This window comes from Colossoma macropomum, unplaced genomic scaffold (assembly GCF_904425465.1).
Source record: "Colossoma macropomum unplaced genomic scaffold, Colossoma_macropomum, whole genome shotgun sequence".
Taxonomy (NCBI): Eukaryota; Metazoa; Chordata; class Actinopteri; order Characiformes; family Serrasalmidae; genus Colossoma; species Colossoma macropomum.
The window spans coordinates 8,800,777-8,944,955 of NW_023494796.1; positions in this window are offsets into that span (position 1 = coordinate 8,800,777).

Consider the following 144,179-nt stretch of genomic DNA (forward strand, 5'->3'; position numbering starts at 1 on the left):
TATGCAGACTTCACTACAGCGAGTCTGAGATAGAAAAGGACGAGTCAGAGCCCGAACCCATACTTCCTCCTTCAGTTCAAACAGCTGCCATTCATTCATCTCCTGATGAGGAAATAGAAAGAGCTTTAGAAAATGTCAGTGTGCCTCATCACTGCCCTGCTTCCTGTACAGTTCCATGATCGTCTTACTACGTGGACTCATTCCTCTCTGTCAGGTCACCCTGGTGAAGCACATACCAACAACTATTAACTACTCGTTGCTGGTGGGAGACACTTCACCGGGATGTTCACAAGTTTGTAGCTTCCTGTTTAGTATGCACACAATGTAAGACCCCTAAAACACTACCAGTTGATCAACTGATACCTCTTCCACTTCCAGAACATCCATAGACACATAGTGCCATTGACTTTATAACTGATTTATACCTTTCAGATGGTTAAACTACCATACTTACCAGAGTAGATCAGCTCTTCAGAGAGGCTAGATTTTTTCCTTTTGCATCACTTCCTATGGCCTTTCAGACAGCTGAGGCTATCTACACATATATATTTTTTAGAAATTTTGAAATTCCTGAGGACATACAACCCCATTTCCAAAAAAGTTGTGATGCTGTGCAAAATGTAAATAAAAACAAAATGCAATGATGTGCAAATCATTTAATCTCTATATTTAATTGAAAACAGTACAAAGAAAACATATCAAATGTTGAAACTGACAAATTAAAAAAAATGTATGCCCATTTTGAATTTGATGCCAACAACACGTTCCAAAAAATTTGGGACAGGAAAAACAAAAGGCTGGTAAAGTTGTGTCATGCTAAAAAAACACCTGGTGGTTAATTGGCAACAGGTCAGTAATATGATTGGGTATAAAAAGCATCCCAGAGAGGCTGAGTCTTTCAGAAGTAACGATCAGGAGAGGTTCACTACTCTGTGAAAGACAATTAGTGCAACAATTCAAGAATAATGTTTCTCAACATAAAATAGCAAAGAACTTTTGCTTTTCATCATCTACAGTACATAATTACATTAAAAGATTCAGAGAATCCAGAGAAATCTCTGTATGCAAGGAATAGGGCTGAAAAACAGTATTTGCTGGCCATGATCTTTGGGCCCTCAGGTGGCACTGCATTAAAAACAGACATGATTCTTCAGTGGAAATCACTGCATGGGCTCAGAAACACTTCTGAAAACCACTGTCTGTGAGAACAGTTTGTCGCTGCATCCACAAATGCAAGTGAAAACTCTAAAACAAAAAGAAGAAACTGTACATAAACAGAAACACCGCTGCCTTCTCTGGGCCCGAACTCATTTAAAATGGACTGAGGAAAAGTGGAAAAGTGTCCTGTGGTCCGACAAATCAACATTTGAAATTCTTTTTGGAAATCATGGACACTGTGTCCTCCAGGCTAAAGACCACTCAGCTTGTTATCAGTGCACAGTTCAAAAGCCAGTATTCATGATGGTATAGGGGTGCATTAGTGCACATGGCATAAGTGACGTGCACATCTGTGAAGGCACCATTAATGCTAAATGACATATATTGGCAACGTATGCTGCCATCCAGATGATGTGTTTTTTCAGGGAAGACCTTGCTTATTTCAGCAAGACAGTGCCAAACCACATTCTGCATGTATTACAACAGCATTGCTCTGTATTAAAATAGTCTGGATGCTAAACTGGCCTGCCTGCAGTTCAGACCTGTCACCCACTGATAACATTTGGTGCATTACGCAATGAAAAATACAACAAAGGAGACCCTGAATTGATGAGCAGTTCAAGTCTGTTGTCCCAGGTCCTTTGAACAAGGCTTCTCCTGATAAGATCCTGCCTGCCTGTCTGGAGGTCGAGGGTGACCCTGTGTACACTGTCCAGCAGGTGCTTGACTCGAGATGTCTAGTTGGTGTTCTTCAGTACCTGAGTGACTGTGAAGGTTTTGGTCCTGAGGAGAGGTGCTGGGTGCCAGCCTCTGTCATTCTGGACACGGGATTTGTGGCCAGTTTCCGTAGTGGGTATCCCAATAAGCCTGCTCCATGCCCTAGAGTTCGTCCAAAGAAGAAGACGGGAATGTCCAGTTCATGCCCTGCTCGCGCCGAGACCAGGAACCCTTTGGCTGACTCCACCTCTGTCCATCACCTGATTATTGATTGTTGACACCTGTTCCCGTACCTATATAACCTGTTTCACTGCAGCCTGCTCTGTGAGCATCTGACTCTTTCAAAGCCGTCACAAAATGTCCCATCCGAAAATGCTCAACACAGTTTGTGAGTTGATGTTGTAATAAAATGCAGCATAATAAACTACAATGTTGAATTAAAAATAACTCGGCTCAAAGATGATTCCTTGAATGACCGTGACCATTTGATGATTTTTTTACAGCTTCAATCATGGCTCGGCCAATCAGATCTTGTTATATGATAAACTAGAACCAAACTGTCCATAATTCAGCATTACTCAGGTGGAGTCTGAGTTCTAAAGAACAGCATGTGATTCAGGATCTTATTAGTGTAGGAAAAAAAACATTTTTCTGTGTGTGAATATGTACATGATCAAACAATACCTTTATATGATTTGGTGAGGATCCAGCCCTCTTTGTTGCAGTAACTTTCCTCCTGACTGAGCTTGCTGTCTTCCGTTTAGTTTGTTTTTGTTTGCTGTGAGCAGTACGCCCTGGTTTATTTGTTAATATCTGATGTTTCTTGATATGAAATTCACATCTGTTTTTTGCACTGGCTGTTTCTAAGTGAGTGATCTGACTTGTTTCTGTTTCAGGGCATAAAAATCACATCAACATTCTTGTGCAAAGTTCCTAAGTGGGCTAGAGAGCTAAAAGCCTTACACTGGGCTGCTCCTGTGTGAAACAGTACAATGCAAACTACACCTGCTAGTTAGAAGGCAGCATATGTTTCTCCAAAATGTGTTTATGTCTTTCATTGTTGATGGTACCTTCACAGATATACACTAATGCATCCTTATACCATGACAGGCTCTGGCTTTACACTGGTAACAGATTTTTTTTTAGGCCTGGAGAGCAAGACGTCCATTATTTCCATAAAACAATGTAAAAGATTGACTCACATTCTGATACAATTCAAACTTTTTTTTTTGTTGAGGTTTGTAAATGCATTTGTTTGATAAAAAGGTCCAAGCCACATCTCAGCAAGCTATCTGTGTTCTGCTGGTCACACTTGCTGTAGCTCTTCACCATAACATATGTATTATTTAAAGCATGGTGTGACTGGCTGAGTGCTGCCCCCTGTGTCTTTTTCTAGAGTTGAAGTGAACCGTCCACTGTATCTGATGTTTATCATTTCTGAGGTCAGTTGTAAATAAAATAAAGTTTGATTAACATCTATTTCTAATAGATGTTAATCATGTCTCAACTTCAGTTATTCAAACAGTCAACAACTTTAACAGTAAATAAGCTAACAGACATTTTATAAACATTTATAGTGCAAAAATGAAACAAGCAACATGTCAAATGATATGTTTTTTGTAAGTATGGTGAAATATAGATTTATGTAAAAAACAAAAAGGTAAATAATAATAGTATGAACTTTAAATCACAAAAAAGTACTGCAGAGTTTTAATTTCAGCACAAGGGGGCAGTCTTCCTGTGTGTCTGATTACATCTCTGTCTTCTGCAAGGGCAAATTACCATTTTTAATTTATATTATTTTTTATTTTAATGAATAATGCAGTAAACTATTAGAAAGAAACATCTAATTCCAACATTAAAAGGAGAATAACAGGGCAAATTAGCTACAATAACCACAATATATAAACATATTTACATCACTAACAGCTAACACACTATCAGAAAAAAGGTTATTCACTGTAAAATACTTTAAAGATTTTAACAAGTTAATGATACACTTAAAAGTGTTGTAAAAGTGTGTCTGCCAGAGAGCAATCAAACACAGACTCACACTTTGAGTATCAGACATGTGAAAGTACATAATTCTTGCTGATCTGTACACTAATAATGATTTTTCATGAAAGGACCTACAAAATTTCATTTTAAACAGTTTTAAATGCAGTAGATGCCTTTGTGACCCTAATTCACCTACTGTTTCCAAATGTTGATATCATAGCAGACAGTGTGTCAGTCTCTCTGCATGGGAGGTCCAAGGTAACAGACACTTGGGTTAATTCTTAGAATACATCTACAAAGACAGAAACAATAAATATATGATCCAATTGCTCAATATATTCTGCCTGTTTTGTGCATCATTTTACTTGTATGTTGTCACAAAGTTGCTGCCCAATTAAAAAAAATCAAATTAAGACCTCAGCAATGTGAAAAATAAGACAATTTGCACTGCATAATGTAATGCACACTCCTAAGTATTGCATGTATTAAATATCTATTTCTTGTTAAAAAAAAAACAAAGAAAAACAAAAAACTGAGACTGCCAGCAGTCCTCTAAGCACGTTTGACCTCTAGTCCTTCATCAGGGGTTAGTTTAGAGCACAAGACCACTGGCGGCTGGATGTTTTGATTGAATAGTTTAATATATAAGATCATTCAACACAGGTTTTAGGCATCATCTTACAGTCCACATTTGTTTCTTTGACCCCCACCATCCCATCTAATCCAAGTTCTTTAATTCTGAATATCAGTCGATTCCACTATTTGTGTAAACAAGTAATATTCATAGTCAATATAACAGTACAGTTTACGTATGATAATGTTACTCTGCAGAATAAATCTACAGTAAAATCATTTTTAATGTTTGCATAATGTAATATTCTGACCTGATGTTTTGTTTTCTTATCTACTTTTTTAATTTTTTGTGTTTTTGATATTGAGTACATCAGATTATTCACTTAAATATGCAGTTAAATTACTTGTTTTATTAAAAGCATAATTTTATACACTCTGAACTGAAAACTTTTTTTATTTGACTTCCTATGTGAAATAATTGCAGCATGGTGAATGCTTTGATTTCATATTGCTGTAATGCACATGAAGTAGCTGCTCCTTTCTCTCAGCTTTGAATGGCTAACGCTTCTGCTAACGTATGTTTTAAACCAGAAATGGGGCACGTAGTCGGAAAAGCATCGTTTCCCCAATAACACTGGTTAGTTTTTAATCATGACCCAGGGTTGTTTCAGGAGTGTATTTATTCCATGGCAGAAGTTTTTAGCCGCACCTCACGTTTTTCATGGCCACATTTTTCTGTAAGACTTGTAGTTTAAACACTGTGGAAATACTGGAGCTGCAGAAGCTCTATAGTTAAATTAAGCTTATACCTGATACAATATGCCTGGATCCCTACATTTAAGACGTCCAATAGTAAAAAATAAGACATTTCAGACATTTTCTGACTTTAACTTTTCAGTGTCTATTTTAAGACTTTATTAGTATCTGCAGGGACGCTATGTCAATTCAATGGTGAAGCACTCTTCTCACAGATCCACCCTTCTTTGTGAGAGCATAGATTGTCATTCCAGGTCTTCTTACTTGCAGGACACGAAGTCTCAGCACAATCTTCGTTCCCTTGCTTATTTGGTTCTTTATCCGCCCAGTACCTGAAACACAGAGAATCTGACTCAGTCTATACACTTTTACTGGGATTCAAGTCAGGAGAGAGTGCCATACAAACACCATCACTTTCTTTTTTAGAAACAGGTATTGAGTTATTTTAATCATGTTTTGGGGATTCAGTTTTTCGGCTGATGAAACTAAATTCTCCTCTAATATGTCCTGGTACAGTGCTTTATTCAAGTTTCCTTCAATGACATGTAATGCCCTAATACTCGTTACAGAAAGCAGCCCCTTATGAAGATTCTCCCACCTTTGTACTTCACTGTGAGTTTGATGTTCTTGGAGTCATACATACAATCCTTCTTTCTCTCATCATGATGAGTGGAATTATATGTATTGATTTTTGTTTTGTCTGAGCAGAGTATTGTAGTGTCCCACTATCAGCTCATCCGGCCATAGATGCACGAAAGGCGTGGAGAAGTGTGGAGCACCATGGATACGGTCATGCAACAGTGAGAGGAACTTAAAATCATGCTAATAGTTGTGTTATGGACATTATTACTGTGTTTTTGTGTGCTGAGCTGTGGGGAAGTTAGGTGGGTCTGCATATCTACCATGGACTAGAGTTGAGTGGCTGTTGGTGACTTGCTGGCTTGCAGTCACATCAGTAATGCTGGTGGCCAGTCTACTCTACTGCATGTTATCATATGAGCACTCATTTGAAGTGTTATGTTTTATGTGTCTTCTACCTCACAATGGTGTCAGAAGAGGGAAATGGTCTGGAGAGGAATGGCATAGCTCTAAATTCAAAGGTGAATGGCGAGAAAATCAGAGCCAGACAAAGGACAGTGCTGACGGGGATGTTGCTACGAGGCTCCATGGGGAAGACAGCCTGGTGGTGAAGTCAATGCAGTGAGGCACAACAGTGGGGCCAGTGAGCGAGAGGCCAGTGCAAGTGAAAGGCTTCAGTGTGGGAGCACTGCAGCGAGCAGTGGAGCAGTTGTTGAGTAAGAGTTGTGAGAAAGAGGACAAAGTGCCAGGCAGCACAGTGAGTCTGGGCTGGTGGGTAGAAAGATGAGAGAGAAAGGCGGTGCTCACTGCTGAGGAGCGAGTGCCCTGCGGCATTTGTTCTGGAGTGACAGTGCGCGTGCCCAAGGACTTGGCTTGAGCTGGTAGGTCACCGGGGACCAGCTGACCTATTAAAGGGGGCTATGTAGCATCCTGTTACTAGCTGGTGCTGGCACTGGCACAGAGAGACTCTGGAGGTGTGGCTAGGCAGATGGCCACATGCAAAGGCTCATGGTATGCCCACGCCCTCCAATAAAGGGACTATTTGTGTGTTAATTCTTGTAGTTTGTTAGTTATAGTTGTGTGTATGTGTTACTCTGTATGTGCACTTCTTGCAGCAGAACAATGGCTTTCCCTGTTTATTTTTATGCAGATACTACAGTATATTGTTGCACATTGTTGCAGTATGTAGTTGCACTGTTTTGAATTAAACACACATCTCTGTGTAAAAGGAGTTTTGTGAGGGGTGTAGGAATGGAGATGATTGCGGTGCACTTCATTACTTAGTGTACCCTGTGCAGCTGTTGTTCCTGCTGTGACTTTTGAGATTTTTTTTTTCTCATGAATGGAAGCTTTGGTGAAAGTTCTCCCAGGAAGACTAATGCTATGTTATTTATTAATTCTTTACATCTGACCAAACACAGGCCTACACCTGTCTTTAAAATGACTTGACTTAGCCACCTATTCTGCTGCTCTCATTTCCTCTTCTTCAGCTACTTCACTGTGAATCTTTAACCTCACTCACTTTATATGCACAGTCACTTTATTCTGTACATTGTCTGCGATTTTATTCATCTTTGTAGTTGTGTTACTACAGTACTACTGTTACTCATCAGTGCACTGATAAAAATATATAAACAATTATTATTGCTGCTGCAGACCAGCAGCTGATCCATTTTCTCTATTATCCTGTGCTCAATGGTTGTATAGTTGTACTAACTGTATATTGTACAGTATAGTGTTTGTATAGTTTATCTGTATTTATTGAATTAATTGTCTCTTTGCTGCTGTTCTATGATATATGTAGCACTGTGCCCTGGAGAAACTACATTACTTCCCACACTCAACACATCTGTGATGAGAGGCAGATGTTGTGGTGAATGTGTTGCCCCTGATTATGTACAAATGTCTAAATAAATTAAATAAAAGAAATAAATTCCTGTCATTGTGATAGAATAATCTGAATATGCAAAACTAAAGAACAGTGGTTTACTCTCTCTTTCTGTCTCTCTCTCTTTCTCTCTCTCTCTCTCTCTCTCTCTCTCTCTCTCTCTCTCTCTCTCTCTCTCTCTCTCTCTCTCACCTGTTCTTCTCTGTTGTTTATGATCAGCAGGTCTGCTCCTCTCACTCTGCTGTCCTGTCTGCTCTCACTCCAGTTCTTCTTCTCAGTGGACATGTAGTACACACTGGTGCTGAAAAACATCCAACCCTCCTGCATCGCCTTCTTTACAGATTGAACACACAGAACAGACATGTACACACTCAGACATTCTATATGACAGTGTCCTACACATTAAAATGAGATGACTGTACTGGTAAAGCTCCCTGGCTTATAAGAAAATACAATATTTACAAATGATGTTATTATAATGTGACATCGTGTTTTTCTCATGTTTTGATGCTGCTTTTATTATTTTAATGACTCAGGATTTTCCTCAACAAGTTTAGCCATCTCCTGTAATCAGTGCTTCCATTTTAGCTCTGAGACTGTGCTTGAAACTCAAGGCATCTGTCTTGATGTCTGTACTGTCTCAAGTCAGTGCCTTAGAAGGCAGTGTTGTGAAGAAGGTATCTGCAAACAAATGGCATTTGAGACACACTTCAAAGGCAGCGATATGTCACAACGTTGCCAAGATACAAAATCTCACTGTTATTAGACATTAGCACCTTTTACATAGAAAAAAAATGTAATTTCATTCCTGAAATTAGAAACATACATATTTCATAGAATCCATTGAATGATTCATTGAATTAATTGTTCAGATGTTAAACTAAGAGGAGTAATACACCAGTAACCTCTTGAAAATATATATTATATATATATATATTGAGAAGTTGAGTTTTGGTCTGAACTGATCTCACAGAGGCCTGTTATATATTCATTATACCTCAGAACACTCCAGAATAAAACATATGAACTAGCAGAGTTTGTCCTTGTGTGATAGAATGAAAGGCTTTGTGCTGTAGTGCTGCTGTTGAGTTAGTCAGTTAAAATGTTAAACCCTTTAATAAACACATTTTCAACTGATAGACCAAAATGGCTTGAATATGAGTTACAATTTCAGTGTTGTAGTTTTGATTCTGTAATTGTTTTTATACCCAGCATATCAGGTTGTATAAGCACTGCAGTCTCTCCTCATCATTTATGGCAGTTGCTGGGTGCAGAGCTTTATTATCAAAAAATTCATGAGCAGTGTAATTAAAATGGTTTTGATGGTATGACGGTTTCAGTATATATAATGGTAGAAATAAATTTTCAGATAAAACCATTTTTTGATGCTTAAGTAAATCTATTTTGGTAGGTTAACAGTGGCTTATTAATTTAGGATGTCCACTTTTTAACAAGAACCATTTTTAATGCCAAAAGTAAATCTGTAATATTTTTATTGAGCTGTATTATAAAATAATACAAACAAATCTGAACAATATATAAATAAACCTATGTCACTATTGCTTTCTAATCTTAGCACAGGTGCTAAACTCGTGGTAAAACCACAGAAATTCTCAAGTGGTTTAATGATTTTATAAAATGGGGCAAGCAATTTAATACACAGCAATAAAATGCAACATAATAATACAACATTCAGTAAAAAATATAAATTAGCTCAAAGATGATTCCATGAACAGATGATCACAGTTTACTGACATGATTCACAGCTTTTAACATGGCTCAGCCAGTAAGATCTTGTTATATGATGAACTTGAACCACACTACCCATAATTCAGCATTACCCAGGTCAGATCTGAGCTCTGAAGGTGGTGTGGTGTAAACAACAACTGATCTGAGATCTCATCAGTGTTAAAGAGGACCAGAAACAGAACTGAGTCTCTTTTTAAAGTTCACTTACATTGTGAACACAAAAGCACTGAGGTCATTTGCAGCTGGCGCCTTTCAGGCTCAGTTACAAAGAACTAAACGTAAGAACACACCTAGAGCCTCAGATCAGTTGGATGGCTCCCTCTTGTGGTTGTTGACAGCTACTTACACTTATGTAAATTTCTCTTTCTGTGTATGTGTGTGATCAAACCATGACTTTATATAGTGATGAACATCCGGCCCTTTTTCTTGCAGTCATTTATCTCCTGACACTGAGCTCGATGTCTGATGTTTCTTCACTTGAAATTCACATCTATTTTTTTTTACTGGCTGCTTCTGAGTGAACTCACTCCTGTCTGTTTCCAGGACTCATAATCATATCTGCTTTCTTGTGCAAAGTTCCCAATTGGTCTAGACAGTGAAAGGCCTTATACTGGATTGTCCCTGTGTGATACAGTACAATGCAAGATAAACCTGCTTGTTACGATGTCATGTTAAGATGCTAATCAGACGCAAGAAAGCTTGAAAAAACATTTCTTTTGGTTAAGGCTGGTTAACAATATGTAGTTACATGTAGTGTGGGCCAAAAGCATTTTTAGCATAGAAATATATGGGTAAGGGTAAGTTGTCCTTTAGTTTGTTGACCTTAATTTGACCTCTTGGTAATGTTGTCACTTATGAGGATATTTGCATGAGTTTGAGTTTGCAGCCCTGTGCATTCTGGATATAGTTCAGCTAGTTTGACCTGCCTAGTAAATAATACAGCAACGTGTGTATAACTGATTAGTGCTGGATCAGCTTTAAAGCTGCTTACTGGTGCCCTCTAGTGGATCAATATGTTGTGACACCAAACATAGACTGTTGAATACTGAATGAAGGTTCCTGTGACAATGTGTGTGGTTCTCCAGTCCTTGTGGGTCCCTGCACTGCAGAGTTCAACTTCATTGAATACCTGACTCAGCTCATGAGTGAATTAGCAAGACCTTCCAGTTTGACTTCAGCATCAGAAGAGGAAATATCTTCAGAGTCATGACCCACCAGGAACTGAGATTATCACCACTGTCTTATAAGGTTATGAGATGCTGAGTAACTATGTACTCATGATCATACTAATGTATTTTGTGGAAAAAAAAAAGATTTTGTTTATTTGAATTAACATCTATGTGCTTTTACAGTTCGCTGGTGGAGTGGCCACTAGGGGGCTGTAGAAAGACGTACAGTAATAGTTCTTCATTTAAATAAATAGATAGGCTTCAGAGAACCTCAGTGTGAGTATCTGAAGATGAACTACAAGTCAGAACTCTGAAGTCAGAAAGTCTGCAGCTTTTAGTGCATCACATGATGCTGGAATCTCCACAGATATAAACCTCCAGTTTGTACATATCAGCTCTTCCTCTCTGTTGGGTGCCTCTATGTTTATGTGTGGTTAGTTCACCTGTAAAGACGCTGCAGTAAAATCTGTATCTTTAGTTTGTTATGATTTAGGATCTTTATTCTCCTCCCTGTATGACCACTGTCACTCTATAATGCAGCGTATCTCAGTAGATGAGGGTGAGATTTCTCCTCCTCTGCTGTGTCAGACATCTGTGAAAGGAACTTTATGGTGGAGTAGATTATTGTGTGGATTCTGGTGAAGTATTTTCTGAGATTACTCATAGTATAAAGAGTCTTTCTGAGAGTAGAAGTTCGAGGCCAGGCAGGTCAGGTGGGAGGACAGCAAAGGCATGCAAAAGTTTGTGCGCCTCTGGTCAGATGACGTTTTGTTGATTTTCTAACTGAAAATAAGTTAAACGTCCTCTACCACATTAATGTGCAAATTAATATGACATTTTTCCGCACATTTTAATGTACAAATTCTCTTTATTAATTGAGTTTAACTTATTAAACATAAAACATAAAAATGTGCCATGACACGTCATTCTACAGTTACAGACTGTAGTCCATCTGTTTCTCTGCATACTTTGTTACCTTGTTCTTCAGTGGTCAGGACCCCCACAGAGCAGGTACTATTTGGATGGTGGATCATTTTCAGCACTGCAGTAACACTGACATGGTGGTGGTGTGTTAGTGTGTGTTGCACTGGTACGAGTGGATCAGACACAGCAGTGCTGCTGGAGTTTTTAAACACTGTGTCCACTCACTGTCCACTCTATCAGACACTCCTGCCCAGTTGGACCACCAGATACACAGATACACCAGAGGCCAGATACAGGGAGTGGACACTGTCTACCCTAAACTGTACAGGAAGACTGAAGTATCATAGCAGCTTTCAAATAAAGAGTTTAACAAAAGAGGTTAAATGTGGATTCACATTTTTTACAGTATGGGAGAGGACGCATGGCAGGTGGGTGGAAAAGAAAAAAAAATGGGTGTTTGGAATGCTTGGCGTCAAAAAACAAGTGGGAAACACATGCAAACCTTCGATTGAAGGACTGCAAACATGCAGTCCTTCGATTGGTAGAGCGAAGATCAAGAGCTCACTTCGTACCACTTACCATCCACCATGTCAGGACTGGCACAGCAGTGATAAGTGTTGAGTGGCGAGGCTATCGAGGGGCTCTGGAACGCCTGGGATACAGTCACTTAGACCCCAGAAGTGATGTCCACACTCAGCATATTGAGAGAGCATGGCACACATTTAAGGAAATATGTGGAGGTTGAGGGGCAATAGAACGGAGGGTTTATGGAAAGACCACCTTTGAGTGGAATGAATGGCTAGCTAAAAAACACAAAAATGGAGCACTAGGAAGACTTTTTCAGGAAGTACAAGTGACTGACACAACTTTGCAGCTTAACAGTGCAATGGAGAGAAAAAGAGATTAATTCACTGAAAAAATGTAAACTGAAATTTAAATCCATATTCACTAATAGGTTGTAAGCCTTTAGAAATATTAACTAATAATGAAGAGTTTCAACTTTAGTTCAGGTACTGCAGAAAAGTCTATAACTGATGCACATATAGCTTAAACATATTTGTTAAGTATTTAGTTATACACACTTATTCATGATTTGTAAGTACATATAAACTAATTATGAACCTTTTCAACTTACTTTATGCACTGAAAAAGGCCCAGGACTAAAAGATCTTTTTTTGATTATATGATTATTATATGTTACCTCAATATTTAGCCATAATATAGACTTGCTGTCACTTTATTAGACACATAATTGCTGAAGCACATTGTAGGTGAACAGGAGCACAGAGCTGCTATTGATTGGATACCTTTGGGGGTTGGAGCCCTCTCAGCCTAGCAGTGAGACTGAGGTATGTAGAAGCGCAGCAGCACCGTTGTGTGTTATACACTTGTAGCAGCGCCACACACCGTTCTGAGACAGCACACTGTTATGTACAAGCTGCCAATCATAAACTTGTGTACATTTTCAAATTCTTAAGAACTGATGATTTGTTCATGTTTGAATGTATGAATGCACACATTGGCAGCTACATGAACTGGTATTTATAAACATTTGCTCATTTTCAAATTCCCATGAATCAATGAGTTGTTAACATATTTGTAAATATGAATGCACACACTGGCAACATGAACTATCATTAATAAATAAACATTTGCTCATTTTCAAAGCCTCATTAACTATTCATTTATGCATTTTCCAATTCTGATGAACAAATGATTCATTAACATATTTGTAAATATGAATACATGTAACTACATGAACTGTCATTTGTAAACATTTGCTAATTTTCAAATTCTCATGAACTAATCATTTGTTCACAGCTGTTAATCATTAGTTAATGGTATGTTAATGAAAGCTATTATAAAGTGTTGCCAATACATTCAAGTGAACTTTTCAAAAGTGAATTTAATATGAAAAGTACAAACTTTTAATGTTCACACTTTAAACATTCTTTAGTCCAGACTGAATGTAAATGTTTCTATGTAGCACCAAAAAGGGTTCTGCTATTGTATACAAGTTTGACATCGTAACAGTAGCAGAATGCTTTTTGGTGCTATATAGAACCATATACAACACATTCTCCATCAGTCTGAAGAACCTTTTGACCATCCAAAGAAGCATTTAATCAGGCAAACGGTTTTATATAAAATCCACAGTTCTAAAAAAAACATTTCCTTTATAAACTTTACTTTCAGTTTATTCCCGCACTGATAATAAGCCACCACAGTATTTTACTGAAGTACATGTACTTAAAATGTGACTAATTACATCACACCTCTGATCATGTGATCGGTCAACGTTGTTCCTGATAAACAATCTGAAGTTTGATTTTGTTCTGAAATATTCTACATAATTCATTTCTTTATGACCATTTTCCAGCCTCTCCTTATTCCTTGCAATTAAACAGGCTGTTTTTGTTACAGTACCTTGAATACTGATATCTATATGTAAATAAGCTCTGTTGTGATTGGCTGTCCTGTATTGTTCAAAAAACAGTTCAATTCAATTTGTAGTAGGCGGGGCTAAACTGCTGTAGACAGAATAGGTGGATACATACATGAATAGATTGCGGCTTATTTTACATATTTGGACTGTATGGACTGCTGGACTTTTAAAACTGCAGCAGTGCTTATAAACAACATTGAACCAATTTATTTTTCAAAAGCATTTTTATGATATGGACCCTTTAAATAAACCACACTTCTAATAAACCCTGTATTCCCTCAGCAGATTATTCAATAAAATATCTGAAACATGGATTACAGTAACAATAAAGAATAAAGAGGCTGCGAAACTGCAAGATATTTTAATATTTTATTATTTAAAGTTTTTGTTAATGCTTGTGTGTGTGTGTGCGCAATTTATTCTTTTAAATGTGTTTGTGTGTCAGTTTTAATGTGTCATTTCTTTGTTCTGTGTGTGTGTGTGTGTGTGTGTGTGTGTATGTGGTTGTGTACGTGTATGTCGTTTTTTCTTCTGTGTGTGTTTGTGTATGTCATTTTGTGTATGTAATTTCTTTTTTCTGGGAGTGTGTTTGTGTGTCATTTTGTGTGTGTAAGGCGTTTCTTTTTTCTGTGTGTGTGTGTGTTTTGTGTGTGTGTCTTGTTTTTCTGTGTATGATTTCTTCTTTTTAAATTTGTATTATTCTGTGTGTATGAGGGTCAGTTCTTTTTTCTTTGTGTGTCATTTTGTGTGTGTGTGATGTCTATGGGTGGCCATTTAGGGTGAAATAAACTAAAACATTCACACACCACTAAAACACTTTTACACACCACTAAAACACTCGCACACGCCACTGAAACACTCATACACACCATTGAAACACTCGCACACGCCACTGAAACACTTGCACACGCCACAGAAACACTCGCAGACACCATTGAAACACTCGCACACGCCACTGAAACGCTCACACACGCCACTGAAACACTTGCAACGCTCTCACATGCCACTGAAACACTCGCACACGCCACTGAAAGCTCACACACGCCACTGAAACACTTGCAACACTCTCACATGTCACTGAAACACTCACACACGCCACTGAACGCTCACACACGCCACTGAAACACTTGCAACTCTCACATGCCACTGAAACACTCGCACACGCCACTGAAAGCTCACACACGCCACTGAAACACTTGCAACACTCTCACATGCCACTGAAACACTCGCACACGCCACTGAAAGCTCACACACGCCACTGAAACACTTGCAACACTCTCACATGTCACTGAAACACTCGCACACGCCACTGAAAGCTCACACACGCCACTGAAACACTTGCAACACTCTCACATGCCACTGAAACACTCGCACACGCCACTGAAACACCCGCACACACCAGTGAAACCCTCTCACATGCCACTGAAACACTCATACACACCATTGAAACACTCGCACGCTACTAAAACACTTGCACACGCCACTGAAACATTCGCACACACCATTGAAACACTCTCACATGCCACTGAAACACTTGCACACGCCATTGAAACATTCGCACACACCATTGAAACACTCTCACATGCCACTGAAACACTCGCACATGCCACTAAAACACTCGCACACACCACTGAAACACTCACACACACCATTGAAACACTCACACGCCACTGAAACACTCGCACACACCATTGAAACACTCTCACACACCATTGAAACACTCGCACATGCCACTAAAACACTCGCACACGCCACTGAAACGCTCGCACACACCACTGAAATGCTCGCACACACCACTGAAACGCTCGCACACACCATTGAAACACTCTCACACGCCACTGAAACACTCACACACGCCACTGAAACACTCGCACACACCATTGAAACACTCACACACACCACTGAAACACTTGTACACACCATTGAAACGCTCTCATACGCCACTGAAACGCTCACACACGCCACTGAAACGCTCTCACACGCCACTGAAACGCTCGCACACACCATTGAAACACTCACACACCCCACTGGAACACTCACACACACCAGTGAAACACACACACGCACCCCTAAAAAACACTCGCACACACCATTGAAACACTCACACACACCCCTGAAACACTTGTGAGTGAATGTTTCAGTGGTGTGTGAGTGTTTCAGTGGCATGTGTGAGAGTGTGAGTGCAAGTGTTTCAGTGTATTTCAGTGTAAACAGCCACCCACAGATTTCTTCTTCCACTTTTTGTGTTTCTCCATTTGTTCTTCTCTCTGTCTCTCTCAGGTTTGTCTCAGGTTTTAGTATCAATGCTGCCATCCGTAGGATCTCTTCGCTCTCGTTTCTCCTCCAGGTCTCTCTCTTCCTCCATCATCCAGAGAGGAACCATCCTGTCCTCCGGACTATTAAGGTGTACGGCATCGCATTGGATTCGTCATCTATCTGTTCCTGCACCGGTCTGAGACGGAACACCTGCCTGTGCTCATCACCGCAGTTCTTTGTGTCGTTCTTCTGTCCAGAAGAACCCTTTGGGACAAAGACTTGTTGGGTTCTCTGTAAACAGCATGTTTAATAGTTTAGTGACCGTGACTAGGACTAAAAGATTCACAGTTTAGGGACCAAGACTAGGACTAAAAGATCCACAGTTTAGGGACTATGACTATGACTACATGATCCATAGTTTTGGGACCAAGATTAGGACTAAAAGATCAACAGTTTAGGGACTATGACTACGACTAAATGATCCGTAGTTTTGGAAGCATGACAAAAACCAAATGCTCCATAGTTTAGAGAACATGACTAGGACTAAAAGATCCACAGTTTAGGGACCATGACTAGTACTAAAAGATTCATAGTTTAGGTACCTTGGCGAGGACTAAAAGATCCAAATATTAAGGACCATGATTAGGATTAAAATATTAGCAGTTTAGAGACCATTACTAGGACTAAAAGATCCACAGTTCAGGGATTATGACTAGGACTAAATGATTAATAGTTTTGGGATCATGACTATGATTAAAAGATCCACACTTTAATGACCATGACAAGAACTAAAAGCTCCATAATTTAGAGACCATGACTAAGACTAAAAGATCCACAGTATTGGAACTATTACTAGAAATAAAATAACCATAGTTTAGGGAGCATGACTAGGACTAAAAGATTAACAGTTTAGTGACCATGACAAGAACTAAATGATCCACAGATTAGGGACCATGACTAGGACTAAAAGCTGTACCTGTGCCTGTTCTTTTCTCCAATTGTGACGTTCTTTTGTCTCCTCGTGTCTCTCTGTCTTCTTTATATCCATTTCAGCTAGAGAACAAAATTAGATAAATCAGTAACCAAGCTTTTCTGCGATAGTCTGTCCTGGAGCACAGAAATAGTAGCCAGCATTTAAGTTACAACATATTTCAAATCAGCTTATCTAAATATTATATTTACATTTATTGTGACTCATCTTGCAGTTTTGGAAACTCAACACCAATCGACTCAATAATTTTCACTCTGATTGTGAGAGGTGTGCTTCTACTCTGGATGCACACCATAGCAAACTCTTAGCAACAGCCTAGCAACCACTTGGGATGCCACAGCAACCTATTAGCAACACCATAGCAAACACTTGGGATACCACAGCCACCTCTTAGCAACAACCAAGTGACTACTTGGGATACCACAGCAACCTATTAGCAACACCCTAGCAACCACTTGGGATACCACAGCCACCTCTTAGCAACAACCTAGTGACCACTTGGGATACCACAGAAACCTATTGGCAACACCATAGCAACCCACAGAAATACCATAGCACCCACATAGCAACCCCGCAGCAACAACCTGGAATGACATAATAACCCATTAGCAACACATTAGCAACCATCTGGGATAACATAGCAACTGCCTGGTCATTCCATAGCAATGACTGGAAACACTAGAACAGCTAAAAAATAACATCCTACCAACTACTTTGGACGTCATATCAACTCCTTAGCAACACCCTGGCAACCATTTGGAATGTCATTGCAAACACCTAGCAATCACTTACAATACACAATCTTGTTATCTGTTCATTTCATTTACTCACCCATAGGTTCCTCCTCAGGTTCCTCCTCAATGTCCTCCTGGTGGATGCCTAAGAGGTTTTTCAGGGTTTCAGTAGCCAACCTCATCTCCATGGTCATCTCATTCTCTGCTTTAACATTAATATCAGCGTTAATAATATCAGCGTTCGTCCTGTTAACTCAGTGATCATGATGCTGATCATGAGAATGGACTCTTCTTCTCACCCATAGCTGTGGTGTTAGATGTTCCACAATCTTGTTATCTGTTCATTTCATTTACTCACCCAGAGGTTCCTCGTCAGGTTCCTCTGCAATGTCCTCCCGGTGGATGCCTAACAGGTCTTTCAGGGTTTCAGTACCCATCATCATCCACCTCGTCATCTCATTCTCTGCTTTAACAATAATATCAGCATTAATAATATCAGCGTTCGTCCTGTTAACTCAGAGTGATCATGATGCTGATCATGAGAATGGACTCTTCTTCTCACCCATAGCTGTGGTGTTAGATGTTCCACAATCTTGTTATCTGTTCATTTCATTTACTCACCCAGAGGTTCCTCGTCAGGTTCCTTGGCAATGTCATCCCGGTGGATGCCTAACAGGTCTTTCAGGGTTTCAGTACCCATCATCATCCACCTCGTCATCTCATTCTCTGCTTTAACAATAATATCAGCATTAATAATATCAGCGTTCGTCCTGTTAACTCAGAGTGATCATGATGCTGATCATGAGAATGGACTCTTCTTCTCACCCATAGCTGTGGTGTTAGATGTTCCACAATCTTGTTATCTGTTCATTTCATTTACTCACCCAGAGGTTCCTCGTCAGGTTCCTTGGCAATGTCATCCCGGTGGATGCCTAACAGGTCTTTCAGGGTTTCAGTACCCATCATCATCCACCTCGTCATCTCATTCTCTGCTTTAACAATAATATCAGCATTAATAATATCAGCGTTCGTCCTGTTAACTCAGAGTGATCATGATGCTGATCATGAGAATGGACTCTTCTTCTCACCCATAGCTGTGGTGTTAGATGTTCCACAATCTTGTTATCTGTTCATTTCATTTACTCACCCAGAGGTTCCTCGTCAGGTTCCTCTGCAATGTCATCCCGGTGGATGCCTAACAGGTCTTTCAGGGTTTCAGTACCCATCATCATCCACCTCGTCATCTCATTCTCTGCTTTAACAATAATATCAGCATTAATAATATCAGCGTTCGTCCTGTTAACTCAGAGTGATCATGATGCTGATCATGAGAATGGACTCTTCTTCTCACCCATAGCTGTGGTGTTAGATGTTCCACAATCTTGTTATCTGTTCATTTCATTTACTCACCCAGAGGTTCCTCGTCAGGTTCCTCTGCAATGTCCTCCCGGTGGATGCCTAACAGGTCTTTCAGGGTTTCAGTACCCATCATCATCCACCTCGTCATCTCATTCTCTGCTTTAACAATAATATCAGCATTAATAATATCAGCGTTTCGTCCTGTTAACTCAGAGTGATCATGATGCTGATCATGAGAATGGACTCTTCTTCTCACCCATAGCTGTGGTGTTAGATGTTCCACAATCTTGTTATCATTTCATTTTATTTACTCACCCAGAGGTTCCTCGTCAGGTTCCTCGGCAATGTCCTCCCGGTGGATGCCTAACAGGTCTTTCAGGGTTTCAGTACCCATCATCATCCACCTCGTCATCTCATTCTCTGCTTTAACAATAATATCAGCATTAATAATATCAGCGTTCGTCCTGTTAACTCAGAGTGATCATGATGCTGATCATGAGAATGGACTCTTCTTCTCACCCATAGCTGTGGTGTTAGATGTTCCACAATCTTGTTATCTGTTCATTTCATTTACTCACCCAGAGGTTCCTCGTCAGGTTCCTTGGCAATGTCCTCCCGGTGGATGCCTAACAGGTCTTTCAGGGTTTCAGTACCCATCATCATCCACCTCGTCATCTCATTCTCTGCTTTAACAATAATATCAGCATTAATAATATCAGCGTTCGTCCTGTTAACTCAGAGTGATCATGATGCTGATCATGAGAATGGACTCTTCTTCTCACCCATAGCTGTGGTGTTAGATGTTCCACAATCTTGTTATCTGTTCATTTCATTTACTCACCCAGAGGTTCCTCGTCAGGTTCCTCGGCAATGTCCTCCCGGTGGATGCCTAACAGGTCTTTCAGGGTTTCAGTACCCATCATCATCCACCTCGTCATCTCATTCTCTGCTTTAACAATAATATCAGCGTTCGCCCTGTTAACTCAGAGTGATCATGATGCTGATCATGAGAATGGACTCTTCTTCTCACCCATAGCTGTGGTGTTAGATGTTCCACAATCTTGTTATCTGTTCATTTCATTTACTCACCCAGAGGTTCCTCGTCAGGTTCCTCGGCAATGTCCTCCCGGTGGATGCCTAACAGGTCTTTCAGGGTTTCAGTACCCATCATCATCCACCTCGTCATCTCATTCTCTGCTTTAACATTAATATCAGCATTAATAATATCAGCGTTTGCCCTGTTAACTCAGAGTGATCATGATGCTGATCATGAGAATGGACTCTTCTTCTCACCCATAGCTGTGGTGTTAGATGTTCCACAATCTTGTTATCTGTTCATTTCATTTACTCACCCAAAGGTTCCTTGTCAGGTTCCTCTGCAATGTCATCCCGGTGGATGCCTAACAGGTCTTTCAGGGTTTCAGTAGCCAACCTCATCTCCCTGGTCATCTCACTCTCTGCTTTAACAATAATATCAGCATTAATAATATCAGCGTTCGTCCTGTTAACTCAGAGTGATCATGATGCTGATCATGAGAATGGACTCTTCTTCTCACCCATAGCTGTGGTGTTAGATGTTCCACAATCTTGTTATCTGTTCATTTCATTTACTCACCCATAGGTTCCTCCTCAGGTTCCTCCTCAATGTCCTCCCGGTTGGATGCCTAAGAGGTCTTTCAGGGTTTCAGTGGCCAACCTCATCTCCCTGGTCATCTCATTCTCTGCTTTAACATAATATCAGCATTAATAATATCAGCGTTCGCCCTGTTAACTCAGAGTGATCATGATGCTGATCATGAGAATGGACTCTTCTTCTCACCCATAGCTGTGGTGTTAGATGCTCCACAATCTTGTTATCTAATCATTTCATTTACTCACCCATAGGTTCCTCCTCAATGTCCTCCCAGTGGATGCCTAAGAGGTCTTTCAGGGTTTCAGTAGCCAAAATCATCTCATTCTCTGCATTCATATAAATAAATTTGATCAGTTTTCCAGCTGATTTCATTCCTGATTCATTTCCACTGACCATTTCCATTACTAACCAAAAGATTGGTCACCCAGATACTCACCCATAGGCTGGACACTTGCTGGACACTTCAGCTGGATCTCCTCATCGAGCAGGATCTCCAGGAGCTCACTGACGGCTTCAGCTTCGTCATCATTGGTGCTCACTGGATTATCTTGAATGAATACAGACAGATTAGAGCTCATATGAAGCTTTAATATTAACTATATGTGTCATTATCATCTAACTATTTGTTCATTTCTTTACTTACCCAGAGGTTCCTCCAGATGTTCCTCCACATTGTCCTCCACTGAGATGCTCATGAGTGCATCGATTGATTCAGCTTCACTGTCAGCAGCCATCTTTGTAATCATCTCATTCTCTGCTTTAATACAATAAATATGGTCAGTTTTCCAGCTCTTTCATTTTCATTGTAATATTTTTATTTCCTTTACTCACTCAGAGGCTGGACGCTCGCTGATAGAGCATCAGCAAACAGCATCTCCAGGAGCTCTCTGATGGCTTTGGCTAAGTCATCGTTGGTGCTCACTGGTTGATCTAGAATCAATTCAGACTGATAAGAGCTCATATTAAGCTTTAATATTGACTAAATGTGTTATTATCATCGTACTATCTGTTCATTTTCCTTGCTTACATAGATGTTTCTCCAGAGGTTCCTCCTCAGAGTCCTCCAGACAGATGCTCATGTTTTCGTTGGTGGCTTCAGCCTCCACTTCATCAACCACCGTCATCATCACTGTCTCAGTTTCTGTTGTTGTAAAAATTACAGTCAGTTTTCCAGCTCATTTATTTTTCTTTCTTTATTTTTTTATTTCCTTTACTCACCCAGAGGCTGGATGCTGGCTGATAGAGCATCAGCAAACAGGATCTCCAGGAGCTCTCTGATGACTTTAGCTGCATCATCATTGGTGCTCACTGGATTATCTTGAATGAATGCAGACAGATTAGAGCTCATATTAAGCTTCAATACTAACTATATGTGTCATTATCATCTAACTATCTGTTCATTTCTTTACTTACCCAGAGGTTCCTCCAGATGTTCCTCCACATTGTCCTCCACTGAGATGCTCATGAGTGCATCGAAGGATTCAGCTTCAGCGTCAGCATCCATCTTTGTAATCATCTCATTTTCTGCTTTAATACAAATAAATATGATCAGTTTTCCAGCTCTTTCATTTTCATTGTAATATTTTTATTTCCTTTACTCACTCAGAGGCTGGATGCTTGCTGATAGAGCATCAGCAAACAGGATCTCCAGGAGCTCTCTGATGACTTTAGCTGCATCATCGTTGGTGCTCACTGGATGATCTAGAATGAATTCAGACAGATTAGAGCTCATATTAAGCTGAATTCCTGTGTTAATATAAATTAAGGGTGTTTTCACGCCTGAAAGTCCTGATCAAAGTCTGAACCGAGGTTCATGTTTTTGTTACACTGTAATCATTTGATCCAGTTATTACAAATACAAATAAATATGCCGTCTCCTCCCCATGAGCTACCGCAGCTCATTTTACTTTTTTCTGATTCTTTTTCTTCTATTGTTTAATGGGTGACGACAGCCTGACTCAACTTCCTGTAATTGGTCCAAAAATGTGAACCATCCAAAAAGTGTTTTCACACTGCAAATGAACCGAACCATGGCTCAGTTTGATCTGGACGAAGACCTGACTCTGTTTTCATAAAAATACAGTCAATAGTGACGGACACTGAATATTATTCATTTTGGAAAATGCTTTTAAAAACACCCTCTTAAAGTGTAGTTTCCAGTTATTATTCTGAAATATTCAGTACTTTTTCCAAATTATTCAGTATGAAATACGAATTTTTCCATATCTCATATGAATTAAGTATTTACTATGAAACATTATCTAAGTATTGAGATTTTATTTTGAAATATTCTTTACCTCCTATGATTTATTCAGTATCCCTGTGATTATCAGCCCTCTATGAATTATTTACTATCAACATTTATTTATATAATGACTTGTGAATTATTTAGTATCTATTATAAATGATTATATAATTACTATGAATGATTTCATATGCAATATGAATTATTTACTGTCCACTATGAATATTCAGGATCCACTATGAATTTTTGAGTATCAGCAATGAATATTTAGTGACTACTACAATGAATTGTTCGGTACTATCTACTATGATCTATACATGTATCCAATATGGATTATTAGTATCTACTATTATATTCAGTGACTACTATGATTATGTAAGTCTTCATTCTGAATGTATTCTAGTATCTGCATTATGAACTATTCAGCATCCACTATGAATTGTGTACTGTCCACTATGAATATTCAGTATCCATAGTGGGTTATTTAATATCTACTATTAATATATAGTGACTACTATGAACATTTCAGTCTTCATTATACATTATTTATTATTTGCAATGAATTATTCAGTATCTACTTTGGATATTTAGCGACAGCTATGAATTATTCAGTACCCACTATGAATTTTACAGTGTCTACTATGAATATTTGGTGACTACTACAAATTAATCTGTATCTACTATGAATATTTGGTGTTCACTACTATTATTCAGTGTCTGTTATGAATATTATCTCATTAACTCACTCAGAAGATGCTCCATGTGTGTCTCAACCTCATCCGCCTCTTCAGTGAGGTTCTCCTGTTGTGGAGGTGCCGTGTTCTGCAGCGTCTCAGCCGAAACGCTTTTAAGGCTGCCCGGCACAAGGCCTACTGGCAGAGCCAGAACATCGGCCTCTCCCTCCACCTTTGCTGGCTGCTGGTTTGTGTGCCTCTTTTCTTCTTCTTCTTTTTCCACTTTGTTCACGTTGTTCTTCCCTTCTTTCTTCCACTGAATCTTCCATTTCCTCCCGCTCCTCTTCTTCTTTCCTCTCTTTCTCTTCTTACTCTGCCGCTCCTCCTTCCTCTCGCTGTCTGTGTCCGAGTCGTCCTCATGGACTCGGCAGCACCAGAACCAGAGGCAGCTCATTTTTGCAGCTGTTCTCTTCGGGGCTCCACACAGAATGTTGTGAAACAGCAGTGTGACGGAACTTATCTGCATCACCTTTATGACATCACACCCTGTAGCCTTTAGTCCATTATGACGTCAGAGCGCATTCTACATTATATTACGCTCACTGCTGACCAATGAGGGAGAAGCTACAGTCAAGTGGACAGAATGTAGTGACCCTTGAGGAAGAGAAATACAATGTTTGGGAAGCTTTATAGAACATTAAATCCCATTCAGCACCATAGATTTAGTTTAGATTCACTACACAATAAAGTTTCCAGTTTAACTGCTTACATGGCCAGGTCCAACCACAAAACAGCAAAATGTTTTGCCAGCTTGTTGCCACTTTCAACCAGATTGTGGCAATTTATAACCAGCACGTGTTCAATTTGTGCTTCATCTGTCTTCAGGAAAGCCTTTTTTCTCACATTTAAAACGCTGCACTACTGAGCTGGACCATATCGTTGCAGCTAATCAAAACTTGTCAAGTTAAAAATAGCAACAAATTTGCCACCATGTGAATCTTAGTTTGATTACTATAAAAACTAGACCTGATCTAACCTAACAGTGTGAAATTTGACATTAATAATGCAGTAACACTAAATTTACTTGTTGTGACAAAAACAGAATTTTGCACTACAGGTGAATGGTTTCTTTGACAACGTTCTATAAAGCTTGTCCAATTTTGCAGTAGTTGCTACAAAAGAATGCAGGAAGTGCATAGTCTCACAGGACTACACGTGATCTCGTAATGAGAACATCAGAGTACAACCATGAGAAATTTTCCACTAAACATGGGTGGGAACGTAGAACTATTGGGTCTGAGTATGACATTTCTAAACTAATACAATGCCTCACAAAGGTGGAGCTCTCCGTAGCTGTCAATGGTGCACAATAAGTTAGCCCATGGATGTATGCTAATTTGTATGGTGGAACAGTCCTCTTAAAAAAACTCCAATATTTAGCACGTACAATCCCACGCAAAAAACAGCCAAGCCCAAAATGGCAAACTTTAAGCTTTTAATGTTTGTCATTGTTCTTAAATTAGTAAACTGGCAAGAATTAAATAATAAATAAGGTAACTTAGTAGTTGACAGCTTTTCCCTTTGATTTCTGTAAAGGTTGAAATCTTGTGGGTAAACTTGCAGACAGCCTTTAACAGAAAGAAGAGTCAATATTGTTCCACTCAGCATTGCTGGCTTTAAACAGTTACAAACATTGCCAAGCTAGTTTGTGTTTAATGTGAGACCAAATGTTCAAATAGGGTTTAAATCTGGACACGGACTGGGCCGAAAACCTCTAGTAAAAAACATTCGTATTTTTATTTATTTTTTTATTTTTTATTTTTTTTGTACAAGAGTGTAGATGTGTATTGTGTGTGCAGAGAACACACTATACGTGGAAAAAATAAACATTACCTCTTGCAGGGAAACGCTACTTCATTATGATAATCAGAATAGGCGCTGAGGTATTAAAACAAACATATTTACATAGCTGTGCGATAAACTAGCTAGCTAAGTTGGTCCAACCTACCAACAGATGAGTCAGTCAACGTACATGTTACTTGGCAAGTCCAGTGATGAAGATTAAAGGTAGCCTGATAAACTAATTCATGAGATAGAACATGCTAATTATTTTTATTTTTACGTCTCAGGCCTGATGTTTGTTTTTTTTTTAGAACGAATGGTTGCAAGCTATCATGCCCTACGCTTAAATAGCAAACAGACGTCTATAAATAATGTTAGCACAGCAATAGCAAAACTTTCTAACTGCTCTACAGTCGATCAAAATACTAACAAATCCATGTCTGCCCAACCAGACAGGTCTCAGATTCAAAGTAGCCAATTAACTGAATTTGGCGCCAAATTCCGAACACTCCACCCGTTTTCAGAATCAGTTCATTTCCAGGAGCAGCAGCGGTTATGGCAGGTTTAATGAACGAGTTTAGAAAGTTAACTGAAAGAGATAAATCAAAGAAGACATCATTTCTGCAAGTTAAATCAAGACAAACTAGTTATGTTCAATCAACACAAGTACTTGGTTTTGAATGTACATCATTTGTTTTGATTTAACACAATTCTCAATTAAATCAAGACAAGCTATTCACGTTTAATCAACACAAATACTGTGTTGATAAAGCTACTGAAATTCAATTTAATAAAGTAAATGAAATTCTTTAATCATTTTATTCCAACACAATTCAGTCCCATTTTTCCCCCCAACACTAAACACAACTCTAGCAATATTAGTTATTTTAATATTTCCATATCAATGTTTAATTGCAATAAAATTTTAATTCCAGCAATTTAAAAATGGTTAATTTATAAATATAATTTAATGTAAATATAAAAACAGATTAAAAATCAATTACAATTTCAGCAAGTATTGTCTTGTTTAATACCTTTACTAACTTTTTCTTGATCATTCCTAACATCACCCACTTCTTTCACTGAAAACATTTTATTCCAGAAATGGAATGAACAGCAGCTGTCCCCATTCTAAATGTACCAACTTAAAATGTCACAAAATGCCAAATATTTTCAACAACTAGAAAACATAAGAAGCAAAGCTCTGCAGACAGCAGTGTTTTAACCTGGTACACCATAGGTGCACTTAAAGTGCAACAATGTCAATATTATTCACATATCGCATATGACCAATAAAATAGTAATATCAAATATGCAGAGAACTGCACAGTAATTACAAAAGTAAAACAGCAAACAATATTAACAATCAAATAGGCTAGGAACTTCACAGTAATTAAAACTGAAATATCTGTAAAACCAGCCACACTGCTCAGTCCAGGAATGTAGGACTACCCTTCTTTTACAGGAAGGGTGAGCCAAGAACAAGAACACAGTTCTCCTTACTGGTGTACTTTAGTTTTCAAGCTTTGGGCCTCTCTTGATAGTTCAGCTGCATCCAACTCCATTATTACCTTTTGAATAACTTCCAGGGTGTAGCGCAGCTTCGACGGGTACCTCATATTTAAGATGTAAAAAAGTCCAAACAGCATGGCAGTTGCAAGGGCCACATTCTCCAGATTGTGAAGCACTACCACACCCTCGCGGATTACACCCACATCAGAAGAGTTACCTCCGGGAGTCTCTCTGGCAACATAGATCCCCACCGTTCTCTCTATGGCACTTAGTGTGTTGGCCTCAGTCATGTCCTGGAGAAAGGAAAAGAATTTCTTTAAGGATCGGCTCCTCATTAAGAAATTACAGTTTTAAGAAACACTGACATTCTTTCAACCATTAGCTCAGGGCTAAGAAATGCAGCACTGTGCAGCATCTTCTCACTTGGCTTGTAAACATCTAACGGGATAATCACTGAGTACGGTTACATGGACCCTAACGATGCGACTAAGGTCATAATGCAAGTAATGCGGAACCCATGTAAATGGTGTACTTTGATTACAATAATGTCAGTAAACTCAATGTGAATAAACACACTCCAATTTATACACACAATCACATTGAGCATACACCAATTTTAGTTTAATGAAATGACTCTTTTGCCATTTAACCACCCTGATTGCATTATGACTGTGTACTTGAGATTGACAGTTTGACACATCCAAATTGCTTAATAGCTGTCGAATAAAAACACTGTGGTGAAACAGTAAGAACGTTCATTACAGATGAATGGTCATTTCTTTTGCACCAAAGCAACTCAACCTTAAATTTGTTTCTTCAATAACATCACGAGTTCCAAACTTACACTCAGAATTTTTCTAGTCACATCAAAGGCTCCTGTCAGCTTTGCAGGTAGGTTGTGGCAGTAATATCGCAGACTTTTCAAAAGAGAGTTGGAGAATGAAGAAAACAGGTCAAATGCAAATGACATCACATGCTGTAGACTAAAAAGCAAAACATTAAGTCCTACTCCCACTACAGATTCATATTTCATCTTACTATCTACAGTGATATAAGCCCAGCAGATGAAGGATACTGTATAAACATATTTATACAAACATTAATTTTTTAAGATGTGGCAAAGGCACCACCTACTTTTGCACACACTCACCATGTTCTCCTGCAGCAGATCCTCAGGGTCCTCACTGAGGTACATGCAGAGTCCTTTTATGATGCACTCTCTGCCAGCATCAATGTCATCCTCAAGGATTAAAACAAAAAACAGAGACAGTGGGCAAAAATGTTTTGTAACAGTTAACTTAAGACTGGCATCTCCATAAACAATTTGAAAAACAAATAAAATTCAAAGACTCCTAGCTGTTTACCTATGGAAAATAATTGAATAATCACAGCATTTTGTATTTGTATTTTATACTGGGCGTGATAACCATTGCTCAGTGGCAGTTTTGTAACAGTAATCAGCTGATTATTTTAATTCACCCTTTACAGCCGGGGTGGGCAACCCTGGTCTTGGAGGGCTGGATTCCTGCACAGTTACACCTACCTAACCTGGCTATTAGCTGATAAGTTGAATTAGGTGTGTGAGTAGGCAAATCACCAAACTGTGCAGGAATCTGGCCCTCCAGGACCAGGGCTGCCCACCCCAGCTCTACAATAAGCAGTTAGCTGCATTTTAGGTGAAGACGCATCTCTGTTGTAGACAATTCAGGTCCTTAGTTTGAGAGTTTTTTCAAACTCTCATTCATTTTTTGGGTAGCAGTGCATCTTTAATAATGACCTCATCCTGCTCTAGTGAATGTGATAAATGTACAAGAATCTCTCACGATGGGGCAGTATGAATGCATTATTAGTTTTCTGGTGAAAGCTAGCACAGGCTTTCTCAGAGACCTGTGAAGAGTAGCTGCATCTTTTCGAACTGCTGCTAACACCATCACTGGACATCTGAACGGGCTCTGAGGAAAGCACCAACTGCCCGTTCTGTTATGTCAGCTAATAGACGTCTGAGCTGACTAGCATCCTGATCCTGCTGGGGAGACGGGGGGCCATCCTACCCACCCAGAGAGCAAAGCCTCTCTTGGACTCCCGGCCACGGATGGCTGTAGCATCACCAAGGATCGAACTTGCGATCTAATGATGATAGGGCCAACTATAATGCAATTATTAACATTAAATGTACATTTAAATTAAATTTACTCATATATACTCAAGTAAAACGTTGGTAGAATGTTATATATGTGTACATTATGCACATATTTGTTTACTTAATATTAGTTAAACATTATCAATGCAGCATTTGACGTTAACAAATCCATGACAATGTACATGACAAAGTGAATTCTCCGTGATTGCTTTGCGAACACCCTCAGGAGATTGGTGGAGTGTAGGTCAAGTTGTGACAGAAACACTCAATAAATAACTAGGGAAGAGCTTATGACTGCTTACGCCAGTTTATGCTTTAGTTGTAAGGCGGGCATGTTTTTTTTTTTTCTTTTTTAGCTCACGTCGTCCTCAACGCCATTCCCAAATAGTACATACAGCTGTTATTTAAAATTTATGTGACATTCACATGTTTATTGAAACCAACATAAACCAAGGTGAAGGATTCAATGCAACAAATACATCTACACATGTATATATACACACACAAATATATATCACACATATATACACACACACACACACACACACACACGCACAAGTGTGAGCCTCCATGTTCTTTTTTTTAAAGTTGTTCTTTTGAGAGGCTCTTTTATACCAAAGCATCTACCAACCACATCACTGCACGCACTGTGCATGTTTCATTCATTTCATTTCTGCTATGGAATGTTCTGAACCACATCCTAATGGAGCCAACCATTAATCTATCAGTTGTATATATATTATCTACAGCACAAAAAGTTTATTTATTTATTTTTTTAACTTACCACAACTACATCAAAGAGAGCTGGCCATCTCTCTTGTACATCACGGACCATGGGAGCATCAAGAATTACTTCCTGTCTTCTTAATACAAATGTTTTCTCCATTTTAGCCCTAACTGTCTCTCTGTTATTATGCTTCTTGATAACCGAGAGGAGTTCAACCCTCATCTTTTCCAAAGACTGGTTGCTTTCTTCAAGTGGAAAGGAGGGACAATAAGCCACTTCACCCCTCTTTGTTTTTTTTTAACGTCAAAGGCAGGACAACGTTTGCCATCTGGTTTACGTTTCAAAGCATTAACACATGCTTCAGGACATCCTACTTTCCAGAGATGTGTACGCTAGTTAGACAACATATACTTCAGGCTGGTCTTCCATCCCCCATGGCCAGTAGCTGAGCCTTTTTCTTGTAAACACGGATGTCTCGTGATGAGTGCCTCGGCAAATTCTCATGTTGGAGTCAGCTCAAAGGCTCTGTAGTGCACAGTAGTTGTTTCAAAACAGAAAAGAGTCTCTGATGCAAAATGCATATTTGATGTATTTCTCCAAATTCAGGCAAGCCACAGTCAGACCCATGAGCAACTACCATACCGGTCCTGTAGTTTATTCCCTTGCTCCAAACATTTTTTGCAAGGTGTATTTCAGATAGATCAGGATCTCGCTGTTTAAATGCTTGAGCCAACTCCTTCTTCAAAAAATCTAATGGGACAGTAGATACATCTGAGACATCTAGCACTGGCTTATCAATACTTGGAGATGACAAATGGTGCCCAAACATAAACTGATGTTTCACAGCCAGAGAAAGAGACACATTTTTAAAGCAACTGGTGTGTTTAATTATTTTTTTAAAGAAACTGTGCTTTGCCTTAAACCTGATGGTCCAAAGTCAGACAAGAGGCCCAAAGAACCTTAGTGATTGTGGGTAATGTTCTATGTAGTGGTGTTTCGGGAGCAGTCTATTGTTAGGAAACACCTCTTGATACCTGTGTCTATGGTCTGAAATTTTGCTCTCAAGGTATGCAATAGACTTGTCGTTGTGGACACAAGTTCAACAATCTGTTTTAGGTCTAACAAGACCTGCCATGTGGGATCATGCTCAGGAATTTTAGGCTCAATTAGAAATGGGAGCAATCTTAACGAGCTCCTATTTTCATTGGCATTACCACCAATGGTTTTCCTGCTTGAGAAATATTCTGGCAAAGTATGAGGCTTATATGTTTTGTCTGTCCACTTATATGGGAAATGTAGAATGGAACTGTTTATATCATTCACAGAAATATATTTCTTTGATATTAGTAATAAGAGGCAATGTGCTATTTTAACAGGCACAATGCCTTCAAAAAGATCATGGGCAATGTCGGGGGGTAGCCACCGACAACATGAAAATGAGAAGCATGAGCCAAATTGTCTGCAGCAATAGTCTGAACTGTACCTTTCACTGCTCTGCCCAGCTGTGGGACAAAAACCCCATCAACTTCCAAAGACCTGAGGTCATGTATAAGTAGCTCTAAAACCTTGTCATAGCCATATAACTTAACATTGTCTGTTTTGCACAAAATAGCTAAGTAAATGGAGAACAAAAAGGAATGAGACCCTGGGGGTAAGTTACCCAGCACCCAGTACACAGCACAAAGTTTGTGGGTTTTACGGGAGGTGCCTAGAGGGTTGCAGACCTCGAAGTCATCAACATACAAACAAACAGATAGCCTTGCCCTGACAAGAAATTGTTCTGCTTATAAAGCAGACCATCCCTGAAAGACATGTACACAATTTTTTTTGCAGTCTCTGTTTCCTTCTGTGTTTCGTGATTACAAACTATTTTATCCACAATATCTTTCCTATTCAACAGCACTTGTAGGGATTTAAGAATGGGGACATACTGAAAGGTTTTGTTCTCTTTAGCACCCAAAATATATTCAACTGGTTCAACAATATTGAAGTTTGTCTTGTAATACTGCTTACGCTGATATGCAGAGCTCAAAGGACCACCCTTTTCTATGGCCTTTATAGGATTCCCTATGCACAGAGAAGTGGTTATTTTCTCTATGACAGCACTGTCAACCTGGAGATTGTGCTTCCGAAAAATATCAACTAGAACACCTTCTAGTTGGGAACCTGAGAGAGAGCTAGTTAAGTGGTGAAGCTCTAGCAAAAAATCATCAATTGCTGTGCTTGGTACATGGGTAAAATGCTCTAACTTTAACAAAGCTGCTGCAAAAGCACGTTTGATTACATTTGAAAGGTCCTCCGGGGCATCAACATTGCAGTCTAGCTGTGTATCGGAGTATTCTTCAGCTAGGTCATCTTCTGAAGTATGTCCCACAGATGCCAGGGAAACAAAGGTGTTCGATGTCACAATTTCTGGTTTAAAATCTAATGATGAATATGAACTGTGCGTTCTGCTCTTGTGGGATTTAAATGTTCCATAGATATTTGTCTGAAAGTTGCAATCTAAAAACATGCAAGTTACAAGCTCATTTTTCTTCAGGTGTGCATTAATGTGCACCCAGTAATCCCTTTCAGAGACAAGATCCCTTCAAGGACATGAATGACACCTAAATATACTGCTCTCTGACTGATAATGACTGGTTTCAGTCACATGACATCTATGCAAATGAATTAAATGCGTGTTTCACGTCATAAAAGTGCACAGGCAGCTTTCATATACGCAGGGAAAGCAATTATTATTACAATAATATCTATGTTTCCCTCGATAATGCTTTAATACTTGGGCCCTACTTGGTAAAACAGATGGGCAGGCCTTACAACGCCACATTCACAGCAACATTCTACCACACTTGCAGCACCACTCACTGCAAAAGAGAAACAAACAAACGAGAATCAATGTCTAATCAGGAAGTCTAATCTACAGTTGTTTCTAATTAAAATAATCAAATAATAAAAGGGGGAAAGGATAAATAACGGAGCTGTCATGCCACTAACATGAATATAACTGTTATATTTGCTCTGCCATTAACAGAGCGAACATAAAACCACAATAACTTGAGCCCAGTGAAAGTGCTGACTCCAGGAGACATGCACCGACTGAGTTTGCTTGTTAATCTGCAGCAACAAAGAGCAAAAGGAAAAAAGGAAAAAAAAAAGAAAAAAAAACAACAACAATGCAACACTACAATGGAAAACTGTACTTCTCTGAACACAATACATACAAGATCAACAGATTATATTTTTAATGATTCATGTTTTTTACAACAGAGCATCTACACACACACACACACACATACCCATATATATATATATATATATATATATATATATATATATATATATATATGTGTGTGTGTGTGTGTGTGTGTGTGTATATATGTATATGCATTTGGAAATGTAAATAACACCATCGTACAATCATGAGATTTGAACTTGAACAATATTTCTTGATTTGACGGCTATATTAGAGCGCAGCCCCACCTCCTCCAGCTCCGAAAGTCGCTTTGGATAAACGCCGCACCCCAGTACACCTCACCCCCCACCCCAGTACACCTCACCCCCAACCCCAGTACACCTCACACCCCACCCTGCTTTTGGTTTGATGGCTACTCCTCTCTCTGCTAATGTGGGTTTAGTGGGTTTTGCACCGAATTTGAAGCAGAGGGCCATTTAAGGGGGGCTACCGTCTAGAGCTGACATGTTTAAAGACACAAAACCTAAACGATATCAAACCTGAACATGAATTATGCTCACCGGCTCGAAACACCCAAAAATGCACTCAGCGGCGCACCGAGCCGATAAGCTTTTTGGTTTGACGGGTTGGATTTTGGCTACTCCTCTCACCACTAACGATGCTTCGGCAGGTTTCACACTGAACTTGAAGGAGACATTTTAAAGTGCTAACGACACTTATGTAGGTCTCTTATATATAACGTTATATATATATATATATATATATATATATATATATATATATATATATATATATATATAGTCACTGTCCAAAGAAAAATAAGTATCTACAAACTGGTAACTTTACAGGAGAGGGCTAAACTTTGTTTACTTTCAATGAACGTTAATGTAAAGACATTTTAATCGCCCCCAGCCGCTCCGATGAACGTTTTGGTTTGACGGGTTGGGTTATGGCTAATCCTCTCCCCCCTAACGCCGCTCTGGTGGGTTTCGTACTGGACTGGACGGAGAGCGATAACGACGCTTTTGTCTTTCTTTGTGTATGTATAGCGGATATACAGTCTGGAGCTGACATGTTTGAGAACACAACACTTAAATAATATCAAATTTGAACATGAATTATGCTCACCTGTTCCGAAACTCCCAAACGTCCTCGGCGAGACCAACCGACAAGCTTTCCCGCCCAAATCCTCTCGCTGAATGCCTTTGTCTCCCTTAATTACATCACGTCAAAGTTACATATATGGATCCCATCGACTGTTCGTGATTAGAGCTAATAGATTTTATTTCAGTTTGAATTAAATATGTCCTAAGCAATGAAATCACTTTTCAGCAAGAAACACAACTTGTTTATGTGAATAGCACAAGAAATGTTGTAAAGTTGACAAACGTAAAGTTGACAAACCTTTTGGTACATTTTTTCAGTGTATTTAATGCATTCTCAAATGTTAGTCCTGTGCAAAAGCACTACGTTTAATATGGAAATAACTACATTTCAGTACAGGGTAAATATAAGACCATCATATCACCTTTTAGGTAGTCCTAACACTTCTTAACACATAACAAGGGGGCGTTAAGATGCAAATCGGCTGCACAGCGATGTCAGAATCACAATTGATTTAGGCATTAGTAGATAACTGTGTTTAAAAACATTGTCAGCATCAGACAGATGTTTAGATATATTTGATGGAGTGTTTATTTTACTCCAGAAGAGCAGAACATTCATGGGATGCTGGGCTACTGTGCTAAAATATTTGCATTTTAATTATACTGTGTTTGCAGCCTTTCTCCAGTTGAATGTTATAGTTCTAATAGAGGTAGATTTAGTCCCAGTTTCTATATTTTATACAATTTTATGTATTGGCACCACTATCAGCATCAGCAGATATGTCCACAAAAAATACTGGACAGTCATCATCCCTCAATTCCCATATAGGTGTATTCCAAGATGCACAAATTACTAGTACAGTAACAACAGAAATGAAGAAGCGCTACAGAGGTCACAAAAATAAAACAAAAAGACAGGTGCTCCTGGGGCATGGGTGCAGGGAAAAAAAGGAGAGAAATCAACAACCTCATTCAAGCCAGGATACTCTGTAGCTTTAAGAGTGTAAATCCAAAATGTCTCCTCCTAATTGCCTTAATCTATTACCTCCTCTAATGGACTTCAGAAAACCTCAATGGCCGTCGTTCGTAATGAGCTAGGGCTCGGATGTTTAGCTGCCTTATAATGCATGGCTGTAGGATAGTTAGGGTTCTGGGTGACAATAGCATTCTTATGTAATCTATCTCTAAACCTCCTTTTTGTACGACCAATATAAAAACAATCACATTCACATTCAAGTCTGTATACCACAAAGGTAGTGTTACAATTAGCAATAATAATCACCAAGGATTCTTGTAAACTCACTGACTGGTGTGAAAGACAAAAATAACTGTGATATTAAAGTGTAGAATGAATCTCTGCAGCTGTGTGTTCAATTCATACTGAAGGCAAAGCAGCAGCGTTGGACGTTTTAACACCAGTATTTATTACATCTCTACTGGAGGGAACAGCTGGAGTGAGAGCAGACAGGACTGCAGAAAGAGAGGAGCAGACCTGGTGACTATAAACAGCAGAGAAGAATGAGAGAGAGAGAGAGAGAGAGAGAGAGAGAGAGAGAGAGAGAGAGAGAGAGAGAGAGAGAATGACAATTCAGTCTGTACCTTTAAGTAAAAGAAAAAAGTTTTCACATTAATGTGAAGATCTGATGTTTATCACTACCCACAGTCCAACCCCCCGGCATGTGATTCACTCATCTTAAAGGCCGTCACAGTTTCACATATGTAGCCAGCATCACAATCTAACACAATCTCCTTCATTTACATCAGGCTATTTACTATTACAGTTGAGCACAGATGCTCTACAGTAGCCATAAGCTGACATACAGAGTCACTTTTAGAGTTATCAGAGTTATTAAAGTTAACATCAGTCAGAGCAGAATGGATATGAGGGAGAATATATATGAAAATTCAGGAATTACTGCAGACAATAGAAGAAATTCAGATAGAGGTGGACATTTATATGAAGACATTTATGTCAATGAGGACAACATAGAAATGTATAAGACCAGGAGGAACAAAAGGAACTCCGGTACAGCAACTGCAGAGAATATCCACATTAAAAATGCTGAGAAAGACGACAAAACCTCTCACTCACTTACAGCAGATCCTCAGTACAGAGGTAAGTTTAAGTCTTTATTGGAAATTTTCACTTCTCCATGTTAAATAATGCATTTAAAGTACTAATGCATAGTAAAGCCCACACTAAAATGTAGCATTAAGTAGCTTTAATCACAAATTCTCTTTTTCTTTTGAAGGTTTCTCGTATCTTTGAGTGATCTGAAATGTGATTTGTGTCTCAACCTACATCTCATGACATTGTAACTAGCAGGTGTATCTTGCATTGTACTGTATCACACAGAGGCGATCCAGCATAGAGCAGTTTGCTCTCTGGACCACTTAGAAAGAAGAAAGCAAATATGATTCTGAGACCCTGAAACACACAAGTCAGTTCGCTCAATCACAAATAGTCAGTGCAATAAATAAATGTAGATTTCAAGTCAGGAAATATGAAAAGAAATAAAATATTTCAAGCTAATCTTAAATGTTTTGATGTTGCTTTTAGTCACATTAAACTCTCCAGACATTTGTTTGCTGTCTAAGTGCTGAACCAAAGTCTGCTGTGCTTTCATTGCCACTCTCATTGAACAGCTGTTTGCTTGTGGGATCAGTGTGTGATAAAATGACATGAAATGCATTTCTTTATCATGTTATATTAATGGAGAGACACTTGGTATCTCGTCAGTCAAAGCAATCCAAGTAATTCTTGTTTTGGCACTCGTACTGTGTGCACTAAAAGCTGTAAACATGCTGTTAACTTAAAGCTCATATGTATATTTACACTGAAGTTCTCTTAAGGTAATATAAACACTAAGGTTCTGTTGAGCCAATATAAAATAGCTCTGTTTCATCATTGTACACAACAAAAAAGCTGTTGGTAGCAAAACAGTCATAATTTAGCAGTCTAGTGAAGCATTAAAAACGTTATTTTGTGAATAACATGCTCTTTTTTAGAGCGCAGCTTGAAAAATGCACTTCCAAGCAACTGAATGCTGGAAAATTTATCTCTGGTGACTGTTAACCTGAAATCAAAATGGACCTTTTTACCTTGTTGTTTTATGTCTGTTATTGTATGAAGCATGATTGATCATTTCATACAATATAAAAGAGACAGTTCTTGTTTTCTTATAATCTTCAATAAAAATGTACTGGAGTTGTTCGACTTCAGCTACACCTCATCTTGGTGCTCGCCCAGAGTGGGGCTTTATATAGCTTGTATAGCAGAACCACTGCCTTAGCCTACAGTTTGTAAAAAGAGCATTCTAGAGCATTTTTCTGGCAAAGTGAGCATTTTATTGGGCTCTGTTGTCAAAACATGCGCTGAACAAAATGTAGGGATGTTGGCTGGAATATTACTGTAAATAAATGAGAGCCAGGTGTTTCTAGCTGGTGCAAAGAGCTGTTGGCTGGATGAGTAACACTGCCTTTCAATGATCTGTCCTTGCTAACAAAACTTTTTGGGAGACATTCACATCAATTATGGACTGGGATTCAGAAATATCTGCTTGTAAAACATTGAGCCTCAAACGTTCTTAAGAAACATTTCTTCTTAAAACCCAGCATATATGACAGATACTTGTTTTGGCACTAGTGTCTAAATACCTAGATAACTGAAATTGCTAGTGACTAATCCTAGAGAGGAAACAGGTTTAAACAAATAAGAAAAATGACAACATGAGTCTAAAATTGTGTCTATTACTACTCTTTTTTGTTAAGGTGTAAGAAAGTCTAGGCTAACATGCATTTCCAGCAGGCTGAGATGCTGTGGAAGATCAGTATCAGTGAGACGGGACTGTATCTACAACAGTGGTGCTTGAACTCAGCTCTGGAGGGCCTCTTTATGCAGCTCTAGCTTTATTTAATGAACTGACTGTGTATTCTCTGAACTTTGCCCACAAAAAACACATTTTTGCCTACTTGATGTGAATTACTGGCAGTAAAGACAGAAATTCAAATCAAGAAAGAGTAAATGTGTAGTTTGTCGTACATGAACAGTGCATACTCTCATTACTCAACACCCAGCACACTGACTGTACTGACAAACTAAAAAACTAACAATTGAAAAGCAACTGCTAACGCATTAAATGACCAGTGCCCACTGGCAGCCCCCAAGTTTTAGTACACATTTCTGTAACCTCAACCAGTATCAAACAATTTAACTACACTGGGAACCTCCAATCTTGTGTGTGTGTGTGTGTGTGTGTGTACATGGATCTTTTTTCATTCACCTGTGTATTTTTAAAGGCTTTTATTTAAGCTAAGTTTTCCTTACCACTGTGGCTTTTGGTCACTAGGGGCTTGGACCCAGATTTCTGTGCAGTTGCTTTGTGCTGACCTAAATTGTTAAATACACTATACAAATCAATATTGATTTCGTCTGATTACAGAAACAGGAAACATTACCTAACAGTCTTGTAATGTGAGACTGAATTAAAGACAGACTGAAATAAGAATTTACTTCAAGTAATTCTGGACCATATATATTGATCCACTGATCATGAAATGCTTAAACAATATAAGCTGGCACAGCTGACGCTTTCAAACAATGTCAAATAATAAATGAAATAAATAGAAATAATTTTAAAATAAAGAGGTTTTCATATAGAAGAGACAATATGAAGTTCATGTGATCATGTTCAGACCAAAAAGATATACTATTTTTAACTTAACGAAAATAATGAACAATGAATTTATTCAATAAGAACATATTTGTTTTCAGAAATGAACACCACAGGCTACAGATGCTACAGACTAGCTGCAGTGTGTCTGGGGCTGCTGTGTGTTCTCCTGCTGACTGCTGTTACAGTGATGTTGGTCAAGTTCACTGCAGAGAGAGACCAGTTACAGACCAGTTACACCAGCCTAACTGTAGAGAAACACCAGTTACAGAGCAGTTACACCAACCTGACTATAGAGAGAAACCAAATACAAAGCAGTTACACCAACCTGGCATGAGAGAGAGACCAGTTAGAGACCAGTTACAACAACCTGACTACAGAGAGACCAATTACAGAGCAGTTACAGCACACTGACTATGGAGAGACACCAGTTACTGACTAGTTACAGCACCCTGACTACAGAAAGAGACCAGTTACAGAGCAGTTACACCAACCTGACTACATAGAGAGACCACTTACAGAGCAGTTACACCAACTTGACTGCAGAGAGAGACCAGTTACAGACCAGCTACACCAGGCTGACTAATGGACTACAGATGAAACTTTTTAAACTGGGTAAGTGAACCTGAACTATCACTTATTCTTTTTAGAAACAAAAGAATAAACTATGTTTCACATTTACACTCACTGGTCACTACACTGGGAACCTCTACATTGTAAGTCCACCTTAATGGTGTTCAGTTAGAGTGTCAGCCATCTTCTAGCCTTTCAACAGTTAGTTTCTCACAACAGAACCACTCTTGGCTGTATATATTTGAGTCAAAGTTCTCTCTCAGCTCAGCAATGAAACTGATTTTTGAAAACCAGATATCTTCAGATGTCACTTTAAGTGAGGCATAGTCAGGTCTCTGAGGTGCGTCCATAGCAAAACTGACAAGTGAAGTCTTATAGCATCGGGCAGAACCCTTACTTACTACTTTTATATAACAACCTGAGTTCTTGCTAAAAGTGCTCTGACCCAGTTGTCTGACCATAACAATTTCGCCTTGTCTCAGTCGCACCTGCCCATTTCTCCTCCATCCAACATGTTATGAGATAATCAATGCTATCTGCTTCATCTATGAGTGGTCATAATGTTTTGGTCCATTGGTGTATACTCCATTCTCCATTCAAGTTTTGCCTTTTTTCTTGTGCACGTCTGAGCTGTGTTCATTGTTATTCTTGGTTTTCTTGTGTTTGTCCCTCACTTCATTTACTAAAAGTTCATTCAACAAACAACAAAGCTGCTCAGCGTGTGTTTTCTGCAAACGCCTCTCAATCGATACTGTTAATTACAGAACAGAGGTGTTTTGGTTCCAATATCTGTGACAGTATATCTGACTGTGTTTATGTTTTCAATGCATAGTGAAAGAAATGCAGCAGAATTGGAAGATTTTCCAGTCCAGTCTGTACTACATCTCTACTGAGAAAAAAACCTGGGATGAGGGACGACAAAACTGCACAGACAGAGGAGCAGACCTGGTGATCATAAACAGCAGAGAACAACAGGTGAATAAGTAGCAAATATACAGTAATAGATCCTTTTCACATTTCCAGCTCGCTGCTTCAGCTCTGAAGTAATTATGTTCCCAACAAATGTCACAGTCAGTGAGGCTGTATGAGGAGTGAGGCGTTTTCAATTAAAATGAAACAGTAATGTCTTCCAGTGATACTTCAACAAGACAATATACACATCATAAACAGAACAGAAAAGATCTTGTGTAGACGACAGTGAGTGCCCCATAATGTTACTGATAACTGTTAGCTTTAGCTTTAGCACTTCTGAAAGCTGCACTCCTCCCTCATCAATGCCTCCTGCTCATCAGACATGAAAATTCATTCAACCCACAATATCTAAAAAATCTCTTGGCTTTTTATGACCAAGACAGATTTATACTTCAATAATAAAGCATGTTTTCAAATGTACTCCTCTCTGTTCTTCAGCTAAATGTGCAGCTTTAAGGCGTTTTGTCACGGCTGCCCTCAGTGACACAACTCCACACAAACAGAGTCAAACCTGCTGTTTAATCAATTACAAATCAGCACATTAGATTCATAAAGAATCCAGGCTATTTGACGAGTAGAGGATCCTAATTTTAAAGTTGATCGCTGTGTTCATGTTTGTAATTACCACCAGTTTAATCTGTATTGTGATCATTATTCATATCTGACCAGAACTGTGTGGCTCAATAAGTAAGTTAAACAAGCTTAATCAGCTGATGTTACCATGTAGGACGTGATATTTATATGTCTATAATATTCCATTAATACTCTAATTTGTGCTGCAGAGATGAACAACAATCTATTTCGGTGTCTTTACACTTTCCAAACTACCTGAACTCAGGCTGACTGTAATGTGTGCTCAATAAGGAATCGAATAAGTCCCATGTGTGGTTGTTTTTGTTTCCATTAATCCTGGCTACACATAAGCCGTAAATTATATTAGCTGTAATGATCCATAATTTTCTGCCACCTCAACAGAAGTTTGTAGAAAATCTCAGCAAGAGCAAAGACCCTGGGGTTTCTATTGGCCTGACCGTGAGAAAGAAGGGGTTTGGAAATGGGTGGACGGCTCAGCACTGACCACTGCGTAAGAGATGAATTATTGAATTATTGTACATTCATGAGATGTTATTCCATTACTCAATGTGTTGAATACATATAAACCTTCTCTGTGTTGTTTTAGGTACTGGAACGTTCTAAACATTCTGATTCATATATTCATATATATATATATATATATATATATTATATATATATATATATATATATATATATATATATGTGTGTGTGTGTATATTTGAGCGTTGAGATTAAAGCTTCTTCAGATATTCTCATATTCTCATCTCAAGAAATACTGTTTAAAACAAGATCCATATGTAAGTTTTGGCTTATTTTAGATTATTATTATTATTATTATGACATCAGGTCATAGTAATGCTGGGACTATATACTAAATGTTAATTTGAGTCATAATAGTGTAAATCAATGAAATATTTACTAATTTTAAGATCATTTGTAGCACAAGATAATTTTATTTCTCTTCTCTTTTTTTGAATTTTTTTTACTTTTTGCTTTAGACAGAAAGTTAAAAGCCACAGAGGATGGAAAAGCAGGAAGGACACCAGGTTCTTGAGGAGCTTTAAACATTTACTAACATTCTACTAATTTACTAACATTTTAACATTCTACTCTAAAAGTTTATGATGAACATATTTTGGGGCCGTTAAAAATTCTCCTGAGGGTCCGTGCCCTAGACCCCACTAGTACAGGTTTAGCCTCCCCATCCATAAACCTGTAGTGACGCCTCTGCCCCGGACAGAGATGGACATACAGCGTTAAAGAGACGACAGCTCTAATCACCACCACAGTGACTCCATGAACAGCTCTTATTGACCCCGCTGTACATTTTGAGTGACAGAGCTGTTTTTACTGACTGTTATGAATCTGACTCAGTAACTGCATCATCACCAGAGTTCAGTTCAGTGATCTCTTATCTGCTGGTCACTGCTGAGTCGTCCACCCATTTCCAGACTCTCTCTGTGTTTATTAGACCAGTCCAAGCTCTCTGACCTCTTCTCAACATTTCAGTAAAGTCCTGTTGAAGTGAGACGACCATTATAACACGTCACCACATACCCATGTTCACCTACCTCACATTTAACCGCCTATTGGAACAACAACATCAGCAGCAGCAGCAGAATAATAGTTGTTGACTGCTTTTTGTCCAGTGACTCTAATTCTCATTCCAATGAGAGAAGAGAGATTATATTCAGACACAAAGTCACCACTCATCATCTTTAAAGCTGCTTTAATTTGGTTTGTTGTAGAGAAAAGTCTCTCCATGCTTCATGCACTGATACTTAAATGAGCCACATCATAGAAAGACTGTTTTTAATCTAAACAGCCTGTGTAGAATTCATAACACATTTTTATATATCAACCTGCAGCAGTTTAGCTCTGCCTACTCAAGCTGAAGTTATAAGGAGTGTTTTAGCCTGACTTGCTTTTTAAAAGAGGCAAAATAAAGAACAGCCATTCAGAACAGAGGTCATTTACATATATCTTAATAGCGCAGTAAATAAGCAGTCTGTTCAATTCTAAGGGATAAAGAAAGGTTGGAAAATGATCATGTAAAAATGAAGTACGACTGTTTTTGGTATATAAAACACTAACATCAAATGTGGACCTTTTTTTTTTTTTAGAAATAAATGCAAGAAAAATGTAGAATATGAGCTCTTTATAGTTATGAACACATTCATAATTATAAAGCACTTTCAATACGACTCAGTCTCTCATTAATGAAGTTAGAACTAAAAACTCAGAATAATCTCTTATTTAAATAAGACACAATACTGGATCAATATTCTTTTGCTGTTCCTGGAACTACATTCATTTCAGAAATCACTGCCACCTGATGTGCCTGATACTCCTTAGTGAGCCAAGTCCTCCATATCCATCAGTCGGTTTCAGCATTTCAGTGAAAAATAATGAGTAAAACATTTGTTGAACAAAATGAAGCATTAGTTGTGATCAACCATGTAAAAACAGCATGTTTATTAGTTTGTATTCTAACATCAGCTGAATCATTTCTATGCAGTTGTGCAGAGAGTTAAATCATTAACTCATTTAGTTCCTACAAATGAACTCTTTCACTGAAAACACTGAAGCTCCACCTCTTTCATGATTCATTCATACGAGGACTGTAAAGGATGTTTTGTAGGGTGCTGGTTTGGATGTGACTGTCACTGTGGAGTGTCTAGTGGTGTTTATTGATAGGCTGACAGATCCAGCATGATGATACTCCAGTAATGAAACTGATATACAGGAACAATAATGATGAGTTATACTATCAGTAGTAGTAGTAGTAGTAATAATAATAATAATAATAATAATAATAATAATAATAATAATCCAAGTCATCCAACAACACTGCAGCATGAGACACCACAGTAACGCCTGGATTAACTCAGTGAGGTTATGGTGACCTCTGGATTATATTAGAAATACGATGAAAGACAAACTACAAATGGCACAAACACTAACTGACTAAATAATACAATAAATAATCAAAATACAAATTAAGATTAAGTGATTTAGTGACCCACAGTGGGGAAATTTCACCTCCGCATTTTACCCATCCATGCAGTGAAACACCACATACACACTAGGGGCAGTGAGCACACAGTATATAAAATGCAAAATGCACTGGTAACAAGATCCTAGCTGGCGGTGATCATGGTGCTACATGAGCCTTGAATGCATACAGTAACTTCACATAACCAAAATGTAACCATCATGTAAATTAGAACATATTGTGGCGTCCTGCTGGTCTGTGCTGTTTTTTCTAGCTGGGAAGGCAAAGTGTATGAAAGTTAAGACATCCTGAACTAAATTAAGTAATCAAAAAATACTATTAAATAAATAAATAAATAATCAAATAAAAACAAAACAATAAAAACTCACACACACACATTTTCTAAGTCGCTCATGCTCCTGGGTCACAGAGGGTGCTGGAGCCCATCCCAGCGCTCACTGGACGGACGGGGCATTTGCATGTATAAACCCAAATGAGACATGCGGTTCTTAAACTCCGTTGCTTGGAAACTGAACCCAGTTGGTGTGTCATTTAAAAATCTGCCACTAGATGTCGCTGTATCTCAGGTTTAACTGATGATTATCTTAAACCTGCTAAAGGCCAGTTCTGTAAATGACAGAACAACTGTACCATAACCACAACCTGACTGAGTTAAGTCAGGCATTACTGTGGTGCCTCCTGCTGTAGTGTTGTTGGATGACTGCCAACCTCGTTTTTAGCCTTGTGCAGTATTTTTTATTCTGATTGACATTACTGTAATTATTACTGCTGTTTATGACTATTATGATTATTTTTTTATTTCTCAGTTTATCGGTTTTATTTATCAGTTTAGTGGTCCTAGTGTGATTCACTGCATTTATTATTATTATTATTATTATTATTATTATTATTATTAATGTTGTTAATGTTGTTAAAGTATTGTTTACAATAAGAAATAAATGAACTATGGCAAACCATTTTAGCTTTCATTTCCATTTTTATCTCAGAAATTCACTTTGTATGTATGAATATTAAACTTCAACTAGTAAATGTTTAAAGCTCCTCAAGAACCTGGTGTCCTTCCTGCTTTCTGCTTTTCCATCCTCTGTGGCTTTTAACTTTCTGTCTAAAGAAAAAAGTCAAAAAATGTCAAAAAAAGAAGAGAAATAAAATGATCTTGTGCTACAAATGATCTTAAAATTGGTAAATATTTCATTGATTTACACTATTGTGTCTCAAATTAACATTTAGTATATAGTCCCAGCATTACTATGACCTGATGTCATAATAATAATAATAATAATGATAATAAAATAATAATAATAATAATAATAATAATAATAATACTCTAGAATGAGCCAAAACTGACATATGGATCTTGTTTTAAACATTTTCTAGGCACAGTATTTCTTGAGATGAGAATGTCTGAAGAGGCTTCAATCTCAACGCTGGAGAAACTTTACTTTTAAATCAACAGTGTAGAACCAAAAATAAGATCTAATAATTTTAGGATTTACATGAATCAGCCAGCCTGAGAAGTTTTTTAACTCTTCACTCTTAAAAAAGATCTTTAAGGTTCTTTAGTAAAGACAAACAGTTCTGTATACAACCATGAGCACTCAAAGAGCCATCTGCATGCTGAAAGTGTTCTTTGTACTGTGAAATCGTTCTTCAGATTGATGGAGAACATGTTGTAGATGGTTCTATGTGGAACCTTTTTAAAAGGGGGTTCTAGGTAGCTCCATAATGGGTTCTGCTATTGGTACAAGATTTTCTGGCTTCTCAAGATTTCATTTGTTGCAGTGTCGGACTTATGCAGGCTGAAGATTCTCCACAGGGGGCGCTGTGACAAGCAAACAGGGCTCTTCATGCTCTGTACAGTGTGAGGGACTGAAGAGAGTCTTAGGCCTCAGCAGCCTGTAGTTAATATGAGCACTGAGCTGTGTGTTCAGTACAGCAGTACAGCTCACTTATACTAAGTAGAGATTATGAGTGATTTATCACTAATTTATCACCACATATGTTGTTCAAACATCTTAATGATAATGATTACTGATATAAAATAAGTACTAATAAAACATCAAATGTGGTCTGTGCAAAACTTATGGCACCTTTAATAGTTTATGTTTTGTTTTTCTAACATGTTTGTTTAAAAACAAATAACTAGAAATTATACTCTAAAATTAGCAGAACAGTGACATATTCAAACATGTTCTCTGTAGAGGAAGTGTTAACTTAATTTCACTTAGCAAATCACCAAACATGTCATACGACTGTAACATGATTACTTTATAATAACGTCATCTTAAGAAGTCTTCATAAGTGATTATTAGATGGTATGTTAACTCTTTATTAATGCTTAAAATCTGATTATAAAGTATTTTAAACATACAAAACAAATACAGTTACTTTACAGCAACAGCATGCAGTAATGAAGACAAGTGAGGATACACTAGCTGAAGAATGACACTAAAGACAGGTCAACTATTTCAAAATGACTGCAAGAATTTACATGAAAATATCTGTTTGAATTAAAACTCTTGAGAAGCAATAAAGAATCATAAACACATAGACCTCCTTCATCCTCAACAGACAAATACACACCATTATAACTATAATAGTACAACCCCATTGAAAATGTGTTGCTGCTGTCAAATTCAAAATGGGTACGTATTTTAAAAAAAATAACATTTCTCAGTTTCAACATTTGATATGTCATCTTTGTGTTTTTTATTCAGTTAAATATGGGGTTTAAATAATTTGCACATCATTGCATTCGGTTTTTATTCACAATTTGTACAGCGTCCCAACTTTTTTGGAAACCGAGTTGTATAAACTACTATAAACTACTGAATCAACAACAGCAACAACTGCTCCAAATAAATTATAGTCAATTTTTGAGCTGTGCAATGTCGGGACAGACAACCTTTATAAAAAATGTCAAATGTCATTAAGAAGCTGAGACCAAACTATGCACATCTAACAGGAGAGACGCTTTCTTTGATTCATATACTGAACACTGTCTGACTATGAAGTCACTAGAGAAACTTTATCTCACACATCCAGTAATAAGGTTCATTACATGGTCTGTCGTACCAATTTTCTCCTCCAGAATATCTGTTTACAACACAGTCCTGACTGTCTGAAAATCCATTTCCACTGTCCCAGTACCTGAAAAAAAAAACACAGAGAAGGTCTATGTGTATTGAACACATTGAGTATTGAATAAAATCTCATGAATGTATAATAATTCAGTGATCTCTTACGCAGTGGTCAGTGCTGAGCCGTCCACCCATTTCCAAACTCCTTCTTTCTCACGGTCAGTCAGGCCAATAGAAACCCCAGCGTCTTTGCTCTTGCTCAGATTTTCTACAAACGTCTTTTGAGGTGGCAGAAAGTTGAGGGTCATTAGAGCCAAAATCATTTACAGTAAAATGTAGAGATGTTGATGGGGCTGGAGCTAAAGTGGTGGTATATACATACAATTTATTATCATTATTATTATTATTATTATTATTATTATTGTTATTATTAAAATCCACCACACATGGGACTCATTCAGTTCCTGATTTAGGACACATTACAGTCAGCATGAGTTCAGGCAATTTGGAAAGTGTATTATAGAATAAGAGTATTATATGAAATGGAATGCTGTAGACATATAATGTCAAGTCCTGCATTGTAACAGCAACTGATTAAACTTGTTTAACCTGCTTATTGAGTCATACTGGTCAGATGTGATTTATGATCACGTTACAGCTTCAAGAGGATCCTCTACTCTTCAAATAGCCTGGATTCTTTATGAATCTAATGTGCTGGTTTGTAACTGATTAAACAGCAGGTTTGACTCTGTTTGTGTGGAGTTTTGTCACTGAGGGCAGCCGTGACAAAACGCCTTAAAGCTGCACATTTAGCTGAAGAACACAGAGAAGTACATTTGAAAACATGCTTTATTATTGAAGTATAAATCTGTCTTGGTCATAAAAAGCCAAGAGATTTTTAGATATTGTGGGTTGAGTGGATTTTCATGTTCATTCCTCTTCTGTTTATTATGTGTCAGTATATTGTCTTGTTGAAGTATCACTGCAAGACATTACTGTTTCATTTTAATTGAAAATGCCTCACTCCTCATACAGCCTCACTGACTGTGACATTTGTTAGGAATGTGATTACTTCAGAGCTGAAGCAGCGAGCTGGAAATGTGAAAAAGACCTATTACTGTATATTTGCTACTTATTCACCTGTTCTTCTCTGCTGTTTATGATCACCAGGTCTGCTCCTGTGTCTCTGCAATATTGTCGTCCCTCATCCCAGGTTTTTTTCTCAGTAGAGATGTAATAAACACTGGACTGGAAAACCTTCCAATTCTGCTGCATTTCTTTCGCTATGCATTGAAAACATACATAAACACAGTGAGATATACTGTCACAGATGTTGGAACCAAAAGAAAGTTCTGTAATTTGAGTAACGAATGAGAGGTGTAGGCCAAAGAATGGAAACCTGTCAGTTTTGTTATTGTCATGCGCTTTAATTACTGCAGTGATATTCTCCTGCGACTTGCAGGTAGCATACTTGCTATACAAACTGCAGACTAACCAAATATTTCAAGGTGTTTAGCCTCTTTCCTTTAAACACTGCATTTAATGCAAGTAGCATTTCAGTTCTGTGTACTAACAGTATAGAAGTTTCCAATATAGTGGCCAGTGAGAGTAAATGTGAAAGTTTACTGTTTTGTTTTTCTAAAAAAAGAATAAGTGATAGTTCTTGTTCACTTACCCAGTTTAGTCACGCTGGTATAATTGGTCTGTAACTGGTCTCTCTCTACAGTCAGCGTGTTGTACCTGGTCTGTAACTGGTCTCTCTCTGTAGTCAGTGTGTTGTAACTGGTCTGTAACTGGTCTCTCTCTATAGTCAGTTTGGTGTAACTGGTCTGTAACTGGTCTCTCTTTATGGTCAGGTTGGTGTAGTTGGTCTGTAACTGGTCTCTCTTTATAGTCAGGTTGGTGTAACTGGTCTCTAACTGGGCTCTCTCTGCAGTCAGGTTGTTGAACTTGATCCACAGCACTGTGATGGCCATCAGCAGGAGAACACACAGCAGCCCCAGACACACTGCAGCCAGTCTGTAGTATCTGTAGCCTGCAGTGTTCATTTCTGAAAATAAGTATGTTCTTAATTAAGTGAATGAATTCATTGTTCAGATACTTCCAGTTAGTTAAGAAATGTATATCTTTTTGGACATAGAGAGTTATGAGATTTATAAATCAAAACATGAAGTGAGTCTAAGCATAAAACAGAAGCCTTTAAGCAGTGACTAATGTTGGGTTCCGAATGTTAGAGACAAAGACGCCTTCCCATTGCCTAGCACTGAGGTGACTTTTGACCACTCTGACCCAGGACACTTGTTTTTTTGTGGCATGTAAATTATTTTAACTGCCAAAAATGACCCTAAGACAGTCTTTGTACCCTGGTGGTGTCCAGCTTTCATGAAAATATTGACAATGGCAATGTTGAAAAAAGGTCATTTGTGGGGTTTTCTCTGCTGTTAAACATAGTGGCCGGTCATTTTTGACCTTAAGGCAACACAAACGTTAAGCCTGTACTATGATCAATGCACAGTGAAAATGTGTATTGTGGTCTGACAAATCAACCTCAGATTGTTTATGGAAGTAATGGACGCCGTGTTCTCTGGGTCATCCAGATTGTTACCAGTATGAAGTTCAAACGCCAGGTTCTGTCATAGTATGGGGGTGTATTAGTGCTGAAAGATATCTACACATTTTGCAGCATATGCTGCCTTTTAGATGCTGTCTTTTTCAGGAACGTCCATGATTATTTCAACATGACAATAACAAGGAACGTTATGCATGTGTTAGAACATCATGCTAGAGCTGTTAAAAGGAAAGGTAATGTAATACAGTGGTAACCATTCTAAGCTGACACAGGAGTGATGGTGCTCTGTTCTGCTCTGCTTTGACCAGTGCATTGCAGTGCATGCTGGGAACTGTAGTGCAGCTCATGGTAAAATGGACTAACATTAATAGAAAATTAAAATCTTGTGAGCTGAAAAGGATTGTGCCACAGGCCTGACTCGGCCCATGGGCCTTAGACAAATATGATCTGCATTGAAGAGTCAAAGTCATCACAAAGGTCAATGTCTAAAGTACACTGAACAACATCTAGATAATCCAGAGTCATTTTGGAAACAAGTGCTGTGAACTGATTAAGAAAAAATGGAAAAATATGTCATTTGTTCATATTTATTAATCTCAGTTATTCATCTCAGCAAATGAGATAAATAACTATTAGCATCACAGGCTAATGTCTCTGTCTAGATAGCCAGCAGTGTGTGGTGCTGCTACTTTCTAGAAAAAAAACGGCATGGCACCCCGACAGTTTAATTTGAAGCAATTAATAGCAAGTAAACAAGATGTCTTGTGTGCTCACAGACAAGTACAGCAGTGTGCTTTAATAACCTGCTCCTACACATCATGTTAAAACAGCATGTTATGTTATATTCGTACTTATCTCATTAATACAGCTGCTATGCATGCTACTGCTTTGTGCTGCTTTTGAACAGTTTTTTTTTTAATTATTAGGGTTTTTCACACATCCATTCAACTGTCAGTACAGTCAATGTGCTGGGTGTTGAGCAATGAGCGTGCACTGTACAATGTGTGAGAAACGCATTTCCTCTCTGTCTGTCAGTAATTCACAGCAAGTATAAAAAAGAGTTGTTTGTGGTCACGTTTTAGAGAATACAAACTGTCAGTTCATAACAAAAGCTACAGCAGCGGAAGGGGCAACTAGATGCAATGTGGAGAGCTTGTGTTACAGGAGAAAGAGAAGCCATCATTTGAGTTTTTTGAGCATGAAGGGCTTCTGGATTGGCTGAGGAGTTGAATTAAGTGCGCTACAGAGTGAAAACCACTAAACAGTATAGAGGACCTCCAGAGCAGAGCTGTCATTGTGCTGGTTAAGCTAACGCTAACCAGCTTCTCCTAATCTAACAGTTGATAAATGTTAAACAGTGCTGCTAGGAAAGAGAAGCTGGTTAGCATTAGCTTAACTAGCATAACAGCTCTGCTCACCACAGAACATGTTTAGTGCACAGAGCATGAGTGCTAAATCAAGGACTACTTGTATTGTTCTGACTGACTGAATGGCTAAAGCCTAGTGCCTCTCCATTAATGTAGCATGATGAAGAAATGCATTTGATGTCATTGTATTGATCCCATAAGCACATAGACACAACAGCTGTACAAGGAAAGTGGAAATGAAAGCACAATTTGGTTCAGTGTTATATTTGGACAGTATAGATGGACATAAATGCTCAGGGTGATGCACAGCATTTAGACACAGGACTGGGTGTTGGGAAAGTTCTAGTGAAAGTCAAAATGTCTTCTGTCCATCTCTAGAAAACTTCATCTGCCACACTGTTGGGAAAGAAGGTCCAGTGTAATAACTAATTAATAAAGGCCTCAATGTTGGACCCCAAGCTACTAATAGCTAACTTCAAGGCCTCAATATTGGACCCCAAGCTACAAAACAGTCCACGTAGCCAGTGGTTCTGCTCCAGTAACAAACATTTGATTTTCAAAGATAAGAATCTGGTCAACCGTATTTGTTTTGTTTGTTGGCAATGCTGAGTGATATTGATATAAAGGATTTACGGTGGCTGGGTGCTGAGAGTGAAGAGAGACTATTAAGTAGTGCTCAGAAATGTTCACAGTGATGGTGATAGGAACCAGATCTCTGGTGAATTTATGTCTCTAAAAGCTACATCACACTGTAAAGAAATGAGTCAAATGTTTCTCTACAATGAGCCGTTTCACATCAAACCACTCTGCATGACTTTTCTTACATCTCAACAGCTACAGGAGAAATTAGTGGAATTCCCTTTTAATGATTCCATTTGACTCGTTTTAGTGTTTTTGATGAAGCGATGCTGTTCATTTAGTAACTTCACATCTTTTCCTTGTTTTTTTGTTTTTTTACTTGTGCCGGTTTCTTCTGACTGACTGAACTGACTTGTGTCTGTTTCAGGGCCTTAAACTCACATTTACTTTCTTGTACGATGTTTCTAAGTGGGATACAGAGCAAACTGCTTTATACTGGATTGCCTTTGTGTGATACAGTTCAATGCAAGATACACCTGCTAGTTACAATGTGATGAGATATTAATCAATCTCAACTAAAGATCACTCAGTGATATGAGAAACCTTCCAAGAACAAAGAGAACTCCTTACTGAGGGCCTAATGCAATATTTAGCATAGTAATACATGGGTGAGTGAAAAAAACAATAGAGACATAAACTTACCTCTGTTCTGAGGATCTGCTGTATGTGAGTGAGAGGTTTTGTCCACTTTCTCAGCATTTTTAATGTATATAGTCTCTGCAGTTGCTGTATCAGAGTTTCTCTTGTTTCTGGTCTTCTGTGTTTCCATGTCGTCCTCATTGGCATAAATGTCTTCATATGAATGTCCGCTGCTGTCTGAATTTCTTCTGTTGTCTGCAGTAATTACTGAATTTGCATAAATATCCTCCATCATTTCCATTCTGCTCTGACTGATGTTAACTTTAATGACTCCGAAAACTCTAAAAGTGACTCTGTATGTACTGCCTGTCTAATGCTGCTGCTGCTGACGGGAAGTCACTGCAGAGTTTCTGTGCTCAGCTGTAATAGTAAATAGCCTGATCTAAATTAAGGAGATTGTGTTAGATAGAGATGCTGACCACATATGTGAAACTGTGATGACCTTAATGTGTGAGTCACATGGTTCATCTGCAGAAGCAAGTTTTCCTATAGTTTTAACCATATGTCACCCTTTTGTTAATGTCCTCACAGAGTCACTATGGGGTTCTACTCCACTGTGGATAAGATGGTTTGGTAGTAGATGGGTTTTTTTTTTGCTGAGCTGCCAACATTTCTGCAGGTCTCTTTATCCTCTTATCAGGATATTCTTATGCAGACTTTTAGAGTTGGGTTTGGAGAACTGATCATACTGGATTCAGTTCAGAGATAAACAATAAGTAACACTTGCCTTTTGGCCTGCCTGGTAAATTAAACAGCAACGTGTGTATAACTAATCAGTGTTGGGTCGTCTCTTAAACTGATCACTGGTGCCCTCTAGTGGATCAGTATGGTGTGACACCAAACACAGCCCGCTTCTGAGACCACGCTGTACTTTAGTGGCTGACCAGCACGCCAGTATCCAAAACACCACATATGCTGTACAGCCTATGGTGATATAACACTCTTGTGGGCACTGAAGCAGTGCTGTACCTGATGAAAAATACTACTGACTGATTCACTTGACATGTACAACGCTGTGCAAACCTCACCCCCCCGCCCCACTGACCCTCCTGATGATAAAGCTGCTGCACAGACTCAAACTATTTAATCAACGCTTTACCTGCTTTTCCTCTTTTCTGTATCTTATACTGATGGTCAAACATTCATCTCTGTTCATTTTGCTCTTTTGTTATTGTTTTGCTATCCGGTGCTGACCAGAGGAGGATGGGTTCCCCTTTTGAGTCTTGGTTCCTCCCAAGGTTTCTTTCTCTTCCTCTTAGGGAGTTTTTTCTTGCCACTGTTGCCATTGGCGACGCTCATGGGGGCTTGGACCCAGATTTTTCTGAAAACTGTCGTAAAAAGTGCTATATAAATAAACTTTGACTCACTGTTGCAGTAGTTGGTGTCACTCACTGTTTAGCTTTACCCTCCATGCTGTCTTTTTGGAAGAAATAATAAAGTGATCCATATTTAAACAGCTAACCAGAAATAATCCACCTCAACAATCTGGCGAGAGAATCTACTCTCAGTTAGTGTCAGTTAGTGTTAGTTAGAGCAGACTAAACTAGGACTGATCCTGTATCAGCAGTCTACTGTGCTCTCAGTGAAGGCCTGTGTAGATACACACATTACTGCTGTGTATGCAGATCTTGTGGAAGATGAAGATGTTGCTCTGGATAAGTTCGTCTGCTAAATGCTGTAAAAAGATTTATGAACTTGTAGCCTAATTACATTATTATAACTTATATGAAAAAGCCAGTGAACAGTGCTAACAGGGGAGCTGAATGATTTTAGAACTCCTCTAGCGCCACACTTAGCTTTTACAGCACCTTTTAGCATATCATTATCTTGTATCTTTGAATTATTTTTAGAGATTAACTTTGTTTTATTTCAAGTTGTTCTTTGGTGGACTGGTGGCCTGTCCAGGGTGTGTCCTGCCTTTCGCCCAATGAGCGCAGGGATAGGCTCCAGCACCCCCCACAACCCAGAAGGACAAGTGGCTTAGATAGTGTGTGTGTGTGTGTGTGTGTGTGTGTGTGTGTATATGTGTGTGTGTGTGTGTTGTTAGTAAGTGAATATGTCGTGTTGGCTGCATTGCAGATGATTTGATCTGTAATTTTTTTCTTTTTCTGTGCTGGTTTTAGATTTTTTTCCTCAAATAGTATCATGTTGTCTGATTTTCACAGAGAGCTCAGTTAAGCTGTTTAATAAAAACAGGTAAAGGTCTCGCTGAAAACCAAAACGTGATCAGGGAGCCTCATAAGAAGTTTGGCTGCCCCCTTGTGGTGGAACTTTGCCGTACTTTTTTATAATTGATAGTTTCATCTTTAGGAAATATTTTAGCATGAATATCTACTTCAGCTTTTGAAAAATCAGACATTTTTTGTTGTATCATTGATTTTTACCCTATAAAAACTCATTTTGTCATGTTTTTTCATTCATATTTACTGTTCAAGTTGAAATCCAGTCATGCTCACATGGCGGTTGAGATACTGTGATTATGTGTTCATTTTCTGTGCTGATGCTGTATTTTAAAGAAATGCTTTAATGGTTTAGATGTGAAAGTAACATCATAAAATGAGAAAAACGTTTCAAAAAACAAAGTTAAAGAAATAAAAAGTTCTAAAAGTAAAAACGTGTAAAGTTTGTTTGGGTCGTGCAGAGCGAGTTTGTACTCAGTGCAGTCTGATCTGATGTGAGTCTCTCAGTTTTCTTTCATTTCCTTCTGGACTGGAGAGACTCTCTGTTCAGTCTGTTGTGATTGGTTCTGGGGATGAGGGGCGGGGCTAAACGGGAATGTGCGGAAGACAAAAAGGAGAGAGAGAGAGAGAGAGAGAGAGAGAGAGAGAGAGAGAGAGAGAGAGAGAGAGGGAGCAGGAGCACTAGTGTAAATAAATAGTTCAGTTCAGGGTTTTGTAGTAAAACAGACTCACTGCTCTCAGAAAGTGTCCGATAGACAACTTTCACTCCTGCACTGAGTGTCTAAGTCAGTGTCCGCTCTCAGTCTGAGGGTCAGCGGGCTGAGAGATCAGGTGACCCGGTTCACTTGAGCATCAGTTCGAGAGAGCGAGAGCGCGAGCAGGAGTACTAGTGTAAATAAATAGTTCAGTTCAGGGTTTTGTAGTAAAACAGACTCACTGCTCTCAGAAAGAGACAGAGAGAGAGAGAGGGAGAGAGACAGAGAGAGGGGGAGAGAGAGAGAGAGATACTGAGCTGCTGTAGCGCTGTTACTCATTTTCTCTTTTATTTTGCTCCACACGGAGTGAAGCGGCCGGTGTTGTGCCGAATTCCGACTCCCCGGCAGAATCCGACTCCTCCTCGCGTGCACGCGCTTCACGTAAACGTGTGGACGTTACGGACTGCACTCAGGACTTCTTAGGTTATTTCTGTGTGTAAATAACGCTTTATCTTTAATTTTCCTTCACAGCGAACAACACAACAGGATCTAAAGCCAAACAAAGACTCTCACCATGATGGTTTAGTTTAATATTACGAAATAAAAACGATTGTTGTTGTTGCAGTACTTGAGAACTGGTGGGACTGACTGGCTTTCAGTCATGACAATAAGTGTTACGACACATTAAACACAGCTTTAAACCTCTGTCTGGAGCAATAAAGCTCACATCTGTTGACCTGACGCTGCAGTATCAGCTGACTTGTTTTACTTGTCATTACTCAGCAACCAGACTTTCATTGCTTGCATAGCTGGGACAAATTAACAAATTAGTACATTACTGCATAAAAGAGTCGCCTATAATTAAAAATTGTAGTAATAACAATTGTTGTAATGGTAGTAATTTAAGATTAATTTTGGCTGAAAAGGCTTCATCTTTTACATAGTCAGAAGGTTTATTGTGAACCTGTCAAAATTATGCCCCTCATATCTCTGGGGATGCATTATGACTGGAATGATTAACTTGTTCTGCTGACTTCTGGTTCATAGATTACAGCATATAAAGCATTTTTCTCTAGATTCAACAGGGGGGATTTTACTGGGGGAGTAGAATTTTGGCAGGATTATTTTGACACCTTGACACTGTGCGTTACTGTGATTTTATCAGGCGGAAGGCAGTTTTAGGCACACCGCTTCATGTCGAGCCTGAGAGCACCCTTCCCCGTGGTAAAATCTCAGTAGTGCACGGCCTCATGTGGCTTATTGCTTTAATATAAAGTTGTTGAGACTTCTTAGTAAATTTCTGTTAAACATGTTTACACTAAAAAATGAATAACTTAATGGCTGTTTAGACTGGAACTTGACAGAGTGCTTTTTTACATTTGCCTAGTACTACATGTTTTACACTGCTTATGGCCAAAATGCATGAAGTTTACATTTTTACATTTGCTTGAACAATATAGAAGAATTGTAAATCATTTCAACTTTAATCAGGAGAAAACTAAATGTCTGTAAAGATAACAGATACTCTGTAGCTGAAGTTCCTCTGTGAGTTCCTGCCATCATCTGCATCACCGCACATCACCACACATCAGTGTCATCACCACACACAGATGTTAACAGAGCTGCCAGTAATGACACAGGATACAGGAATGCTGGAAAAGGGGACAAGACCACTCATTCACATTCAGCAGATCCTCAGTATACAGGTCAGTAATCTGCATCTTCAGCTTTTCCACTGACCTCTGTATCACTGTAGATAACTTCCAATCATTTTAAAGGGGAATTCCACAGATTTTTCTAAATTTCAGCATATATGTAAATTCATTCAGAGAAGTTGATGTAAAAACTCTGTTCTAGAGAAACTTACCAAGTTTGAATTGTTCACAGTGGTGGTGTCAGGAACCAGACAACCGAGTGTCTGTTGACTCTGAAAGCTACATCATGGTTATTACGCGAAATGGTTATGAATAGTTTGCCTGATGCCAGAGACGTTGTTTTACGAGCTTGTGGTTTAAAATATTTAAAAGAGAGATGCAGGATTAAGGTACAGTAATCCACAGTAAAGCCTTTTCAGACTCCCTGTTATTTTACCATCATCAACATTACATATAAAAAGTCAGTAGACCCTTTTACATTCACTGGTCATTTTAGATAGTAAACTAAACAGTTATACAAACCCATTTCCAATAAGCCACTTGACACTGTGCGTTACTGTGATTTTATCAGGGGGAAGGCAGTTTTAGGCACACTGCTTCATGTCGAGCCTGTACAGTGTAGAAAATGCTAATAAAAACAGAATGATGAGTCATTTCTGTTTGACCTGTATTATATGGTAAACAGTACAAAAGCACTATTTTATGGTTTACTTTAGGAACTACATTGTGTTTTAAACTGTTGGAGTGACAGAAAGTAACAGTCGACACCATCATAATTCTGAAAGTCTATCGTCATTTTGAAATATCAGCATCGTTTTTAAAAATTGTGGTAAACTTTCTTACCTCCCAATGCTCTATTAATATTAAATACTGACAGATTATATAGTGTTGGAATCTTTGGTGTTAAATACATGTTTCCTGCTTTTTTCTAACAATGAAAAATTAATATTTTGTACTTTACTGTGAATTACATAAATGAAAGGGTGGGCTTTGGCTTTTCAATAGTACTTTACATGGAGATTTCATAGAGTTATGTTCTTCACTCTCAGTAGTGGAGGGTTATAGCACTGTACAATTGTTTCAGTCCAGCTGATGTGGTTTAGCTGTGTTAAGGTTTGATAATTACACAGTGACTGGAATTTTTAAAGGTATTTAACTGTGACTGTAATATATATTAAATTAAGTGTGTTAAGCTTTAGTTACTTGTGATTATCACTCATTATTTCACACATTCTGAGGTGCTAATCCTGTGAATTTCAGTAAATGTTTGACATCCTCTGAAAACATCAATGAGCAAATGCATCTAATATGGAAACAGCTACATTTCGATATGCAAGAATATCATATTACATTTCACGCAGTTCTTAATACAAAAAGGAAACGTTATGATGCAGTTAGGAATATGTCAGTACTGATATGAAATCAGAATCATATCGGTACTGACAGATAACAGCTTAAAATAAAATGTTCTGTTTATCCAAATTAATGTTATATTACTAATACAAGCAGGTTTAATCTCAATTTCTACATTTTATAGATGTTTATATATTGGTATCAGTATCAACATCAGCAGACACACATAAACATTATCAGACAGTCGTCATCCCTCAATTCTGATATCAGTGTATCCCAAGATGCAAATTAAGTTAAAAGTACAGTGATCCCTTTTTAATGTGAGGAATAATTACCAAGGGCCCAATTACACTGACTCATCCATGAAGAAAAAGAACTCTGAGATTAAAGTGTAGAGTGAATTTCTGCTTTTGTGTTTTCAATTCATAGAGAAGGCAGTGCAGCAGGGTTGGGCGTTTTTTGAGACCAGTACGTACTTCATCTCTACTGAGACATTTGAGGAAAGGATGGTCATTTATGTCAGATGACATGAGCACAAATACAAGTACAAATACAAGCAAATTACTTTTCCTCTCAGTTACTGAAAATGTTCATCTGGTTGTTAACAGAACTTGACAGATATACTGAGATGAGGTCAGAGAGCTTGGATTGGTCTGACTGACAGTGAGACAGAGGGGGTCTGGAAATGAAATCAAGAGGGGACACAAAAATTCTGTGTAATTTTCTGTTTAATGTAGGTTTTCTGACTGTAGTCAGACATGTGATCAGACATCAGATGTGTGAGCAGAAGGTTTGATTGCCCCCTGGAGGCTGAATGAAGGCAGTGCAGGATTGTTTTATAATCTGTAGCCTTTTAAATATCTGTTTCATACATCTGTTTTTGTACGTTTGACCTTTTAATCATATTTGCATAAATTTCATTTGGAATGTTAAACATGTAACTATGTAAAAACTATAACTGTCTAATACATTTAATGGAACTGATAGATTATCTAATAGAAATAGCAATAAATCATGAATATGTGTTGGTAGCAACATTTGTTGTGATGTTTTTATGTTTTGAAAACTCATGAATATTTTATGTTGGTGGTGTTTCACTGCATCAGTTGTGCAATTATTACCATCTTCCTGTATGATTATGGAATGGAGTCATTCAGATGAATAAATTTAAACACATTATTAGAATAGTTGGTAGCGAAGATTCATTTTAACAAAAACAACCATTAAACAAATTCACACAAACACTGTTTGGATCTATGCATCATTTTGTGGTCAATATGAGTTTAATCCCATATAGAATAATATAAATTCCAAATGTGTTTATCAAATGTATTTTTGCAATGTATGAAAATGGTCAAAAAATGTATTTGTTAAATATATTGTTAAAAGCCTTTATTTGTTACTATATATTGTTTTCAATTGTATGTTTATTTTTATATACATGAACTGAATGAATGATACTGACTTCTGTGTTTTGTATTGTAATTTGCATTAACCATGTGCACGTACAATAAGACACTCACACAAAATGTATTTCAAATAAACAAGATATCAAATCATAACTGCATTTTCATAGAGTATCAATACCTACAACACTTTCTTTTTCCATATTAAAAATTCATTTACTAACATTTAAAATTAAGATCAATGTCAAACAGTAAACAAGTATATTGGCTATTTTCACACATTTGCAAATGTATTGGTCATAAGTTCACAAACATTTATTTTTGTATGGTATGTTTCTATGTGTAATTTCTCCCTGTACGTTTTTAAATGCATTTGAAATATTTGGTTCATCTAATAATATATTTCGAAATACACTGCAAAGACTGCAATGTATTTAGATTGCATTTCAACTATATAAAAATACATGTCCATATCATTTTTCCACATAGGATTCACTAAAAAAAATAATAAAAAAAATAACCATCAACCATACACTTGACCCATGGCTCTGGGGATATTTCCTATTCTAACTTAAAAAGGTCTTGGTAATTCACTGAGTAGTTAAATCAGGTATTTAATGAGGTAGAATGTTAAATTCTGCAGTGCAGCGGCCCACCAGGACTAGAGTACAACACATATGGTCTCAGGAACCTTCATTCAGCATATCAAACAGTTTATGTTTGGTGTCACACCATAATGACCCACTAGAGGGCACCAGTCATCAGCTTAACAGCTGATCCATCACTGATCAGTTGTTCACATAACTTACTAAGAAAACCAAATAAAATAGCAGAGGTTGTTTGTCCCTGAACTGATTCCAACATGCACAGGCCTGAAAACCCAACTCTGGAAGTCTGCATAAGAATTTCCTCATAAGTGAGGAGATTACCAAGTGGGTGAATTAAGGTTGACCAAAACAAAACAAACAAAAAAAAACTTCTGCTTCAAGAAGCTTCTACACATGTACCATGTGACTCACACATCTCAGACGTCATCACAGTCTTGTGTATGTGGCCAGCATCGCTATCTACAGCATTGTAGACCAGGCTATTAATATCACAGTTGAGCACAGATACTCTGCTGTGACTTGCTGTCAGAAGCAGCATTAAGCTGACAGGCAGCACATACAGAGTCACTTTTAGAGTCATCAGAGTTATTAAGGTCAGTCAGAGCAGAATGGATATTTATGCAAATTCAGAAATTACTGCAGACAACATTCATATGAAGACATTTATGCCAATGAGGACGACACAGAAACACAGAACACCAAAACAAAAAGAACTGCAGAGAATATCCACATTAAAAATACTGAGATACAGATCTCAAAGCAATTTGAAAAACAGCCATGAGTGGTGCGAGGCTGTGGCACCAGAGTTTGTAATGTCATTTAAGAGTTAAATGTAATTAAATATAAATATAAATATAAATAATGTAAAATGAATTTTACTTTTTTAAACATAAGATTTAAAGGTGTTGAACTGCATAAGTCAGTAAGCCATGATGTGTCAGTACAGTCTACTCAGGCCATGTCAAAGGTGCTTGAATGAACACTGAAGAGGAGCCTTCACTTACCAACGCTAGGAAGGCTCTCCTACCTCAACCTGTAAGAAGCTGGATCATCCTTCTGGAACACGTATGGTGCATGGTGTCAGCAGGTAGAACAGGGCTAGAGTGTGGAGTGTGGGGTCTAGACCGTCCTGACACCCAAAAGAACAGGCGGACAGACAACTGGTGCCCATGGCTGTAATTGACTGAACAGTCAATTCACAGACCTTAGCGCAACAGTTAAAATTGCACATCAACGAGTGTTTGTTTGCACTGTTTGATGCTGTTAGTAGCAACGGGGCCTTTCTACACCCCACTGCTTTGGCTACCTTCGAATGTTACCAATGGTATTGTATTGTGTTCTTAATAAATATAGCTTTCTTATCTCATGTTTTTCCTGGTGTTGCAATTTTAATGACCAGCAGTGTGTATACATTGATTTTTTTCCTATTAATTTAATTGTTAAATCTGTTTATGCTTATGAATGTTTTTATTCACATTTAGAAGTACAAAGTCACAAGACTTTATCTTCCATTTGAAGTGCATATTATTTCTACTCTTTGTAACTACTTCAGGATTGAACAAACTGACCGCAGTGTGTCTGGCACTGCTGTGTGTTCTCCATCACAGTGCTGTGGATCCAGTTCAGTGTAAAGAGAGACCAGTTACAGACCAGTTACACCAACCTGATTATATAGAGAGAGACCAATTACAGACCAGTTACACCAACTGGACTATAAAGAGAGACACATTACAGACTAGTTACACCAACCTGACTATAGAGAGAGACCAGTTACAGACGAGTTACACCAACCTGACTATAGAGAGAGACCAGTAGCAGACTAGTTACACCAACCTGACTATAGAGAGAGACCACTTGCAGACTAGTTACACCAACCTGACTATAGAGAGAGACCAGTTGCAGACCAATTACAACTACTGGACTATAAAGAGAGACCAGTTACAGACCAGTTACACCAAACTGATTATAGAGAGAGACCAGTTACTGACCAGTTACACCAAACTGATTATAGAGAGACCAGGTTACATTTAATCAACAATGATATTGTTTGATATTGTCATTTTTAGTTGATGACCTAAAATGAACTACACTGTTGTCACAGGCTAAACTCTTAAACGTTGTTTAAATGTTGAGAGCAAAGAACTGAAGCAACATGGAATCTTGGTTATTATCTTCAACAGTACTAAGTCAACTAGCAAAGAGTTCAGAACCAGAGTGGTTCACAAACTTTAGGAAAACCTGCTTGCCTGCCACTAACTGTTCTCAGTAGCCAACAAAGCACAAGTTACATGAATGAAGGAAACAACAGGCAGATAAGCAACTTATAATGGAAGATGCAGCCTCATATCATTTATTTCTATGACAACAGAGAGTATCAGACTTTCAAGGGTTTTGGTGGGCCTAGCTAGGTCCATCTTTATTTGTGACCCAACGCCCCTGCATATGATTCACACATCTTAAAGGCCATCACAGTTTCACATACGTGACCAGCATCACTATCTAACACAATCATCATCACTGAGCACAGAAACTCTGCTGTCACTTCCTGTCAGCAGCAGCTTTAAGCTGACATGCAGTGCATACAGAGTCACTTTTAGAGTTTAAGTTATTAAAGTTAACATCAGTCAGAGCAGAATGGAAATGATGAAGGATATTTATGAAAATTTAGGAATTACTGCAGACAACAGAAGAAACTCAGACAGCAGTGGACATTCATATGAAGACACTTATGCCAATGAGAACGAAATAGAAACGCAAAAAAATGCTGTTTGCTCTCTAGACAACTTAGAAACTTGTACATGAAAGTAAATTTGAGTTTGAAGCCCTGAAACAGACACAAGACAGTTCAATCAGTGCAATAAACAGATGTGGATTTCAAGTCAAGAAGAATAAAAAACAAGATGTTAATTTACTAAATGACCAGCATCTCTTTATCAAAACCTCTGAAATGAAAACCATTAAAGGGGAATATTTCACTGTTCCAAACTGCTTATTCCAAAACTCTCATAAACCAATGTCTCAGGCATCAGACAACATATTTATTATCCATTTAATGAAATCTTTTTCTGTGGTGTAGCTTTTAGAGACATTAAACTCTCCAGACGTCTGGTTCATAAGAAATCTGCATGAATGTAAGTAGCTGTCAGCAACCACCAGAGGGAGCCATCCAGCTGATAACTGATGGCAATCGCAGGCTTTAAAAGAAGAATATGTCAAGTGAATGGCTGCCTCTCTCAGTGTGGCTCACTCACTGTAGCTCCCTGAAACACTGAAGTATCAGTCTAATGCCATTTAGTGTCTCTATGACGATCAGGTAGAACTATAAAAGTCATTTAAGCAATTCATCCTATTATTATTATTCAAATATTTTTTTTGACTCTGCGAATGTAAACAACATGCAACACATATGATCATACAATAAACAAAACCACACCTACGCAAACCCACATACAAAAGACTCCATTAAAGCGATTGTCCATGAATTAAAGACTGAATACATTGTTCTATTTACCAGTATCTCTAGCAGAAAACTCAGAGTTAAAGTAGTCTAAAATTGGTTGCCAAACCTTATGGAACCTTTGGGTGGTTCCCCTAGTTGAGTATTTCAACTTCTTGAGCTTTACATATGCCATCACCTCTCCCACCCATTGCATGTGCGTGGGGTGGGTGGGTGGGGTAGCTATGCAAAGGCTATGCCATCAGAATGGGCAGCTGGCATCGCCAGCCCATCAGGGGCCACCCCAAATATAGCAATTTCCGGGCCAGGACTGATCTCTTTGTTACAAATACAGGAGAAGGTCTTAAAAACAGAGGACCAGAATTGTACCAGCCGTTGGCATGACCAGAACATATGATAAAGGGTGGCCGGAGCCTGTTGACATCGGGAGCAAGTTGGGTCTACGTCCGGATATATCTTGGCAAGCCTGCTCCTAGAAAGATGGAGCCTATGCAACACTTTAAATTGGAGTAAACCATGTCTGATACAAATAGAAGTTGAATGTCTCCTCTTAATTGCCAGCAGCCAGGAATAATCTGAAATCTTATAGCCAAAGTCCTCCTCCCATGCTGCCCTAATATGGTTGGCAACGGTGAAGCAATCGCAGAGTACAATCTACTCACAACTCCCTTTTGACTTGGTCCCCCATCTAACCACACATCTATCCAACTATTTGATGGGGGCAATGGAAAAGAAATGAAATGCTTCCTAACAAAGGTACGTATCTGTAAATACCTGAAAAAATGTGAGCGGGGGATACTGTATTCACTCACTAACTGCTCAAAAGACATAAATATATTGTCCCTAAAAAGATCTTTCATCCGTTTTAAACCATTATTGTACCAAAACTTGAATGCTGTGTCCGTAAGTGAGGGTGAGAAAAGTGCATTTGCAGCAATTGGAAGAGAGGGCAAAGCCTCTCTGAGCTTAAAGTGGGTCCTAAACTGCGACCATATTCGAAGTGAGCTGCTCACGATGGGGTTATTTGTAAAGCGCTGTTTGCTGAGTGGCAATGGGGCACACACTAAAGAAGATAGGGACACAGGATGTGCAGAATGTTGTTCCATTTCTGCCCACACTGATCCACCTCCCTCATAGCACGCTGAGACCCAGTATGTTAATTTAAGAATATTAGCTGCCCAGTAGTACTGTAGGAAGTTTGGGAGTGCCAAGCCTCCATCTTCTTTCTGTCTCTCCAGATATGCCTTCCTTATCCGTGGGATAGTCTTATTCCAGATAAAAGCGGATATGGACTTAACTAGCTCCTTGAAAAAGGACTTTGGTATGAAGACGGGCACTGTTTGAAAGAGGAATAAAAATCTGGGCATAATAGTCATCTTGATCGAATTAATCCTGCCAGCTACTGATATAGGGAGTGTTGACCAACGGGCAAAGTCTTGCTTAGTCCTCTCCAATATTGGTTTAAAGTTATACGTAAATAGATCACTGTATCTACGGGTTATTGATACTCCAAGGTATGTAAAGGTGTCACAGGTTACTTTCAAAGGATATGACTTGAAAGACATCTCTTGGGCCTGGTCATTGATAGGGAAGAGAAAACTCTTAGTAAGATTAATTTTATATCCAGAGATCTTGCCAAAGTTAGAAATAATTTCTAATGCCTTAGGAATAGAGATGTCGGGATTAGACAAATAAATCATTAGGTCATCTGCATATAAAGACAGTTTATGAGTGTGACCTCCCCTAATGATACCCATGAGGTCCCCAGCACCCCTTAGTGCCACCGCCAGTGGTTCGATGGCAAGATTGAATAAGAGAGGACTCAGCGGACAACCTTGTCTAGTCCCTCTACGCACAGGGAAATACTGAGAAATAATCTTATTGGTACAGACCGAGGCCTGGGGTGTAGCGTATAACACCTTTATCCAAGAACGAAAAGTAGGCCCAAAACCAAACCTCTCCAACGTAGCGAAGAGATATTCATATTCAATCTGATCAAATGCCTTGTGGGCATCTAGAGAAAGCAGAACCTCTGCGGTAGGTGATGTTTCAGGAGAGTAGAGAACGTTCAACAGCCTGCGCAAGTTACTGAATAGCTGTCATTCCGTAATAAAACCAGTCTGGTCTGCGTGTATTACTGTACGCACTCCAGTCTACTAGCTAGAACTTTAGTTAGGATCTTATAGTTGCAACAGAGCAAGCTCACAGGCCGCACTTAAATGGGTTTTCCTTTTTTAAGAAGAACAGAAATTATAGCCTGAGTCATTGTAGGGGGGAGTGATTCCCGTTCCAGCGCCTCAGCATATGCATTCTTCAGAAGTGGGCTAAGTTTACCTGAGAATGTTTTGAAAAACTCAATAGGGAAGCCATCTGGCCCTGGAGCTTTACCGCTCTTCAGGTTTTTAATTGCCTGATCAATTTCAGCTGTTGAGATTTCCCTGTCCAGATCGGTCTTGTTTTGTGGACCTATGGTCGGCATCTCAATACTATCAAAGAACTGAACTACCTGAGTGCCATCGCCATTTTCAGTAGCATAGAGATCCTCATAGAATTTTTTTAATTGATTATTAATGCCTTTTTGATCAGTTGTTCTTCCATCTGGAGTGTCAATCTCTACTATAAACCCAGCCTCTGTGGATTGTCTCAATTGGTGGCATAGTATTCTACTGGCTCTTTCCCCATGCTCATAAAACTCTTGACAAGACTTGAGATGAAGCTCCTCTGCTTCCCTAGTTGAAAGAATGTCAAATTCTGTCAGCAAAGCTTTTCTCTCCTTATACAGGTCAGCAGAGGGAGCAATTGAGTGCCTATGATCAACATCATTAATCAAAGAGATCAGTTCATTAATGCGTGCTAATCGTCTTTTGTTCATACTAGCATTATAGGATATTATCTGTCCACACAAATATGCTTTCATTGCTTCCCAGAGATTACAATAAGTTGTATCTGGTGACTGATTCATTTCTAGAAAAAAAAAGTCAATTTGAGTGGACAAGAAGTTGACAAAATCTTCATCAGACAAAAGATGTCAGAGATTATGATGCCCCCATATTCACTAGACCTCAGCAGGGGTAGAAGTCTCTTATCTAGTAAGAAATAGTCTATCCTGGAGTATGACTGGTGTGCTGCAGAAAAGAAAGAATATTGTCTAGCTACCGGATTTCTGTATCTCCAGGCGTCAAGCACCCCGTACGCCTGGAGAAAGGTATTAGTAGTCTCTGCTGATTTACTTAATATTCCATGTGTGCCTCTAGAACGGTCCACAGTGGGGTTTAAAACACAATTCAAGTCTCCCCTGAGAAACAGTTGGTGACTGTTCAACTCTGGAATTAAAGAAAAAAAAAATGCTGAAAAATTTTGCATTATCCCAATTGGGAGCATAAACACATGCAAGTATCACCGGTAAATCAAACAACTGTCCTTGGACAATAATGAAACGACCATCCACATCAGAAATTAGCTTAGATTTCACAAATTGTACATCCCTATGAATGAGTATGGCTGTGCCCCGACATTTCGCATTAAGTCTAGAATGGAAAATCTGAGAACCCCCCCCCCTACCATTGAGTCTAGCGTGGTTATTAAGCAGATGAGTTTCAGTTAAGAACGCTATATCTGTTCGCATCTTTGCTAAGTGTGAGAACACCTTATTACGTTTTACTGGATGGTTAAGCCCTTTGGTATTCCAAGTAGTAAAATTAATATTTGCCAGCCTCAATCAACTAGTATTAGGGATCACCATATTCTGGCATCAGCACTAACTTAATAACAACCTGACTAGAGACAACATGGTCACAAAACATTCTCAATAGTAACAATCCTCTGTAACATTTGGAGATTAAAGTCAAAAAGCCTAGAAAAAAAAACAAAAAAATAAAACAACACAACATCAAACATACATTTCACAAGACCCCATTGCTGGCCTCTCCCCAACTGAGAGGCTGCATAACCCATATCAAAGCTTACCCTGTGAGAGTGAGTCTCACCAGAACTATAAGAAAATCAGAATAAAATGTTGCAGCTGAGCTTAACCGTAGTCCAACATATAACACACTCTAAGTTTCAAACCTAAGGCCTAAGTTACAACCCACTTCATGTGGGTAACGTGAGCCGCATTATATGGGTACTAGCCAAACATATTATTAACATCAGACAAAAGGATAGCAATCCTGCCAAGAAATTACTAATCAACCAACTACAACTCAACTGAACTCTGTCCACCCAGAATGAGAGAGTAAATATATTCACATTTTCACTGTGGACTGGAAAAAATAAAACACCCTTAAATTTAAGCCAAGTCTTTAACCTGCTTGAGATGTGCTGTAAGAGTAACCGTCCAAGTAGTGTTAATCCAACATACCGCCATATGGGTGTGGAGCCTTTTTCAGCAGACTGCACCTCTGCTTTATTGAGTAGTACAGTCCTCAACTCAGTAATCGCTTGGAGGATAACATCCTGCTCTGCTCTCCGGTCTGGGGCAGCATTAGCATCAGGATTAGCCCTGGAGTTAGAGCGTGTGTCTGGCATCGTTTGAGTTTTTCCAGTATTTCTCACCGACGTTAAGTCAGAATATCGAGCTTAGTGCACAGTCTTGCCTTGTCTAATGCGTATTTCGAGCAGTTAAAACATTAAATAGCTGTTTTCCATATGAAATACCAGTTCTGGTGAGGAGCTCAACAGAAACACGTCCTCACATGGCGAGTGAGTGATTTTGCCCACTCTGTCAGCATTTTTAATGAAATTCCTTTTGTTGAGGGTCGTATGTGTTTCTATGTTGTCCTCATTGGCATAAATGTCTTCATATGAATATCCACTGCTGTCTGAATTGCTTCTGTTGTTTGCAGTAATTCCTGAATTTGCATAAATATCCCCTATCATTTCCATTCTGCGGGCGGCACGGTGGCGCAGTGGGTAGCGCTGTCACCTCGCAGCAAGAATGGCCTGGGTTCGATTCCCGGCTGGGCGACCAGGGTCATTTCTGTGTGGAGTTTGCATGTTCTCCAAGTGTCTGCGTGGGTTTCCTCCCACAGTCCAAAAACATGCAGTCAGGTTGATTGGACATGCTAAATTGCCCCTAGGTGTGAATGTGTGTATGTCTGTCTGCCCTGCGATGGACTGGCGACCTGTCCAGGGTGTATCCTGCCTTCTGCCCAATGACAGCTGGGATAGGCTCCAGCGACCCAGAAGGATAAGCGGTTTAGATGATGTATGTATGTATGTATTTCCGTTCTGCTCTAACTGGTGTTAGCTTTATTAACTCTGATAACTCTAAAAGTGACCCTGCGTGTGCTATATGTCAGCTTAATGCTGCTGCTGGCAGGAAGTGACTACAGAGTTTCTGTGCTCAACGCTTCTTGTAAACAGCCTGGTCTAAATTAAGTACATTGTATTAGATAGTTGGCCACATGTGAAACTGTGATGGCCTTTGAAATATGTCAGTCACATGGTTTGAGTGCAGAAGCAGAATTTCCTATGGTTTATGAACATTTATTCACCCTTTTGGTGATGTCCTCACACAATGAGGAGAAATTGTAACAGGCAGAAGTAGTCCAGTAACAGTACTTGCTTTAAATAGTTTCAGAGAACCACAGAGTAAGTAATAAAAGATGAACACCAGGTTAGTACTGAGTCTGCAGCTTTTAGTGGCCTACACCATGCTAGGAACATCTATAAACATGAGCTGTACTGAAAAGCTCAGTGACTGGCACTGTCATAGCATGTCACCTCTGCCACCAGTCAGTTCTTGACCACTCTAAGTGCTAATATTGTGAAATGGAAGCATCTACTGTTGTTTATTTAGTGGCGATGGTGTTTAGATGTTGTGAAGAAAAACTCCGCCGATACTGAGTTGCTAGCAAATGGTTTATTACATAGTAAAACAGCATCATATCAAGCACTATAAAGCACCTGAGAGAGGATCCGTGCCAATTCTAAATGTCCTCCCCCGAACAGAATGACCAACAGCATATATATATGGTTCTTGTTGTTGAAACAGGAGACAGAGCATATGGTTCCTTTAAACATGATCTCATCTATTTGGACCTAAGAGAAGAAGGGAGAAAGTGAGAGGCCCCCTTCCTATGGACCTTTAAATTGAGGGGCTTTAAACCCAGAGGCCCCCCTGGTTCACATTCCTATCCCCTGCACAAACAGAGCACACAGGGAACTCCTAGATACTTGGAACTTCAGACATCAGCTTATACTCAATGTTAAGAGTGTTTTTACCTTCTTCTATAAAAAGGTTCCTTTTTAAATATACTTCACTACAAAAAACAACAGCTCTGCAACAAGGTGTTAGACCCCGCAAACTCACAGAGCAGGGCTGCCGAGTGTTGAAGCACATAGCTTGCAAAAATCGCCTGTATACAACACTCACTACTACTCCTCTGGAAGCAACATCAGCACAAGAACAAGAGCTTCATGAAATGGGTTTCTATGGCTGAGCAGCTGTACATAGGCCTTAGATTACTATATGCAATGCTAAGGGTTGGCTGGAGTGGTGTAAAGCACACCTCCACTAAACACTGGAGCAGTGGAAACGTGTTCTCTAGATGAATCATTCTTCACTGTCTGGCAGTCTGATGGACTACTATGGATTTGGTGGATGCCAGGAGAACATTACCTACTGGAATGCACAGGACCGACAATAAAGTTTGGTGGAGGAGAGATAATGGGCTGGGGCTGTTTTTCAGGGTTACAGAGGGGGCGCTCTCACTGTTTTCCTCCTCATTTGCCATAAAAATGCAAAAGAGACAACCCAGTAAAGAGTTTGTCATTTAATTATCTCCCTTTACAGGTAAAAGAAAAACACAAAACATGAATATTCCTTTTGGGAATGAGCCAAATCCAGTATGTAGCCGTACTTAAAGTATGTTCTGTTGGTAGAAAAGTGTTCCAAGTGTAGTTGAATGTATTTGTTGTCGTGAGCGGTGAAACAGCTGAACACACAACACTCGATAGTTAGCAAAAAGACCACAAGGCACTTTGCATGCAACATCTGATTAAAAAAAGTACACGTGGCTGTCAAACACGATTGGTTTAAATTACTGTAGCCACACACAGGCTTCTGAATGTCGAATACAGATGGTTAACAATAATACTGCAGTAACCTGTACGCTTCTAAATGCTGCATTAGAATGGTTAAAACATGGTCATTTACACATTGTTTTAGATGTATTCACACTTAAGCTGATGTGAGAACAGAGAATCCCAGAAGACCCCATTCCCCCCCTGCAAATTCCTCCAGCTCCCGAGCTGGTCCCAGGCCTTGGATATATAATCCCTCCAGCAGTTCCTAGGACGAACTCGAGGTCTCGTCCTAGTCGGCCGTGCCTGGTAACCATCCAACGGGAGGTGGCCAGAGGACATCCTGATCAGATGCCCGAACCACATCAACTGGCTCCTCTCAATGTGGAGGAGTACTAGCTCTACTCTGAGCTCCTCGTCCTATCAAGTAGAGTGTAGCACAGCAATTAATAGGTGAGTGACAAACCACATGAAGAACTTACCTCTGTTCTGAGGATGTGCTGTATGTGAGTGAGAGGTTTTGTTCACTTTCTAAGCATTTTTAATGTGTATATTGTCTGCAGTTACTGTACCTGAGTTCCTTTTGTTGCTGGTCTTCTGAATTTCTATGTCTTTGTATGAATGTCCACTGCCATCTGAATTTCTTCTGTTGTCTGCAGTAACTCCTGAATTTGCATATATATTCTCTCTCATTTCCATTCTGTTCCGATTAATGTTAACTTAAATAATTCTGATGACTCTCAAAGTGACTCTGCATGTGCTGCATGTCAGCTTAATGCTGCTGCTGGCAGGAAGTGACTGCAGAGTATCTGTGCTCATCTATATTAGTAAATTTAGCCTGGTCTAAATTAAGGAGATTGTGTAAGATAACAATGCCGGTCACATATGTGAGGCTGTGATGAGCTTTGAGATGTGTGAGTCACACAGTTCAGGTGCAGAAGCAGGGTTTCCTGTAGTTTGTGAACCTTAATTAACTCTTTTGATGTTGTCTTCATGTTGAGTCATTATGGGGCTTTCTACAGTTGTATACAAAGTTCAAATAAGGCATTATGTTGATTTTCTGAGTAAACACATCCTCTACAGGGAACTAACTTAAATTGGGTGTCTTTCTGCAAATTCTCAGGCACAATTTATGTTTATTTGCTGACTTTAACATATTTAAAAAGCATAAAAAGTATAAAAAAAGTGCCACTGCTTTTTTGTTTTATTTTTTTCAGTATGTTATATTCAGGATATAAAGAGTAATCAGGAGCCCTGATATTTCACCCCAGTGGTCAGTGATACACCATCCACCCATTTCCAGACCCCCTGCTAAGTCTCTCATTTGCAATATTCATCAAAGAAAAGGATCTAAAAGTGAATTTTGTTGTATTAAAATAACCATTTCATAATTACACTGACCTGTGCAGGTAAGCCCATGACTGAACTCAAATGAATGAAAAGAAATACCATCAGCATAGAAAATGAATACATTTTAATAATAAAGTAACATTGCCACAAAGAAGTGGTCATGACTTATTGCCATTTCTGTTCATTGATGATCAGGTCTCAACTTTAGTTCCCTGAACATTCTTCAACTGTGAGCATGATAAAAACCATGAACAACAAAGCATGACGAAAGAACATTTATAGTTCAAAAATCATATAAGCACTATACAAAATGATGTAAAGATTGTATCTGATGGGATGTATGTAAAAAAAGGTAAAATAGTGACTTCTTTTTTAATAGCATTGAGTTATTTGTGTTTTATGTTACAGAGATTCAGTTTCTTGGCAGATGAGATTAAATTCTCCTCTAACATGGTACATTCCATAGTCCTGTCCTGATATGTATATATCTTGGTACATAGTCATGGTACATTGCTTTATTCAGGTTTCTTTAAGCATACTAGCATGGTGGGCATGGAAATGTGTATTTATATCTTACCTCTGATAACTTTAAGTGTAGACAATTCACAGATCTTTTGAATAACTGGAGCTTCAAATTCTAAGTACATTTAAAGGAACTAACACTAGCTCACTGCCAAAAATCCTGAAAGCTTGACTGAAGGAATGGCAGATGTGGAGAGCATCCATTTCATGATCAGACGTAACACAATTACCAATTTTAAATGAGTTAATTTGGTGGTGCTAGTAAAGATGAGTCAAAAAAGCTGTTTATATTTTCTCATAATTGCCCATGGGGGTTCTTAAGGGCTCCTGCCCAAAAAACCAATGGGCTGATCTGGGCCTGGCAAAAGCAAGTATACAGCACATCTCAGACTCCTGTACTTGCATAGTCTGTTCTTGTGCTCTTCCAAGTTTGTTCTTAGTTCTTGTCAAGAATGTTCTACCCAAGATCACAAATCCATTCTTTGTGTTCTTGGTGTAGAGAGACACCCTAATTGCCCACAGATGTGTATTCTTGTTACGTCTGGCCCAGTGAGACTACAGCCAGAGACAGAAACAGTACCAGAAACAGTAACAGTTGACATCAGTCTGGATGGAGCAAAGACTGTATATGTGAATCAAAGAAATATTTTTTTGGCCATTTTGATATTTTTATGAATGAAAAACATACTCAACACTGGTCAATTAGCAGGTTAAGGTAGCAGTCCAGTGTATCTGGTTGACCAGAATAGAGTATGTTTTCTTTTTGAGCTGGTCCACCAGCATGACCTCACTTTTTTGTTAAATGTTTGATGTAGTATATAAGCACTGTGGAGGTTTCAAAACATACCATTCACTCCTCAATCCATACAGTTCATCTGTGAGTTCGTACCTTGCCTTGAACATGTAATGATAGTATGAGGGAAGACTGATTGATAGAGAGGGGAGAACTCTGAGAGCTTTGGCTGGAGTTCTGGGCGGCTTCTGCCTGTAGCTAGAAGGCCAGACCCTCCTGGTAACTGCGGGAGGACTGCCATTTCACTGAGGGAGGGGAAGAGGTGGTGGAGGGGATTACGAGAACTTCACAGGGAGCAGAAGGTAAGGATGTGAATATGAATGCAAGATTGAAAAGAGTGGGTATGTAGGTATGTACCCCCCCACCCCAAACCTCTGTTATTCCATAACTCCACTATAAGTAAACTATTATAATACATGGATAAGTGAAAAATCCCAATAGAGACTTAAACTTACCTCTGTAGAGGATCCGCTGTATGTGAGTCCACTTCCTCAGCATTTTCAATGTGTATATTCTCTGCAGTTACCGCACCGGAGTTCTATGTTGTACTCATTGGCATAAATGTCTTCATATGAGTGTCCACTGCAATCTGAATTTCTTCTGTTGTCTGCAGTAATTCTTGAATTTGCATAAATATCCTCCCTCATATCCATTCTGCTCTGACTGACTGGAGCTGAAATAATAAGTCTGAACTGATGACTTTGTATTTGTTGGTTTTCAGCTTATCTACTGGCAGGAAGTGACTGCAGATTATCTGTGCTTAACTGTAACTGTAAATAGTCTAAAGGACATTGTGATAGATGGTGTGGGTGGACACAGATATGAGACTGTGATGGTCTTAGAGATGTGTGAGTCACATGGTACACGTGTGAAAGTGTCTTGAGGTAAATGTTTTTCTTTAGCTTGTCAACCTTAATTGAGCTCTTGGTAATGTCTTCACTTATGAGGATGTTCTTATGCAGACTTTCAGAGTTGGGTTGGGAGCCATGCATGTATTGGATTCTGTTCGGTTTTTTTTTACTTTGGCCTGCCTTGTAAATTACACAGCAATGTGTGTATAACTGATTGGTGTTGGATGCACCTTTAAGCTGCTCACTTGAGCCCTCTAGTGGATCAATATGATGTTACACCAAACATGTTTTAAATACTGTTACACCAAACGTTTTAAATACTGAATGAAGACCTTTGTAGTTTGACTTCAGCATCAGAAGAGGAAATATCTTCAGAGTCACGACCCACCAGGAGCTGAGATTATCACCACTGTCTTATAAGGTTATGAGAAATATGGCATTATTCTGCAAATTTTATTGCACAATTTCTGTTTATTTGCTAAGTTTAACATAAAATATAAAATAACATAAAACATAAAATAAAAAAAAAAACAACATGCCATAACTTTTGAACACTCCACATTTTATGTGTTATTTTTCCAGTTTATTATATTCATCCAATAAACAGTGATTCTACATTAAAATGTGCAGATGTGGATGTGAACTTATTCTCACTTAGAACTTCAATAAAACTTGTAATTTAATTAAGGGGCATTGGGATATGATTGTGTGCTGAATTTCATCCCCTGAAGTCATGTATGTGTACTTGGTCATAGATATGACTTTCTGTGGACAGGACATTAAAGGCAGGGAATCGCTGCAACCAAACAAATACAAGTGGAGCCCTGATATTTTACCCCAGTAGTCAGTGATACACCGTCCACCCATTTCCAGACCCTCTGCTCAATCTCTGTCATATAATATGCATCAAACTAAAGGCTCTAAAAGTAAAGTTTTGATTTATTAAAATGACCATTTCCTAATCATCCTGACCTGCCCAGCTGATTGCATAACTGAACTCAAATGAATGAAATGAAATTCCATCAGCATAGAAACTGAATACATTTTAATAATAAAATAACATTTCCACCAAGAAGTGGTCATAATTTATTGTTATTGATATTAATTAATAATCATTTCTCATATTGAATTCTTTGAAATGATAAAAAACATGACAGAACATGACAAAAGTTAACATTTATAGCACAAAAATCACAGAAGCAACATGTAAAATGGTATGTAATATGTAAAAGGTAAAATAGTGACAGTATGACCTTCATAGAAAAGTACTGCTGAGTTTTAATTCCTCCATAAGGGGGCAGCCAAACTTTGTGCGAGTTTCCCAGATCACATCTTAGAATTCTGCAAGTGCTTTATCTATATCTATGAAAATAACACAATATGATACGATTTGAGAAAGAAAAATCTAACTCCAACTATTTCAACACAGATACTCCAATACAACTATTAAACACAACTACTCCAACAATAACAGATCAGCAACAACAGAGGCCATAGAACCGCTTCAGCGTCCCTCTCGGGAGCAGCTGCCTGGCGCCAACTGTGCCACTGGCACCTGCCCAAAATGTCGCTGTAGTCAGTGTCACTAGGTTGTCATGTTGTTCCATCAGCAGATCCACAAGCACCTGTAGTGCTTTCTAGTGCCAAACACACCTGTGCCGAGCTTAGCCGCACTGTTTCAGTGCCCCCCCCTTCCTCTGAGCTATGTCTTTTTTTTGCTGTCCACCTTTGAGTTTATTGAGGTGTTGCTGCAGAAGAAGATGCAGACAAACTGGGTGCGTGATCATTTATTTTCAAACACCTGGACCTGATGGAGTAACTACTAACATTTACAGACATTTTACGTGATATCCTGACCCTGGTTTTTCAGGAAGTTAAAGAAGTACAGGGCATTCTCATTAAATCCATGGTTATTATGGTAAATTAAGTGAACAGTTGAATGTATCGAATAATTCCCTGTTTACTCCTTGCCTTTCACTGCAGCTGCCATTAAAGCTATCAGTCAGGTCAACTTTAATTTTATTTGGGGAAAAGAGATTCATTATATTAGAAAAGCTGAATTAATCAAGGATTCCATATACGAGGGTTGTGAGCCATTGATTTTCAAGCTGTTGGCGCACACTTGAAGTGATTAAAATTCATTACATCTGATGGAGCATTTAGTTCTGTGACGAGGAACATTTTTAAAAATTGGTGGTGTTGATGTGATTTTCTTCGTGATTACTCCGTCCCTAAACTGCCTGTAAAACTGTTTTGCTTTTATCAGCAGGTGTTATTATATTGGAAACTGTTATACTGTCATAATTGTAATTCTTATACAGCTCCAATTTAGAATGGATACATTCTATAAGGAGACAAGTCATGTAACGCTGGGTTGATGAACCAGACACTCATAGAAATAAAATAAACCGTAAGGTTTATTAAAAGGAGGATTAACCAAAGGAACAGGGTTTACACCAGACCAGGTCAAAAATGAGAGCAGCAAAACACGACACATGGGATAAGGCAAAAATCGAAGAAGAAACAAGAGGGGGTCAAAACCAAAGAGCCAATAAACAGGTAAACTGAGCCAAAGGGGTAAATCAGAAAAATAACATCAAGAAACAAAACATGGTCATAACAGTATAACAGCAAAACAAGAGAAGGGCTTGGTGCGCACTGATGAAACAGAGGCAATACTTCGCAAACAGAGTGAAACAGACAGGTATATATACACACAAATAAACAGGTGAAAGCAATCAGTATTCAGGTGACTTGGATCTGCTGGTTGACGGATGATTGGCTGGCGGAGTCACATCATAAACTGAGGAATCTTGGGAATTGGAGTTCGTAAAGTGGTTGGAGTCCGACTGAGAGCCGGGAAGCGTGACTAGTCACTTTATGTAAAAGAATGGATGGACGATGAGGGGTGGTCAGTTACACACTGTTAGATAGAAATGCTGATGTTTATGCTGTTGAAGAGTTTTACCCCAGATATAAGCTTTCTCGAGCACATAATCAGTTTAATTGTGTAAGAAAAGTTATTCTGAAAGCAGTTCTAATAATTTAGCTGTATCTTCTACTTTACACTCACCATCACTTCTAGTAAATGGTAATGAAATACTGAAAGGTGACTTTTCAAATAAGTCATTTAGATTTATGTTTAATGGTGTCTTAAATCCTGTATCATGTAACAGAAATTCTGTTTCATGATTATTCAGTAAATGAGAAATTAGAAAGTGGCGGTTAGGCTACATTAGTTGACAATTTCTCCAAAAGTCAAAGAAATTCATTTTAAAATTTACCCTTCAAGTGAATTTTTAAGAAAAACTGTTACATTTTTAGGTTAACAGCTGTATATTTTGTGGAAAAACGATACATAAACATCTGACCATCTACTCTATAACAGCATTTTTGTTCAAACTTTTTGGGAAGACGTTTGAATGGCTAGATACAAAAATCAAGTAACTCAATTCCACTGGAATCACATTGTATTTGGTAAATTAATAAAAGACAAACCAGTCGTCAGCCTCCTTCTCCTGGGAAGGTCCAAATATATGAAATCCCAGCCTACATTTATTATATTCAAGTTAGATCTTTTTTCTAATTATTTTAATTCACTTACAAAAATATTAAAAAGATGACATCCTTGTTTAATCAAACTTTCTTGATGATTTATCTGTTTTGTGGGTTATTTTTGTTGTTATATGCTTCCACTGTTCTGATAATTTGTAGGAAACACAAGACTGAATGTGATAGATGATGCCATGTTGTTTATATATCCTGTTCTATGTTAATAAAAAGACTAAGGAAGGCACTTCTTTTTCAGCTCACTTCTCTTGTAGTAGAGTTTTTCCACATGTAGTCTAGCTAATGTTAAAGTGACTTTGCACTTTTAAGTCCTTAACCCAGTTGAACTTAAATTGAACTTGAATTCCTCATTACTATAAGAATAACTCAGCCATGTAATCCCATGTAATTTCCGTGTAATTACTGAATAATAATCCTTAGAATGAAATGGAGTCTTGGAGTTTATGAGGTTAAGAGATATAAAGAAATATCTGGAATCCATGCCCAGCCTCCTTCTTTAAGGGGAGTTTCAGTAAATACACATATGCAGATTACAGTTATTTAAAGTTTGATTTTATTAATGAGAATTATTAATACATTTATCAATAAGCTACATTATATAATTATGCAGACCTTCACAGGTGCTGATTGCATGTACAGATGTACAGAAACATTTTAAATGAAATTTATACAAATACAGTAAATATGAAAGAAAAAAAATACAAAAACATGGATTTTACATGCACACGCAAATCAGTTATCACAACTCTCCTACTAGCGATCGGCTTTCTTGCAAAGTTTTGTTCCAACCTACGTCTGATGCTGCACCCATTACCCAACAGTGATGCATCTGATCCAGTCAATCCATGACTTCTGTAGAGGGAGCAGGTGTGACAGACTGTGGTTTGAACTACAGTCCATAGGAAGCTAGATCTCCAGGATCAGAGTTGATGACCACTGATGAATTTCAACATTTTATTAGTATCAGTTTACCTCTAAAACGCTTTTCTCACAGATCCACTGTCCTTTGTTAGAGCATGAAATGTCGTTCCAGCTCTTCTTACTACCTAAAATCTCAGCACAGTCCTCCTTCTTCTCACCATTTGGTTCTCCTTGATCCCAGAACCTGAAAACCAGAGAATCAGAATCAGTCTCTGATCTGTGTTCATTAACCTTCAGCTCAACTCTCTCAGTCTGTGTTCAGTCAAATTCATACAGTTTACTACACACTCAGTTACCATCAGAAAACAACACTGTTAGCATGGCTTTATCCATCTGCTGAAATGTGCATGAGGTGGGATTAATTACTTAATTCGTTTCTTACCCAGTGGTCAGAGCTGATCCGTCCACCCATTTCCAGACTCCCTCTGTATCTCTGTCAGTCAGACCAATCCAAGCCTTATTGCTGCCCAGATTGTTAACGATGAACTCCTGCCATTCAAATAAGAACAAGCTGAAGAGCAGTGGGTTTTTCTAATTCTTTCTTTTTCAATTTTTTTTTCACTTTTTTGTCTCACCTGTTCTTCTCTGCTGTTTATGATCAGCAGGTCTGCTCCTCTCCCTCTGCAGTCCTGTCTGCCCTCACTCCAGCTCTTCTCATCAGTAGAGATGTAGTAAACACTGGTTTTGAAAAACGTCCACCCCGTCTGCAATACCGTCTCTATGCATTGAACACAGAACACACACATACAGTACTGTGAGAAAGTCAGAGCCTGCCGTTTATTAATTAGTTTATTTAATTTCTGGTCCGAACAGCCATTAAGTTCAAGTTTCACCTACCAACTACCAACGAGAGATGAGTGAAGTTGGACCCAGAGCAACTTAAAGGACGGGAGTAGAGGTCAACAGAAAAACATGATCTGAAATTGTTTCTTATTATTGTTTCCTTTGGGTTTATTGATCTTTTTTGGAGGGGGGATAAGGTGGGCTCTCGGTCATGTCACTTTCTGTACAAATGTTTCCTCCGTTTTTCCTGATGCTGGAAAGTGAATAACTTGTACTTAAAAGCTGTTTTGACTGGAAATTAAATAAATGAAAGGTTTTTGACTTCTGCACACCACTGAATAGACACATATATGAAATAATTTAAATGTCTATTGTTATAATATACATTGCTTGATTAAAAGTACAACTTGAGTTTCTAAAAAATTGTGTTGACCATCTTAACCCCTCAAGATGATCTGCTCACCCAAATTAGAGAACTTCGGATGACACTCTCTCTGATTCTGAAGCTCATTCATCACATTGGTGTAATTGGTCTTCAGTTGATCTCTTTCATTAGTCACTTCCTCAAATCTGGTCTGTAACTGGTCTCTCTCTTTAGTCAGTGTGTTGTAACTGGTCTGTAACTGGTCTCTCTCTTTAGTCAGTGTGTTGTAACTGGTCTGTAACTGGTCTCTCTCTTTAGTCAGTGTGTTGTAACTGGTCTGTAACTGGTCTCTCTCTTTAGTCAGTGTGTTGTAACTGGTCTGTAACTGGTCTCTCTCTTTAGTCAGTGTGTTGTAACTGGTCTGTAACTGGTCTCTCTCTTTAGTCAGGGTGTTGTAACTGGTCTGCAACTGGTCTCTGTCTTTAGTCAGGGTGTTGTAACTGGTCTGTAACTGGTCTCTCTCTTTAGTCAGGGTGTTGTAACTGGTCTGCAACTGGTCTCTGTCTTTAGTCAGGGTGTTGTAACTGGTCTGTAACTGGTCTCTCTCTTTAGTCAGGGTGTTGTAACTGGTCTGCAACTGGTTTCTGTCTTTAGTCAGGGTGTTGTAACTGGTCTGTAACTGGTCTCTCTCTACAGCCAACTTGGTGTAACTGGTCTGTAACTGGTCTCTCTCTATAGTCAGGTTGGTGTCACTGGTCTGTAACTGGTCTCTCTCTGAAGCGAACTTGACCCACAGCACTATGATGACAGTCAGCAGAAAAACACACAGCAGCCCCAGACACACTGCAGTCAGCCTGTAGCATCTTCTGTCTGCAGTGCTCAGTCCTGAAAATGGGTACAAACATATTTCAGTGAATGAAATAATTGTTCTGATGTTAAACTAAAAAGGATATTATGAACTAGTGGCATTTGTTCTTGTGTGATAGACAGTGAAAGATCTTATGCTGTAGTTCTGCTGTTAAGTTAGTTAAGACGTTAAACTGTTTTCTAAACACATTTTCAACTGATGCACCCATGTGACTATGGATTGAACTGACAGTGTTGAGTAGTTTTGATTCTGCAATAGTGTTTTGCACCCAGAATGTTAATGAACTCAGAGACTGGTGTTATCAGGGTGTGTAAACACTGCACTCTCTGCTCATCATTTATGGCTGTTGCTGGGGGTGGAGCTTCACAGTATTTATTGATTCCGGTGATTTTGTTTACTGATTTGTTTACTCATTTTCTATTCCATGGTTTGTGTACTGCTCTCTCTGTTATCTTTGTGAAGGCTGGCATAGGTGTACGTGTGTAAAAGTACGAAGAAATGGCTTTTACTGTTTTGGGTGACCATTTAGTTACATTTTTATAATAAATAGGTGGGATTGGTAACAGGTGACAGTATCATCATTGGGTTGAAAAGGAGCATCCAATAAAGGCTCAATCTTTGCAAGTAAAGATGGTTCATCATGGCTTACCACTTTGTGCCAACGTCTGTGAGAGAATTGTTCAAAAAGCACATTTTACACTATACATCAGCAAAACATCAATTCTATGCAGAAATGCTGCTGAGTTCTCTGGGCCTGAGCTCATCTCAGATGGTCAGAAAGAAAGTGGAAATGTGTATTGTTGTCAGATGAGTCCATGTTTCAGCTTGTTTTTGAGAAAAATGGACATGAAGTTCTATGTGCCAAAGACAAAAGGGACCATGTGAACTTTTATAAGTGAAAAAATCCAACATCTGTCATGGTATGGGAGGCATCAGTGCTCTGGAGGCACATATTGGAATTTAGGAGAGACATATGCTGCCATCAAGATAAACATCTTTTCCCTAGTAGTTCATGGTTATTTCAGCAAAACAGAACCAGGCCTCATTCTACACATACTACAAAAGCATGCCTTCGTAGATGCAGAGTGTGTGTGCTTGACTGGCCTGCCTGCAGTCCACATATTTCCTATTGAAAATGTATGGCACATCATGAAGAGGAAAATCAGATAACGACGACAACAGGCTGTTGGTCAGCTGATGTCTTGTATCAAGCAAAATTACACCAAGTAGTGTGATGAATTGGCCGTCTGTTGGTTGTTCTTATTAATGGACATTGGAGGGCGCTGTTTTCCCTAATAGTCTTGCTGCCGCATTGTGGTGAATAAAGCTATATAGAAGAAGTCAGGCCACGTCTCCCCCCGTCTCCCCCCGTCTCCCCCCGTCTCTCGATTCATCATAACTTATAGTTATAAGTTATACTTAGATAAGCCATTTGCCAGCGAATTGGGTAACATTACACTAAGAACACAATAAGTAGTATCCTCATTTCTTAACGATTAAATAATGTAATTAAAAACAAAGGTGATGTAACACTGTGGTAAACATGCCTCTGTCCCAACTTTTTTGCATGTTGCATGCAGCAAATTCTAAATGTGGTTATACTAACACAGTTAATTCCTAAATCCTTTCTTTGTGCTTTTGTCCAATTTTGTGGACACAGGGGAGGCCATAATTCTCCTATGAGTAGCGTGCTTTACTGAAACACCAGCAGAAAGACCACAGAGCACTGAACCTGCCATTAGCCATACACATTGTACATGCTGGACTTGATCCACAGCCCACGGCCACTGCTGAACCTTCTATTTGGCATCCGTTTCTTCACCAGCCCAGGCTTGCCATGGTGCCTCTGGCCTTGAGCCTTCGGCCTCATTGTCGGGCCTTCCGACACTTTGATGAGGGGAGCTTCCCCAGCTTTATGGAGGTGAAACTGTTATTGGCACGAATGACATCTTCACCTGACTCCTGATGTTGTCCCTGCAGAGCACCTAACAGTTCTGGCTAAGGTAAGTTTGCGTTATATTTTAATATAGAGCATTTTGCTTAAGTTAAGCACTTTGTCAAATGTCTGTGTTTAAAACCGAAGGAAGCAATTTAATGATGATACAACGACATATGTGGGTGATGCCATTTTTTCCCTGAGATAAAGAGTTGACGCGCATTTCCCTTTTGTTTTTCAGATGTCAGCGAGGATAAATTAGCCCACTACCTAGCTAAACATATAGCTAACATAGCAAATAATTTAAAGTTACTATCACAATAAGTTTACAGAAAGTGAGTGCCAAGTCATATTTTAGGGATGGGCATTTCAAGTAATTCTGTGGTTGAGTACTCCACAAAACACGCAGCCAAACTTCTCTCTGATGATGGGAAACCTAGCTTATCAGCACTACAGCATCTTGGTTTCAGTTGTAACTTAAATATTTAGATGCGAAGTATAAGGGTTTTTTTTTTATTTTAAGTGGTATTGAGTCACCTTGGTGGTTATGTGATGTTTATTCGTGTCTGTCCCTATTTTATTTAAATTGTAAAAAGAGAAAACAATAAGATAGTAATGGTATAATAATGTTTTCTATTTTATGCAAAAAAAAAATAAAAAAAACTATAGAAACATGACATGTAAGACTCAACTGCCTGCATGATGTCTTTGTCCAGGCAACTGTGAAACCATCCAGAAAGCCTAAAGGTAAGTACAGAGTTTTAGAGCTCACTTGTATTTAATTGTGCATTGCATAAGGTAAGAAATAAAAGTAGTCAAGGAAGGTTTTACTACTTTTTATTTTTGAAGCATGATGTTCATAAACACACTGCAAAACTATAATCATCCTCTACCCCTTAACAGTAGGCTGGTCATTCATTTTCCAATATGTTCTTATTTTTTGTAGCACCTGATTACGAAGAAATCCTTTGTAAGCTCTATCATTCTCAGAAAACTCCTCTCTAATTGACCACACGTGCTGCCCTAAACACCCCCAGCGCTGCCCCAAGAAGTTGCAGTATGCGAGATGCCTGTAACAACTGTAAAGAACCCAATTAAACTTAGTTTGAAATATAAATGGTATGATCAGCACATCAAATGATGATGTTCAAAGTAAGATCAGGTAAGCTGCCGGACTGATTACATGAGGCTTATTGCAAGTCTCCATATAGCTGCTGATAAGTGCCATTTTTTCCTCTGCCACCTCTCAACAGCACATGTTTATAAAAGAGAGCTTGTAGAGTTTGTACAGTACAAGAGGTCTGTCATAGCTTGATGTCAAAATTAATGAACCTCAGACAATGTTTAAAGAAATCCACTTTATTTTTTAGGACTTGTATTTTACTCAATGTGTATCTTGCAGAACAGATAATTAGAAGCTAGCTATCACAGTTTTAGGGAATTTCCAACCATTCTGAGGCCTCTCCAACTCGCTGTTCATCATTTTCTGATGTTAACTCTTCGGTGGCTTGAGCCAGTGGCTCAAAGTGGTAAGGCTAAGGCTAAATGCTCTTAAATGCATGCAAATCTTCTAGCTGTTTGCCAGAGGATTTTTTAATCTGTTAACTGTTGATGGCAGCTTAGAAAGCAGCAATTACCAGTTCTGGCCTAAATGTATCAAACATCTTATTTCTGAGTAAGAACGCTGAGCTAAAATCAGCATGTCATACTATTCAGTGCTATGTAAAAATGGATAATAAGGTGCTGTGCTCTCATTGCAGTGTCATTTATTAAGTGCTGGAGTGTCTACAAGTGTTGTATCCACCTCCACAAGACTGTAGCTGTGTATCTACTACCAGAATTTTAGAGATGAAAGGCAAATTAGAAATAGGTCTATTGTTTTGACAATCAGTGGGACCCAGACAGGTTTTTAAGAATGGATAAGACAGCAGCAATTTTCAATGGTGGCCATGTGAAAAATGATCTCAGAGCTGTTTACAGGTCTCAGTAAGAATCAGTAAGGAGGAAGTACGCTGTGATCAGTGAACCAACTAGAGTTTCTGGGAGGACGGGTATGAGAAGACCAAAAGGATCAGGCAGATCCATTTCTGCCATAGTGAAAATTCCATTGGCATACATGGTGGACATATCGAGGATACCGAAGGATCTCGCCCCTGATTTAACTTATTGTGTTTTTAACGCTTCTGCCCATGATTCAGAGCATCATGGGCCACAGGAAATAGGTGGATTCACTGTGTACTATAACCATGGTTTTCTGTGCATATGTGAACATGCCAAATAGACTAAACAGACCTAAAAACAAACCAGACTTAGATCACCTCCCAAAGTGGTCTCAGTAAGATTAGGGTTTGTTTGTTGTCCATTTTGTGGTCTGATACATGCTATGTGAAAACTATACAGCCCCAGTCTGCTTTACATGTTGCTTTATGGTTGAAGCTGACCATAACCAGTCATAACCTTCCATCACTTAGTGTCTAAAAACAGAATCGCTGCCTGTGAGTTCATGTGACTTGAAGAGACGGTAGCGCTGACTTATTAAAGTAAAAAGCCACGAGAGCCTGTGTGTCAAATGTGATTTCTCTGAGTTTAAAGGGTGATGTAAAAGTAGATAGTAGTAGTAGTAGTAATAGTAGATAATGTCAGTCCTGCTCTTATACTAGAACAGAGGTCAGAGTACAAACACATCTCAGACCACAAGCACCAGTGTTGGGAGGATTACTTAAAAATGGTATTCAGTTACAGATTACTGATTACCTGTTAAAAATGTAATTGTAACCAAATCCAAAGGATTACTAAATTAAAGTAACGTAATCTGATTACTTTCCACTACTTTGGGATTACTTGTCTTTTTAATGTCATATAATTAATTAAAGACAAGAAGAAAAACCAACAAGACGTTTTCATCAACAATTTAACTTGTGGAACGTGTGGAAATATTTCAGACATAAAGATGACAAATTTGCACAGTGTCATGTGTCTGATTTCAGACGTGTACTCATGAGCAGTGAAATAGGTGACATGCTCAGCTCAGGATTTTAAGAGGAAAATGAAAAGAAATGGTGCTGTGAGACTAAAACTGTAGAATATGTTAATTGAGTTCAAGCACTATACAAATGCAACATAGCAAAAACTCTACTAGTAATCTGGTGAGACCCTCATTGTCAATGCTTATTTAGAGGCCATTCTAAAAAATCTGGTCATCACTTGTGTTTCATCTGCTAAAACAGGGGTTCTCAGCCTTTTCCAGCTCAAGGCTCATCTATTTATTTATAGAAAGCGTGAAGGCCCACAGGAAAACTAAACTGAAGTCATAGTGATGTTTGGGTGACTGCCTTTGCAAAATGTGACCCCTGTCATTAAAAATAAATTATCAACACATTCAGCTAATGTAAGCTTGTTTTATAGCTGAAATCAGACCGAATGATGATAAATTAAGCAGAATGTTTCTGTACATTTGAAAGTGAACCACTACTGAAATGGATGATTGAGTGTGTTTTGTTTCTACAGACAAGCAGCAAAAAAACAAAAGCAGCCGTAACTGCTTTGTGTGGCTTCGTTTCAGAGCTTGAATTAGTTCTGTTTACCGTTTGAAAACATGTTATGTTTCATTCTTAGTTCTTAGTCAAATATTTTTGCTCCCCTTCAGCATTCAAGTATTGGCCAGATGACCACCAGAAGGTGCTCATGGCCCAGTTGTGGACCACAGCCCAGTGGTTGAGAAACCCTGAGCTAAAAGGCATGACGTCATTTGTAGATGCTCTCAGAAGTTTCAGCTCTCCACGCAACTCACTGTGTAGTACGACTGGCTGGCTTCTTTGCAGATAATGATCGATTACACTTATTAACACTGGCGCCCATCACTGGAAAACTACTGAACAAAGAATCATAAACGAAAGTAAAAGTAACTTCATTTGTCACAGGACCGCTTTATTCTCCTGTTTCAGACCTGTTAGTGTTTAAAACTCACTCAGAGTTAAAGTCTGACAGGTTAACGTTGGAAAAAGTTTGACAAACTGGAGAAAAGAGAATGAAAGAGCTTACTTCAGTTTTCTGCTGTAGAATCAGGCGATCTGTAAACAAGAGTGACTGACTGATTCAGATAATCTTCAGAAAAACGCTGCAGATCTCAGTTCTGCCATTAAAAATTAAAGACGTACTAAACGTCTACAGATTGGCTGAACAGAAGACTGCACACTGTTGCTGGGTGGGCTTTTTTGTCAGAATTCACTCCTGACAGCAGGACCCTCCTCCCTTGTTCCCCAAATGAAAACCTTTTCAAATCTACACGGTTCATGTGACACATTTATGAATTAAAAGAGCCAGTTTGGACAAAAGGCGATGAGTTTGTGTGTGATGTTTGTAATCTGACTGGTAATCACTCTGCTTTTATAATATACCTGTAGTCTGATCACAGTCACGTATTACGCTGTTACATGTATTCTGTTATTCCTCAACCCCGACAAGCACAGATCACTTCTCTGCTCTCAGGCCTCTTCTCCTATAATGCGTAAGGAAACTGAAGAACACATGTCAAGGGCTCCGAGACCATCCCTCCACACAGAACATCTCCCAGTCCTTCAGATTCCAAGGTCCACACTTGGGCCCAATCCCATTTCTTCTTTTTACCCCTACCCCTTGTTTTCGAGTGTCACCCTAACCCCTTTGAACTGAGTTACAAGGGGTAGTGGTTGAAATCTTGCCCTACGAAAAGGGGACAACCCCTTAAATTAATAAAAAAAATAAATAAAACATTGCTTCGTTAACAGCTACTAGCGCTGCTCTGTAGGGGACCCAGCCCGTCTTCTGTGATAGCAGAGAAGGGAAAAGTTCAGCAACCTCACTGCTGGGCTTTAGTTACATTTAGCGCATCATATGCTTTCAAAGAGGGGTTTAAGACGATTATTTATTATCGCCCACCGCTAATTCTTTGGTGATACGAAGCTGAAGTCATCTATTCGCCAGCTTCTTGTTCGAATTTTCCCGTTCCACCTTAAATGGTGCAGCAGTTACATTCTGGCGCTTCAGACGTCAACACTGCTCGACTATTTAAGGTGGAACGGGAAAGTTAGCTAGATAGCTACTGGAACATTATCATGCTATTAGCGATTTTTTATGCTTGTTATGAAGAAAACGACCATAATACATTGAAACGAGATTAAAATAAGATAATACAATAGTCTTTTTTTTTTGATAACACTCTGTTTGGAGTGTGTCTCTGAAAAATCTCTGTTTGGAGGGCCATGTAGCCCTAACACTTTGCCCTACCCCTCTATCTCAAGAAAAATTGGAACACCCTAACCCTAGACGTGAATGCGCAAAACAGAGGGCTAAGGGCTAAGTGGTAGGGGCAAGGGGTGAAACAGGATTGGGCCTTGAGCTCTTCAGCTCATCCCACAGGTTTTCTATGGGGTTTAGGTCAGGACACTGGGGTGGCCATGGCAAACCCTTAATTCTGTGGTCAGTAAACTACTTTTGCGTTGATTTTGAGGTGTGCTTTGGATCATTGTCCTGCTGGAAGATCCAAACTATAGCTATGTACTTGAGCTCTATTTTTGGTCTCATCATCCTACTGAAAGTTTCAGAAGCATCTGGCAAACTGTAGATGCTTGATTCTGTTGTTTCTTTAAAGCGAAGGCTTCTGCTTATACCCCCTCATAAAACCTGTAGTAAGTTGATATTAAGTGGCATCTTATTTCAGTTTGGGAGACATTCTGACCCTAAGAGCTAACCTATGTCTGCACTTCTCCATCAGGGATCCTTGGAGATTCTTTGTCCACTTGAACTACCCACTGTGTGTGGGGTCAGTACAAACATACGTCCTCTTCCTGGCTGATTCTTAAAATCTTCAGTTGTTTTAAGCTTCTTAATCATTGCCCTGATAACGAAAATGCATATTTTTAGCTGTTTATTTGTAGACATTTCCTGATTCGTGCAGCTCAGCAACGAGTGGAGGAAACTGAGGGTCAGAGTCCAGCACAGTTAGACTTTTTTTAGGCACTCACAGTTTCAGACACTCCCACATTTTCTCTCTTGCCCTCTTATCGTGCTCGCACTCTTTCTCTCTCTCTCTCTCTCTCTCTCTCTCTCTCTCTCTCTACTGCATTCTCTCTCTCTCTCTCTATCGCTCTGCTCTCTCTCTCTTTATCGCTCTGCTCTCTCTCTCTCTCTTTATTGCTCTGCTCTCTCTCTCTCTCTTTATCGCTCTGCTCTCTCTCTCCCTCTCTCTCTGTGTCTTTTGAGGAGTGGATGAGTGTGCCCCTGTGTAACATCCAGGCCAGGTGGTGACCCTGCTCATGTGGCCCTTTCAGAACGCCTTTAATTTTGGAAATTAAATGCAACTTTATCTTTTTATTTAGACCTTTTCTCTGTGTTCTCACCTCTGCAAAATCTTGAAGGTCTGTAATGTTCTCTCCATTGCTGAGAGTGACAAATGTATGAGTCTCATCTAGAACACATCACTGCAACACAACTCTTTTCTGGCCTAATTAACAGCTCAGAGTTCAGAATGCTACTGATAGAAACCTCAGACTGACACTGTTTAGAATGAGCAGTTCTTTTATGAGTTAGTTAGTTTATGTATTCATGGTCTTCAGCTTGGCCACCTCAGCAAAATGGTTCTTAGATATGTTCCTGCAAGGTCATTCAGGTCATGAAAGAAATTCAGACATTCAGCTAAAGAGGAGTGTATCAGCTTTTAAACTCGTGAGTTCTCATGAAAAACGTTTTTTAACGAATCTTAAATCACATTCCTCTCAAATACAAAAGTACATAGAACCTTACAAGAGCTCTACTTTACTGTCTTGTTAGTTTAGTGACTGTGTGATGTAGGTCACTGGTTATGACCCTGTTACAGTGTCACATGTTAATTAGACTCACTTATGATACATTTCTTTTGGTTACTGATTAAAGCTGGTTAGTGTCACACTATAATGTGGCCTTTAACACTGTTTAACACAGTAATACATGAGTTAGTGAAAAACACTAATAAAGACTTAAACTTACCTCTGTACTGAGGATCTGCTGTATGTGAGTGAGAGGTTTTGTCGTCTTCCTCAGCATTTTTAATGTGTATATCTTCTGCAGTCACTGTACCGGAGTCCCTTTTGTTCTTCCTGGTCTGATGTGTCTCTGTGTTGTCCTCATTGGCATAAATGTCTTCATATGAATGTCCACTGCTGTCTGAATTTCTTCTGTTGTCTGCAGTAATTCCTGAATTTGCATAAGTATCCTCCATCATTTCCATTCTGCTCTGACAGACTGGAGCAGAACTAATAAGTCTAATAAGTCTGAACTGATGACTTTGTGTGTGTTGCTCGTCAGCAAGTCACTGCAGATTATCTGTGCTCAGCTGTAACTATAAATGGTCTAGACTAAGGAGATTGTGTTAGATAGTGAGGCCGGACACAGATATGAGACCGTGATGGTCTTTGAGATGTGTGAGTCACATGGTACAGGTGTGAAAGTGTCATGAAGTAAGCATTTGCCTTTGGTTTGTTTACCCTAATTCAACCCTTGGTAATGTCCTCACTTATTCTTATGCAGATGTTCAGAGTTTACAGCCCTGTGCATATTGGATTCAGTTCAGTTTTAGTTTGGCCTGCCTGGCAAATTATCCTGCAATTTGTGTATAACTGATTAGCGCTGAATCAGTTTTTAAGCTGCTCACTGACTCTTAAGCTGACTCTTATCCGCCCTCTAGTGGATTAATATGTTGTGTCACCAAACATACACTGTTTAAAATACTGAACGAAGGTTCCTGAGACCATATGTGCTGTACTCTAGTCCTGGTGGGCCGCTGCACCACAGAGTTCAACATTCAAACTCATTAAATACCTGATTCAGCTCATGAGTAAATTAGCAAGACCTTTGTAGTTTGACTTCAGCCTTAGAAGAGGGAATATCTTCAGAGTCATGACCCACCAGAGCCAACAGTGTCCTAGTTAATCTGATAACAGAGCTGTGGATAAAAAAAAGAGATTTTATTTGTTGGCCACTAGGGGGCAGCAGAAAGAGGATACTGATCTACTTTTAGGGACAATGAGGAGACAAGGTAAGAAGTAGAAGTAGTACAGTAATAGTACTTCATTCAAATAAATAGATACAGTTTAGAGAACCTCAGTGTGAGTAACTGAAGATGAACTACAAGTCAGAACTCAGTCTGCAGCTTTTAGTGCATCACATGATGCTGCAACATCCACAGATATGAACCTCCAGTTTGTACATATCAGCTCTTCCTCTCTGTTGGGTGCCTCTATGTTTATGTGTGGTTAGTTCGCCTGTAAAGACGCTGCAGTAAAATCTGTATCTTTAGTTTCTTATGATTTAGGATCTTCATTCTCCTCCCTGTATGACCACTGTCACTCTGTAATGCAGCGTATCTCAGTAGATGAGGGTGAGATTTCTCCTCCTCTGCCGTGTCAGACATCTGTGAAAGGAACTTTAGGGTCCAGTAGATTATTGTGCGGATTCTGGTGAAGTATTTTCTGAGATTACTCATAATATAAAGAGTCTTTCTGAGAGTAGAAGTTAGAGGTCAGGCAGGTCAGGTGGGAGCACAGCGAAGGTATAGAAAAGTTTGGGCGCCCTGGGCAGATAACATGTTTTATTGTTTTTTTCTGAGTGACAATAAGTTACACATTTCATGTTTTATTTTATTCCAGTTCGTTAAATTTAGTAAATGTGTTCCCTGTAAAGAATGCGTAACTTATATATCAACAAACCATGTAATTCAACCAGAGTTTTGCTTATGACTATGTGCTGAACTTTATCTCTTGAAGGCAGGTTTGTGTGTACTTGGTCATAAATGGTCAGATATGACTTTCTATGGACAAAGAATCACTGTAAGCAAGTTCTGCAGCAAAATATTTCACTATCCAGATATTGCTGTTGAGATCAAAGCACCCTGGAGCCCTGATATTTTACCCCAGTGGTCAGTGATACACTGTCCACCCATTTCCAGACCCTCCGCTCAGTCTCTGTCATATGCAAGATGCATCAAACTAAAGGCTCTAAAAGTGTTTTGTTTTATTAAAATGACCATTTCTTAATCTTCTGTGCTGCACAGGTAGAGTCAATAACAGAACTCGAATGAATAAAATGCATAGAAAATGAATATTGTTTTGATAAAAAGTAACATTCCAGCCAAATAGCACCGGTCAAGACTTTTTTGTTAATCGAAAATTGTCTTCAGCTTAAACAGTGAATATGATAAAAAACACGACAGAATATGACAAAAATGAACCTTCATAGCACAAAATCAATGAAGTAACATGTAAAATGATGTAAAACTGTATCTGATTTTTAAGAAAGATGCTGAAGTAGAGATAAATGTAAAAAAGGTAAAATAGTGACAGTGTAAACTTCAGATCACAGAAAAGTAATGCAGAGTTTTAATTCCTCCACAAGGGGGCAGCCAGACTTCATGTGAGTTTTGCAGATCACATCACATCACATTCACCATTTTAACACATTTTGTATTTAAAAACAGCTTTAACTGAGCTCTGTCTGTGAAAATGACACAATATGATACGATCTGAGGAAGAAACATTTGAAAGTGTCTCAGGATCTCTGCTGAACTGGATTACAGAAATACGGTCTTTGTTCTCAGCCACATTCAACTTCTCCATCACTCTTAGCCCAAAGTCCTTCATTGCAGGGAACCCACTGCGAGTGCCATCTGACCCATCCAGCAGGAAAACAACATCTCTTTTTTGTGCTTCAGGCTCAACTACAGAGATTGAGTTTGAAAAAGGCAGAGCACTGTAAACAAGCTCACAATACTATTTTCCTCTTTGCACTGGTCATGAAATAAGTAGTGTTTCATTAAGTCACAATAATTTGCATGCCACATACATTTTCATATCTCGACTGCTCTATAAGAATTTGGAACAGCTTTGAGGAAAATCAGGCCAAAGACTGCCTGAAATGGATTAATACTCCCTTTATCTTACCTATCAGTGTTGGAGAGACAGTCGTGGCCTCGAGTACGGTGTTAATGCTGGAAAAAGGCTGCTCTTGGACACTGGGGAGGTTAGCGAAGTCTGTCACTGAGAGTGCGTAACTAGGGTCATATGAGATCTTCTGCAATTCTCTACTATCAGAACCCCTTGATCCTACAGCATAGGTCAAGACTCCAAGCTCCTTCAGGGAAGAGGCTGGCATATCAACCTTCCACCACTCACAAAATCAGTAACTGAGGCACACAGCAACAGCAAAAAAGAAAATGCAATGCAACAAACACAGTATAAAGTATGAACATACACACAATATAAAAGAATGAAAAGGTCAGTATCTGTAAAAAGTCCTCCAAAAATATTATTAAGATGATGTTGACACATCAAAAGTTGTGAAAGTTAGTCTCTCTCACCAGACAGTGATCAAACTCAAGCAGGCTGGAGTCTCACTGTTCACACTCTGAGCATCAGACAAGTCAAACTACATTGTTTCTTACAGATCTGAACATTATAACATTGTTTTTACACGATAGAACCTGCAGATTTTCACAATAAACAGTTTATATGCTCGTATGACCCTAACTGACCTGCTGTTCCCCAAACCCTGATATGACAGCACAGACAGTGTCTCAGTCTCTGTACATGGGAAGTTCAAGGTAAAATACACTTAAGTCCGTTCATTCAAACATAACGGCAGAAACAAGAAATATGTTCTGCCTGTTTTGTGCATCATTTCTCTACTAAGTTATCAATTCATTATTAAAACATTCTTTTCTCTCAGATCCGTCTCTCTCTGGAAGAGCATGGTCAGAGGGGCTAAATAACATTTAGGGGGGCTAAGGCCCTTGAAGAGCTGAAAAACAGTTTCCCGGCTGAATGCATTGTTCTGGACAGGGACTTCAGTACAGTTGTAGATGATTGGCTGGACAAAATATTATAACCATCACTATAATTCTAATTTTATTGATCTTCATAGCTCAGAACAAATATTTGATCCTTGATGCAATTCAGTTCCAGCTATTAAGCCTTGATTTATGGTGAGTTTCTTATTCTCTTTAAGATTGCAGCACAGACACAGCCCCTCTTACAGATCACTGTGTAATCATATGGACTTTTAAATGTGGCAAAAGACATTTTAATTTTGGATACTGTAAATATAACAGTAGCTTCTTAATGATCAATCTTATATAAAAAAGCATTCAATCTACCATTTTACAGGTTTCTAGTGATAAACAGTTTTTCTACATAAGCAACTAAATGTGAATTTCTTAAATATAAAATGTGTAGCTTTTCTATCTAGTTTAGCAAAGAACTGGCAAAAAAACAAGTTAGAAGAGCACAAATTATGAAAGAAATGTTCTTTTTTTGCAGTAAGTCAACACTTACTGATAATAAGGGATCACAGTGACTCTTATTATAATCTAGATTTGTTAATATTTACATAAAAAGAGCCAAACGGGCTTTTGTAGACACAGACCACTGTAGACTAGACAGAAAGAGAAGGGAAACGTGCTGTAATGCTGTTTCTGATCCTCAACTTATTAGTAATGAAACTGACATCTTTTACAAAACTCTCTATTCATCCCCTTTTTCCAGCATCAACTCCAGATATAAGCTTTAGCACGTAATGAGTGTAATTGTGTAATAAAAGCTCTGAAAGCAGTTTAGTAATCATAAAAACTAAATGATAAATTTAGCTGTTCTGTCTACTTTAGACTCACCATCACTTCTAGAAGATGGAATGAGGTATTGAAAGGTGACATTTCAAATATGCTATTTAGATTAATGTTTAATGGTGTCTGATATCCGGTATCATATAATAGAAATTGTATTTTATGATTATTCAGTAAATATGAAATTAGAAAGTGGCAGACAGACTACATTAGTTTATAATTCCCCCAAAAGTCAAAGAAATGCGGAGGAGTAGAGGCTCTACTCCGAGCTCCTCCCGGATGGCTGAGCTTCTCACCCTATCAAATAGAGTGTAGCCTGCCACCCTGCGAAGAAAGCTAATTTCCGCCGCTTGTATTCGCGATCTCATTCTTTCGGTTATTACCCATAACTCATGACCATAGGTGAGGGTCGGGATGTAGACCGACCGGTAAACAGAGAGCTGAGCCATAAGCCCTCTTCACCACTACAGTCCGGTACAGCGACCGCATTACTGCTCCGCCTGTCCCAGCCTGCGGTCAATCTCACGATCCCTCTTCCCATCACTCGTGATCAAGACCCCGAGATACCTAAACTCCTCCACCTGGGGCAAGTCCTTTCCCCTTACCTGGAGTGGGCATGCCGTCCTTTTCCGGGCTAAGACCATGGACTCAGACTTGGAGGCGTCCATGTGATCCAGCCAAAAGAACAACATAGTCTGCAAATAGCAGAGACGCCACCCTCCGGCCTCCACACATAATGCCCTCCTGACCACGGCTACGCCTTGACACCCTGTCCATGAATATCACGAACAGGAGTGGAGACAGGGCACAATGCTAATACTGAAAGAGTCCAACTTAATGCCGAGTATACGAACACAGCTCTCACTCCGGGAGTACAGAGATTGAATGGCCCGGAGTAGCAGCCCCGGCACCCCATACTCCCGGAGGACCTCCCACAAGATATCTCGGGGAACACGGTCGTAAGCCTTCTGCAAATCCACAAAACACATGTAGACTGGGTTGGCAAATTCCCATGCCCCCTCAACAATCCGTGAGCGGGTGAAAAGCTGGTCCATTGTTCCACGGCCGGAACGGAATCCGCATTGTTCCTCCTCAATCCGAGGTTCAACTATCGGTTGAAGTCTCCTATTCTAGCACCTTGGCATAGACTTTCCCAGGGAAGCTGAGCAGTGTGATACCCCGATAGTTGGCACACACTCTCCGGTCCCTTTTCTTAAAAATAGGGACCACCACCCCGGTCTGCCAGTCCAAGGGTACTGTTCCCGAGGTCTATGCAATATTGCAGAGGCGTGCCAGCCACGACAGCCCCACAACATCCAGAGCCTTAAGCATCTCCGGACGAATCTCATCTACCCCCGGTGCCTTGCCACTGAAGAGCTTGCCAACTACCTCAGTGACATCCACGAGAGAAATGGAGCTTGACACCCCAGAAGCCTCTGGCCCTGACTCCCGTGAGGGAGGCATGTCTCCTGGATTAAGGAGTTCCTCAAAGTCCTTCCTCCGACTGACAATATCCTCATTTGAAGTCAGAGCTTCTCCACCCCTGCCGAATACAGCTTGGGCGCAGCCACCCTGACCGCTCCTGAGTCGCCGGACAGTCGTCCAGAACCTCCTTGAGGCCGAACGAAAGTCTTTTTCCATGGCTTCTCCAAACTCCTCCCACGCCCTGGATTTTGCTTCTGCCACCGTTGTGGCTGCCACCTTTTTTGCCTGTCGGTACCTATCTGCTGAGTCGGGAGTCCCTTTGGGCCATCCAGTCCCTAAAGGCCTCTTTTTTCTGCTTGATGGCCTCCCTTACCCCTGGTGTCCACCAGGGGGTTCTTGGGTTACTGCCCTGACAGGCACCAACAAGCTTTTGGCCACAGCTACGCCTGACAGCTTCCACAATGGAGGTTTTGAACAGGGTCCATTCAGACTCCATGTCCCCTACCTCCTCCGGGACATGAGAAAAGCTCATGTCAAACTGCAGGGGCCCCCTGCAATTTCCCACTGCCTATACAGCACTGCACCTCTCCCCCATACTGGACCTTGCGGGTGGTGGGCCCACATGGTCTCTCCACGTTGCCTCTTCAGGCTGAGCCCGGCCGGGTTACGTGAGCTGCCGGGGGATGCTACCCCCAGGCCTGGCTCCAGGGGTAGGTCCCGGTGACCCTCTCCAGGGTACACGATTGTCCGTGTCCATTTTTCATGGAGGATTTTTGGATCGAGTTAGTCTGGGTCTTCACTCCAGACCTGTTAACAGCTGTATATTTTATGAAAAGATAGAAACATCTGACCATCTACTCTGTAACTGTTAACATGAATTCTGTACTTATGCTTAATTTAGCTGACTTTGAATTGAAGTGGAATTCCTCACTACTCTGAGACTAACTCAGATAATTTGCAAGATTTTCTATGTAATTACTAAGTAATAATCCTTAGAGTGTAATAAAACTCTTTTTAATGAAAATAGAGAAATATCCTGAATCCATGTTCAGCCTCATTACTTCTTTAAGAGGAGATTTTCCCTTAAACCTAAAAATGCTGCTTTTAAGGACACTTTAAGGTGTAAAATTAATGTGCTGTGTGTTGTGGAGCCACTCGTTGTACCATTTCAATAAATATGCATAATCATATTGAAGTTTAGTTTTATTAATGTGAATTATTCATACATTAATAAGCTACATTCTGTAATCATGCAGACCTGCACAGGTGCTGATTACAACTGAAATCAAATTATTATTGGCATCAACAGAGAAACTGAATACATTTTTATAATAAAAATGACACCCCACCAACACAGAGTCATGATTTATAGCTAACTGTTTTAAATCATAATCATATCTCCACTTGAATTCCTTGCACAGAAACATTTTAAAGAAAATGTATGCAAATAGAGTAAATATAAAAGAAATAGAATATAAAATCATGACCTTTTGATTTGTATTAAAAAAGAAAAAAACACTAAAAGGCAAAAGGAAATTGTGTAAATTGATCTGATTTCTATGAAAGATAAAATAGTTAAAATAGTCACACTGTGAACTATAGATCATAGAAAAGTACTGCAAAGGTTGAACATCACCACCAGGGGGCAGACTAACTCCTTGTGCCTCTCAGTCATTTGAAGTAACATGGGTTTCTGTAATAACGTCTGTAAGAGTAATAATACTATGAATGTGTGTTTAGACTCTTAACATATTAAAGCTAAGATACATTATCTGAGTGGACAGTGAAGCACTTTTGTAAGTCATTCTGGATCTGATGAATGCAGTAAATGTAAATCAGTGACCACAGCTCTCCTTCTGAAGATCTACTTTCCTGCAGAGTTTAGTTCTAACCTACATCTGATGCTGCACCCATTACCCAACACTTCTGCATCTGATCCAGCCAATCAAGGACTTCTGAGCAGGTGTGACAGACTGTGATTAAACTACAGTCCACAGGAAGGCTGATCTCCAGGATCAGGGTTGGTATCATTTTATAAGTAAGTATCAGAAAATTCTTATCTCACAGATCCACCCTTCTTTGTAAGAGCATGGTCTGTCATTCCAGCCCTTCTTGTTTGGCAAATCCCAAATCTCAGCACAGTCCTCATTATTCTGATCATCATTTGGTTCTCCTTGATCCCAGAACCTGAAAGCCAGAGAATCAGAATCAGTTTCTGATCAGTGTTCATTTAACCTTCAGCTTAAATCTCTCAGCCTGTATTTCTCAATTCCTACAGTTTACTACATAATCAGTGACCAACAGAAAGAAATACTATTAGCATGCCTTTATCCATCTGTTCAAAGTTGTATTTTGTACTTGAGATGGATGACATTTAATCTGTTTCTTACCCAGTGGTCAGAGCTGATCCGTCCACCCATTTCCAGATTCCCTCCATGTCGCTGTCAGTCAGACCAATCCAAGCTCGACTGCTGCCCAGATTGTTAAGGATGAAGTCCTGCCATTGAGATAAGAATGAGCTGAAGATCAATGAGTTGTGTTCCCTTTTCTACTTTTTATCTTTCTGTCTTTCTCACCTGTTTTTCTCTGCTGTTTATGATCACCAGGTCTGCTCCTCTCTCTCTGCAGTCCTGTCTGCTCTCATTCCAGCTCTTCTCTCCAGTAAAGATGTAGTACACACTGGTTTTGAAAATCTTCCAGCCTTGCTGCATTACATTCTCTATGCATTAGACACAGAACACACACATAGCGTACTGTGAAAAAGTCAGACGTCATTTTGTTTATTTAATTTAGTCAAAACAGCCATTAAGTTCAAGTTATTTATTTTTCAGTGACAGAAAAAGCAGGAAACATATTTAATGGAAAACTACACAAAAGCCTCTGACACTAAAAAATAATATTAAAACTGTATTTTTTTTTATTTCCTCACTCTTTACTTTTTTGCACCTACTGCCACATCAACTCTTTCCTCAGTTTCAGCTGTGTCTCCCCAACAAAAGCTGCTCCCAAAGATCTCACTGACATTATGTTCTCCTTCAAATATACACTAGCTTTAGCAAAAGCATAAGACAATCCAGTTGGGAAAGTCAAAGGAAAATAAGTGAAACATCAGGAGTTTTCAAACAACAACATTGAGAAAATGGGACTCCTATCAAAAGTGCAAGAGCTGGTAGACCCATAAACTGTGACCAGATAAACAACACTTAAAGCTTTCATCTTTGAGAGAGAGGAGACAATCAAGCCAAATCCACTCTTCCTCATATCTGAAAAATACCACAGGTGTTTCTATCCATTCTTCCCCTGTGAGAAGACAACTCAAAGCTTTGGGTCTGATTAGATGTGTAGCTGTTAAAAAGCCCTTACTGTGAAAAGAAAAATGAAGAAAATGTACACTGGAACACTGAAACTGGACACTGAGATGTGGTGTAAAGTCTAAATTTGATATTGTGGTTATGTGCATTGTGAGAAACAGAAAATGCACCCAACTTCTACCTTTGAGGGTGCGAAAAAATATTGTCAATCAGTAGGGTAATGTGTGTGTGTGTGTGTGTGTGTGTGTGTGTGTGTGTGTGTGTGTGTGTGTGCTACAATGTGTTTCTTCCTTTTTTTCCTGATGCTGAGAAATGAATGGATACAAATATGTTTCAGTGAATGAATGAATTGCTTAGATGTTAACTTATGATGATAAAGCAAGTGAACTAGTAAAATAGAGTTTATTGTTTTGTGATAGAGTAAATAGCCTTATGCTGTAGTTCTGCTGTTAAGATGTTAAACCCATTTAGTAAACACATTTTTCAATGTGACTTGAATATGAGTTATTGAAAATGAATATGACTTAAAATTTTCACTGTTGAGTAGTGCTGACTCTGGAATTGTTTTTACATACATATCAATAAAACTCACGGCCTATATATATATACACATATTGTTTTTTGAAAAATATATGCCCATTTTCAATTTGATGCCAACAACACCTTTCAAAAAAGTTGGGACGTGGGCATGTTTACCACTGTTTCATCACCTCTTCTTTTAACAACACTCTGTAAGCATTTGGGAACTGAGGAGACACTGCTGTAGTTTTATAATGTGCCAAATGTTTTTAGTGGTGACAGGTCTGGACTGCAGGCAGGCCAGTTAGGACCTGGACTCTTTTAATACAGAGCCATGCTGTTGTAATACATGCAGAATGTGGTTTGACATTTTTTTTGCTGAAAAAATCAAGGCCTTCCCTGAAAAAGACGTTGTTTGAATGGCAGCATATGTTGCCAAAACATGTATATATTGGTCAGCATTAATGGTGCCTTCACAGATGTGCACGTCACCCGTGCCATGTGCACTAATGCCCCCTATACCATCATGAATACTGGCTTTTGAACTCCGCACTGATAACAAGCTGAGTGGTCTTTAGCCCGGAGGACACAGTGTCCATGATTTCCAAAAAGAATTTCAAATGATTAGTCAGACCACAGGACGCTTCTCCACTTCCCCTCGGTCCATCTTAAATGAGCTTGATGCAGTGACAAACTGTTTTCACAGTGTTTTTCAGAAGTGTTTCTGAGCCCATGCAGTGATTTCCACTACAGAATCATGTCTGTTTTTAATGCAGTGCTGCCTGAGGGCCCAAAGATGATGGCCAGCATATACTGTTTTTTGGCCTTGTCCCTTGACCCCTCCCCATCTTTACTTCTGAAAGACTCAGCCTCTCTGGGATGCTTTTTTATACCCAATCATGTTACTGACCTGTTGCCAATCAACCACCAGGAAGAGGAATCGTGAGATCGGCCGCAGGCTGCAGATCAGCAGCAGTAATGCGGTCACTGTACCGGACGGTAGTGATGAAGAGGGAGCTGAGCCATAAGGCAAAGCTTTCTGTTTACCCGTCGGTCTACATCCCAACCCTCCCCTATGATCATGAGCTTTGGGTAATGACCGAAAGAATGAGATTGCGAATACAAGCGGCGGAAATGAGCTTTCTTCGCAGGGTGGTGGGCTACACTCTACTTGATAGGGTAAGGAGCTCAGTCATCAGTATGCATTAGTATGATCAGTACGCCCCCTGGACGCCTCCTGGTGGGGGTTTTCCATGCATGGCCTGCTGGGACAAAACCCCAGTTTCACCCTAGGACCCGCTGGAGGGATTATATCTCCAAGATAGCCTGGGAGTGGCTCAGGGTCCCCGAGAATAAGCTGTAGGATGTTGCAGGGGACAGGGTCGTCTGGGATTCTCTGCTCTCCCAACTGCTACCGCAACATTATCTGGACTAAGCGGTTAAAGATGATGATGAATAAAAACAAGAATAAAAATTCATTTTTCATTCTGTTTTGAAACATTCCACAATAAGCAGGTGAATTGGTGATAGGTGAGCGTTTCGTGATTGGATATAAAAGGAGTATCCACCAGTGTTTACAAACCACTTTGTGCCAAACTTCATGAGAGAATTGTCAGTGTGTTTCTTAATACAACATTACAAAGAATTTAGGTCTTTCATCATTTACTATACATAATATCTTAAAAGGATTTAGGGAACCCTTGTAGGGCATGACCAGAAGCCACAGTTGAATGTGTGTGACCTTTAAGCCCTCAAATGGCATTGCAAGAGAAACTGTCATGCTACTGTTTAATATAGCCACATGGGCTTGAAAGTACTTCAGAAAACTATTGTCACCTAACACAGTCCACTGCTGCATCAAGAAATGCAACTTGAAACTCTATTATGCTATGAAGGAGAAAGCCGTGCAATTCTATGCAGAAATGCCACTGAACTTTCTGGGCCTGAGCTCCTCTCAAAGATGAAAGGGACCATGCAAACTTTTATCAGCACAAGGTGCAAAAGCCAAGTGCTGTTGTAGATGCAGAGTGCCTGTGCTTGACCTGCCTGTCCGCAGTCCATATCTGTCTCCCATTATTTAGCCATGGTGCATTGGCTCCCAAATGGTGAAGCCATCTAAGCGTTGGCCCTATCATCAGGAGATGGTGAGTTTGTTCCCTTGTGATGCTACAGCCATCCATGGCCGGGAATCCAAGACAGCACGATTGGCCTTGTTCTCTCTGGGTGGATTGGATGGCCCCCAGTCTCCCCACTTCGCCCAGCGTGATGCTGGCCAGCGCAGGCATATTTTGGGTGACGTGACAGGACTGGCAGTTGGTGCTTTCCTCTGAGCATGTTCAGCTGTCCAATGACATTGCATTAGTGGCAGTTCGAAAACATGTGGTGGCTGGCTTCACAGGACTTCAGCTTTCGCCCTCCTAGCGCTGGTGGTATTGTGTGATTGGGGGAGTCCTAACTAGTGGGTGGAATTGGATACTTCTAAATTGTGGAGAAAATTGTGAAAATTGGTGCATCATGAAGAGGAAAATCAGACAATGATGACCACACTCCTTGTGTGAGTAGCTGAAGTCTTGTATCAAGCAAAACTGCAACAATTAGTGTCCTCGGTTCCCAATTAAAAAAACTGTAACACAGTGGTAAACATTCCTCTGCCCCAACTTTTTTGAGTGTGCTGCATGTATCAAATTCTAAATTTATTTGTATTTACATCCAATCCCACTTATATCTCAACTTTTCACTTTTCTGGAAATGGGGTTTATTTGTTTGTGTGTGTGTGTGCACATATATATGGCGCCATTTGGGACTGCGCTTACTTTTTTGTTTTCACAATCACAATGTTTGTTTCAGCATTAAGTGGTCTCTCAGGCTGCTGAGTCGAAGGGTGTCTCTCTCTCTCCTTGCTTGCTAGTTCAGCAGTTAGGGTACTACCCAGGGAATCGGCAATTTTCTGGGGTGTCTCATTGTGAAAATCATTTCAGTCCATTAAAATACCCACCATGCACTGTAAAAACCAGTGAGCTGAAAGGCAAATTAGAAAAAGGCCTATAGTTATTAGAATCATGGGTCCAAACCAGTTTTTTAAGAATGGGTAAGCCAGCAGCAACTTTAAATGATGGGGATACAAAACAAGAGGTAAGGGAGGAATTAATTGTTGTTGTTATCAAAGGAGAATTAGAGGGCATACAAGCATTAACTAAACTGGTAGGACGTGGATCAAACTGACAGCCTTAGATTTCTGAACAAGCTGAGATACATGATTTTTAGGCACATTTAAAAACAGAGAGAAGGGAAGTAGGTAGCAAACCTTGGGTGTCCACCCAAGGTAAATCACCCGCAAGCTGCTGACGAATTAGTTTTAGAAGTAAACATTTCAAAAAAGCTGAGCATTTTTCAGTAGAGTAATGAAAACCATTAATATCAGAGGGCTTGAATACATTATTAACCATGAAAAAGATCTTTTGTTTGCATCTCTGACACTGATAACAGATGCAAAAAATAAGGTTTTAGCAGCAGCAAGAAGGTTATTGCCACGTAAAATATGGTCTGAGTACATCTGTTTATGAATCATAAGTCCGGTCTTTGAAAGGAGCCGCTTTAAATGGTGGCCCATGGTTTTCAACTAACGAAGATCAGGGGTGTACATGGTGCAGCATGAATGAAAGAACTGACAAACTGTAGAAAAGAGAATGAAAGAGCTTACTTCAGTTTTCTGCTGTAGAATCAGGCGATCTGTAAACAAGAGTAACTGACTGATTCAGATTGTCTTCAGAAAAACACTGCAGATCTCAGTGGTGTTTTTAAAAATCAAAGACGTACTAAATGTCTACAGATTGGCTGAACAGAAGACTGCACACTGTTGCTGGGTGGGCTTTTTTGTCAGAATTCTCTCCTGACAGCAGGACCCTCCTCCCTTCTTCCCCAAATGAAAACCTTTTCAAAACTACACGGTTCATGTGACACATTTATGAATTAAAAGAGCCAGTTTGGACAAAAGGCGATGAGTTTGTGTGTGATGTTTGTAATCTGACTGGTAATCACCCTGCTTTTATAATATACCTGTAGTCTGATTACTGTCTTTTTACTCTAACTGTAATGGAACACAGTTACATATTACACTGTCACATGTATTCTGTTACTACTCAACCCTGACAAGCACAGATCTAACTCCTCTCTGCTCTCAGGCCTCTGACACTTCTTCTATAATGCTTAAGGAAACTGGAGAACACATGTCAAGGGCTCCGAGACCATCCCTCCACACAGAACCTCTCCAGATCCTTCAGATTCTTCAGCTCATCCCTCAGGTTTTCTATGGGGTTTAGGTCAGGGGACTAGGGAGGCCATGGCAAAACCTTAATTCTGTGGTCGGTAAACTATTTTTGTGTTGTTTTTGAGGTGTACTTTGGATCACTGTCCTGCTGAAAGATCCAAACTGTGGCCGAGTTTAAGCTTCCTGACTGAGGCAGTCAGGTTTTGATTTAATATCTGCTGGTACTTGATGGAGTCTGTGATACCATTAATTTGAATACATTGTCCAGGGCCTTTGGAAGAAAAGCAGCCCCAAAACATCACAGATTCACCACCATACTTCACAGTGTGGATCAGGTACTTTTCTGCATGGCTGTCTTTGTGTCTATACCAAATCCACCTCTGGTGTTTGTTCCCAAAAAGCTCTATTTTGGTCTCATCATCGTACTGAAAGTTTCAGAAGCATCTGGCAAACTGTAGGTGCTTGATTTTGTTGGTTCTTAAAAATGAAGGCTTTCTACTTGGAACCCCTCATACAACTTGTAGTTATAAGTGGCATCTTATTTCAGTTTGGGAGACATTCTGACCCCAAGAGCTAACCACTGTCTGCAATTCTCCATCTGTGATCCTAGGAGATTCTTTGTCCACTTGAACTACCCATTATGTGTGGGGTCAGTATAAACATACGTCCTCTTTCTGGCTGATTCTTAACATCTTCAGTTGTTTTAAGCTTCTTAATTATTGCCCTGATAGTGAAAATGCATATTTTCAGCTGTTTAGCTGTTTATTTGTAGACATTTCCTGATTCGTGCAGCTCAGCAATGAGTGGAGGAAACTGAGGGTCAGAGTCCAGCACAGTTAGGCTTTTTTTAGGCACTCACAGTTCACAGTTTCAGGCACTCACATATTGTCTCTGTTGCGCTCTTATCGCGCTCACTCACTCTCTCTCTTTACTGCACTCACTCTTTCTCTCTCTCTGTCTCTCTCTCTCTTTATCGCTCTCTCTCTCTCTGTCTTTTAAGGAGTGGATGAGCATGCCCCTGTGTAATGTTCAGAGCTGGTTGCAAAACATTCAGCCCAGGCCAAGTGACGCCCTTGCTCATGTGGCCGCCTCGCAAAGGAAATAAAAATGAGACATTTTGGAAATATATCTTTTTATTTAGGCCTTTCCTCTGTGTTATCACCTCCACAATCCCTTGAAGGTCTGTAACGTTCTCTCCATTGCTGAGATTGAAAAATGTATCAGTCTCATCTAGAACACATCACTGCAACACTGTCTTTTCTGGCCTGATCAACAGCTCAGAGTTCAGAATGCTACTGATAGAAACCTCAGACTGATACTGTTTAGAGTGAACCGTTCTTTTATGAGTTAGTTAGTTTATGTATTCATGGTCTTCAGCTTGGCCACCTCAGCAAAATGGTTCTTAGATATGTTCCTGCAAGGTCATTCAGGTCATGAAAGAATTTCAGCTGAAAAGGAGTGTATCAGCTTTTAAGCTCTTGAATTCTCTTCCTGAAAAACCTGAGTACTTTTTTAAAGAATCTTAAAGCAAATTCATCTAAAATAGCTTTTAAATATAAGTACATAGAACCTTACAAGAGCTGTATTTTACTGTCTTGTTAGTTTAGTGACTGTGTGATGTAGGTCACTGATTATGACCCTGTTACAGTGTCACATGTTAATTAGACTCACTTATGATACATTTCTTTTGGTTACTGATTAAAGCTGGTAAGTGTTACACTACAAAATAGGGCCTTTAACACTATTTAACACAGTAATACATGAGTTAGTGAAAAACACTAATAAAGACTTAAACTTACCTCTGTACTGAGGATCTGCTGTATGTGAGTGAGAGGTTTTGTCGTCTTCCTCAGCATTTTTAATGTGTATATTCTCTGCAGTTACTGTACCGGAGTCCCTTTTGTTCTTCCTGGTCTGATGTTTCTATGTTGTCCTCATTGGCATAAATGTCTTCATATGAATGTCCACTGCTGTCTGAATTTCTTCTGTTGTCTGCAGTAATTCCTGAATTTGCATAAGTATCCTCCATCATTTCCATTCTGCTCTGACAGACTGGAGCAGAACTAATAAGTCTAATAAGTCTGAACTGATGACTTTGTGTGTGTTGCTCGTCAGCAAGTCACTGCAGATTATCTGTGCTCAGCTGTAACTATAAATGGTCTAAAAGAAGGAGATTGTGTTAGATAGTGAGGCCGGACACAGATATGAGACCGTGATGGTCTTTGAGATGTGTGAGTCACATGGTACATGTGTGAAATCTTCTTGATGTAAACATTTTCCTTTAGTTTGTTTACCCTAATTCAACTCTTGTTAATGTCCTCACTTATTCTTATGCAGATGTTCAGAGTTTACAGCCCTGTGCATATTGGATTAAGTTCAGTTTTAGTTTGGCCTGCCTGGCAAATTATCCTGCAATGTGTTTATAACTGATTAGTGCTGAATCAGCTTTTAAGCTGCTCACTGGTGCCCTCTAGTGGATTAATATGTTGTGACACCAAACACAGACCTGTTTAAAATACTGAACGAAGGTTCCTGAGACCATATGTGCTGTACTCTAGTCCTGGTGGGCCGTTGCACCGCAGAGTTCAACATTCAACCTCATTAAATACCTGATTCAGCTCATAAGTGAATTAGCAAGACCTTTGTAGTTTGACTTCAGCCTTAGAAGAGGACATATCTTCAGAGTCATGACCCACCAGAGCCAACAGTGTCGTAATTAATCTGATAACAGAGCTGTGGATAAAAGAGATTTTATTTGTTGGCCACTAGGGGGCAGCAGAAAGATGATACTGATCTACTGTCAGGAACAATGATGAGACATGGTAAGAAGTAGAAATAGTACAGTTATAGTACTTCATTCAAATAAATAAATACAGTTCAGAGAACCTCAGTGTGAGTAATTGAAGATGAACTACAAGTCAGAATTCAGTCTGCAGTTTTTAGTGCATCACATGATGCTGGAACCTCCACAGATATGAACCTCCAGTTTGTACATATCAGCTCTTCCTCTCTGTTGGGTGCCTCTATGTTTATGTGTGGTTAGTTCACCTGTAAAGATGCTGCAGTAAAATCTGTATCTTTAGTTTCTTATGATTTAGGATCTTCATTCTCCTCCCTGTATGACCACTGTCACTCTGTAATGCAGCGTATCTCAGTAGATGAGGGTGAGATTTATTCTCCTCTGCCGTGTCAGACATCTGTGAAAGGAACTTTATGGTGAAGTAGATTATTGTGTTGATTCTTGTGAAATATTTTCTGAGACTACTCAGAGTATAAAGAGTCTTTCTGAAGTTAAGAGAATTCAGAGGTCTGGCAGGTCAGGTGGGAGGACAGGAAACTTACACTTGTAGTCAAAAGTTTGAACACATCTGGTCAAACTGGATATTTTGTTGATTTTCTGAGTGAAAGGTTAACACATCCTCTACGGGGAACAGAACCAAATACGACATTTATCTATAAAATTCATTGCACAATTTCTGTTAATTTGCTGAGTTTAACATATTAAAATAACAAAATAAAAAACAACATGCCATAACCTTTGAACAGGCCACATTTAACGTGTTATTTTTCCAGTTTATTAAATTCATCAAGTAAATAGTAATTGTGTATTAAAATGTGAGATGTGGATGTGAACGTATTCTCACTTAGAACATCAATAAAACATGTCATTTAATCAGGGTCTCCTAAACCTTTGCATATGCCAGTGTGCTGAATTTTATCCCCTGAAGGCATGTATGTGTACTTGGCTATAGATATAACTTTCTGCGGGCAGAATATTGAGGGCAAGGAATCACTGCAACTAAACAGATACAGGTGGAGCACTGATATTTTACCACAGTGGTCAGTGATGCACCGTCCACCTATTTCCAGATCCCCCGCTGAATCTGGGTCATTTCTAATATGCAAAAACATACAGGTTCTAAATATGGACTAATGTTTTATTAAAATGACCATTTAGAATAGAATTCAGAACCTTCAGGGGTTGCTCAAGGGCACATCAGTCACGTACTGTTGGCTGAGAGGATTGAACCGGTGACCTTCTGGCCACAAGGCTGGTTCCCTAACCTCCAGCCCATGACTGCCCAGTATGATTTCATAATTATACTGATCTGCACAGGTGTTGGCATAACTGAAGTCAAATGAATGAAATGCATAGAAAATGAATATATTTTTATGATGAAAATTAACATTCCAACCAAGAAGTGATCACGACATTGATAGAAAAGTACTGCAGGCTTTTGCAAAATGAGACAATATGATAGATTTGAGAAAGAAAAATCTAACACCAACAGTAAAAAAGAAAATACAACACAACGTGGAAAATATTAACATACTAACAACTTAAAAGAAAGTCAAAATCTTAAAACATGTACAAAGACAGAAAAAATAAAGACAAGGTTAAACTGCTCAACACATTCTGCATCACTGTATTAGTAAGTTATGAATTTATCATTAAGACAGACTTTTCTCACAGATCCATCTTTGTCTGTCATTCCAGACCTTCTTATCTGCAGGACCCAGAATCTCACCACAATCTTCATCCCCTTGGTTATTTGGTTCTCCATCCATCCAGTACCTGAAACCCAGAGAATCTGAATCACTCTGTGCATTTTCATTAGGATTCAAGCACTTTCATTGCCATGCAAGCACCTTCACCCTCTTTATTTTAGAAACCAGCATCAGCCAGATCAAAGATGATCAAGAGAAATGGGAGGTCCCCAGAGCTAAATTTCAAGTTTCCTAGCAAAGGTCTGAATATTTATGTCCATGTGAAATTTTTGTTTTTCCTTTTTAATAAATTTGCTAAAATTTAGATTGATGGGGAAAACTTGATTTTATTTTATTTTATTTTTATTTATTTTTTCTGTGCACACAAACACACACACTATCTATAGCTCCAGCGAGTCTGGAGTTGAAAGTGTAAATCTGTCGACTTAACACTCCCAACCCCAAACTCAATCAAATTTACGGCTGAACCATGAACCAGCACCCCTCTCCCTCAACCCAGGGGGCAACAGAACACCTCCCTGGAATTTGGCCACATAGCTCTCCAAAGTCCTGTGGACAACTTTATCTTTAAGTAACAGAAAGTACATTTCTAAGGTATATGTCCACTCCAAACTGCAACCATTCGCTAGAACTCTTTAACTAAACTAGACATACCAAGAACGGAACTGATACGACAATGTGGACTAAAAATGTAAACTTTTTAAATTCCCTGAGGATGTCAAGCATGGACCCACAGCACCCCCAAGGGGTGAAAACGAGAATTACCACATCACCACCGTAAGAACTGTTGCTCACAAAGGACCCCAGGAAAACTCACTGATATGCACGTTTGACTATCAACCTTATCTAATTTGCGAGTGATGCTTGTATTTGTGTACTCAGTTACTTGAAGTGTGTATTCTCCTTTCTTTTACCAGACGTTAGGAATGTGTAGGATAACTGTCTGAAAGTTACTGAAATAACCATTTAAAAGTAGTGATTTTAAAACACTCAGTATGCACCTAGGTTTTCTTTTCACTTGTTTTATTTAGCCCTCTATTTTACTCTTCTCATTTACTTGATTTTATTCTTTTGAAGTAATGATTTTACTGTGTTGAAATTTCCTGCAATGAGAAGACACCCAAGGATTACCTATAGGATTGTTTCTGCCTTTGCCATAGTTGTTTTCAGATCATATGGGTAGAAACTGCACATTGGTACCGGAATGTTCTGTTTGTCTGTTGTGGATTTTAGGAACTTAATTAAATGATCTGAAATGGTTTTGTTTAATTGAATTAAAACTTTTGAGATCTAGAGGGAACAAAGAAGGGAGTTTCTCTGGGAAGGCAATCACAGTGAAAGCACCACCAATCAGAATCTAAGACTAGCAATAGCTAATTACCCGTTAGGTAAGAGAACCAATCAACACCTTCGCTCCACCCCAGAAGGGAGGGGCCAACAGTCGGGTTAAACCGGCGCGCATGCCAGTTCCAGTTAGTTCGAGCTCGTGTTCCAGAGAAGAGAAACGTCTACAAGTCTGTGCCAACCGCGGTTAGAAAGGTTAGAAGTTAGAATGCTTAGATCAGATCTGAACCTTTTTGTTGTCTGTGTAGTTGTCTTTCGTTTGTACCTGTAAGTTTAACCCAACCTTAGAGAGGAAAGTGAAGATTTCTTTACATGGCCAAGTAAGGAATTTCTTCAAGATTCAGCGCTGATGAAAATAGGTAGTTGTTTAGGTTAGTAGCCTTGAAGTTTGACTGCCTCCACCACAGCCGCCTGTGAGTCAAGGCAATCCCGCAACGCCAAGACCCGAGATTCCCTTCGAGCCACACCTCAAATCTGCAGGCAGATTGACCACGAAGGGCCGCCTCGCTGCGAGCTCTATCCTCAAGCAGCCCCAAGAAGCAAGCCAGGAACCCAGAATCCCCTTCTGGGCCACGCCTCAACCTCCGAGTCAGTTCACCACAGAGAGACTGCCCAGGCGCCAAGCTCCATCCTCAGGTAGCCGAGCCGCCCAGAGCCGGTCATCGACCGCGGTGCATTGCTTGTGCGAAGCCCCCACCAAGCCTCCCAGGCCAGCGACAAAAAGCCAGCGTGTGAGCTTCAGCCGGTTCTCAAGCTATCCATCTCGGGGGACTCAGAAGTCCGGTTTCCCAACTTCAAAGTAAGGCTGGCTGTCTTTCATTTGTGCAGTCAAGGTTTGATGCTATTTTATTCAATAAGAATTCTCTGTCAGATATAGTTTAGGCTAAGTTGCCCTATAGACTCTTTTGTCCTTAAGTTTCGAGTTGCTTTCCCAAGGAGCTCCCTCAGCCACCTTTTCATACCATTTTAAACTGTGAAGTAAGTTATGTTACTTGAGCCAATACTTTGTTTTGTTTATTTCTTTTCTTTATTACAGGATAACTACTGTTCAGGAGAAATAACACTGGCACACATGCTTGTAAGCACGCTTGAGCAATTCATGTTAAATTGATCAGTTTTTTTGAGCAGGTAGTTCTAAGAAACTATAGCTATTAAGTGGTTTTCTAGAAGATATAAGACTCAGACACTATTGTTTAGTTAATAATGAATTACTCTTATCATTTGTTATACTAATTACACTATTACTCACTGAGTAATTAACTAGTACCCATTGGTAGTTATTAGATGTTACTTAAGTGTCAGTGCAGCACTGTTCATTCGTCTCTGCTTGGTTCCTGAATAGTTAGCTATTAACTATGAAACAGTATATTGTGTTGTCTATTACGTAGCAAAACCCCTACAAATTACAACACTGAGAACTACGAACTGTGCATTTTGTGAGATGATGAGATAAATGGGGCTTAAAGCTATTCACAGTTATTCTTACCCAGTGGTCAGTGCTGAGCCATCAACCCATTTCCATTCACCCTCTCTTTCAAAGTCTGTCAGACCAATCCAAGCTTGACTGCTGCCCAGTTTTCTTGCAATGAATTCCTTTAATTATGATAGCAAAATCTGAAAATGCACAACTAAAGAACAGTGATTCTCTCTCTCTCTCTCTCTCTCTCTCTCTCTCTCTCTCTCCTGTTCTTCTCTGCTGTTTATGATCACCAGGTCTGCTTCTCTCACTCTGCAGTCTTGCCTGCTCTCATGCCAGTTTGCCTCTCCAGTAGAGATGAAGTAAAGACTGGTGCTGAAAACCATCCAGTCCTCCTGCAACGCCTTCTCTATAAATTGAACACACATGTACACACACTCAGACACTCAGATCAAAGTATTGATAATCATTCCATACTGTTAAAGTTCTCTGCATTTAAGCGGCTTATAAGGAAATACAATATTTACAATACGTTTGCTAATATTCTGGCCCAAAACATGTGCTTGGATCAGATCTGATTGCCTAAAGTTAACTGCTTTAATCAGGCTTAATTAAGCTCCAGTGTCACTTCCACACTTTGCTCAGGAAAGAAATAGATTCATTCAAATGGATGACTCAGTTCTTGAATTAGTTTACAGTTGGGCAAAACAGAATCATCTAAAAAAGGAGCGGAACAAAACTTAAATGTACAATATCTGTAATGAGGTGGCTTGCCAGAGGTGGGATTTGAACTGGGGCTGTCTGGATGGTGTTTCAGAGGTCAACTCGGTGAGCTACCACAGGGTTTTGGAAGGCAGCACCCAAACGCTAAGCTTCTGTGCGATTGGAAGGTATTATTGAAATAATATTGAACGGCGGATACCGGGGCTCGAACGCTGAAGCGTTGATTAACCTCCAGTGTCGAGAAGTTTACCGCGTTGATAAACCGATGCTGTACCACTGAAAGCCCACCTACTAAGGCTTAGGCGGGAACAGAACAAAGGATGCCAGGGGAAAGACTGGCTCTCTCAAACACTGAGGAAATGCTAACTGAAAAGCTACTTTCCCAACAGAAGAAAGGGCCCAAAGGCGAACAAAAAGGAGAAAGGGACAAACTTGTCCCTTCTCTAGCTTTACGTTTATTTCTTTCTCTTAGACATAACTCAAGAAAGGGGATAGGCTCGAGAAGTGACAAAGATAAAGAAGCTCGAGAGAAATTCTCTAGAGCTTCTACCTGAGATTACCGGCCGGTCTGTTTGCCAGAACTCTGAAACAAAGATTTAGCAAAGTGTGTCTTCTTCCCAGCCCTTATAAAGCCCCCTGAGCAGGTGTGGCTCATTTGGCTGGATTGGGTCGTTGACTCCCCTGTTGGCCAGCGGTGGCCTAGCCCTGGAGCCAACCCTTACAATATCAACAGGAAACGAACTTTCAAGGCTATAATGTAGACTGTTTGGAGGTCCGATGTTCAGTCTGATCCTGTTTTTCTAATGTTGTGCAGCTTGTTTTATTACAGTAATGATTTGGGATTCCATGTCAAGTTTAGTCCTTTTTCCTCTTGTAGCCTCTTTTACAGGATAATTTACCACGGTCTCCTCCTTTCAGCGCTCTGGAGTCCAGATCCCTGGCTGTGTCCCTTTCACTCTCCTGAATCAGTTTCTAGTAATAGTGCCTTCATTAAGCTCTGAGTTTTGATGTATTGTTTTGCTCCTACGAGTCTCTGAGCTCTTGTTTTATTCCCAGTTTTGTTATTCCTCTGTTTCTGACTATTCTGGCTGTTTTTGTCTTCTGATTTAATCTCAGTTATACCTTAGGATCATAGATTAAATAATAATAAAAAATAAATTAGCTCCAGCCTCAAATTTAAACATTTAATTTTTGAATGTTATAATACATTAAACAAGGAAAACCCCTTTAGTCTTCGATCCAACCAGTTTATAGAGAGGCAATTTAAGATTGTCCATAGGCTGTTTATCCTTCCCTGAAAAAGTGGAAAAGCTGGACCCATCTAGATCAGATTTATGTATTATATGTCTGGGGCGAGTTCTTCGATTACTCCAGACCTGCTATCAGAGATGTGCTCCAATGTTGAAATGGAATAGATAATAAAGAATGGGACTGACTTACTGTACTTCTGTGTTACCCTCAGTATTAATATTAATAATTATTGACTGGAGTTACTATTACTGATGTAGCAGCTTCCTCGTAGGGATCACTCACGAAAGAGTTCCAAATTGCCTATGGAAGCAACATCAGCAAAAGAACTATGCATTAAGAGATTCACATAATATGGGTTTGCATGGCTGAGTATCTGCACACAAGCCTAAGATTAAAATGCACAATGCCAAGCATTGGAGGGAGTGGAAATGCCAGGAGAACGTTACCCCCCTGTCTGTCTTGTGCCAAGAGTAAACTTTAATGGAGGAGGGATAATGCCGTGGGGTTGTTTTTCAGGAGCTGGCCTCGGCCCCTTAGTTCCAGTGAAGGGAAATCTTAATGCTTCAGCAGACCAAGACATTTTGGACAACTGTATGCATCCAACTTTGTGGGAACAGTTTGGGGAAGAACCTTTTCTGTTCAGGCATGACTGTGTCCCAGTGCACAAAGCAAGGCCCATAAAGGCAAGGCTGGGTGACTTTGGTGCAGAAGAACTTGACTGGCCCATACAGAGCCCTGACCTCAACCCCATCGAACACATTTGGGATGAACTAGAATGTAAGCCGTTCCTCTCGTCCAACATCAGTGTCTGACCCCACAAATGCTTTTTTTGGATGAATGGGTAAAAATTCCCAAGGACGCTCTCCAAAATCTTGTAGAAAGCTTTCCAGAAGAGTGGACACTGTTATAGCTGTGAAGGGATGGAGTAACTCCATATTAATGCCTATGGATTTAGAATGGAATGTCATGAAAGTCCTGTAGGTGTAAAGTATAGGTGTCCCAATACTTTTGTCCCTATAGTGTATTTATGAAGATGTGCATGAAATCTACTGATTGGCAAGAGAAAGAAAAACTGACAGCTTTTCAGACTTCATCAAGAACCCTGAAGGTGTAATGAAAATGTAAGGACTATTTTCAAATGAATTTTAAACAGTTTTAACTAATCCATTTAGCTTTAAAAGTGCCAACTTACCTAAAGAAAGGAGTTTCTTCTGAATGTCATCCATTTTATTTTTTACATCAGTGTAGTTTGACTCCAACTGTTTTTTGTCATTAGACAGTTTGTTGTAACTACTCCGTAACTGGTCTCTCTCTTTCGTCAGTTCTGTGTTTTTGGTCTGTAACTGGTCTCGCTCTATAGTCAGGTTGGTGTAACTGGTCTGTAACTGGTCTCGCTCTATAGTCAGGTTGGTGTAACTGGTCTGTAACTGGTCTCTCTCTATAGTCAGGTTGGTGTAACTGGTCTGTAACTGGTCTCTCTCTATAGTCAGGTTGGTATAACTGGTCTGTAACTGGTCTCGCTCTATAGTCAGGTTGGTGTAACTGGTCTCTCTCTATAGTCAGGTTGGTGTAACTGGTCTGTAACTGGTCTCTCTTTGCACTGAACTTGATCCACAGCACTGTGATGGCAGTCAGCTGGAGAACACACAGCAGCCCCAGACACACTGCAGTCTGTAGTATCTTCTGTCTGCAGTAGTCATTCCTGAAAACAGATACATTCATATTTCAGTGCATGAATTAATTGTTCAGATATTAAACAAAAAGGATAAAGCTAGTGAATTAGTAGAGGTTGTCCTTGTGTGAAAGAGAGTGAAAGGCCTTATGCTGTAGTGCTGCTGTTAAGATTAAACCGTGTACTAAATACATTTTCAACTGATGCATCCATGTAACTTTTAGTGTTGAATAGTTCTGATTCAGGAATTGTTTTAAATCCCAGCGTGTTAATAAACATAGCAAAGTGTTATTAAAGTGTGTAAACACTGCACTCTCTGCTTAATGGCAGTTGCTGGGGACGGAGCTTCCCAGTATATTTTGATTCTAACGATTTAGTTTTCTGTTTCAGTTACTATTCCACTGAAACATCTTTGTAAAGGCTTGCATAAGAAAAGGGGAAACAAGTATTCCTAAATTTTAATTTTGTGGACAGCAAGAATCTTGTAACGTAGGGGCTGAGGCAGGTTGCAAGTGCGAAGTGTTTTTTTAGGGGCAGTGCAATCCTTACAGGCAGGGGTCAACAGGGGTCAAAACTAATAATACTAAAGATAAAAAAATAAGAAATATAAGACAAAAAATATAAACTATATCTTTCACATAAACTCTGTTCACAAAAATTAATAATATAAACAATTATAAATAAAAAAGCAAAAAATATTTACACTTTAAGGATATTTTACCTGAATTGCACATGGAGTATTGATTATATTACACATGGAAATGGTGATGATTTCACAGTTTATGTGTCTGAGGTCTAATTGGGTGTGGAGGAGGGTTCTACTGGGAGCAGTACTGGTTTTACAGTCTAACAGCAGCAGGAACGAAGGACCTGTGATAGCGCTGCTTCACACACTTGCGGTGAAGCAGCCTGTCACTGAAGGAGCTGCCCAGTGCTGTCAGAGTCTCATGCATGGGGTGGCAGCTGTGCTCCAGCATGGATGCTAGTCTGGCTAACATCTTCCTGTCTCTCACCACCTGCACTGGGTCTAAGGGGCTTCTCAGGACAGAGCTGGCCCTCTTAATGAGACTGTCAAGTCTTTTCCTGCCTGCAGTTGAAATGCTGCTGCCCCAGCAGACCACTCCATAAAAGATGGCTGATGCCAAAACGGTGTCGAAAAAGGTGCCCCCTGCACTCCAAATGACCTCAGTCTCCCAGGCTTCTCCAGGTGCAAACAAGCTCTCTGTAGGAGGTATATGACTGTGTCATCCACTCCAATGCCAGTTTGACAGGCGAGCTGAAGTAGGTCCATAGATGAGCTCACCAGAGGGTGGAGATGGGCAAGGACCAGCCTCTCTGGCATTGTCTTTGGCACTGGTACCACATAAGATGTTTTCCACAGTTGTGGTACTCTCCTGAGCTTTAGGCTCATGTTGAACATGTGTTTAACTATTCCACACAGCTGATCTGCACAGGACTTAAGGAGCCTGGCGCTGATGCCATCCAGACCTGCAGCTTCTGATCTTCCAAGGGGAGGGAGGGGTGATGTGTTATATGCTTCCTTGGAGTTGGCATAAAACAGATCCAGTATTTTATTGTCTTTGGTGTGACAGATTACATACTGTGTGAAGTTGGTCAGGGTGGAAGATGGAGAAACATGGTTAAAGTCCCCTGAGATCAGAATGAGGGCCTGTGGGTGTAGTGTCTGCAGCCTGCTTACAGCTGTGGGCAGGACGTCACAGGCAGCATCAGTGTTAGCAGAGGGGTGAACGTACGCAGCGATCACTATAAAGTGCGAGAATTCCCTTGGTAGGTAGAACGGCTAACAGTTAATAGTTCAATGTCCTTACAGCAGATTTGCTCCTTAATAGTGATGTGTCCAGAGTTACACCATCTATCATTCACAAATACTACCAGCCCTCCTCCTTTCCCCTTATACCACTCCCCGATGTCCTGTCTGCCCATATGAGCTGGAAGCCACCCAAAGTGACGACCATGTCCGGAGTTAGTGTAGTTAGCCATGACTCAGTGAACAGCATGATGCTACACTCACGGTACTCCCTCTGATGTCGGTCAGTGCTGTCAGCTCGTCCATCTTACTGGGAAGAGATCTTACATTTCCCATAATGACTGAGGGAAGAACAGGTCTATAACGTCTCCTCCTGGCATGATGCAGAGCTCCAGCACAACTCCACCATCTCTTCCTCTTCAGCTCATGGGGGATATTGGGTATCTCATCGAGCAGCACCGCTGTGTTGCCTAGCGCTAACAGCAGATCCCTACTGTATACAATAAGACTCCATAAAGGGATCTCCAGACATGGTCGTAAACAGAGAAAAAAGTAGAGCGATGGCCAGGGCAAATGGCTCAGAACTCAAAAGATAACACAGAGACTTTGCAACAACTCAAAACCAAAGGGATTTAAATGGAAGTCTGCAGGTGTGTGAGAGGGAAGGAGAGTGGGTGGAGCCAGGAAGAGCCCAAGTTGAGTCTCCCCAGAAGGGGGTTGACATGACAGAACCCCCCTTCAAACCGTGGCTCCCAAAGGTGTGCAAAGGGCGGGCCTGGACCATGAGGAGGCACAGCCACAACTGGAAGAAAGTCAAAAAAGGACGGTTCTGAAATAATCAAGGCCTTCCCTGAAAAAGACATCGTCTGGATGGCAGCATATGTTGCCTAAACCTGTATATATCATTCAGCATTAATGGTGCCTTCACAGATGTGCATGTCACCCATACCATGCGCACTAATGCACGTCTATATCATCATGAATACTGGCTTCTGAACTGTGCACTGATAACAAGCTGAGTAGGCTTTAGCCCGGAGGACACAGTGTCCATGATGTCCAAAAAGAATTTCAAATGTTGATTTGTCGGACCACAGGACACTTTTCCACTTCACCTCAGTCCATTTTAAATGAGCTCGGGCCCAGAGAAGGTGGCAGCATTTCTGGATCCTGTTTATGTACAGTTTCTTCTTTGCGTTTTAGAGTTTTAACTTGCATTTGTGGATGCAGTGACAAACGGTTTTCACAGACAGTGGTTTTCAGAAGTGTTTTTGAGCTCATGCAGTGATTTCCTCTACAGAATCATGTTTTTAATGCAGTGCCACCTGAGGACCCAAAGATCATGGCCAGCAAATACCGTTTTTTGGCCTTATCCCTTGCATACAGAGATTTCTCCAGATTCTTTCTCCAAGTTCTTTGCTTTTTTACGTTGAAAAATGTTATTTTTGAATTGTTGCACTATCTGATCGTACAGTTTTTCCCAGAGTGGTGAACCTTTCCCTATCTTTACTTCTGAAAGACTCAGCCTCTCTGAGATGCTCTTTTAAAACTCCATCATGTTACTGACCTGTTGTCAGTCAACCACCAGGTGTTGTCTTAGCATTATACAACTTTAGCAACCCTTTGTTGCTCCGGTACCAACTTTTTTGGAACATGTTGTTGGCATCAAATTCAAAATGGGCATATATTTTTCCAAAAAACAATAACATTTCTCAGTTTCAACATTAGATCTGTTGTCTTTGTACTATTTTCAATCAAATACAGGGTTTAAATGATTTGCACATCATTGCAACTTTTTTGGAAATGAGGTTGTACTTTTTTGAGTGTGAAAGCAAATCAGAAGAGGTCCCAGAACTGTTCCAGTGAGTGAGTTGCCTCACTTTGGAAAACGTGTGCATTCCAATCTGAGACAGGTCCACTTAACCAGAGAACTACCAAGATACAAGCTACAATTGGTTTCAATGCACAAAACACAAATGCAGGTGAACGCTGTGACAAGGAAAAAAAGGAGAACTTTTTTGGGAGAGTGGCTATACCACTCTGACTGTGATGCAGTGGGCATGGAGCTCTGTGACTGAAGACATGACCCAGCTCTTGCTTCAGGTCTCTGGTCCAGCTCCTGTCTCATTCTGGATCTGTGACCTGTCCCTCTTCCTGTTCCTGTGCCCTTTGGCGGTCCAGCCACTGCCCCCATTTTGGGTGTTTTTACAAACTTTATGGACAAAAGTATTGGGACACCTACACATCACACCTACAGGAGCTTTCATGACATCCCATTCTATATCCATAGGCATTAATAAGGAGTTGGCCCCCCTTTGCAGTTATAACAGCTTCCACTCTTCTGGGAAGCTTTCTACAAGATTTTGGAGTGTGTCTGTGGGAATCTTTGCCCATTCATCCAGAAGAGCATTTGTGAGGTCAATCACTGATGTTGGATGAGAGGGCCTGGCTCACCATCTCTGTTCTAGTTCACCACAAATGTGTTTGATGGGGTTGAGGTCAGGGCTCTGGGTGGGCCAGTCAAGCTCTTCTACACCAAAGTCACTGAACAATGCCTTTATGGACCTTGCTTTGTGTACTGGGGCTCAGTCATGCTGGAACAGAAAAGGGCCTTCCCCACTGTTGCTTCCAGAGGCAGTTTGGAACTCTCTAGAGAGTGATTCAACAGAGGATACTGTGCACTTTAGCACTCAGCGGCCGTACTCTGTGAGGTTTCATGGTCTACCGCTTTGTGGCTAAGCTGTTGTTGTTTCTGGGTGCTTCCGTTTCACAATTATAGCACGTACAGTTGACGGGGCAGATCTAGCAAGAAATTACACAAACTGACTTGTGGCAAAGGTGGCATCCTATGACAGAGCCATGTTTAAAGTCATTGAGCTCATCAGTACGACCTATCCTATTGCCACTCTGACGGGCCAGTACTCTCCATAGCACTTGGTAGAGCCTTGAAACCCTCCTCTGCCTTAATGGGGTTCATTGTCCAGGACTGCAAGGCTATGCGTTTAATTTTATCTAACTGTTAGCAGTGGGTGTAGCTGAAACTCCTAAACTATGTAATTAGGAGGGATGTCCCAGTACTTTTGTCCATATAGTGAAGAGGTCACTAATAGCAGTCCGAGTCCAGAGCCAGACGCTGTCCTATGCAGACCGGGACCTACAACCGATAAACTATAGAGAATTATTTAATTTCGATGGGGTCGTCCTATTTTAATCGGCATATCATTTCTAGTCATTATGGTACTGGTTTAGAGGCCCGGGAAACTCACAGACCAATCACATGCGTTGTAGAAATCACACGTGACGCTACTCAGCCAATCAGATCTGTGCATTACGATGAGCACTGAGACTCGAGTGAATGACGCACGCACAGGGGAGGGACGAGGTGAGACACAGCAGTTGGAGAAGAAAGTGAGGCAGATTATTTTACATGGTGTGCTCTAAAATAGAAAACTGACAATAAATATTGTTGAAATATTACTGAATTGATTTGACATTCAGTTGTTGACTGCATAAGATGTTGATATACCTACTAGGCTAATTCAGTTTACAGTATATGGCACTGAATCATAATGCAAGTTAGACATCATGATGTTCCGGACCTTTGCTTGAGGATATTTTCTTTAACTGGACCTTATTGAATTTTAATTAAAGACCTGCCACACAGGAAACCAGCTCTGTAGGAGCAGCTTGAAAGATAGGACCAGGTGCCATCTGGGGCACAAGAACAGGAACAGTAGCTGCCTGGGCACTGGAACAGGAGCCGGAGCCGCCCAAGGTGCAGGAACAGAAACCGCAGCCACCCAGTTGTGGTTACCACCCCAAGAGAGATGGCTAGAGGACCCAGGTGAGGACGCTCTGATGGGCCAGTACTCTCCATAGCACTGGGTAGAGCCTTGAAACCCTCCTCTGCCTTAATGGGGTTCATTGTGTCTTCATCGCTCCACTAAATGACACAGAGACGGGAGAGATATTCTTTTAGCCCCCCTCCCAAAAATTCCTTGGGGAACCTCCTCCTCTGGCAGTGGGCCAAAGGCAGACTGGAAGAGGCTCCAGAACTTTTCTACTGAGTGAGCCACCTCACTCAGTGGCCTTCATAATGTTGTTGCGAGGGCCTGCCTTAGACTGCGAGGCTCACATGTGTGCCTCGCAGTCTAAGGCAGGCCCTCGCAACAACATTATGAAGGCCACTGTGGAGTCCTCAGACTAGAATGACTCATCAAAGTAGGCCAAATAGTAGAGGCACTCACCCATAAAGTCCCTTTACAGTCTCTTCCCATGATAAAACCTGGGGTAAGCTGGCAGTGGGGAGACAGGCTTGTTGGTAGATGGGAGTTTGAGGCCACTCGATGCAGCCTTGGTTGGTGAAGTCTTCTGTAACGTAGGGGCTGAGACAGGCTGCAAGCGTGAAATGACTTTATCAGGGGCATTCTGATACTCGTGGAAGATACTGTTCTGATACAACATACAGGCAGGTGGGAAAAGATGCAGATCCTTAATCAGACAAAACAAAGAGAGTAACAGGGGTCAAAACCAGTGAAAACCAAACACAAGAAACAAGAAACGTAAAAAAAGAACACGTTTTTTTTGCCTTTTATAAGGTTTGAACTGCTCTGCGTCTGATTCATAACAATTTTGTACGATGTGGAAAAAGTGGAGATTTGAGCATAAATGATAAATCAGCTTCAGTGCATGAAACCAGCCAACCAGCACCTCATTTACATATCATTTACATGAAGCACACACTAATTCATGCAGATGTTTCAGTAGCCAGCCAATAAAACGGCAGTGTTTGGCATGAAAGCTAATGGCCGTGCTCGTGGGTGGAGTTTGATGTCCAGCAGTGAGTGCACTCCTCCCCTGCTGACCAAACTTAATAGTATTAAAATAAAAACAACTGGAAAAAATAAAATGTGAAATAAAACAAAATACTCAGTGTTGTTAACATAGTAGAGTGATTGTTTAGTGTAATTAATTCCCTAAAATAAACGCTGTATTATTGCAGTGTATGACCGAAGTCAGTAGTATGAAACAAAAGCACAGTGTACTGTGTCTTTAAATGGAACATGAAATAGTTGCAGCACTTGTTTATATCAATGCGCATGTAAAGTAAGTACACCCACTTTTGTACTGGACTGTTATGCACACAAATTAGTATTATTGAAATTTTCTATTGTTGTTTTTATTTTTGCTGTTACAGATTATGTTGATAATAGTTTTGGTTAATTAGCCACATATCCAGCATTTATGCCCAAATTTACATGCACTCCTACCAGATATGAGTATAGATATGCCAAGATGAACGTGATGAATAACAAAACCGTCCATGAATTTGTGTGCGCTCATCTTACGGTCAGATGTGACCATAAGCATCTTTAATGAACCAAAGTGAGAAAAGTGAAGCAACTGAATATATGGAGGTGATGGAAAGTTAATTAACAGATAATTAGCGGGATTAACACATAGGTGCTAGTAAGTTATCACGTTACTTCTTTATATGAATGAAAATACTTATTAGTTAATTAACAATGTAATAAGCAGCAATTAGCACACATATAACGAGTAAGTAAGCCACAAACTAACGACAAACTAACTTATCAACTAACAGTGTACTTAATTACTAATTGTTAAGTGCTTAATCAATTACTAAGTAATAGCTAATGCTTAATGAAGAGTTAACTAATAACTAAATAATGGGAAACTAATAGTTGATTATTATATATTTAATGATTGATTAGCGACCCTTAATGTAAAGTGTTACCGAATAATTCATTATTAACTAAACAATAGTGACTGAGTCTTAAATATCTCCTAGAAAACCACTTAACATTTCACATGGACATAAAAATTCAGACCTTTGCTATGAAACTTGAAATTTAGCTCTGGGGACCTCCCATTTCTCTTGATTGTCTTTGATCTGGCTGATGCTGGTTTCTGAAATGAAGAGGGTGAAGGTGCTTGCATGGCAATGAATGTGCTTGAATACCAAAGAAAATGCTGAGTGATTCAGATTCTCTGGGTTTCAGGTACTGGATGGATAGAGAACCAAATAATCAAAGGGATGAAGATTGTGGTGAGATTCTGGGTCCTGCAGATAAGAAGGTCTGGAATGACAGACCGTGCAGACAAAGACAAAGATGGATCTGTGAGAAAAGACTGTCTTAATGATAAATTGATAACATTCTAATACAGTGATGCAGAATATGTTGAACAGTTTAACCTTATCTTTATTTTTTCTGTTTTTGTACTGTTTTTGACTTTTTCTTTTAAGTTATTAGAATGTTAATATTTTCCATGTTGCGTTTTTTCTTTGTCAAATCTATCATATTGTCTCATTTTGCAAAAGTCTGTAGTACGTTTCTATGATCTAATACTGTCATTAATTCTATGATCAAGTTTATACTGTCACTGTTTTACCTTTTTTACCTACATCTGTACTTCAGCAGCTTTACATTAAAATCAGATACAGTTTTACATCATTTTATACGTTGCTTCTTTGATTTTTTTTTGCACTGAAAGTTTATTTTTGTCATATTCTCTATTTAAATTAAAGAGTGTTTAAGGAACTGAAGTTCAGACGTTTATCAATATCAATTTATCAATTAACGTAAATATCAATGTCATGATCACTTCTTGGTTGGAATGTAAGTTTTCATCATAAAAACATATTCATTTTCTGTGCATTTCATTCATTTGACTTCAGTTATGCCATCACCTGTGCAGGTCAGTATGATTATGAAATCATACTGGGCAGTCGTGGGCTGGAGGTTAGGGAACCAGTTGGCTAAAGGTTCTGAATTCTATTCTAAATGGTCATTTTAATAAAACATTAGTTCATTTTTAGAACCTGTAGTTTTATGCATATTAGAAATGACCGAGATTCAGCAGGGGATCTGGAAATAGGTGGACGGTGTATCACTGACCACTGTGGTAAAATATCAGGTGTCCACTTGTATCTGTTAAGTTGCAGTGATTCCTTGCCCTCAATATTCTGCCCACAGAAAGTTATATCTATGGTCAAGTACACATACATGCCTTCAGGGGATAAAATTCAGCACACAGGCATATGCAAAGGTTTAGGAGACCCTGATTAAATTACACGTTTTATTGATGTTCTAAGTGAGAATACCACATCCACATCTCACATTTTAATGCAGAATCACTGTTTATTTGATGAATTTAATAAACTGGAAAAATAACACATTAAATGTGGCCTGTTCAAAGGTTATGGCATGTTGTTTTTTATTTTTATGTTATTTTAATATGTTAAACTCAGCAAATTAACAGAAATTGTGCAATAAATTTTACAGATAAATGTCATATTTAGTTTTGTTCCCTGTAGATGATGTGTTAACCTTTCACTCAGAAAATTAACAAAATATCCAGTTTGACCAGATGTGTTCAAACCTTTAAATACAAGTGTACGTTTGCTGTCCGCCCACCTGACCTGCCGGACCTCTGAATTCTCCTCAGAAAGACTCTTTATACTATGAGTAATCTTTGAATCTACACAATAATCTCCTTAACCATAAAGTTCCTTTCACAGATGTCTGACACGGCAGAGGAGGCTAAATCTCACCCTCATCTACTGAGATACGCTGCATTACAGAGTGACAGTGGTCCTACAGGGAGGAGAATGAAGATCCTAAATCATAAGAAACTAAAGATACAGATTTTACTGCAGCGTCTTTACAGGTGAACTAACCACACATAAACATAGAGGCACCCAACAGAGAGGAAGAGCTGATATGTACAAACTGGAGGTTTATGTCTGTGGAGGTTCCAACATCATGTGATGCACTAAAAGCTGCAGACTGAGTTCTGACTTGTAGTTCATTTTCAATTACTCACAGTGAGGTTCTCTGCACTATATCTATTTATTTAAAGGAAGTACTATTACTGTACTACTTCTACTTCTTACCATGTCTCATCACTGTTCCTGACAGTAGATCAGTATCCTCTTTCTGCAGCCCCCTAGTGGCCAACAAATAAAATCTCTCTTTTTTTTTTTTATCCACAGCTCTGTTATCAGATTAACTACGACACTGTTGGCTCTGGTGGGTCATGACTCTGAAGATATTCCCTCTTCTAAGGCTGAAGTCAAACTACAAAGGTCTTGCTAATTCACTCATGAGCTGAATCAGGTATTAATGAGGTTGAATGTTGAACTCTGCAGTGCTGCGGCCCACCAGGACTGGAGTACAGCACATATGGTCTCAGGAACCTTCATACATACATACATACATCATCTAAACCGCTTATCCTACTGGGTCGCGGTGGGGTGCTGGAGCCTATCCCAGCTCTCATTGGGCGGAAGGCAGGCTACACCCTGGACAGGTCGCCAGTCCATCGCAGGGCAGACAAACAGACATACACAGTCACACCTAGGGGCAATTTTAGCATGTCCAATTGGCTTGACTGCATGTTTTTGGACTGTGGGAGGAAACCGGAGTACCCGGAGGAAACCCACGCAGACACGGGGAGAACAGGCAACTCCACACAGAAATGACCCCGGTCACCCGGCCGAGAATCGAACCCAGGCCATTCTTGCTGTGAGGCGACAGCGCTACCCACTGCGCCACCGTGCCGCCCAGGAACCTTCATTCGGTATTTTAAACAGTCTATGTTTGGTGTCACAACATATTAATCCACTAGAGGGCACCAGTGAGCAGCTTAAAAGCTGATTCAGGACTATCAGTTATAAACACATTGCAGGATAATTTGCCAGGCAGGCCAAACTAAAACTGAACTGAATCCAATATGCTTGTATTAGTTCTGCTCCAGTCTGTCAGAGCAGAATGGAAATGATGGAGGATATTTATGCAAATTGAGGAATTACTGCAGACAACAGAAAAAATTCAGACAGCAGTGGACATTCATATGAAGACATTAATGCCAATGAGGACAACATAGAAACTCATTAGACCAGGAAGAACAAAAGGGACTCCGGTACAGTAACTGCAGAGAATATATACATTAAAAATGCTGAGGAAGACGACAAAACCTCTCACTCACATACAGCAGATCCTCAGTACAGAGGTAAGTTTAAGTCTTTATTAGTGTTTTTCACTAACTCATGTATTACTCTGTTAAACAGTGTTAAAGGTCACATTATAGTGTGACACGAACCAGCTTTAATCAGTAACCAAAAGAAATGTATCATAAGTGAGTCTAATTAACATGTGACACTGTAACAGGGTCATAACCAGTGACCTACATCACACAGTCACTAAACTAACAAGACAGTAAAGTAGAGCTCTTGTAAGGCACTATGTACCTATATTTAAAAGCTATTTTAGATTAATTTGCTTTAAGATTCTTTAAAAAAGTACTCAGGTTTTTCAGGAAGAGAATTCAAGGGCTTAAAAGCTGATACACTCCTCTTCAGCTGAATTTCTTTGATGACCTGAATGACCTTGCAGGAACATATCTAAGAATCATTTTACTGAGGTGGACGAGCTCAAGACCATGAATACATAAAATAACTAAGTAACTAACTAATAAAAGAACTGCTCATTCTAAACAGTGTCAGTCTGAGGTTTCTATCAGTAGCATTCTGAACACTGAGCTGTTGATTAGGCCAGAAAAGACAGTGTTGCAGTGATCTGTTCTAGATGAGACTCTCAGCAATGGAGAGAACGTTACAGACCTTCAAGAGACTGTGGAGGTGAGAACACAGAGAAAAGGTCTAAATAAAAAGATATAGTTGCATTTTATTTCCAAAATGTCTCATTTTTATTTCCTTTGCGAGACGGCCACATTAGCAGGGGCGTCACCTGGCCTGGGCTGAACATTACACAGGGGCATGCTCATCCACTCCTCAAAAGACAGAGAGAGAGAGCACGATAAAGAGAGAGAGAGACAGAGAGAGAGAAAGAGAGAGTGCAGTAAAGAGAAAGAGAGTGAGTGAGCACGATAAGAGCACAAGAGAGAAAATGTGCCTGAAACTGTGAACTGTGAGTGCCTAAAAAAGCCTAACTGTGCTGGACTCTGACCCTCAGTTTCCTCCACTCGTTGCTGAGCTGCACGAATCAGGAAATGTCTACAAATAAACAGCTAAACAGCTGAAAATATGCATTTTCACTATCAGGGCAATAATTAAGAAGCTTAAAACAACTGAAGATGTTAAGAATCAGCCAGAAAGAGGACGTATGTTTGTACTGACCCCACACACAGTGGGTAGTTCAAGTGGACAAAGAATCTCCAAGGGTCACGGATGGAGAATTGCAGACAGTGGTTAGCTCTTGGGGTCAGAATGTCTCCCAAACTGAAATAAGATGCCACTTATAACTACAAGTTGTATGAGGGCGTCCAAGTAGAAAGCCTTCATTTTTAAGAACCAACAAAATCAAGCACCTACAGTTTGCCAGATGCTTCTGAAACTTTCAGTATGATAATGAGACCAAAATAGAACTTTGGTATAGACACAAAGACAGCCATGCAGAAAAGTACCTGATCCACACTGTGAAGTATGGTGGTGAATCTGTGATGTTTTGGGGCTGCTTTTCTTCCAAAGGCCCTGGACAATGTATTCAAATTAATGGTATCACAGACTCCATCAAGTACCAGCAGATATTAAATCAAAACCTGACTGGCTCAGTCAGGAAGCTTAAACTCGGCCACAGTTTGGATCTTTCAGCAGGACAGTGATCCAAAGTACACCTCAAAAACAACACAAAAATAGTTTACCGACCACAGAATTAAGGTTTTGCCATGGCCTCCCTAGTCCCCTGACCTAAACCCCATAGAAAACCTGAGGGATGAGCTGAAGAATCTGAAGGATCTGGAGAGGTTCTGTGTGGAGGGATGGTCTCGGAGCCCTTGACATGTGTTCTCCAGTTTCCTTAAGCATTATAGAAGAAGTGTCAGAGGCCTGAGAGCAGAGAGGAGTTAGATCTGTGCTTGTCAGGGTTGAGTAGTAACAGAATACATGTGACAGTGTAATATGTAACTGTGTTCCATTACAGTTAGAGTAAAAAGACAGTAATCAGACTACAGGTATATTATAAAAGCAGGGTGATTACCAGTCAGATTACAAACATCACACACAAACTCATCGCCTTTTGTCCAAACTGGTTCTTTTAATTCATAAATGTGTCACATTAACCGTGCAGATTTTTCATTTTCACTTGGGGAAGAAGGGAGGAGGGTCCTGCTGTCAGGAGAGAATTCTGACAAAAAAGCCCACCCAGCAACAGTGTGCAGTCTTCTGTTCAGCCAATCTATAGAGATTTAGTACGTCTTTGATTTTTGATAACACCACTGAGATCTGCAGCGTTTTTCTGAAGATAATCTGAATCAGTCAATTACTCTTGGTTACAGATCGCCTGATTCTACAGCAGAAAACTGAAGTAAGCTCTTTCATTCTCTTTTCTACAGTTTGTCAGTTCTTTCATTCATGCTGCACCATGTACACCCCTGATCTTCATTAGCTGAAAACCATGGGCCACCATTTAAAGCGGCTCCTTTCAAAGACCGGACTTATGATTCATAAACAGATGTACTCAGACCATATTTTACATGGCAATAACCTTCTTGCTGCTGCTAAAACCTTATTTTTTGCATCTGTTATCAGTGTCAGAGATGCAAACAAAAGATCTTTTTCATGGTTAATAATGTATTCAAGCCCTCTGATATTAATGGTTTTCATTACTCTACTGAAAAATGCTCAGCTTTTTTGAAATGTTTACTTTTAAAACTAATTTGTCAGCAGCTTGCGGGTGATTTACCTTGGGTGGACACCCAAGGTTTGCTACCTACTTCCCTTCTCTCTGTTTTTAAATGTGCCTAAAAATCATGTATCTCAGCTTGTTCAGAAATCTAAGGCTGTCAGTTTGATCCACGTCCTACCAGTTTAGTTAATGCTTGTATGCCCTCTAATTCTCCTTTGATAACAACAACAATGAATTCCTCCCTTACCTCTTGTTTTGTATCCCCATCATTTAAAGTTGCTGCTGGCTTACCCATTCTTAAAAAACTGGTTTGGACCCATGATTCTAATAACTATAGGCCTTTTTCTAATTTGCCTTTCATCTCTATACTTCGGGAACGGGTAGTAGCTACTCAGCTCCAGTCACACTCAGTCAGAGTGTTCCAAAGTTACACAGGGGTGTCCTCCAGAGGTCAGTACTGGGCCCATTGCTGTTCATCACATATAATATAAATATAATAAGTACAATTTCACTGTTATGCTGATGACATCCAGCTCTACGTTTCCACAAAGGTAACACTACCCTCCCTCCTTCTGCTCTTGTTAATTGTCTTCAAGACATCATGGCTCTTCTCATTGGTTCCAAGTCCACAATAGTTAAAGTATTCACTTTTATGTCTTAATGTTTGGTCAGTTCCCCTTTCCACCCAGGTTAAGAGCCTTGGTGTCATCCTGGACAATAGGTTTACTTTCGATCCACATTTTACTAATATTACTAACATTTCCCTGATTGCCTTTTTCATCTCAGCAATATTGCAAGACCACGCCCAGCCCTCTCTCAGCACAGCACAGAAATTCTGATTAATGCTCTGGTTGCATCCCACATTGATCACTGTAATTCAATCCGTTCTGGTGTCACAAGTTCTTCATAGGCTCCAATTTATCCGAAACACTGCTACCTGTATTTTCAACCGTACACCAAAGTGCACACATTACCCCTGTACTTGTTCAGCTCCCGTACAATCCTGGATTCATTTCAGAATCCACAACATGGCTTCTTCCTAACTCTCCGATATTCTTCAGTGCTATACCCCTCCAAGCACCTAACAATCTTCTGCTGCTGGCCTGCTGTTGGTTCCACCTTATCATTTTAGTACTAGGGGTTCTAGAGCCTTCAGTTGTTTTGCACCCAGACTGTGGAACTCTCTCCCTCCATATCTTAATGGGCTGAATGCTATTATGCTGTTTAAATTGTATCTTAAAGCTGTTTAAGATGGTATATTCTGTTTAATAAATTAATTGTTTTTTTTTTTTTTTTATTTTATTATTGTCAAACAACCTTGGGTTTCTTGAAAGGCACCCTTAAATGAAATGTATTATTATTTTTACTATTATTTAAAGCCATTTTTGTCCATTTTAAAACTTTTCGAAGTTCGAGCTGAAAACCTGTGTCCGGTCAGGGAGCACAGTAAACAGCTCACTGGTTTTTACAGTGCATGGTGGGTATTTTAATGGACTGAAATGATTTTCACAATGAGACACCCCAGAAAATTGCCGATTCCCTGGGTAGTACCCTAACTGCTGAACTAGCAAGCAAGGAGAGAGAGAGACACCCTTCGACTCAGCAGCCTGAGAGACCACTTAATGCTGAAACAAACATTGTGATTGTGAAAACAAAAAAGTAAGCGCAGTCCCAAATGGCGCCATATATATGTGCACACACACACACAAACAAATAAACCCTATATCCAGAAAAGTGAAAAGTTGAGATATAAGTGGGATTGGATGTAAATACAAATAAATTTAGAATTTGATACATGCAGCACACTCAAAAAAGTTGGGGCAGAGGAATGTTTACCACTGTGTTACAGTTTTTTTAATTGGGAACCGAGGACACTAATTGGTGCAGTTTTGCTTGATACAAGACTTCAGCTACTCACGCAAGGAGTGTGGTCATCATTGTCTGATTTTCCTCTTCATGATGCACCAATTTTCTCCACAATTTAGAAGTATCCAATTCCACCCACTAGTTAGGACTCCCCCAATCACACAATACCACCAGCGCTAGGAGGGCGAAAGCTGAAGTCCTGTGAAGCCAGCCACCACATGTTTTCGAACTGCCACTAATGCAACGTCATTGGACAGCTGAACATGCTCAGAGGAAAGCACCAACTGCCAGTCCTGTCACGTCACCCAAAATATGCCTGCGCTGGCCAGCATCACGCTGGGCGAAGTGGGGAGACTGGGGGCCATCCAATCCACCCAGAGAGAACAAGGCCAATCGTGCTGTCTTGGATTCCCGGCCATGGATGGCTGTAGCATCACAAGGGAACAAACTCACCATCTCCTGATGATAGGGCCAACGCTTAGATGGCTTCACCATTTGGGAGCCAATGCACCATGGCTAAATAATGGGAGACAGATATGGACTGCAGACAGGCAGGTCAAGCACAGGCACTCTGCATCTACAACAGCAGTTGGCTTTTGCACCTTGTGCTGATAAAAGTTTGCATGGTCCCTTTCATCTTTGAGAGGCCCAGAAAGTTCAGTGGCATTTCTGCATAGAATTGCATGGCTTTCTCCTTCGTAGCATAACAGAGTTTCAAGTTGCATTTCTTGATGCAGCAGTAGACTGTGTTAGGTGACAATAGTTTTCTGAAGTACTTTCAAGCCCATGTGGCTATATTAAACAGTAGCATGACAGTTTCTCTTGCAATGCCATTTGAGGGCTTAAAGGTCACACACATTCAACTGTGGCTTCTGGTCATGCCCTACAAGGGTTCCCTAAATCCTTTTAAGATATTATGTATAGTAAAGGATGAAAGACCTAAATTCTTTGTAATGTTGTATTAAGGAACACACTGACAATTCTCTCATGAAGTTTGGCACAAAGTGGTTTGTAAACACTGGTGGATACTCCTTTTATATCCAATCACGAAACGCTCACCTATCACCTATTCACCTGCTTATTGTGGAATGTTTCAAAACAGAATGAAAAATGAATTTTTATTCTTGTTTTTATTCATCATCATCTTTAACCGCTTAGTCCAGATAATGTCGCAGTAGCAGTTGGGAGAGCAGAGAATCCCAGACGACCCTGTCCCCTGGTACATCCTCCAGCTCATTCTCGGGGACCCTGAACCACTCCCAGGCTATCTTGGAGATATAATCCCTCCAGCGGGTCCTAGGGTGACCCTGAGGTTTTGTCCCAGTAGGCCATGCATGGAAAACCCCCACCAGGAGGCGTCCAGGGGGCGTACTGATCATACTAATGCATACTGATGACTGAGCTCCTTACCCTATCAAGTAGAGTGTAGCCCACCACCCTGCGAAGAAAGCTCATTTCCGCCGCTTGTATTCGCGATCTGATTCTTTCGGTCATTACCCAAAGCTCATGATCATAGGGGAGGGTTGGGATGTAGACCGACGGGTAAACAGAAAGCTTTGCCTTATGGCTCAGCTCCCTCTTCATCACTACCGTCCGGTACAGTGACCGCATTACCGCTGCTGATCTGCAGCCTGCGGCCGATCTCACGATTCCTCTTCCCGGTGGTTGATTGGCAACAGGTCAGTAACATGATTGGGTATAAAAAAGCATCTCAGAGAGGCTGAGTCTTTCAGAAGTAAAGATGGGGAGGGGTCCACCACTCTGTGAAAGACTGCACGATCAAATAGTGCAACAATTCAAGAAGAACATTTCTCAACATAAAATAGTAAAGAACTTTTGCCTTCCATCATCTACTGTACATAATATCATTAAAAGATTCAGAGAATCTGAAGAAATCTCTGTATGCAAGGGACAAGGCCAAAAAACAGTATATGCTGGCCGTGATCTTTAGGCCCTCAGGCAGCACTGCATTAAAAACAGACATGATTCTGCAGTGGAAATCACTGCATGGGCTCAGAAACACTTCTGAAAAACACTGTGAAAACAGTTTGTCGCTGCATCAAGCTCATTTAAGATGGACCGAGGGGAAGTGGAGAAGCGTCCTGTGGTCTGACTAATCATTTGAAATTCTTTTTGGAAATCATGGACACTGTGTCCTCCGAGCTAAAGACCACTCAGCTTGTTATCAGTGCGGAGTTCAAAAGCCAGTATTCATGATGGTATAGGGGGCATTAGTGCACATGGCATGGGTGGCATGCACATCTGTGAAGGCACCATTAATGCTGACCAATATATACATGTTTTGGCAAAATATGCTGCCGTTTAAACAACGTCTTTTTCAGGGAAGGCCTTGATTTTTTCAGCAAAAAAATGTCAAACCACATTCTGCATGTATTACAAAAGCATGGCTCTGTATTAAAAGAGTCCAGGTCCTAACTGGCCTGCCTGCAGTCCAGACCTGTCACCACTAAAAACATTTGGCACATTATAAAACTGTTAAGCAGCTGAAATCCTATGTTAAGTAACAATGGGAAAACATCTCACTTTCAAAACTACAGCAGTGTCTCCTCAGTTCCCAAATGCTGACAAAGTGTTGTTAAAAGAAGAGGTGATGAAACAGTGGTAAACATGACCCTGTCCCAAATTTTTTGTGTGTTGTTGGCATCAAATTGAAGATGGGCATATATTTTTCAAAAAACAATATGTCTATATATAGGCTGTGAGTTTTATTGATATGTATGTAAAAACAATTCCAGAGTCAGCACTACTCAACACTGAAAATTTTAAGTCATATTCATTTTCAATAACTCATATTCAAGTCACATTGAAAAATGTGTTTACTAAATGGGTTTAACATCTTAACAGCAGAACTACAGCATAAGGCTATTTACTCTATCACAAAACAACAAACTCTATTTTACTAGTACACTTGCTTTATCATTGTAAGTTACCATCTAAGCAATTCATTCATTCACTGAAATATATTTGTATCAATTTTCAGGAATGAATGATGCAGACAGAAGATGCTACAGACTCACTGCAGTGTGTCTGGGGCTGCTGTGTGTTCTCCTGCTGACTGTCATCACAGTGCTGTGGGTCAAGTTCACTGCAGAGAGAGACCAGTTACAGACCCGTTATACCAACCTGACTAAAGACAGAGACCAGTTACTGACGAGATATACCACCCAGACTATAGAGAGAGACCAGTTACAGACCAGTTACTCCAGCCTTACTATAGAGAGAGACCAGTTACTGACCAGTTACAACAAGCTGACTGCAGAGAGAGACCAGTTACAGACCAGATATAGGCAAGTGACAAATGAAAGAGATCAGCTGGAGCTTCAGTGTTATCAGAAGTTCTCTAATTTGGGTGAGCAAATCATCTTTTCATTTATTTAGTTTCCAGACAAAACAGCATTTAAGAACAAGTTATTAATTTTTTCATTCATTTCTCAGCATCAGGAAAAAAGGAAGAAACACATTGTAGCACACACACAAACACGCGCACACACACACACACACACACACACACACACACACATTACCCTACTGGTTCACAATATTGTTTCACACCCTCAAAGGCAGAAGTTGGGTGCATTTTCTGTTTCTCACAATGCACATAACCACAATAACAAATTTAGACTTTACACCACATCTCAGTGTCCGGTTTCAGTGTTCCAGTGTACATTTTCTTCGTTTTTCTTTTCTCAGTAAGGGCTTCTTAACAGCTACACATCTAATCAGACCCAAAACATCGAGTTGTCTTCTCACAGGGGAAGAATAGATAGAAACACCTGTGGTATTTTTCAGATATGAGGAAGAGTGGATTTGGCTTGATTGTCTCCTCTCTCTCAAAGATGAAAGCTTTAAGTGTTGTTTATCTGGTCACAGTTTATGGGTCTACCAGCTCTTGCACTTTTGATAGGAGTCCCATTTTCTCAATGTTGTTGTTTGGAAACTCCTGATCACTTTCACTTATTTTCCTTTGACTTTCCCAACTGGATTGTCTTATGCTTTTGCTGAAGCTAGTGTATATTTGAAGGAGAACATAATGTCAGTGAGATCTTTGGGAGCAGCTTTTGTTGGGGAGACACAGCTGAAACTGAGGAAAGAGTTGACGTGGTGCAAAAAAGTAAAGAGTGAGGAAATAAAATAAAAATACAGTTTTAATATTATTTTTAGTGTCGGAGGCTTTTGTGTAGTTTTCCATTAAATACGTTTCCTGCTTTTTCTGTCACTGAAAAATAAATAACTTGAACTTAATGGCTGTTTTGACTAAATTAAATAAACAAAATGACGTCTGACTTTTTCACAGTACTCACAGTGTGTGTTCTGTGTTTATTGCATAGAGAATGTAATGCAGCAAGGCTGGAAGATTTTCAAAACCAGTGTGTACTACATCTTTACTGGAGAGAAGAGCTGGAATGAGAGCAGACAGGACTGCAGAGAGAGAGGAGCAGACCTGGTGATCATAAACAGCAGAGAAAAACAGGTGAGAAAGACAGAAAGAGAAAAAGAATGAGTAGAAAAGGGAACGCAACCCACTGATCTTCGGCTCATTCTTATCTCAATGGCAGGACTTCATCCTTAACAATCTGGGCAGCAGTCGAGCTTGGATTGGTCTGACTGACAGTGACACGGAGGGAACCTGGAAATGGGTGGACGGATCAGCTCTGACCACTGGGTAAGAAACAGATTAAATGGGGGGTGGGTGGGTGGGGAGGGGTTCATCCATCTCAAGTACAAAATACAACTTTGAACAGATGGATAAAGCCATGCTAATAGCATTTCTTTCTGTTGGTCACTGATTATGTAGTAACCTATATGAATTGATGAACACAGACTAAGAGAGTTGAGCTGAAGGTTAAATGAACACTGATCAGAGACTGATTCTGATTCTCTGGCTTTCAGGTTCTGGGATAAAGAAGAACCAAATGATGATCAGAATAACGAGGACTGTGCTGAGATTTGGGATTTGCCAAATAAGAAGGGCTGGAATGACAGACCATGCTCTTACAAAGAAGGGTGGATCTGTGAGAAAAGTGTTTTAGTGGTAAACTGATACTAAATTATGAAATGATACCAACCCTGATCCTGGAGGTCGACCTTCCTGTGGACTGTAGTTTAATCACAGTCTGTCACACCTGCTCCCACGAATGAACTTCTTCAGAAGTCCCTGATTGGCTGGATCAGATGCAGTAGTGTTGGGTAATGGGTGGAGCATCAGATGTAGGTTATAACTAAACTCTGCAGGAAAGTAGATCTTCAGGAGGAGAGCTGTGATCACTGATTTACATTTACAGCATTTAGCAGATCCAGAATGACTTACAAAAGTGCTTCACTGTCCACTCAGGTAGTGTATCTTAGCTTTACTATGTTAAGAGTCTAAACACACATTCATAGTATTATTACTCTTACAGACGTTATTACAGGAACCCATGTTACTTCAAATGACTGAGAGGCACAAGGAGTTAGTCTGCCCCCTGGTGGTAATGTTCAACCTTTGCAGTACTTTTCTATGATCTATAGTTCACAGTGTGACTATTTTAACTATTTTATCTTTCATAGAAATCAGTTCATTTTACACAATTTCTTGTTGCTTCTTAGTGTTTTTTTCTTTTTTAATACAAAACAAAAGGTCATGATTTTATATTCTATTTCTTTTATATTTACTCTATTTGCATACATTTTCTTTAAAATGTTTCTGTGCAGATATGATTATGATCTAAAACAATTAGCTATAAATCATGACTCTGTGTTGGTGGGGTGTCATTTTTATTATAAAAATGTATTCAGTTTCTCTGTTGATGCCAATAATAATTTGATTTCAGTTGCAATCAGCACCTGTGCAGGTCTGCATGATTACAGAATGTAGCTTATTAATAATTGTATTAATAATTCACATTAATAAAACTAAACTTCAATATGATTATGCATATTTATTGAAATGGTACAACGAGTGGCTCCACAACACACAGCACATTAATTTTACACCTTAAAGTGTCCTTAAAAGCAGCATTTTTAGGTTTAAGGGAAAATCTCCTCTTAAAGAAGTAATGAGGCTGAACATGGATTCAGGATATTTCTCTATTTCCATTAAAAGAATTTTATTACACTCTAAGGATTATTACTTAGTAATTACATAGAAAATCTTGAAAATTATCTGAGTTAGTCTCAGAGTAGTGAGGAATTCCACTTCAATTCAAAGTCAGCTAAATTAAGCATAAGTACAGAATTCATGTTAACAGTTACAGAGTAGATGGTCAGATGTTTCTATCTTTTCATAAAATATACAGCTGTTAACAGGTCTGGAGTGAAGACCCAAACTAACTTGATCCAAAAATCCTCCATGAAAAATGGACACGGACAATCGTGTACCCTGCCCGGGAGAGGGTCACCGGGACGTACCCCTGGAGCCAGGCCTGGGGGTAGCATCCCCCGGCAGCCCACGTAACCCGGCCGGGCTCAGCCTGAAGAGGCAACGTGGAGAGACCATGTGGGCCCATCACCTGCAAGGTCCAGTATGGGGGAGCGGTGCAGTGCCGTATAGGCAGTGGGAGATTGCGGGGGGGCCCCTGCAGCAGAAACTGGCTCTTGGTACGTGGAATGTAACCTCACTGGGGGGAAGGAGCCGGAGCTTGTGCAGGAGGTTGAGAGATACCATCTAGATATAGTTGGGCTAACCTCCACCCACCGTGTCGGCTCTGGAACCAAACTGCTTGACTGGGGTTGGTCCCTCTCCTACTCCGGGGTTGCACAGGATGAGAGGCGCCGGGCGGGTGTGGGGATACTCACGAGTCCCCGGCTGGCAGAAGTGCAGTTGGAGTTTGTCCCAGTGGACGAGAGGCTCGCCTCAATGTGAATTAAAATCGCAGAGAGGAAAACTCTGACTGTTGTGTGTGCTTATGCACCAAACAGCAGGTCAGAGTATTCGGCCTTCTTGGAGCAAGTGGGCAGGGTTCTGGAAAGGGTCCCGCCTACAGACTCCATAGTCTTACTGGGAGACTTCAATTCTCATGTTGGCAATGACTGGGAGACCTGGAGAGGCGTGATTGGGAAGAACGACCTGCCCGATCTAAACCCAAATGGTGAATTGTTATTGGACTTCTGTGCCAGGCATTGATTGTCCATAACGAACACCAAGTTCAAACACAAGGATGCTCATAAGTGTACATGGTACCAGAGCTCCTTGGGTCATAGGTCAATGATCGACTTGGTTGTTGTTTCATCTGACTTGGGACCATATGTTCTGGACACTCGGGTGAAGAGAGGGGCTGAGCTGTCAACCGATCACCATCTGGTGGTGAGTTGGATCAGATGGCAGGGAAGAGCGATGACCCGGTAGGCCCAAGCGAATAGTGAGGGTGTGCTGGGAACGACTGTAGTTTGACATGAGCTTTTCTCATGTCCCGGAGGAGGTAGGGGACATGGAGTCTGAATGGACCCTGTTCAAAACCTCCATTGTGGAAGCTGCCAGGCGTAGCTGTGGCCAAAAGCTTGTTGGTGACTGTCAGGGAGGTAACCCAAGAACCCCCTGGTGGACACCAGGGGTAAGGGAGGCCATCAAGCGGAAAAAAGAGGCCTTTAGGGACTGGATGGCCCGAGGGACTCCCGACTCAGCAGATAGGTACCGACAGGCAAAAAAGGTGGCAGCCGCAGCGGTGGCAGAAGCAAAGTCCAGGGCGTGGGAGGAGTTTGGAGAAGCCATGGAAAAAGACTTTCGTTCGGCCTCAAGGAGGTTCTGGACGACTGTCCGGTGACGCAGGAGCGGTCAGGGTGGCTGCGCCCAAGCTGTATTCGGCAGGGGTGGAGAAGCTCTGACTTCAAATGAGGACATTGTCAGTCGGTGGAAGGACTTTGAGGAACTTCTTAATCCAGAGAGACATGCCTCCCTCACGGGAGTCAGGGCCAGAGGCTTCTGGGGTGTCAAGCTTCATTTCTCTCGTGGATGTCACTGAGGTAGTTGGCAAGCTCTTCGGTGGCAAGGCACCGGGGGTGGATGAGATTCGTCCGGAGATGCTTAAGGCTCTGGATGTTGTGGGGCTGTTGTGGCTGACACGCCTCTGCAATATTGCATAGACCTCGGGAACAGTACCCTTGGACTGGCAGACCGGGGTGGTGGTCCCTATTTTTTTGTGTGCCAACTATCGGGGTATCACACTGCTCAGCTTCCCTGGGAAAGTCTATGCCAAGGTGCTAGAAAGGAGACTTCGACCAATAGTTGAACCTCGGATTGAGGAGGAACAATGTCCCGGCCGTGGAACAATGTACCAGCTTTTCACCCGCTCACGGATTGTTGAGGGGGCATGGGAATTTGCCAACCCAGTCTACATGTGTTTTGTGGATTTGGAGAAGGCTTACGACCGTGTTCCCCAAGATATCTTGTGGGAGGTCCTCCGGAGTGAGAGCTGTGTTCGTATACTCGGCATTAAGTTGGACTCTTTCAGTATTAGCATTGTGCCCTGTCTCCACTCCTGTTCGTGATATTCATGGACAGGGTGTCAAGGCATAGCCGTGGTCAGAAGGGCATTATGTGTGGAGGCCGGAGGGTGGCGTCTCTGCTATTTGCAGACGATGTTGTTCTTTTGGCTGGATCACATGGATGCCTCCAAGTCTGAGTCCATGGTCTTAGCCCGGAAAAGAACGGCATGCCCACTCCAGGTAAGGGGAAAGGACTTGCCCCAGGTGGAGGAGTTTAAGTATCTCGGGGTCTTGATCACGAGTGATGGAAAGAGGGATCGTGAGATCGACCGCAGGCTGGGACAGGCGGTAGCAGTAATGCGGTGGCTGTACCGGACTGTAGTGGTGAAGAGGGCTTACGGCTCAGCTCTCTGTTTACTGGTCGGTCTACATCCCGACCCTCACCTATGGTCATGAGCTATGGGTAATGACCAAAAGAATGAGATCATGAATACAAGCGGCGGAAATTAGCTTTCTTCGCAGGGTGGCGGGCTACACTCTATTTGATAGGGTGAGAAGCTCAGCCATCCCGGAGGAGCTCGGAGTAGAGCCTCTACTCCTCCGCATTTCTTTGACTTTTGGGGGAATTATAAACTAATGTAGTCTGTCTGCCACTTTCTAATTTCATATTTACTGAATAACCATAAAATACAATTTCTATTATATGATACCGGATATCAGACACCATTAAACATTAATCTAAATAGCATATTTGAAATGTCACCTTTCAATACCTCATTCCATCTTCTAGAAGTGATGGTGAGTCTAAAGTAGACAGAACAGCTAAATTTATCATTTAGTTTTTATGATTAATAAACTGCTTTCAGAGCTTTTATTACACAATTACACTCATTACGTGCTAAAGCTTATATCTGGAGTTGATGCTGGAAAAAGGGGATGAATAGAGAGTTTTGTAAAAGATGTCAGTTTCATTACTAATAAGTTGAGGATCAGAAACAGCATTACAGCACGTTTCCCTTCTCTTTCTGTCTAGTCTACAGTGGTCTGTGTCTACAAAAGCCTGTTTGGCTCTTTTTATGTAAATATTAACATGTCTAGATTATAATAAGAGTCACTGTGATCCCTTATTATCAGTAAGTGTTGACTTACTGCAAAAAAACAACATTTCTTTCATAATTTGTGCTCTTCTAACTTGTGTTTTTTTGCCACTTCTTTGCTAAAATAGATAGAAAAGCTACACATTTTATATTTAAGAAATTCACATTTAGTTGCTTATGTAGAAAAACTGTTTATCACTAGAAACCTGTAAAATGGAGGATTGAATGCTTTTTTATATAAGATTGATCATTAAGAAGCTACTGTTATATTTACAGTATCCAAAATTAAAATGTCTTTTGCCACATTTAAAAGTCCATATGATTACACAGTGATCTGTAAGAGGGGCTGTGTCTGTGCTGCAATCTTAAAGAGAATAAGAAACTCACCATAAATCAAGGCTTAATAGCTGGAACTGAATTGCATCAAGGATCAAATATTTGTTCTGAGCTATGAAGATCAATAAAATTAGAATTATAGTGATGGTCATAATATTTTGTCCAGCCAATCATCTACAACTGTACTGAAGTCCCTGTCCAGAACAATGCATTCAGCCGGGAAACTTTTTTTCAGCTCTTCAAGGGCCTTAGCCCCCCTAAATGTTATTTAGCCCCTCTGACCATGCTCTTCCAGAGAGAGACGGATCTGAGAGAAAAGAGTGTTTTAATAATGAATTGATAACTTAGTAGAGAAATGATGCACAAAACAGGCAGAACATATTTCTTGTTTCTGCCGTTGTTTATGTTTGAATGAACAAACTTAAGTGTATTTTACCTTGAACTTCCCATGTACAGAGACTGAGACACTGTCTGTGCTGTCATATCAGGGTTTGGGGAACAGCAGGTCAGTTAGGGTCATACGAGCATATAAACTGTTTAGTGTGAAAATCTGCAGGTTCTATCGTGTAAAAACAATGTTATAATGTTCAGATCTGTAAGAAACAATGTAGTTTGACTTGTCTGATGCTCAGAGTGTGAACAGTGAGACTCCAGCCTGCTTGAGTTTGATCACTGTCTGGTGAGAGAGACTAACTTTCACAACTTTTGATGTGTCAACATCATCTTAATAATATTTTTGGAGGACTTTTTACAGATACTGACCTTTTCTTTCATTTTATATTGTGTGTATGTTCATACTTTATACTGTGTTTGTTGCATTGCATTTTCTTTTTTGCTGTTGCTGTGTGCCTCAGTTACTGATTTTGTGAGTGGTGGAAGGTCGATATGCCAGCCTCTTCCCTGAAGGAGCTTGGAGTCTTGACCTATGCTGTAGGATCAAGGGGTTCCGATAGTAGAGAATTGCAGAAGATCTCATATGACCCTAGTTACGCACTCTCAGTGACAGACTTCGCTAACCTCCCCAGTGTCCAAGAGCAGCCTTTTTCCAGCATTAACACCGTACTCGAGGCCACGACTGTCTCTCCAACACTGATAGGTAAGATAAAGGGAGTATTAATCCATTTCAGGCAGTCTTTGGCCTGATTTTCCTCAAAGCTGTTCCAAATTCTTATAGAGCAGTCGAGATATGAAAATGTGTGTGGCATGCAAATTATTGTGACTTAATGAAACACTACTTATTTCATGACCAGTGCAAAGAGGAAAATAGTATTGTGAGCTTGTTTACAGTGCTCTGCCTTTTTCAAACTCAATCTCTGTAGTTGAGCCTGAAGCACAAAGAAGAGATGTTGTTTTCCTGCTGGATGGGTCAGATGGCACTCGCAGTGGGTTCCCTGCAATGAAGGACTTTGGGCTAAGAGTGATGGAGAAGTTGAATGTGGCTGAGAGCAAAGACCGTATTTCTGTAATCCAGTTCAGCAGAGATCCTGAGACACTTTCAAATGTTTCTTCCTCAGATCGTATCATATTGTGTCATTTTCACAGACAGAGCTCAGTTAAAGCTGTTTTTAAATACAAAATGTGTTAAAATGGTAAAGCACTTGCAGAAAACTGTGATGTGATCTGCAAAACTCACATGAAGTCTGGCTGCCCCCTTGTGGAGGAATTAAAACTCTGCATTACTTTTCTGTGATCTGAAGTTTACACTGTCACTATTTTACCTTTTTTACATTCATCTCTACTTCAACATCTTTCTTAAAAATCAGATACAGTTTTACATCATTTTACATGTTACTTCATTGATTTTGTGCTATAAAAGTTCATTTTTGTCATATTCTGTCATGTTTTTTATCATATTCACTGTTTAAGCTGAAGACAATTTTTGATTAACAAAAAAGTCTTGACCGGTGCTATTTGGCTGGAATGTTACTTTTTATCAAAACAATATTCATTTTCTATGCATTTTATTCATTCGAGTTCTGTTATTGACTCTACCTGTGCAGCACAGAAGATTAAGAAATGGTCATTTTAATAAAACAAAACACTTTTAGAGCCTTTAGTTTGATGCATCTTGCATATGACAGAGATTGAGCGGAGGGTCTGGAAATGGGTGGACAGTGTATCACTGACCACTGGGGTAAAATGTCAGGGCTCCAGGGCGCTTTGATCTCGACAGCAATATCTGGATAGTGAAATATTTTGCTGCAGAATTTCCATAGAAAGTCATATCTGACCATTTATGACCAAGTACACACAAACCTGCCTTCAAGAGATGAAGTTCAGCACATAGTCATAAGCAAAACTCTGGTTGAATTACATGGTTTGTTGATATATAAGTTACGCATTCTTTACAGGGAACACACCTCTGTACATGTTAATGCACAATTTCTGTTTATTTACTAAATTTAACAAACTGGAATAAAATAAAACATGAAATGTGTAACTTATTGTCACTCAGAAAAAACCAATAAAACATGTTATCTGCCCAGGGCACCCAAACTTTTGCATACCTTTGCTGTGCTCCCACCTGACCTGCCTGACCTCTAACTTCTACTCTCAGAAAGACTCTTTATATTATGAGTAATCTCAGAAAATACTTCACCAGAATCTGCACAATAATCTACTGGACCCTAAAGTTCCTTTCACAAATGTCTGACACAGCAGAGGAGGAGAAATCTCACCCTCATCTACTGAGATACGCTGCATTACAGAGTGACAGTGGTCATACAGGGAGGAGAATGAAGATCCTAAATCATAAGAAACTAAAGATACAGATTTTACTGCAGCGTCTTTACAGGTGAACTAACCACACATAAACATAGAGGCACCCAACAGAGAGGAAGAGTTGATATGTACAAACTGGAGGTTTATATCTGTGGATGTTGCAGCATCATGTGATGCACTAAAAGCTGCAGACTGAGTTCTGACTTGTAGTTCATCTTCAGTTACTCACACTGAGGTTCTCTGAATTATATCTATTTATTTGAATGAAGTACTATTACTGTACTACTTCTACTTCTTACCTTGTCTCCTCATTGTCCCTAAAAGTAGATCAGTATCCTCTTTCTGCTGCCCCCTAGTGGCCAACAAATAAAATCTCTTTTTTTTTTTATCCACAGCTCTGTTATCAGATTAACTACGACACTGTTGGCTCTGGTGGGTCATGACTCTGAAGATATTTCCTCTTCTGATGCTGAAGTCAAACTACAAAGGTCTTGCTAATTCACTCATGAGCTGAATCAGGTATTCAATGAGGTTGAATGTTGAACTCTGCGGTGCTGCGGCCCACCAGGACTAGAGTACAGTACATATGGTCTCAGGAACCTTCATTCAGTATTTTAAACAGTCTATGTTTGGTGTCACAACATATTGATCCACTAGAGGGCGTTTAAGAGTCAGCTTAAGAGTCAGTGAGCAGCTTAAAAACTGATTCAGCACTAATCAGTTATAAACACATTGCAGGATAATTTGCCGGACAGGCCAAACTAAAACTGAACTGAATCCAGTATGCACAGGGCTGTAAACTCTGAACATCTGCATAAGAATAAGTGAGGACACAAGCTTTCACACCTGTACCATGTGACTCACACATCTCAAAGACCATCACGGTCTCATATCTGTGTCCGGCCTCACTATCTAACACAATCTCCTTCTTTTAGACCATTTATAGTTACAGCTGAGCACAGATAATCTGCAGTGACTTGCTGACGAGCAACACACACAAAGTCATCAGTTCAGTCTTATTAGACTTATTAGTTCTGCTCCAGTCAGTCAGAGCAGAATGGAAATGATGGAGGATATTTATGCAAATTCAGGAATTACTGCAGACAACAGAAGAAATTCAGACAGCAGTGGACATTCATATGAAGACATTTATGCCAATGAGGACAACACAGAGACACATCAGACCAGGAAGAACAAAAGGGACTCCGGTACAGTGACTGCAGAAGATATACACATTAAAAATGCTGAGGAAGACGACAAAACCTCTCACTCACATACAGCAGATCCTCAGAACAGAGGTTAGTTTAAGTCTCTATTAGTGTTTTTCACTAACTCATGTATTACTGTGTTAAATAGTGTTAAAGGCCACAGTAGAGTGTGACACTAACCAGCTTTAATCAGTAACCAAAAGAAATGTATCATAAGTGAG